Raw genomic sequence first — 107568 nt, forward strand, 5'->3', positions numbered from 1 at the left:
TTGCATTAGGATACTGATCCATCTCAGGTGCTTTATGAATACCAACTCCTCCCCTCAGGTAGAAGGTACAGGATGCCAGCTCAACAGATATAGGAATTCATTTGTGCCTGTTTCTATAAAGTTCTTAAATAATAAAAAAGCATAGGATATGTGCAATACCATTCATGGTTATGTTTGATAAACTGTGCAATATAAGTAAGGTTTAAGGTTGTGTAATAATCTTATCTTATCTCAGATGTAATGACTTGACTTGACATTTGTTGTAGTTGCCAAAAAAATCATGCTTTTGTCAAATAATAAAGGCAAAGTGTGGGAAAACAGTAATTATTAGAAATAAGCAGGCTTGTAATTGTGCTTATAAGACAGATAGCACACACAGCAGTTCACTCACTGTCCTCCACTCTGTTAGACCCTCCCACCCATAACTGCTCCTCCACCTTGTAGATAAAGTAAAGTCAGAGACAGAAGCTCTGAATCTGTAGCTACACAGTTTGTGTTGGTCTTCCTCTAGTTCTTCATTAGTGCTCACCAGTGTTGGGCATGTTACTTTGAAAAAGTAATTAGTTATAGTTACTAGTTACTTCTTCAAAAAAGTAACTGAGTTACTCCACTACAAAAGTAACTAGTTACCAATAAAAAATAAAAGTAACTATTGTGTTACATTTGCATACCTGTCAAGTTTTGAGTTTAAAAATAAGGGAAATTTTCCGCCGCCCGCTTTGAGCCGTCCCACCAGTCCAACTGAGGTTCAGTATCCCTTACGTTTTAAGACAGGCTGACAGGAAATCTAAAATAACCACCTGTGAAGCACTTACAAACTACAATTAAATGATCAGAATCTAATAGGTCTACCTTTGTTGACATTGAAATTTTGTGGACATTCCTACATATGTAATTCTTAAACACCTTTCTGGATATTTACATGAAGTCCTCACTTTTCTGTCAGGGATGCACTCTTATATGTTGATTGGGAGACGAGTCTTTTTAACCTGCAGAAACAGCTCCAGAAACAATGTAATCACAGTTTACATGGTTAGCTCTGTATATCCAGATCTGTTTTAACGTCAGCTGCTCTGACTAGCTGCCTGAACTCACAGCGACGGGGGGCTTCCCCACACTGACCCTCCTCAGCGCTCCGCAAAACCAGCAAGCTGATTGGCTGTTTCTCCTGAAAGGCGGGACATTCTCCTTGAACTGGCACCATGATTGGCGTTAAGAGATTTAATAATCTCTCATTAACACGGTCGTAAATTCTAATATGATATGGGAGGACGGCGGAAAAGAGGGGGTAGGTAAAATACGGTAGTTTCCGGGCCAAAACAGGAGACTTGACAGGTATGCTTTTGTTTAAAAAAAAAAAAAAAATTAATTGAGCGGCTAAAGTAACGTGCAGTAACGGGGGGTGGGAAATGGTAACGGCGTTATAGTTACAGTCAGAGTAATTAGTGAGATTACTCGTTACTGAAAAAAGTAACTGCGTTAGTAACGCAGTTTATTTCAACGCCGTTATTCCCATCACTGGTGCTCACAGGATGCTGCCCATCTGGACACTGTTCTCAGTGCAGAACTGGAACTGAGGTGTTTAAAAAATTCAGCAGCACTATATCTGTGTCTGATGCATTCCACACCACCACCCTGTCAGTGTTACTGCAGTGCTAAAGATGATCCACCACCCAAATAACAGCTGCTCTGTGGTGGTCCTGGTCCTTCTGCCTCAATCAAAGACTTACAGTATGTTGTACCTCACACTTTTACAATGTGGGAGTTTTTACAGCTTACTTTAGATATTTATCCATTTTAATCATGTTATACTTTCCATGGGTCTACTCTAAGGTCTTATGCTGGTGTCAAATAATGAAGTAAAAATACTTCAATATGTTACTTAAGCAGGAAATGTTGGATTTCTATACTTTACTGGACTTCTTACATTTACTCACTATTATCTAAACTTTCTACTCCTTATATTTTAAAATTAACTTCAGCTTATTTTTATTACGGCCTCACGACGCTCAAAAACATCCCTATCCAGGTAAATCTCTCTGTCCAGTGAATAAGCTTGTGACTGGATGTAGAGAAGTATAAACATATACCATTCCAACACCCTATTGGTTTATACTGTGGTCCATCACATCTGCACACGTCACCCCCCCCCCCACACACACACTCCAGCAAGAATATAGCAGACGTATGTAGTCTAGTATGAAGATGATTTGTGCAGAGACTTTAATATACTTATTTAATATAAGCTTCTTTAATATACTTAAATTGTACTACAATACATTCATTTCCAATGGACATATATGCAGCTTAAATAGGGTACAGCCTAGTGCATCCCAAATTTATCAACATTAATATATTTTATCATAACATTGTAGTCATTATGACTTTTAGAAAAATGTGTTTTGGGGAGGGGGGGGGGGGTAGTGCAGTATATGACTCTGTGGTGAGGCCTAAGCTTTTTGTCATTAAAGGCATTTTTTCCCTTAAATCCTTAGTTTTACTTTTAAGTAGTTTTGAAACCAGTAATTTTAAACTTTATTTCCACTTGCGAATACATTGAGGGTGACACTTGTTTACAATGCTGCCAAGCATTTACAGTTTAAAAGGGATTAAAAATATTAGAGTAAAAAGCTTGATATGATACTTTAATGTCTACAGTCAAAGTATTTTTAAACTCTTGTATCAATCATGCTCAGTTCCTCCTATCATGCTGAGTAATGAACGTGAATACTTTTGACACATTTGGTGTCGAATTTGACACAATGGACACAACATAGTTGATCTCAGTTCATGTGTAGCTTGCAGTTCTTTATTTTCTGATTTTTTTTTTATCACTGTGGTCATTACATTTCAAAACATCACAACATTTCTACACTTAAAACTCCTCTTCCATGACTTTACATAAGCCCCCTAATTTATGTACGCCAGCAGCTCATTTAAGGGAACAGCAATGTTATTTTATTTTTTATTCTGTTTATTGTTGAGGTAAAAGTCGGGTTTGTGCTCTCTGCAGCAAGTTCATGTGTGTGTGTTTAATGTGTTTAATGAGCGAGGGTGTACGCACGCTGGCACACCTATAGGAATGGACTCTGATGACTGACTGTTGTAAGGGTTTTAATCAGTCTGTGGAGCACCTGTGTTTCCCCCCCACCAAAATAGCAACACGCCAGAAATTTACCTGAACACACCTCCCCTCCAGATCACCACACCCATCAGTGTAGTTCATTTATTCCCAAACTCAAGGCGTGAAAATAGACTGTTGAGGGGGTGTAAGGTAGCAAAGAGCATTGCAACGTGCCTAGGCAGGGTGTATGATTGAACACATGGTGTAGGATTTGCTGACCACCTCGCTCTAATACTGTTTATTGCACAAAAAGCCATAATTGCATTATTGCTAATTCTGAATGCACGCTCACAACAGTCTAAACAGGGGAAAGGATTTTGCATAAATCCATAATCCAGCTTCTGTGAATTTTAAAAGGTGTGTTTGCATAAAACCTGAATATTGTTTAGTGTGTGAGCAAGATAGAGAGGGCATGGCCTCACAAAGTGTGCCCTGTTGCCATGACAAGCTAAGAGAGGTGTGTATGTATGTGTGTGTGTGTGTGTGTGTGTTTACGGGCCCACCTGCGTGCCCCCTGATTTTTTTGGCTCTGGTGATAAGCTCCTGTGTGCCTCACTGGCTTCCAGCTGCAGCTCAGCTCACGCTCAGCTCTGTCCTGCGCTTTACTGCTGCGGATGACAGGAACAGGCCGTCTGCAGCAAGAGAAAGACTGAGATGGAGACAGAGAGGCAGCGAGAGGTTAAGAGGGATAGAGAAAGAGCAGACAGAAGAAGAGATAGAGAGAAAGAAATGGCAGAGGCAGTCAGTCAGACAGTGGAGAGAAAGAGAAATTGAGAAAGAGGAGAGAAAAGTGTCTGCAGAGGAAAAGAAATGAAGCCTGACATCTCCGCACAGACAGAAGAGCAGTGAAAAAAGAGGTAAAAAGGGCAGATAGAGATTTACCGCTCAACATTCTTCATTTTCCACAAAACAAGGCTGGTGGTGTTTGGATTCAGAACAGCTGTTTGTGCACAAGCCTGCAATAAACAAATACAACTTTCATCATTAAAAAAAAAAACCTGAAAAGATGAGACAATAACCTTCATAACACACAGATCAAATCATATCAGAGCAGCTTCAGCTGTAGAGTGAGACTGCCAAGATACACCACAGAAAGGCACAGGAGTCTCATTCTACAGTTGGTAATCAAACTGTATAATTCCTATACAATCTGTATGATGGACAGTTTACAGTTTAAACCCTGAGAATATCATTAATTCTCCATTTTTCTACTCTATGCTGAATTTTATAGTATGTGCAATATCCCTCTTCTATATACACAGTAGAATACATATAAAAATCATGGTCTTCTATTTCAAACACTCATAATGAGATAATGAGAATTTCCTATTCTATCCTATTTATGTTTCTTTCTTTACTCAATAGGTGTGTTTAATATTTTTATGTGGTAATTGTCTTCGTAAAATCTTATCTTAAGACATTAGAGCTCTCAAAAACAACATGCCCAGAATAGGCCACCGGGCAGTAACTGTGTATCAATATTTGCATGGGGAGAGATCAAAATATTTTTTAACCAAAGGTCAGATTTCAACAATATATTTATAAATCTCTGATTAAAAAAAAACAACAACCTGTGAACCGTTTGTAGCATTTAAAAGCTTTAGAATGCACAAAAATGTGCCTTTTTTGGCTCGTCATATAGCTACTTTGCTTGCGCAGATCTCCACATCAAGGGGGGCTTCCCCAACAGCATAATGACTCTTCTTCATCTGCAGTGTAAACAGGATTTTATCCTTGAACAGACAGACACTGGGTTGGGTTGAGTATTAACGAAAACGTCCAGTCATACTAGTCAGGCACAGTCTGGCACACGAATTATGCGGTTTGATTTTGCTATTGTTTACAATAATACTGCAGTTTACCCCTACCCCTTGTTTTCGAGTGTAAGGGGTGTAAATCCTCCCCCTAACAATTGAGACAACCCTTCAAGCAACGGATACATCATCAGGAGCGCTTCTGTAAAGTTCAGTAACCTAGCTGCTGCTGGTTAACTACTTAACTTCAGGGCTTTATTGTATGTCTTCAGAAAAGGGGGAGATGGTGTAGACATGAATTATTATTGTCCATTTCTTAATTTCTCTGTGATGGGGAGCTGAAATTATCTTTAATTAGCTTTTATTTTATTTTATTTTATTTTTCTGTTCTGTCTTTAAATGCTTCAGCTTCTGCCGTCTGTTGCATCATTTAAGGTGGAACGGGAAAGTTAGCTAGCTAGCTACCTTCTGAGAAAAACTACTAGTGATCTTTTTTATGCTTGTTATGAAGAATTTGGCCATAAAATGTTAAAACTACACACTTAACTATGGTAATATAGTGATAATCATCACTTTTAACAAGGAAAATACTTAGAGAAGTTAGGCCCAATTCCATTTCACCCCTTACCCCTTCCCCTTAGAACAGAGTTAGGAGGGGAGGGGTTGAAATCCTCCCCCTAAGAATTGGGACAACTCGTCAAGCACCCGATACATCATCAGGAGCGCTTCAGTAAAGTTCAGTAACCTAGCTGCTGGATAACTAGGTAACTTTAGGGCATTGTATGTCTTTAGAAAGGGGGGAGATGATGCAGAAATTATTTATTATTGTCCATTCCTTAATTCCTCTGCTGCAGCTTCTGTCCTCTGTCGCACCATTTAAGGTGGAACGGGAAAGATAGCTAGCTAGCTACTGAGACAAAGTACTAGCAATCATTTTTATGCTTGTTATGAAGAATTTGGCCATTGAAACTACACATTAAACTATGGTAATATAGTGCTAACAGTCAAATATCTTATTATTATTTTTTTTTTTTTTTTTTTCATTTGTGGATTTGTTTGGTCGTTTGTACCGCCATGTTACCAGTGATTCTCATACCCCTCTGTTTGAAGTGTGCTTCTAACAAGCCCTAACAAGCTCTATCCCCTCCACCTACCCCTCCAGCCTAACAAGAATCAGGACACCCCTACCCTTGGTGTGCACATGCAAAACGCCTGCTAGTGAGCACAGTGAGTGAGAAAATGTTATAAAATAGAAGTGCAAATGCTACGAACAGCGTACAATGTCCTTTATTCCACAGCACGACCTGTACTGACAGTCTTTTCAGCTTTGACACTGTCCAAACACCAGCTCAGCTTTGTTTTTTAATCTCTGCCTCACTGCTGCCCCTCTGCCCCTCTGCCTTTCTTCTCTCTGGGCTGTATTCCTTAAACCTTGAATAGATTGAATTATCCAGCGCTAGCCGTTTCAAACAAACACAGAATCAAGCTGAAGGCTGTTTATAGCGAGCAGCTCGTACGCAGATAGCGACTGACAGGCAAATTCAACAGCTTCCAGACTCACCAGCCTGACGCTTCTAAACAAGGGAAAAAGGACACGCAGCTAGCATTCAACCGCAGGATGACCTACAGAAAGACAGCTGGGGATTTCAAAAAGAACAGTATGAAGACTAGAAGTCCTCCAGTGTCGACACTGAAGAAGTATTACCATACATTCTCTCTTTACAGATGGATAATCACAAGCCATCAAACCAAGTGGAACTGCTTGAATTTTTGCACCAGGAGTGGCATAAAGTTATACAAAAGCAGTGTGTAAGACTGGTGGAGGAGAACATGCCAAGATGCATAAAAACTGATATTAAAAACCAGGGTTATTCCACCAAATATTGGTTTCTGAACTCTTACAACTGTATGAATAAGAACTTGTTTTCTTTGCATTATTTGAGTTCTGAAAGCTCTGAATCTTTTTCTGTTATTTTAGCTATTTCTCATTTTCTGCAAATAAATGCTCTAAATGACAATATTTTTATTGTTGTCTGTAGTTTATAGAATATAACAACAATCTTCTTTTTACTCAAACATATACCTACAAATAGCAAAATCAGAGAAGCTGATTTAGAAACTGAAGTGGTCTAGGTGTTGAAGGCAAGTTACCCGTTCTCTCCTTCAGTGTGTTATTCAAGTTCAAATAAGTTATTAAAACTGGAATTGTTTAAGAGTTTAAGTTCCATTAATGTATACTGTTATTTGCAAGCATACAGCAAGACAGCAAGTCTTTGTGATGTATCCAGGGTAATGTCAGCATACCATCAAGAAGGACGAACCACATCCAACAGGATTAACTGTGGACGCTGTAAGAGGAAGCCGTCTGAAAGGGATGTTCGGGTGATAACCTGGATTGTATCCAAAAAACATAAAACCACGGCTGCCCAAATCACGGCAGAATTCAATGTGCACCTCAACTCTCCTGTTTCCACCAGAACTGTCCGTCGAGACAATAAATTATTGTCGTCTTAAACCAGGTGTTTCAGTTTCATTGTCCAACCCCTGTACATACACTATATTGAGCTGATTTAAATCTGTTTTAATCTAACGTGTTAACTTGATAAAAATGAATTGAAAGTATTTCTTTCAAGGCAGTCCCACAATTCTCTTTTTCCAGTGTAACAATACCACAGTCCACAGGCTAAAAAAACCTTTTTTTTAATATAACATACACACACAGTTCCAAAGGGCAAAAACCAGCACAGCCCTTCATCACTAACTTATACATCTATAGAGAGGTTCTGTCTTCTAACAAACGAAAGCAGATGAACAAATTTGACATCAGACGCATGCTTACCCTTTTAAGAAGCTGAAACGCATTTGCAAAACTTCAGTGAAAAAGACAAAGTTAAAACATGTACAACATGTAGAAAGTTGGCTCAGTGGTAATGGCACCGCTAGAGGTCATGTACACTAATCTAAATCTTACACACACACACACAAAAAAGGTTTAATAAAGCTATGGTAGCTATTGGCTCAGCTTCTCTCTATTTGTACCTCAAGGCCCATCATATGGCTTTAATAAGGTTATAGAATCAGGAGAAGTCAGAGCAGGTACCGCAGCAGCACAGTTAACCTATAGTGTTCAGTATTAGATTCTGCCCGTCATCTTTTCTTGTTTACCTTTAAATGCATGTCCGAAGCCCAGAGTTCTCTTTTAACTTTTTACATGTGTGGAACGCAAAGTACAGCATGATTGTGTAACACAGACGGAATGACTCCAGCAAGAAAACACGCTAAAAAAACAAACAAAAAAACAAAAAAAAACCCCATATCTCCCCTTTTAAACACAAATGTTTGAATGCCTGGGTGGTTCAATTATAATCGAGTCTAAAGCGTCTCTAAAGACTCCTCAGGTCTAGCTCTTTATTTTCTTTCTTCACAGGGAAGCATGCAAATAATCAATTCATCCTTTAGACCCGATAAAAGGTCGGCTAATCTTTTCTGCAGAAGTGGAACACAAGTGCATCGAGCGGAAAAGGCCTATAGGCGTATAATTGAGAGCACATTGAGGAGAGACGGGGGGGGGGGGGGGGGGAGGGGGCTTTTGCATGTTAAGCTTCAATTAGGAATTTACCATATACTACATGCATACATGCGGTGTGAATTAGTTCAACCCTTTTCAGATGTTCGAACCCAAATCACTGGACCTTCAAGTGTGTAAAAGAACACTACAGCTAGGTTCAGATCACAGGTTGCAGTGCTCGTATCTGATTTTGACTTATCTGATTGGATTTCTATTTAGACAAGCTTAGCGGTTTTTGGAAAAAAAAAAAAAAAGGATATATGAAACAAAAGAAACTGAAAACACATTTTCTGCATATTTTACTTTATACATTTGAAAAGGGCGTGCAGCATGTACGTGCAGGGGAAAATGTTAGGGGCAGAATGCACACTGAGACTTGGAATACAGGGCTGGATATTGTTTTAAAAATATATAAAATTGTAACACTTTATAATACAGCCCACATTTTAGAGGGTAAGTTCCCTTTACCTATGGTGTAACTTCTGTGGATGAACCAATACATTCAAAATACTTGCCAGGTCCTACAGGTACTTAACTGTACATATAAATAAAGTACAACCAGGAACAATAAAATAACAACTCGGTAACTTTCTGAAACTTACTTAGGGAGTAACAGTTTTGTATAAATCAGTAAATACAAAATACTTATGAGGTCCTACTTGTACTCAAATGTAGGTACAAATAAAGAACAGGAGAACCTGCAATTTCCCTAAACTTGTGGTGCAATTTTGATATAAAATAATATATAATAATTTTGCCCTTTGTTCATGGCAGTTATGACTGCTTCATTCCAGTCACACTCCAGGGAATTATAATTCTAATCATTTTATGAGTTTGCTTTTTTAAGCTGTCAAGAGTGGAGCAGCTAAAAACAGTCAGGGTGGAGTTGGAAGAAAACATATAGTTTGTAGTGTTAAGACAAAAATACAATTATTTTTATATATCTTCAATAACACAATCAGGAATGCTGAGATTTTAAAGAAAATGTGTTAATTAACAGACAGAAACCACAAGGTTTTATATTAATGGTTAATAAACACACACACATCTTATTTTTACTGTTCTTACTCTGTAAGTACACAGTACTTACCAGTGATGTCAGTAACGCGTTACTCTAATCTGACCCTTTTTTCAGTCACGAGTAATCTAACGCGTTACTATTTCCAATCCAGTAATCATATTAAAGTTACTTATTTAAGTCACTGTGCGTTACTCTCTCTCTCTCTCTCTCTCTCTCTCTCTCTCTCTCTCTCTCTCTCTCTCTCTCTCTCTCTCTCTCTCTCTCTCTCTCTCTCTCTCTCTCTCTCTCTCTCTCTCTCTCTCTCTCTCTCTCTCTCTCTCTCTCTCTCTCTCTCTCTCTCTCTCTCTCTCTCTCTCTCTCTCTCTCTCTCTCTCTCTCTCTCTCTCTCTCTCTCTCTCTCTCTCTCTCTCTCTACCTCATCTCCTCCACAAACACACACACACACACACACACACACACCGCTCCCTTACCCATTCCCCCTCCGCTCTTCCCTAATCACACGCGTCTCTCTCTCTCGCGCTCGGCGTGTCTTTAGTTTCCGCCCGTTTTCGTTTTTCGCCAGTTCTCTTTATTAAAGCGTTTTTTTTGCGGCCGAGTCCCAATTCACTAGCCAGGGCAGCGGTCTGCCACAAATTTGATTGGCAGAGGAGAGCATTTAAAGATTTTACACCACACGTGATTGGAAGTTCACTGCGCGTATACCGTAAAGACAAGAAAAGTTCCGGTGCTTTAAATGAACACTGTCAGAATTAAATCCTTCTCAGTAGTTGGGTCCGGTATGGGTCCGTATTGGACCCGGACCCCAGTCTGCAAATATGTGATCCCTGGTCTAGACCATATACACGGTTCTGTTTTATAAAACCACTCCTTGCTGCCCTGCAGAGAACAACAAGTTCAATGTTCAGTTTTACAGTGTTAAATATGTAAGGTCAAGAAAGACTTTCTTTATTTTATATATTTTTTAAAAACAAGTATTTATGTTTAGTAAAATCAAGAAAGACCATATTTTATTTTTTATTAAAAAAATTATTTATGTTAATTTTTTTATTTTTATAAAAAAAAACGTTGAACGATTAGGAAATCGTTCAACTTAGAGATAAATTGTTGCTGTTAAAAATGCCTTTTCCAATAAAGGGAATAATGGCAAAACTGGTTATAATGTTTATGTTAAGGCGGCGGGAGGTGGTGTCTGCAGCTGCTGAAAGTAACTAATAAAGTAACTTGTAAAGTAACTTAGTTACTTTTAAAATCAAGTAATCCATAAAGTAACTAAGTTACTTTTTAAAGGAGTAATCAGTAATCAGTAATCGGATTACTTTTTCAAAGTAACTATACCATCACTGGTACTTACCCTCTAAAATGCGGGCTGTATTATAAAGCATTACCAAAGTAATATATACAATAAGAGCACTTTGTAAATCTACATTTACAAACTGTAGTGTATCAACTTCTCTTCATACTTTATTATCCTTCTTTCACCTTATTAGTCAATGGTCAGGACCCTACAGGGCACTTTGAGTTTTGATTGACATGGTGGTGTCAGTGTGTGTTTTGCTGGTACAACTGGATAAGAAGCAGCAGTGCTGCTGGAGTTTTTAAACACCTGTATGTCAATGTTGGACTGAGAGTACATTGGATGTTCTTCCGTGTTCCATAAATCACATGGTCCACCATGGTGAGCCTCGTGGTGGGTGATATGCCCCCCCCCCAAAAAAAACAAAAACAAACAAAAAATCATGATATTTCATGGTATTTTTTCAAAAACTATACTTTTGGCGATATAAAAAACACTGAATTAAAGACAATATTTGAAGAAAACACTTTTTATTATTGAAATAAAATATGATGGCCCTCCCATAACTGAGATATTAAAAAATACTAAAACTTTCATCAAATTGGTAAGAGAAGTAAATGATCCTGAATGTAATGATACTATTAATGCACTCCAAATATCTCCATATATTCAGAAATAAAGTAAAATAAATAATACAGCATATAATATGTCTCTAGTAGATATATCATGGGAAATGAGAACAGTGTGTATTCCTATTTATAAAAAAAGGAACAAAAAAAGTAGTACTCTCATGTGATAATTAGTGGATATTAGGCAATATTATTGTGTGCAATACGATATGGCACACTCCTAGAAGCAACACTTTGAGATTCAGGTTGCCAGGTCTGTATAGAACCCTCATTGGGGGGGATACTGGCAATAGTTTTAAGGTTCTGAAGAGACTGATCATACAGGAGAGAAGTTGTTGGGTTTATGGTAAAACCAGCTGCAATATTTTGCATTGTATTTTACTGCATGTAATAAATTAAACTTAATTTATAATCAGAGCAAAAACTTAATTGACATTCATTACAAGATTATTAAAATAAAAAAAAACAAAATAAAAAAAAAAACATTTAAAAAATCACTTGTTTTGCATTTTGTGAGTTTCAGTCGAATTCAATATTTTCAATCTTACATTTTAAGTTTGGAAAAACAAAATCCAAATTTTTTTTATCTCTTTATTCTCGTGAACCCAATATCGAGTCTCATCTCGTGAGATAAGTGTATCGCTAAACCTCTAATGGACATCATTTACTGGGACAAGAGTAGAGTTTTCGAGCACTTTTATTTTAAAAACATATGTACAAAACAGGTAACTACAACAAAGAAAATTACATACACGTTGTTGCATAAAACTGTCATCATTACATAAAAGCGGCATGATGCATTTCAGAGTGAGTCCCACAGGTATTTTCCACTGAGTGCTGCATGAATGAATGAGTCCGGTTTCCGGTACAGTGTTGATTACTCCTCAGAGACCTGCAGCCGTGCTTTAGCCTCTTGGATCGTTCCCCGGGATTCTGCAGAGAGAAATTCAGAGAAATGAGCTGACGGCTCTTAACAGTAATGTTCAGGTTAATTGAGCAGAAGCAGAGATAAGCAAAGAGAGACGAACGTTATGCAGAAGCAGAAAAGAAAAAAAATTAAATCTGCTCTGAACAATGAGCTCAATTACACGTCCAGCAGAATCTAAATGCATAATTGCTATAATGTGATTTCATTACACCGGTATGCTCTAATCATATTCATTTTTCCACAGACCAAAAGCTATTCAATCGTTCCAAAGTTAGTGCAAGCAGCCAGCCTCCACACAGGGGGAAAACAAAGAGTGCCCAGCCTAATGAGAATTAAATGGCAGGACCAGAGTAAATAGCAGGGTCTCCACAGAGACTGCTGACCAGTAGGGATTTGGGTGGACTGAAGCTGGTCTTGAACACTAACAAAAAACCTCAGAATCTTACTATAGGTAGAGAAGTCCATGTTGTTTCCTAGGGCTATGAGATTATTCATATTTTATCACTGTGAATAACAGCAAACTCCAATTCAATTACCCATGTTTAGCTTTTCATGCTGCAAACTGTGCTCATGTGACATAACCAGGCTGAAGGCAGAGCGAGGTAAAGCAAGACAGAGTGAGATAAAGCTCAAACCAAACCACTTCTTTCTAAACCTGGGAATAACGAGTGCAGCCAAGCCAAGTGCAGAATAGCCTGAGATGAGCTTAGATTAATTAAGAATCTCAGGATTTTTGTTTTAAATCGATAATGAGATATCTAACAGCATAATCACATACGTTTTTTTGTCTATATCGTACAGCCATAGTGTTTCTACATTCTGTTCTTAAGCTTGCATCCTTCATAACTCTACTGGCTTTGTGTAGTTTGCTTATTATAAAACATGCATGATTTTACACAGATGTGCTGCTGGAGTTATTAAACACCTCAGTGTCAATGCTTACCTTAGATTAGTCTATCATTTAGTAATATCCAGCCAACAGCATCTTGTTGGCAGTTCATTTGACCAGGAGGGATTGATGCAAATTTGGTTTTGCTTTTAGTTTCCACATTCTGTTTTTAATTAAAGCCCTCGACCTGTGCTTACATCTCTCATATCTCATAAGTAGTTTCATGTAGTTTGCTTATTATGAACATGCATGGTATTAGACAGCAGTGCTGCTGGAGTTTTTAAACGCCTCTAATCCATTCTGATAATCCATCTATCAGAAATACACAGTCATTTTGGCAGAATCATAATACCTCTGACGAAGGACTAAAGTGCTGGAAAACAATAGAAGACCTTAAATTAATTTAGGATCTTAATTTACTTTGTTTTACATCAATATTGGGGTCTAATCTCTCCATTCTTACCACACGCAAAACAGTGTTACCACACGCCACATTTTTTGCCCATATTGTAAACCCTTAATGTTTCCACATCCTGTTGTAAATTAAAGACCTCAAACATGTGCTCATCTCCCATAACTCTACTGGCTTCATGTAGTTTGCTTATTATTAAACATGTATGGAATTAGACAGCAGTGCTGCTGGAGTTTTTAAACGCCTTAGTATCTAATCCATCAATCAGAAATATCCAGTCAACTGCATCCTGTGGGCAGAATCCAGAGACCACTGACTAAAGACTAGAGTGCTTGAAAACAGTAGAGCAGCTTAAAATAATTTATGATTTTAATTTATCTTGTTTCATACTGATATTGAAATAAGCAACAGCATTTTTGATTGTCACATTTTTGTGCATATTGCACACCCCATTGTTTCCACATTCTGTTTTTAATTAAAGCCCTCGACCTGTGCTCACATCTCTCATAACTCTACTGGCTTCATGTACTCTGCTTATCATTAAACATGTATGGTATTAGACAGCAGTGCTGCTGGAGTTATTAAACATATTAGTATCTAATCTATCTATCAGAAATAGTGCTGGGGAAAAAAAAAGCATTAAAAGGAGCTTAAATTAATTTGAGATCTCAATTTATTGTTTCACATTGATATCAGGATAAGCAACAGCATTTTCTCTTGTCTCTTTTTTTGCCCCTATCCTACACCCATTGTTTCCACATTGTGTTTTTAATTAAAGCCTCGACCTGTGCTCACATCTCTCATAACTCTACTGGCTTCATGGAGTTTGCTTATTATGAACATGCACGGTATTACACATGATCTCATGCCCGAGGCACTAGAAGTAGTTCTGTAATTTTCAGGAAAATCAGCCACAGAACACTCATTTCTCCTTGCCCTTGAGCCTTTTCTCCACTCAACCACTTCTAACAGATAGTGGAATACTGAGACAAATCACATGGCTCGCCTAAGAAAAACTTTTCAAAATTAATCAACGCCCAGGTTTAGCCGCTTCTGGGTCAATAACCTGCCAACACCATTCCAGGCTTTCTGTTTCAAGCAAGCCAATTCAAAGGGGCATGCTTAAGAAAGGAACTACCACAGGAGACAGTGGGTAGGAGGCAGCGGGTGGAAAAGAGAAGATAGTGCCGGCACCGGGAAGATATGTCCTCAAGCTCTGCACACGGACATCACACCTTGCGACAGGTATAATGCTTTATACAGGGCATTATTAATACCCAGTTGGTTCACACACTGATACATTTCATATTCTGCACTCCTTCTTCTCTGGCATATTTTCATTATTTGTGAGGACTTGGCTTTCTGAGGCAGCCTTTCATGTTGCTGCAACAGATACTGCACTGGATTGTTTGAAGTGAGCCTCTTATTTTGTATGAGAGCCAACTTTGCAACAGTTCATCTCATCGCGTCATTATACCGTTCAAGTCCTTTTTCTCAGTCTGATTATGTCTGACTTTTGTTGACACCTCATTTCACCAACTCCTTCATCTCCTCTCAGATATAAAATATCCTTTAAACTTGGAGCTGATTCTTTTTATGTAAAATAAAATAAATTTATTTTCATACTTTTCATAAAACAGTTCCGCAGAGTGCAAAAGACAAGATGATTTAAAATGACAGCAGCATCACAATTTGATGGATTTCGTGATCGTAAATACTTCACCTTTATCAGCAAAGAGAACAAGCAGAACCTATCTATACATACGAGTTCTGACCATAACCATACCAAGATATAATGTACTATAGAGGGCTGAACACACAAGTCTTACCAGAAATATTATTTCTTTGCAGATACAGGAAATTATTGTTTAAAGCGTTATTCTAATTAAGGGGTCACTTACTTTATTTAGCCTGCATTTTGGATGTTTACTCAATGCGCTCAATGAAAAATAAAAACTGTACATATGTTTACAACCATGTGATATACATTAGTTCTTTAATTCTAGCACACATTGTCAAATTTTAAAGTGTTCTGCATTGTAGATTAATACTAAAATCATCCAAACTATGAAGAAAAACATGGAAATATTAATATATATATTTTTTTTAGAGTCATTTGGAATGGCTTCAGCTGTGCTGAACTTGTTAAGAGTTAATTACTTGAATTTCTTGTCAATGTGTTTGAGAGCATCAGTTGTAAAGTTGTGAAGAGGTAGAGTTACAGGTATACAGTAAATAGCTCTTTATGAGTAATGTTAAAGAGATCTAAAAAATTTCAATAACTGTAAAAGTATCCTCAAGTGCAGTCCCAAAGACCATCAAAAACGCTATGATGAAACTGGCTCTCATCAGGAATGCCCCAGAAAAGAAAGAGCAAGAGTTTCCTCTGTTGTACAGGATACGTTTATCAGAGTTACCAGCCTCAGAAACTGCAAGTTAACAGCACCCAGATAAGATCAGCACCTAAATGCTTCACAGTGTATTTTGGTTTGTTTAACACTTTTTTTTTGTTACTACATGATTCCCTATGTGTTCCTTCATAGTCTGGATTACTTCAGTATTCATTTACAATGTAGGAGAAAATAATAAATAAAAAAAACATTGAATGAGAAGATGTGTCCAAACTTTTGACTGGTACTACTGTGCTTTTTCTAGCATGCGCTGTTTATGATATGTTTACTTAATGCACTACTTACTTAATGAAATGAATATTTCAATTCATTTCTCGGCACATTAATACTTCAATCAATCTCAAATAAAACAAATAACTGTATTTACTGGAGGGATCCTGACAGTCCTAACATTAGCCTGAATATTAACTATTCATTATCAAATGACTATTACACTATTTGAGCCCTTTCCATGAATTACTTATACCACATAAACCAATTATCTCTTTTTGGAGAATTCAGGAATTCTTCACTATTTTAAGTTATTTTATTTTAGGTGCCTTCATAAATGAGGAAATATAAGTCTAAATAAAACATATTTTAGTTTTATATTGTAAAAGATGAAAAAGGTTTCTCTCAAAAGGGGAAATAGTAGTTGATATATGGTTATTTATTGACTAAAGAAAACAGGCCTTTGCATTACTTCTACATGAAAAAGAAAACTGAGGAACTTGGAGAAACTGCACAGAGCACTGTTTGATCTTGAACTGAGCTGAAAATAGATGCTGGTCACACAGAGAGAGAGAGAGAGAAGGTGCTGGTCAACTGGGCTGCTGTGCGCGGTCAACAAGGTGACCAGTGAAAACACAGGCGAACCCACAGAAACCCACACTGTGAAGGTGACATCGCCTCTGTGCGCTCACCTGCTGCACTCGCGGATTGATGACGCACATATTTCATTAGAAGGGCTTTAGCAGAGGGAGGCACAGGGGCTCAGCCATATGTTTTCATTCCATTGAAGCAGCTAGAGATGCCCGAGAGCCATTCCTCAGGGGGAAACTGGACACAGAGACTATTAATCTCAGTCGCAAAGCAGCCAGAGGGGTGGTGCCGCTTGTGACCATTTGAAGCAGCGTAACAACAGCGCTCCTCCGCAGGTCCGGACGATTCGTTCAGTGTTATTTGCGGCGTATTTGCAACGCTTTAGCAAAGTCCACTGATCCTAATGTCTTCCAGCGCAGGCCCTAACAAGTGAAACGAATGAATTGGTCCTGTCTGAAATGGAGGAGGCTTTGAGGTGGCTTCATAGCCTGAACAGGAGTCATCACGGGCCAAGGACTTCTGTCAGGCGAGATGGCAGAGTTAGGGACACAGCACATCAAAATGTACATGCATAAACAGTGTTTGTCCTTGAGCTCTCTAATCCAGAGCTTTCTTCAGAGGGGGACACAAGCTGAATGATGAAAAGGTGAGGGGGAACTGGATGAGTCACTGAATAAGTGAGCAGCCCCCTCAGAGTATGTGCGCTTATAAAAATAGCAGGCTGATTAAGTCCTCTCACGAAATACTAGATTAAATAATGCAGTGGCAACATTGTTATTTATGTATTCATGTATTTACAACGCATGTGCAAATACTTACACACTGATCTTTATAGAGAATAAATTCGACAGATCTTACTTATCTGAAGGGGTTTCTAATTCTCCTGAGCAATTAAAAATGCATTAGTTTCAGACATAAGCAGGGCTATTTTGCATCCCAGCCTAATAACAAAACAAATAAAAATATGATCTCTAAACACTTTAAAAAAAAGTTTGAGTACCGTATTTTTCCACACAATAAGGTGCACTTAAAATACATTTAAGTCAGTGTGTCTCATAATCTGGTGCTCCTTATGTATGAACTAAACCAGTCAGGTCATAAGGAGCAGCAAAGCCACTCCGCTAAAGCACAGCATTATTGTTTAGTTCTATAGGTTAGTTCTCCAGCACAATAGCACATTACCCGCTAACTAGCTAAGTGCTAGTCCGAACCGTGATCTAATATCACCCTGGGTTACTGTAACACTCAGGGTTCCTCAGTGTAGTGTTAATTTTATGTTGCAGTCAAACTGTTTTTTTTTTATTTTTTATTTTTTATAAATAGTAAGGATTTTACAACATTTTACTGTCAATCAAAATAATCACGTAACTCTTTGCAGAGCACTAAAGATAAACCTCCAGCAGATGAACATCACTAAAAGCTTTCATCTGTGAGAAACAGGAGAAAAAAAAACCTTCATGTTCGCTTTACATCTGAAAAAATCCCACAGGTGCTTCTGTCAATCTTGTACCTGTAAGACGATGTGCGGGTCAATGCTGTGGGTCTGAAAGGATTTGCTCTTATTGAGGAAAAAAATAAATAAGACGGACAAAATAGAACTCAACTTCAAAGACAGCACTTGTGTTCCAGTAGGTGAAAAAAAATTTGACTCTCTGATCTGATCTAATCCTTTAACGATATACAGCTCTGGACAAAATTAAGAGACCACTTCAGTTTCTGAATCAGTTTCTCTGAATTTGCTATTTATAGGTATACGTTTGTGCAAAGTGAACATTGGTGTTTTATTCTAGCAACTACAAACAACACTTCTCCCAAATTCCAAATAAAAATATTGTTATTTAGAGCATTTATTTGCAGAAAATGAGAAATGGCTGAAATAACAAAAAAAGATGCAGAACTTTCAGACCTCAAATAATGCAAAGAAAACTAGTTCATATTCATAAAGTTTTAAGAGTTTAGAAATCAATATTTGGTGGAATAACCCTGGTTTTAATCATAGTTTTTATGCATCTTCTCCACTAATCTTACACACAGCTTTTGGATAACTTAATGCCACTTCTGGTGTAAAAATGGTCTCTTTTTTTTTTTTTCCCCCAGAGCTGTATGGTCCGATATTTCTATTCACTCTTTAGGGCTGTTTCAGTTTCTGATCCAGATTCCAGTCTGTATTGGAATCTGTATCGGTATTAGAAGTCCTCTGTCAGAATTGGATCAAACTAAAAAAAAAGAAAAATAAGTGGATTGGCCCATCACAAGTAAAAAATCCTGTCAAATGTCTTTGTAAAACTGAAAGCCAGTCTTCGGTGTTTAGGATTTAATATGTTTTCTGTGAAGCAATCTACAAAACATTTTCTTTATTTTATTAAAAAAACAGCAAGTGTCTAAAAAAGGCAGACAGAGAACTTTTTAAACACACAAACATTATATATATCTAATAGGGGTGGGCCATATGGCCATAAAATAATATCAAGATATTTCATGGTATTATCACGATAACGATACTTATCGTATACTGGTGATATGACAAAAACTACAGTACTGCAACAAAACAAAACTTAAATTTTATTATTGTATACAATATGCTATTGCACACCTCTAACTAAGATATTTAAAAAAAAAACAAGAATTTTAGCAGATTTGTAACAGAAGTCAATGATTCATAATGTCATGATTCTAATAATGCACTCCATATATCTCCATATATCCAGTATTAAAGTAAAATAAATGATACTGAACAGATATAATCTGTTTTTAGTAGATATATAATGTGAAATGAAAACAGTGTGAATTTGTTTTTGCTTAAAACAACCACAAAAGTAGTATCCTGATGTGATAATTAGGGGTGGGTGATATTTCAGGGTATAATATCGTTCACAATATTCAAAAATGTTGGCGATATTATCGCGTACGATGTGATATGGCACACCTCTAATATCAAGTATATCTATATCAAATCAAATTTGATATTGATATATTTGATATATTCACACAAAGCAATCCAGACTGTTCTCATACAGAGTTCCCCAATGGTGGAACAAACTTTCTTCTACTACCAGATCAGGAGAATCTCTCACTATCTTTAAGAAACTCCTGAAGACAGAGCTCTTCAAAGAGCACTTACTCTCTTAACACCTCTAACACACTAACTACTTCTAACCTCATTTCCTTCTTCCCCTCCTTCACTCCTGCATCCCATTATTTACCTTTGACCTCCTTTAGGCCCTTTCTAAAGATGTTTTCACCTTTAACTTCCATTACTGTTGTTCTTCACTATTGTAAGTCGCTTTGCTCAAAAGCGTCTGCCAAATATAATGTAATGTAATGTAATGTAATATATAATAGATGAAAATATATACAGTACCTTTGCCCAGTACTGTATAATGTGAATCTTTTTAAAAGGTCCCATTTCAGAAAGACAATGTTAACGCAACTTTAATTTAATCAGCATAGATTTTCTGCTTGAGCATGAGCAAGAGAGGGCAGAGACAACAAGCAACTCAGGAGGGGCACTGAATCTTCCCTCCAGTGAAAGAGGGGCTTTACAGTCTCCATAACACCCAGGAGCCTCGCATATGGAATCACTTACTGTTCCATGAAGAGGCTCCTATGATTTTACTTTACAGATACACGTTCTCTCACAGTCAGAGATCCAGACATGTATACTACACTGACGAGGAAAACAAAATTCCATCATTGGAATTTCACTCACATGTCCACATAAAGGCATGCTGGGAATTTTGTGTGTGTAAGTGTGTGTGTCATACATGTTTGACAACTCTCTAATAAATTGGCCCACAGACTTTCCCCTCCATTCCCATTACCATTAAAGCCCAACCTATAGCATTAATACACAGTGGAATTTACTGACATAATAATGGCTTCATGGAATCTTGAGTTTTCAAAGATGCTGCTATAAGGAGTCAGTGATTTGTTTCTAGATAAAACATACTTTAACTGCACACAGCGGAGCCTACATACCACCCTGTATTTCCCTGGAATGGCTACAGATTGCCATATAACACCTAAGTGAATATAGAAAGACTAATTTAGTTAAAAAACTAAATTATTACAGTCAATTCATATAAATCATTTATCTAACCTAACCTAAGTCTACAGCTTGGAAAAAAATAGAGACCACTTAAAAATTATGAGTTTCTTTTATTTTACCAAATTGAAAACCTCTGGAATATAATCAAGAGAAAGATGGATGATCACAAGCCATCAAACCAAGCTGAACTTGGTTTTTGAACCAGGAGTGGCATAAAATGATCTGAAAGCAATGTGTAAGACTGGTGGAGAAGAACATGAAACCAGGCTTATTGCACCAAATATTGATTTCTTAACTTTCAAAACTTTATTAATATGAAATTATTTTCTTTGCATTATTTGAGGTCTAAAAGATCTGCATCTTTTTTGTTATTTCAGGCATTTCTCATTTCCTGCAATTAAATGCTGTAAATGACAATATTTTATTTGGAATTTGGGAGAAATGTTGTCTGTAGTTTATAAAGTAAAAATCAATGTTCATTTTACTCAAACATAAACCTATAAATAGCAAAATCAGAGAAACTGATTCAGAAACTCTGGTGGTCTCATTTTTTTTCCAGAGCTGTATTTTAATGAAAACAAATGGTCAGACTGTTCTGTGGTCACTTTCTTAGAGCTCACATTAAAAAGAGCAAAACTTACTTAATTAAATCAATTAAATCTGTTTTATTTGTACCTTTGGTTTTAATCACAGCGTTCATCCAAAGTTGCATTAATAAGATCCAGCAAACAATGACCCTACATTTTCTGAATTCCATACTATAACCACAGGACAATGCTTCTTCCCATACCGCTGCCATCTCAAAAGCTTGCCATGGCTAGCCTCATCCCCAGACCTAGCTGTGGGATGCTATTTAATGAGCTTTTAACAATCCACCTCCGTCCCGAAGGAATATCTATCAGGAAGTTTTAAGTTGCATGGGATGGGTCATCAAAGAACATCATAAGAAACCACTGTACTGAGTGGGTTACACACTACTTCTGTATGTGTAGATCAATACATTTTGCCCATATCAATCTAAAATCTAAAGTTTATTGTTTCTGGTAACCTTTGCATTTCAATCAGATACTTCATTCTGGATGCTAAAACGATTTTTGATGATGAACCTAATAAATAATACTTTCAATAGGTCTAAAATATGAGCTAGATTTACCAAAGATACACAGTAAATAATGTAACCAGAATATTTTCCAAGCCAGAAATATTAAAATTAGTATTTAATCCAAACTTGTGTTACCAACTGAATCCAATTAGGGGTTAACAGAATATCCGCATTATCATTATAATTACTACACAAGTTTTCAGTAAATATGTTTTCTAACTATTGGAATGACTGGTGCAGCTTAATGATTGTGACAAACAACAAAAATCTAATGAAATGGCAACATTTTTTCTTAATTTCCTGTAAGAAATTTGACACCATTCCAAAGCCATTGTTGCTTTGAAACCAGATTTCTTGAACAAAGGGCTACATCTTCTGTTTTTCCTCTTTTTCGTCTTCATATTATTATTCAAATTAATTGTTTCCTCATATTGCATGCTGTCATTTTTATGGCTTATTGCTTTATTACGACACTGGCTGAAGGCTGCAGATAAGCTGTCTCATGGATGAAAAACTTGTGCATGTAAAAAAAAAAACGCAAATCATTCCTTTCCTACAGTCCATCAGTCACACACAGCTCTTCAGAACCAGTGAGTGACAGTGAGCATTCACTTCATTCTCATAGAGCAGCCGGTTTAAACGCAAAGCCAGCATTACTATATTCTATAGTACTATTTCTATATACTATATCTTTACTATAATTCTATATACTATTATCTATAGTCTTTATAGGTTTCATAAACATAATGGCGAGCCTATACTAAAAAACAGATCCATTCAGGTCCAAAACACAATAAAATATTCAGCAACATTGAGAATAATCATATTGTGCATGCTTAGGCCTGTCACGTTTAAAAAATTTCAGGACGATATATTGTCCCAGAAATTATTGAGATAAATGATAATACCTGGTCTCCATGTTTTTGGACTGTGGGAGGAAACCGGAGTCCCCGGAGGAAACCCACGCAGACACGGGGAGAACATGGAAACTCCACCCAGATAGGGACTTGAACCCAAGACCGCAGTGCTGGGAGGCGAACGTGCTAACCACTAAGCCACCGTACAGCATATGCTGTAAAACACACATTAGCTCAAAAACACACGTGTCCATATGATCACAGATGGCTCAGCCATAGCTCCTGCTATAAATTAATTTTTTAATGTAACTGTCAGACACTCGAATACGTTCGCCAGCTAACACATCTCCACACACTCTCCGCTGTGTAAGTGCGCACGCGCGTGTTTGGTGCAGTTTGCTGTCTGACAGATTCAACTTGGCCTCAGACAGAGAGCCGGTGAGAGAGCAGCACTAGAAATCTAGCGTTCTAATGTAAACAAACTCGCGCGGAGACCCGATGGCTGTTATCGACGGCAAAAATGATCGCGGTTAAAAAATATATCATACGGTAAGTCGATAACTTAATTATCGCGACAGGCCTATGCATGCTCAATCTTTTTTTTAGGGCCCCAATTCATTTTTTACATACAGACACTCAAGAAATAAAAAGACCTAATGTAGTGTTAAGATGAATATTCCATATTAATTTATAAAGTCTTCATTAAAGGCACTCTAGCAGCCCAACACTACAATCAACACTAAGGTCATGCAACCAGTAGCCCTAGCATCTCTGAATGCACTTTCTAGTGTGCTGTTCCAACGAAACGATGCTAGTCCACACACTGGTGCAGTCTCAAGAACTTGACTTTTGGAAATTCCTTCTGAGCAGCATTGCAATCCGACACTTTTTTGGATGCAACCTTTCTTTTTTGAATTAGGAGTGAATTTTAATGCAAATGGTAGCTACATCATTTGAATAGAAATGATAATGAATTGCCTTATGGCATGTCTTAAAGCTAATGCTTGTCAATTATAATTATTCCATGCCATACGGAGGCCCTATAGGGATCTCTAAACTGAAAGCTCACAGGCTGAATCAGTCCACACTGGAAATCTGTTGTAATGCTCCATGTGGTTGACTTGAGGTCACAGAAGGACAAAGGAATTCAGGACAATGTTTCAGTGACTTACTATAATTTATATAATTTTTTGGTTAGGTATCAAAAACCTGCAGCCACTTATATAATAACAGCTGGGTGTACTGGTTCTGAAATAACAACATGAACTATAGATATTCCCCAGAGTGATATCCGCACTGATAACTGCAAACAGATTCAAACACCCGACAATGAAAACCATGAATGCTGTGCTTTCATATCAAGGCCTTATCTACTCCCGCCCCCGACAAGAGGATTCCTGCTCTCGATTGGCTTAAATGTAAATTTTAACCTCTTTTCAATGAGTTACACCAATTAACAAGTGATCTTTGATTTAAACAAATTTAAACAAAACAGCAAACCCATGCAACCACATTTCATTTACTAGTTAATTTTTTTTATTATCTTTTTTAATTAGTAGCTTTCCATTATACAATGTTGGCTCATGATCACAAATATTACCAAAAAAAAAAAAGACCAATATTAAAGGAGAACCCCAATGTAAAATTGACTTTTGGTGTAGTAATGATTAAAAAACAAAATATGACAAAAAAAAAAGTACTAACCTTTGTTGAATAGCCCACCTCTGCTCTCCTACAGCTCCCTGAGATACAGTAGTTTTGTGCTTTTTGCCCAGCAGAGCATATTTTGCCCAGATAAATTGCTTTTTACACCGTTATCCAGGCTCAAAGTAGCTCCACACCTCTTTGAAAGAATCCAGAAAGCCCTAACATCTAAAACAATGCATTAATAACTCAAAAATTACACAAGAAGTTTATTAAAAACCACTGTTTACATCCCATTACACAAGCTTCAGCTTCGGGAGCCGCCATCACTGTTAATTACAGACATATATACATAGACTCCGCACAGCCTTCCTCCTGGCGTAGCAGCCAGGATGTATACATATGTATACACATAGCATGTATACATATCTATGTTATTATCAGTACAGTGTTGTCGGCTCCCGAAGCTCAGGCTAGCGTGTGTAAAAAGCAATTTTTTCGGGGCAAAATATACCCCGATACGACTGTTGTACAGAGTGCTGGGCAAAAAGCACAAAACTACTGTATTTCCGAAAGCTGTAGGAGAGCAGAGGGGGGCTATTTAACAAAGGTTAGTACTTTTTAATCATGTTTTACTACACTCAAAGTCAATTTTACACCAGAGTTCTCCTTTAACACTGACTAAAAATGTAGACTGACATGGGCGTTCTATATTGAGCTACACATAGACTTCTCAGCATGAAGTTGTAGAGGTTCACAATGTTGTCCTGCAATCATCTATTCAATGCAGCTCAAATAACAAGTATTAAACAGAATTTCACACATTTTTAATCTGAGGTACATTAATAAAATGATGTATCTGGCCATGGTACAGCGTTTGCGTCTGTAAGGTAAACTCTTGAGACTGCAGCAGTAAGTGGATGAGCACTGACCTGTTGCACTAGAGTGCACTAGAGAGTGCATTCAGAAAAGGCAGGGCCACTGGTTGCACTGGTTATCTTATTAATGTTACATTAGGATGTCAAAGAGCCTGTATGAAAGACCCTATGGGATCATACAGGAGTTTCAGTTTAGTTCTCCAGCACTAGCTTGAAGCACTAGCTCTTTTGCAGTTCAGAGGTGAGTATTATCGGCATGTAGTCTGCTGCTAACCCTGGCTAGCACTGCTGGAGCAGTATTAGCATTAGCTGCTAACCACGCTATGCACCTCTTCAAGCATTCAGTCGTAAGTATTACTTGTTAAAACAAGCCACGTGGAACAAATCGCTTGCTAATATCGCCCTGGCTTACAGGAACATACAGGGTTTCTCAGTGTAGCTCTGTCAGGCGGCCGCTAGTAGCCGCTAACCAAGACTAGCACTAGCGGTTAGCTGCTAATGATCATACTGCTTACCCAGCTATAGTGGAAACCTGGAAATCTCAGCCTACTGTAAATAAAAGGATGTGGTTTTTCTCACCCAAATAAACAGTTTTCAGGAGATGAATCTGTGTAGAATAATATCTTTGGCTTTAAAGGTTTTTAAAGAATAACAGTGTTTACTTATGTATGAAAATAGACCAGAGAATAAACGTTTACTGATTGCGCGCCTTGTAGTGCGAAAAATAACCATTTTTGGTCAAAACTGAACAAAATGACTTATTCAGTGCATCTATAATTAAGACAGATTTAAGTTAAGGGTGCCTTTGAAGGGAGAACTGTATTTTAGTTAAAATGATAATTCAGTACATTTCAGTTCAGTTATAGAACAGGCCACTTCCAAGAGAGGATATCAGCACTGTCTTTTAAGATATGTGTAAGAATAATAATGTAATAAATGTGTTACAGTGTTAAAATAGGATATGTTTTTTTTTTTTTGCCAAGCTACATGAGAAAAGTCAGAGAAAAAATGTGCTTTAATATAAGAAAAACAAAAAAATGAAGTTATTTGAGGCATTCAACAAAAAGCAGATCATTCCTAAACGACTGACTCCTTGGTGACCTGCACTGAACGAGAGGTATCTATCGCTCCATCAAAAGAGGCCCATTTCATTCCATCTGGACAGTTCACAAGAAGGCCATAATCACTCCACATGGTACAGCAGCACAAATGGATTGAGTGAACAACTGGCTAAACTCCGAGACTTCATTCACAAACTCTGGAGGAGGAAAGTTTAAGAGCCAAGTAACAGTTCATTCCAGTGTAGAGAGAGTAAGTTCTGAAAAAACCGGCAAGCATGAAACACATGAAAACAGCACCAAAAGGACATCAGACAAAAAGGCTCCTGATAGCTACAAGCTAGTATAAAGACACAGACAAGCACTTATGTCTGTCATCAACTCAAAGCAAGTAATCCAGCTCAGAAAAATGTTAGCATTACATTCAGTTAGCATTAAGTTAGCATTACATACCTGGCTGTTAGTAATAATAAAAAAACAAAAACAACACACAAAAAAAAAACACTGCGGAGGCTCATTTCAGTGCTTTTCCTAATAACAATAAATATGTCTTTAAGTAGATTAATACAATGCCTGGTCAAAAAAAAAAAAAAGGTAACACTCTCTAATATTTTGTTGGGCCGCCTTTAGCTTTGATTTCAGCACACATTCGCTGTGTCATTGTTTTTAATAAGATTCTGCAATGTCACAGGATTTATTTCAATCCAGTGTTGCATTATTTTTCACCAAGATCTTGCAGCAGTATTGATGATGGTAGAGTCTGACCACTGCGCAAAGTCTTCTCCATCCAGCACATCCCAAAGATTCTCAATGGGGTTAAGATCTGGACTCTGTGGTGAACAATCAATGTTTGAAAATGATGATCTCATGCTGCCTGAACCTGAACTCTTTCACAATTCCAGCCCCATGAATCCTGATTTTGTCATCTTGAAATGTGTCAGTGTCATCAGGAAGAAAAAAAATCCATTGATGGAATAACTTGGTCTATATTCAGTATATTCAGGTAGTAAGCTGACCTCATTCTTTCAGCACATACTGTTTTTTGGCCAGGAAGTGTATTATTACTATTACAGATTTAATAACACAGCTTTTTGTAACTATCATTATGTAACACTGAATAGCAGATAAAGAATCACTTACACAGGAAGCTTCTATTCTTCAGTTGAAAACATCAGAAATGGAGCTACAACACAAAACCAAAGACTTTATTTAGCATTTTGTATGAAGTGCAAACAGATTAAAACACTGACACACGGTAAGCTTTAAAAGATGTTGTAGAAGGTGAAAACAGTAAATTGATGGAACACAGAAGAAATCATTTGTTTAGAAAGTTTACTCTTCAAAGCTCTCAAATATCCAACAGAATACAACAAGCATATTTCAAATTATTCCAGTATGCAGCTTTCCATTACGCAAATACTATTTTCAACAATGTATCATTTAGCAAGAGTTTTACAGCCTTGAGGCTCAATCATGGCTCGTAAACAATGACAACATACAACAAAGATTTAATAGAGATACTATGACACAGTGAAAAATTCCAGTGAGCAAGAAAGAGACAGGCCGTTCCGTTCTGACTCTGTAAATGATTCTCCACAGTCTTGCCATAGAAACCAGCAGACTCAAAAACTCTAGCTGCCTAAAAAGAAAGAACAGGAAGGTTCCACCTGATTAAAGCAGTTCATACCCAAACACTACTGACCACTACCAGTACTCTCCATACCAAAAACCTACCTACCTCTTCCAGAACTTTCTATACCCAAACCCTACTGATCCCTACCGGCATCCCCCATACCCCAACCCTACCCTACTGACACCAACCAGAACTCTCCATGCCCCAAACCCTACCCTCCAGAACACTATCAATGCTCTTCACACCCCAAACCTACCAGAACTCTCTATACCTCAACCCTAACCTCCTGACCACTATCAATGACCTCTATCATTGCTCTTCATACCCCAAACCTAGCTACCCCTACCAGAACTCTCTATACCTCAACCCTAACCTCCTGACCACTATCAATGACCTCTATCATTGCTCTTCATACCCCAAACCTAGCTACCCCTACCAGAGCTCTCTATACCTCAACCCTAACCTCCTGACCACTATGAGCAGTTTCCATACTCCAATCCTACCCTGATCACCACTATCAGCCATTTCCATACTCCAATCCTACCCTAATGACCACTATCAGCCGTTTCCATACTCCACCCCTACCTTCCTGACCACTATCAACCATTTCCATACTCCAACCCTACCCTAATGACCACTATCAACCGTTTCCATACTCCAACCCTACCCTAATGACCACTATCAACCGTTTCCATACTCCAACCCTACCCTCCTGACCACTATCAGCCGTTTCCATACTCCAACCCTACCCTAATGACCACTATCAATCGTTTCCATACTCCAACCCTACTCTCCTGACCACTATCAGCTGTTTCCATACTCCAATCCTACCCTATTGACCACAATCAATCGTTTCCATACTCCAACCCTACTCTCCTGACCACTATCAGCCGTTTCCATACTCCAACCCTACCCTAATGAACACTATCAACCGTTTCCATACTCCAACCCTACCCTCCTGACCACTATCAGCTGTTTCCATTCTCCAATCCTACCCTATTGACCACTATCAGCCGTTTCCATACTCCAACCCTACCCTAATGACCACTATCAACCGTTCACATACTCCAACCCTACCCTAATGACCACTATCAACCGTTTCCATACTCCAACCCTACCCTCCTGATCACTATCAGCCATTTCCATACTCCAACCCTACCCTCCTGACCACTATCAGCCGTTTCCATACTCCAACCATACCCTGATCACCACTATCAGCCGTCTAGATAGAGTGTAGACAAAAGTGGAGGACAGAGGAGAGCCAGAGAGAGTGAGCCAGTACGAGAGAAAGTGAGAGAGAGTGTGGACGATAGAACAAAAGCGAGAGAGAGAGAGAGAGAGAGAGAGAGAGAGAGAGAGAGAGAGGGTTCAGAAGAGATGATTACAGAAGGGTGTTCCACTAATGAAAAGCACACAGATACAATAAGCCACCAGTCAGCCATGGACAAAGTGAGGAAATTGTCAAGCTGGAGGCACTGAGGTGAGCGGGAGACATTGACACTGGGGTAAAGGAGAGGTGGTGCAACAGGAAAGAGAGGAAAACAAAGAAAAAATGAAAAAAATTCCTTTGCCTTCCTCACGGCCAAAAAGACAAGTAAAACATGCAAGCACTTCAAAGTATTAGATTTTTAGTTTTTTTTTTGCAGCTTCATACAGGCAAAATATACATGATATGATCATGAACAAAAAAAAAAATAGGACCAATACCAAAATCCAGCACATGGTAAATATAATATACACTCTCCTCTCAAAGACAAAGTTATTTCATACTTGCTGTACACTTGAGATTTGAAGTTGAATATAAAACATTAGAAAACATAAAAAAAAAAAAAAAAACTATGTTAAACATGTGGATGATCTGTGCTTCCTGTTGTTCAGGCCTGTCCTACAAGACTGCCCACAAGAAATCTACTCTTGTAGATTGTCCTGGATTTTGCCTGTGAATACTGGATACTGTTAAAAAAGACTGAACCAACATAAAGAGCAGTGAGCTGTCTATAAAAGAAAAGCAAGTCGTTTTGATGTGAAGAAAAGAGCTAAAATCAATCAAAGCCACTGATGTAGTAACAACCAGACACGGAAGAGATCCGTCAAGAGAAATAACAGCAGTTGATGACACATTGTGGGAGCTGTGAAGAAAAACTCTAAAACAACAGCCAGTGATGCTACAAACAACCTCCCCAGGGCAGGGGTGAAGAACATCCACATCAATCCACAGCTCTAAAAAGCACATTGAGAACAGAAATACTGAGGCATTAGTACAAGATTCAAATCATAAACACGCTGTAATCAAGAGAATTTGCAAACATACATGTATAGATAAGCCATAAGTGTATAGATGGCGCCATTTTCTAATTTAGGGCTTGGAAATATACAGATATTAAATAATGACAATATTGCAGTATTGCATCTGCTACACGTTACCACCTGTGTGCGATTGCATTCAGGGGGGAAATTCAGGGGCCGTTAGTATAGAAATGGTTCAGTTCCTGAAGGAATTACATAACAGAGTAATGATTATGTTGTAGAAATACAGTCTTAAAAACACAAAAAAACACAATCCAGTGCAGTTTACAGAAAAATATTACAAAGACAGCAATTGATACTTACGACTTGAATATCCAGCATGGTGTATTTTTATTGTTACAAATACTGATACTTTAAGATTATACTATTATTTATTCTATTTTTTTTACTGTACTGTATCATATATTACAAATTCTCTTAATTATATAGAGATATGTTTTGTTGGTCATATTGCCAGGCCTATTAAAAGATGGTTATCAGATCTAGACAGACAAAGGACATAAAAATTGAAACTGTCAATTTCAGGAAAATAAAGAACTAGACCTTGTCCATCAAATACTGTTTTTTAGGGGAAAGGTCCTCATCTACCCACCCCAAAAGGCCAATTGTGCTCTCTGGCAAGCTGCATGACCGGGATTCAAACGAGCACTCTCCCAATCATTTTGACAGCACTTGCAGTAAGACCACTGGACCACTCGGTACCCCCCACCCAATACTTTCACAGAAGACTGTAGATGATTTGAATGTTCTTTATAGGGATTTATTTCGGTATTTATTCAGTATTCCCAAATATTACCCACACCTATAAGAAATTGATCTAACGGAGAAATGTAAAGCCTTTATACAGTGACTTTTTAGTTAAAACTATAGGACTATTTATTTCTAAAGCTTATAGATCTTGAGTACTGAATGTAGTTGGCTTAGAAACACTAAAACACAATATTCAACATTTCAGTTCTGATTATTTGGCCAAAAAGAGAGAGAGGGAGAAAGAAAAGAAGAAAGATTGGTGAGAAGGGAAACAAGTGTGCAAATCTGCCGTTTATAAAAGAGCAATATAAAGCAAAAGTCTACTTGGTTCAAATGAATGTAACTATATTCCGGCGCACAGATTGAAAATCTTAAAGTGCTGAACGCCCTCAATAACTTTCTTTCATTATAGAAGGACAGAGCTGAGAATCTTTTTAAGGTCAGATCATGAGGGTAATTACTCAGCCCTGACCCAGCTGAATTTGTGTGTGTGTGTGTGTGTCAGAGTTAAGATTGAGGCTGTTCAGCAATTTAGTATGAATTTTAAGAAACAGTTTTCTATTCAATTCCAAAGCAGACTAAAATCATCATGGAAATAACTCCCAGACAGAGTGGATTTGGGATGAAGATAGCAAGAGTGTTCAGAATGATCACAAATAGAAAAGAGAGGAAAGACGGAAACACGAGATAGGGAAGAAAAAGAGGACAAAATGGGTTTTCTGACCACCTTCTAAAGTGGTTATATACAAAATTAAAGCTCCTAGAATTGTGCATCCAGAGCAAACATCAACCTAAAGCACTAAAACAGACAAAGCAGAAAAAACAGGCTGAAGCTTCTCTGTCAGACTCTAAGAGAGCAAGCGAATAAAAGCTGACCTATCCGGAGCAGAGTAGTGTCCACAGGATTTACAATTCCTAAATATTTACTGGGCATAATTACTACAGATATGCTGTTCTGAGGCAAAACAAGGAAGGTCAGATTGGAAGGTCGTTCAGGAGACAGTTAGAAATGATTATAGATGAAATAGTACAATAAATCAACAGCATTGAAAGGAAAACAGTCCAGGTCCTTGACATTCAATGTCAAACACCCCCCACACACATTTTCACATTTTTAAAAACAACATTTTCTTATACATTTCTGACATCAGTGGATTTCCTTACTGCAGCAACAAAAATAATCCAAGTATGAAGCACTGGAAATTACGCAGGATACCACTGGCCTGGGTATAAATTGTCTGAAAAAGTAGATACTACCTCAGACGTCCAGTAGGGCTGGGGGATGTCTTGGTACATATGCTTGAGAGAAATGGTGATGTATAAACAGCACATATATAAGCTGTGTATTCATATGTACCACATTAAAGGGGTTACAATTCAACATTACAACCACTGTCTGATACCAATATTTACATGTAAAATAAACTAATAATTCAAAATTAGTACAGTATCGCAAAACAAAAAAAGATCAAGATATTTCGATCTATTTTTGAACACCCCTAGTGATATGATGTGATTTGAAATCACAAAAGCCTTAACAAGCTACAGACTTATGTTAACATATTAGTATTTTTATTTGTGACACTAAAAACACAGCATACAGTATATTTATAAATACTAAGTCACATTTTACAACTACTACTACTACTACTACTACTACTACTAATAATAATAATAGTAATAATAGCACTCTTTTTTAGTATTTCACTGGTTCAGTAAATTGCCTTCTTTTTTTGGAATAAAATGGCACACTGATTTTAAACTGTGTGACCTGTATGATTTTAAGATATGGCATTTTGTTCTCATTCTTTTATTTTGTCTTGTAATATATACAGCTCTGGAAAAAAAAATAAGCGACTACTTAAAAAATTATGATTTTTTTGTAATTTTACCAAATTGAAAACCTCTGGAACATAATCAAAAAGGAAGATCATTAAACTGCTTGATTTTTTGCAACAGGAGTGGCATAAAGTTATTCAAAAGCAGTGTGTAAGACTGGTGGAGGAGAACATGCCAAGATGCATGAAAACTGTGATTAAAAACCAGGGTTATTCCACCACATATTGATTGAAATACTGGACTCTTAAAACTTTATGAATATTAACTTGTTTTTTTTTTTTATTATTTGGGGTCTGTAAGCTCTGCATCTTTTTGTTATTTCAGCCATTTCTTATTTTCTGCAAATAAATGCTCTAAATGACAAGATTTTATTTGGAATTTGGGAGAAATGTTGTCTGTAATTTATAGAATAAAACAACAATGTTCATTTTACTCAAACATATACCTATAAATAGCAACACACACACACACACACACATATATTTACATATATTACCTAGCCCTAATAATTATATAATACAAACATAAATATAAATTCCCTTCAGATATCAAATGTTATATACTCAATTTAGTCCAAACATATAACAGGCAGAACAGTCTTACTACCAGGTCTTTAATTCAGCACAAGAGGGGGTAACATTAAAATCCATGGCAAGGTAGTTTTTTGTTTTTAGTCAGTTAGTGACGCTCGATCCTCTGGCCCTTCAATAGTACTGGTCATTATGAAAGACAGCACAAATAAAGCACTTTTCATCCACATAGGAGGGAAATCACACAGAAAACTATTAAGCTTTACAGACAGAACACTACCTGAGATGCAAGTAAAGAATCCCTGTACTTTTAAGAGAACTAAAAAACAGAACACTGTATGATTGTTGAAGTTTGCCAGACATTCATCATTACAGTCAATATAGACATAAAACCGTCGTAGCAAAGAGCCCAGCACTCATCCATACAGACCAGCCAATGATACGCAGAATTGAGAAATTCAGGGGGATTGTACATTCAATCATAATCCACAACATGTCAGCTTTGAGCCAGTGCCCACATCAGTCGTCCTGTAATGAACAGGATTATTACTGCCACTTCAATACAGTATCTCCAATGAACACTTCAAAAGTGCTTGTGCTTTATGTCTTGATCAAAAGCACTTGAGTATCCATTAAATTACAGTAACCAACAGTGAATCAGACCTGGGAGATGAAAGAAGTGCTCAAAACTGCAGAAGAAGATTAAAAAAGTGGCCTTCAGAACTTTTTCCATTTGTTATTTCCTACTTAGGAGTCCCTAAGCAGAATGAAAAACTTCTTAGTTATCATTAAATCAACATGAAAGGCACATTTTAAACCCCATAATCTTAAATGAGTATTGATAGCAGGTAAAATAGCATCCAAAACATTTTCAGTGAGGGAGAATTTGGCGATGCAGCTGGTCATGGCATATTGTTGTGTTTTTAAGCCAAGATTTTGAGAGAGCAGCAGCATGTGAACGAACTTTGTACTGTTGAAACAGTTGAAGTTGAAGTGTGCCTTCAGAAACAGTAGAGCCACTGGTTTCTGGATCTTATTAACACAAATTAAGTTGGACTGTCAAAGTGCCAGTAATGAAGAATTGTATCTGCAGGACTATTCAAGGTGCTTGTGATTGGTTATCACAGAACACCATTAGAAACATCTACAATTCCATACAGTTGTCGCCCATGCTGTGTTACACAAGTGTTACAAACAAACTCATTTTTGTGAATGTGCAGCACAATATACAACTCAAAAAAAAAAAAAGAGACCACTTAAAAATTAAAAAAGATTTTACCAAACTGAAAACTTCTGGAATATAATCAAGAGGAAAACAGATGATCACAAGCCATCAAACCAAACTGAACTTTTGCACCAGAAGTTATCCAAAAGCAGTGTGTAAGACTGGTGGAGGAGAACATGCCAATATGCATGAAAACTGTTATTAAAAACCAGGGTTATTTCACCAAATATTGATTTCTGAACTCTTAAAACTTAATGAATATGAACTTGTTTTCTTTGCATTATTTGAGGTCTGAAAGCTCTGCATCTTCTTCATTTCGTTATTTTAGCCAATTCTCATTTTCTGCAAATAAATTTTCTCCTCTAAATGAAATGAAAGGTCCGTAGTTTATAGAATAAAACAACAATGTTCATTTTACTCAAACCTATACCTATAAATAGCAAAATCAGTGTAAATGATTTAGAAAATGAAGTGGTCTCTTAATTTGTTCCAGAGCTTTATTTACACCATAAAATAATGTTTTGTTCCTGGCAACCTTTATCTTCCTTCCAAATAGTACTGAAATAAAACACTTTTTGCTACTTTTTTTGATGATGAGTATGTTAAACACTGCTGAAGGCTGTAATACACTCAATATATTAGTTAGAATGCCTTCGAACAAACTACAAAACAAACAAAAAACAAAAATGAATGGGAAAGATGTAGCAAATCCATATTAATTATGCAATATAGTTTTCATCACAGCAACCACTGCAGTTGCATTGACAATTTTTATAGTCAGCATTCTTCTTCTTTAAAGGTAAAACAGAAAACAAAGCATAAGCATAAGCTATGACCCTTAATTAGGCTGTAGAACAGAAGAACATCGTCTAGTGATCAGTGTAATTGGACATGCCCACTAATCCTCTTTAAATCCAGTCTGATAAGACTCAATGCCCAATGTCAGAAAACCTAGGAGAACGGAGAGAAGATAAATCTCAAACTTCAGGCTACGTCCTCATGTTATGCTCTCAGCTATAGAGAAAATGATCAAATAATTAATTAATAAAATATTTACAGAGTATTAGTCCAGATCACAAAAATAATCCTGCATTTACATAAATAAACATAATGCAATCAGGGGATTATTTCCAAACATAACCAATCATTGTAGATGCTGCAGAAAACAAAAGATTGACAGAAGGCTCATTTAGAGGTGGATGTATACAGAGAATAATGCATTGGTTACTGTAATAAGGCGAAAGCCCTCATTAACTACAACAACCTGAACAATCTGTTATAAGCCTCTCTAAATCAGAATTAAATCAGTATGAGAAAGCACCAGACTGAACTCAGAAATGTACAGTCCCCTCCAAACGTATTGGAAGAGTGAGACCAATCCATTTATTTCTGCTAAAAATATTTGGAAATATTTAATCAAAGGATGAATATGAGACAAAATATCAACATTTCAGCTTTTAGTTCAAGGTATTTACATCTGGATCTGATACACAGTTTAGAAGATTCCAGTCTACATAGAGAGATTGGTCTTACTGTTCCAATACTTTTGGAGGGGACTGTAAAAGGAATATCTGTTTAAGAGATACAAAATTATTATTATTATAAGCAGCAGTAGTCGCATCATTATTACTATTAACAACAATAATACATATAGCACCTTTTAATGCTTTTAAAATACATCTCAAAGTGCTGTACAAACAGTTAAGCAAAAAAAAAAAAACAAGTACAGATTAAAATTTTTACCAGAAAAACAATAAAAACAATAAAAACAATTACAACAATAAAAAACAACAGCAAAACAATAAAAAGCTATTTAATTAAATGCTAGAAATTCAAAAATGTTAGTAAAAAAGATAATAAAACAAATAAAATTCATTTGTATACAGTGAATTTCAATAAAAAAAGATTTCAAAACGTAACTTGAATAAAATAAAGATTAATGTGAGAACTAGTGATGTACGACATGGACAGAAATCAACAAATCAATTAATGCTGTTGGATATCCTGATATCAATATTTTCGATATCCTTAGATTGAGTTTGTCATTCATCATGTTTTCGCAGCTCTTTTGTTTTCATTTTATCGTAATACTATTCGCAAATCTTATGGACATGAGCCTTTAAATAGGCAACACTGTGAATATAGTGTTATATTTTTAGTGTATTTTTAATTATTATAATTTTATAGGTCATGTGTGTTTTGTAAGCATTTATTGTGCACTATTCTCCCACAGTGGAGACTGAGGCAAGTTAGGCCTTGTTAGTAAAGTACAGTGGTGTGCAGTGAGGCCCTTCTAACCCTTCAGAGAAGGGGTGACAATAAATGCATGTAAATAATTACAGAATTTTGAATCAGGAAATATACATCATAGCTATTGTAAGTGTAAGAATTTATTTTATAAATTAACTAAAATAAATAAACAGCAACTAATTTAAAGCATTAGTCGGTGTTTTTCAGTTGCTACAGGACTCTTATCTGACTGACCGCTGTTCTAACCAATCAAAGCTTTTAAAAATAGCTTCTGCCCCCCCGTGTGACTGCGTGACCCTTCTGCTGATTTTGAGAAGGGTGTAGTAATGAGTCTATTTGCAAAGTCGAAGGACAGTCTAACCAATCAGATTCATGATTTTTCACTACAGGGGCAGGGCCATGACTGTCTAACCCTTTCTCAGGTATTACGTGCTACTTAGTCTAAAACGGCGCTCATGCTGGATTAATTCAATAGTTAGCGAACTATCATGGAATTGCGGCTGCAAAAGAGACAGATATTGTGTCACATCATATTAAAAAGCCTTTTTAAAGGCTGTCCTTCAATGTGAAACTAATTCACAATAATAGGCGGCCTGACTGGTGAGTTTTCTTGTGTACTTAATGTTTTGGATGCCCTGGTGTCCTGTAGACATACAAATGAGTGATCTTTGTTAAACGGTTGTGCTTGTAGGCAAATTAAGCCTTTATTGTTGGGTCTATTGTACACTTTTGTAGTTTGTAGCTGTATTTGTGGGCTGTTGGTTTGTATTAAGTTAATATAACTAAGTCAAGAGAGAGAATATGTAGTTATTTTAATTTGTGTCTATGTATCGGTCGGCCGGTGGCCGGGTGGGGGTGGGGGTGGGGATGGGGGGGTGGTGTGGGCGGGGTATGGAGGGGTGGTTGCAGAAGGGGTACCCACAATATTTACTGCACGCCACTGGTAAAGTATAGGTTGTTAGTAAAGGTGATAATGTAATACATGTAGAGCAGTCAAACACATAGTAAATAACACCAGCACCGTTCAGACAGGCGAGCCGGGCTCAATTCACAAGTTTCCCCTTCTGACACATTTTCACCATCAGGAGTGATATTCTAGGTGAGGAGCTTGAATGGACCTGACTGACAGTGAAGATGAATAGCTGGAGTGAGGAGAATAAAAATGTCAATCTTTATCCATATCACTGAGCTCAGGAGAGCTGGAGGAGTTTTAATATGTCTAAATGACCTGAATAACTCCCACAGGTCCTGTAGTGAAAGGCTAGAGATATACGTTCTGTTTGGACACATTTACACAGACAACTGGATGTGAAAGAAAAATAATAAAAGTTTACATACTAGAGGCCTCCATTTACCATAGCAGCAAGGACACATCATACAAATCATACAAATCCTCGGGTAAAAGATGTTCTTTAAAGCTTTCTGCCATGTGAAGGGGCTGCACTGTCCCCAGTCCTTCTGTAGGGGGATTATGGTTGTGTATTGAAGGGTTTGGCAATATATCACAATGATAAGTATCACAATACAGGTGTTACAGTTCAACATATCACAATAATATCACAATATACTATGATACTGAAAGCAAGACAGTATAGGTTACAAATAAACTGCCACAGTATTAAAAAAACAACAAAAAAAAACATACATTACAGTGGAATCTGAAGACAGAGTACAACACTGCTCTCTACTGGCTGAAGTTTAAACAACACAACATGAACCACTCTCTGCCACCAATTTTACATGTAGCGTGGTCACCTCTATTATCAGCCATTTCAATCAAAACACTGTAAATCTAAGCTTACTGTAAATTAACTGAAGCGCTTTACAGACCCAAATAAACTGTTTACAGGAGAGAAATCTGTGCAGATTAACATTCAGGATTTGTTTGACTTTGAAAGAAAATATATATATATTTTTTTTAAGAATTACAGTTTTGGTTACTTCAGTTTTGGTTACCCCCAGTGGCAAGACCTGCTGAATTACAAGGGTCCCCTATTACCAGCCAACTTAATTTCTGCTTAAAATACCCTAAATTAAATGAAAAAAAAAAAAAATGTATACCTAAGCTTTTGTTTTAATAACACATATTTTCCATGATATTAGTGGCCGATAATGTGTGTAATAATACGTATTTTCAAATTTGTTGGGCTTAATTGTGTGGAACAAATCTCAGCCTGCGCCGCCTATTGGAGACATGGCGTTTCTGGTGTTTCCCAGATGTGTATAATGACATCTTATCTTTCCTGTGGGAGCATCCAAATTTGGATTACGAACCCTTGTTCACTTTTTAGGGATCCTAAATAGTATACAGCGTGAAAAGTTTTTTTTTTAATTTTTTTTTTTTTAATGCACAGATTTACAACATATTAGCCATAGTAAAATAATGTTTTATGACAGGATTTTTTTGTCAGAATAAAGTTTAGATTAGGTCAAAAGTGAAAGACATGTTTTGAATTTCGTTATCGCAATTGACAGAGAGGGAAAGGAAACAATAGGTGGAACTGGCCAATAATAGGGGCACGGCCTATAATAGGGGAGCGTATTTTAAATAAGTAATTAAAAATCTGTACTCCGTGTTTTTTTTTTTTTTTTTTTAAATCATACAGTACTTCAAAACAAAACAATGCAAAACTTAACAATATAACAATACACTGTTTTTTAGCAATGCAAGGCTCTGATTCAGAATACAGGCTTGAAATTCTGTGTCCAGCTTGTGCTAAAGAATAGAATTGTATGGGTGTTTCTAATGCTTCTTCTGCATGCATAAAAGCACAAACCTGGTACAAAATGGAAGTTCAAGATGTAATCTAAGACAGTACATTACTAGACGCTGTCTGCCAGGAGTAAATAATAAAAGACTCTCCCCTGTTCACCTTGGCCCAATCAATCCACTTAGCCATGAAGAGTGCACTGGCAACACAGAGGAATCCATAAACCAAATGAGGTGTCCTAGAGCCTCACAGGAAAAGACAACTAACAAACTCGAATGGATGGTTTTAAATTCCTTCTTTTCCAAGATAATGAGGGGAAAAAGTCAGAACTTTAAGAAAACCAAGTTTTCAATTTGAGACTTTTCTTTTGAAAAGCAGCATGCAGTTCTTGTGGGAGGCTTTACAGGAGCATAAATGAGGATATGGATTTAGTTACAGCTTTTAAACTATTAAACCAGGAAAAATACAATATTCCAAATTAAAACATCTCCCCATCCAGCTTTTTACTAGCCAGAATCACAGTAGGTCAATGGAAATCAATGGGGGTAAAAAAGGTTAACTCCTGGACTGGACAGCAGTCTATTTACACACAACCATTAATTTACACTCACACCTACAATTAGGGTGAACACAGTAAGCTCACGCTTCTCAGCCAAAACATGTAATCAGCATTCAACCGATATTTCTCTAATTGCGTCAATCCTATAATATATATGATAGAAAAGGATCGCAGCAGCTCTGTGCCAGGATTATTCTAGGGACTGCTTTGCCACAGAGAGCTGCAGTTTCTTGTTCAACCACTATATATACTATGGAGGTGATGTACGGCTGTGGACACTCAAACAACCGGCCTGGCTCAGTCAGTCTGGTGTTTGATATATATATATATTTTTTTGCAGTTTTGAACGTGAACTCATTTGTAAAATGTGTAGGACTAACATGTCTGGTGGAGGAAAGACAATCAAGACTTTTAATACCATTAACTGGATACTCCTCTTAAGAGTGTATCTTTCAGCCCATACACGGAGTTGCTATTAGCACAGCAACACAGAAAAAGAGCGTACACTATACACTAGGGGTGTGACGAGATATCGTGGCACGAGATCTCGCGAGATTAAATGTGACGATATTTCTCGTCAAGCTTAAACCTGTCTCGCGGGAGAAAAAAAAAACAGTTTAGTGTGGACTTTTTAAGAGGGATCTGGCAACCCAGTAGCAGCGAGTGTGAGAGCAGCTCTCAGCAGACCCAATGCGGACCCAAACCGATAAACTACTGAGAAGGATTTAATTGTGCGGCGCAGTAAACTCACAGACCAATCACGTGTGGGGTAAGATCACTAAACGCTCTCTTCAGTCTATCAGATCTGTGCAGACGCGGTAAGGAAATAAATAAATAAATAAATGAACACACCGCTTCTCACGCGGGATCGAACCCGTGTTGTCAGGGTCGCGGTCGTGAAAAACCGCCTTTATAAGGAGATAGGGAGCCCGAGAAAGGGCGGAAAAATGAGAACGGGCGGAAACTAGTCACGCCGAGCGCGACAGAGAGACAGGGGATTAATGTAAACAAAATCTGTCCAGATCTGTCTTCTTCTATATTTTTACATCATTCAGTTTAAACAACCTTACAGGATACAGCACTTAAGTTAATTATTTAATATAATTAAATACCCCTGATATAGAAGATGCTTCTGCTACTTTTAAGTTGTATGTCTGGCTGCATTTTGGCTCCAGTGAAAACAATAAACGGTAACAGAGTGACCAACAAGACACAAACCATATGTAAATACTGTAAGTAAATCCTACACGTGACTGTTTCATAGGCAGTTGTACTGATCCCTTAGCTCTGTACTGTATTAAAAAACATGTTCTGTCTCTGTTTGCACTTCAAGCATAGTCTTAATCTAACTGGTTATGTTTCTGCATAGTTAAATTACAAGATATTTAGGAGAAAAAAAATACACAAACCATAGTCTTAATATGACTGGTTGTAGTTTGCACTATATAAGACCTAGAAAAGTTGTATTTTTATTTTTTATTCTTATTTTTCTTCCTTAAAGAATCACTGTGTGAGAGAAACCAGTCTGTTAAGTTTGTGGTATATGATTTTGTCCAAAAAAAAAATAAATAAAACGTTTTTAAATCTCGTCTCGTCTCGTTATCGTGAACCCAATATCGTGTCTCGTCTCGTCTCGTGGTATTAGTGTCTCGTCACACCCCTACTATACACACAAAAAAGCAAACAGTTCAGACTACGTTTAACCAACACCAAAGTACAACAGCAACAGTTGGATAGGTACAGGAATTAAGAACAAAGAAACTGAGCTTCACATGGTGGTTCTGTAGAGGAATTCTGTGACTTCAGGGGACTTTATCTAATTTTTAGAGACAATAATCACACCATACATCATAAAAGCCCTGGAAAGAATGACAGGGCTCTTGCACCATTTTAAAAGTCAACTTTAATGCATTCGAAGACATTTTTAAGACAAAAATGTAGCCAGAATTCCTTTGGTAGAAAATAAATGTTTTAACGATTTCAATTTATCATTTTGTTTTCTTAAATCTGTTAACCTCTCCCCAGTAATGTAGCTAACTCGTTTATGTTAGCTAGCTCTCTGCTAATGTTAGCTAGCTCACAGTTAACGTTAGCTAGCTCACAGTTAACGTTAGCTAGCTCACCGCTAACGTTAGCTAGCTCACCGCTTATGTTAGTATGTTAGCTTGCACTCCGCTCACTTAGTTCTATCCTCGGATTAGATGTTTATGGTGGGCCACTGTGTTTTACCGCCCGCATTAAACGCACAATGTAATATCTACAATTAATTTACAGTAAATTTAAGACAATTTAAGACTTTAATTACCCAGATTTTAATTAAAGACATTATAATACTGGGAACCCTGTGTAATGTGGCATCACCCAGTACTGATCTGTAACTAAAAATGGTCGCAAAAATATCTCATTTTATCCATTATATTCTAATGTGAATATTGAGACCAACAATGGATTTCAATCTGTCTTCAGCTAATGTAATAAAATACAATGTTTGATATAAATCACTTGTGCACTGTGGGAAATTGCAGTGTCATCAGAATCACACTTGAATTCCACTTTCTTATTTTTTGGACACTGAGAAAAACAGATGATGATCTTAACAGTGCCCTAAAGGTAAATAGGCATCAATTTGACTTAATTCTACGCTTTCTCTTTGTCTTTCTTTATAATTTCTAATTAGACTAGCAATAAAAGCCAAAATCTGAGGGGTTTTTTTTCTACAGACCATGTAAAAGTTCTTCAGCATCCTTACTTTCCTTGTTTACTGTTGCCAAGTCTGTTGGCAGGCCATCAACATCCACTACATTCTGATTAAGTGGTCTCTGAGCTACAGATTCTTGTGGAGATAGTGAATATCTACAGAAGAAAGATAAAGTCTTCACAGTGTCTCAAGACTGTCAGAGAAAAGCAGCAAGAGAAAAAAAAAACAGGAAGGCATGCAGATAAACAGGGATATTCTGGGTACAGCAAAACAAAAAATCACTACTTTTAAAACAGTCTTGGTCTCAAAACATTCCAACTGTCTAATTTTTTATGGAAACACAGGCAGTGACTAAAAATACACATCAGAGTTCATTCTATCAGGGTAAAGGTTAAGCAGAAGGGCAGGGGCTTATGCTGAAGTGCTGGCAGTGCCAACCCAATCTGTGCAGTACATAATTAGAGCCTGACCTCCAAACGAGACCTCCAAACTAGCGACAGCTTTATTCAACTTCTGAATCAATCTCGGTCTGATGATATGATCCAATATTTTTTCCACAAATTAGCAGTTTCTAACTGAATCACATCACCTCACGTGAAAGGAACATCTAAAAAAAAATGACAGACAGACAGACAGACACAGCTGAACAGCTAATTTACCTATAGTTAAATCACTACTGTTAGTGTTAAATGAATACTGTGAGTATCGATGCACCGAAATGAAAGTTCTTGGCCAAAATTAAAGCAAATAAAATGTGAAAAACAAAAATCTAATTTTTGTATTAAACTGCCAATATTTACCACTGAACAAATTCCCCAAATAGCTTGAATATATATATAAACAACTAGCTACAACAATTATTTATTACTAACATTTACTAACATTTACACTACACATTCTATTATCTCAGCAGATATATCAACAAAGCACCATACATTTACCTCAGCAGGGCTATTCTAATCTTTAATTTATTTTAGTAGTCCTATTCTTGTCACACATTTAGCCAGCTAGCTCTCACTGCATTTTTAATCATTATAATCTTGCCATTTTAAATATTAATTGTACCTTAGCTTAGCTATTTTAGTCACACATTTAGCTAGCTTAGGCTAAATTTAAAGAGCCACTAAACCCTAAACCATATTTTTCCATTAATAGCTTAAGCAGTCCTTCTTGAAATTTTAAGAGGCACACTTCTACTGCTGCTGCTGCAGTTCAGCCAATCAGGTCTCCCTCCTGCCCCGCTTCTAAACCCATACATCACCCAGTGCACCTTCTAAACTACTCCTCCCATATTTTAAAGCCTTTTTCAAATTTAATCTGACGGTGGATTCGGCAAAAATCAGCAGGTTTAGTGTTCATTTAAGTAGTGCTAGTTAAGTCACATGTAGCTAGCTAAATTAAAAATTAATACAGAGAAAGTAGGACAGGCTTCTGGTGACAAAAAGTAAAGAGGTTGGAAACTAAGAAAATGAACACAAAGAGTGATAAGGGATACTGAGCACTTTATGTCATTTAATTTATGTGAGCAAAGTGTAAAAATTACAGTGGTGATGCTCAAAGCAACCCTAACAGAGTACACACTGAAATACAAATAAATGAGTCATTGTTCTGTATTTTCAGTGCATCCCTAGCTGTAAATTGTAACAATTAACTGATTGTGGCTAAATTTGTTTCAGAACCGGATCGGATTTACTCTTTTCCCCCTCAAACACCCTGCTAGACCAGATCCATTATTTCCTGCTCTTATCAGCCCATTACTGATACCAATCTATACCGAGACGCAATGTCTATAATGAACCTAAACTATAGGTGCACCATTGAGCCCATAATTGATTTTCTATGGCTTAACTCATGAACCTAATCAGTTTCCATTTACTGCTATATCCCTCGCTTCACACTTACTTGCACCTCTTATCTACTTGGACTTATCAGTGGTCAACATCACCTTCTATTAACCAGCGGACCCTCCTACACTACCCTATCTCAACCTCCAGCCTCTGCTACCTCATTATCAGCTTCATCTGCTTCTATTCAGAGAAAAGTGAAAGGGACTGGAATTTTCTGAATATAAAACAAAATATATGTGCACAATTTAATTAAAGCTCTGTAGAATAAACTGATATCAGTATCAATAATGAATAAAAATGAATGTTGACCCCAGAATTGAAAATGAACATAGTGTGCTGCAAGCGTCATGTTAACAAACTAGTGCATCAAAACATATATATAATATTCTTGAAAACGTACTTTTTTTAACTGAATTACTTTATTTTAGTAATTCAGTTAAAAATAGTGAAACCATCACTGACTATCAGTAAATTAAGCATTTAATTTGGAAATCAGGGGCTTTAAATCTGGAGGAACAGTGGAGGGACACACAGTCTAAGCTGCTCGAGGTCTAGTGTGAAGTTTCCACAATCAGTGATGGTTTGGAGACACATGTCATCTGCTGGTGTTGATCCACTGTGTTCTATTAAGTCCAAAGTCAGTGCAGTGTTTTCTCAGAAAATCTTACAGCGCTTCATGCTTCTCCCTCTGCTTCTGACAACATTTATGGAGATGCAGATTTCATTTTCCAGCAGGATTTGGCACACTGCCCACACTGCCAAAAGTACTAATTGTTCTTATATAATATTCTAATTTTTTGAGACACTGATTTTTGGTTTTTCATTGGCTGTAAGCCATAATAATCAACAATAATAAAAAAAAAAACTTAAAATAGATCACTCTGTGTGTAATACAACAATATAATATATGAGTTTCACATTTTAAATTACTGAATTACTGAAATAAAGTATATTTTCACTGATTTTCTATTTTTTGAGATGCACTAGTATAAACACAAGAGACATACTTGTGTCTAAGGTAAAAAAAAACAAAAAAACATATGTATTAAATAGGGGTGCCTCACAGACACAATGTTAAAATCACTATAAAAAAAAAAAAAAAAACTAACTAACCTCAATCTAGATCCCAGTGTAATATAACTGCAGACACTGATGTGCTTGTCTAGTTTTTGTAGAATAGAATAGTCAACATAATATTTTTTTTCTGACATAAAAATTAAAAGTTTTCCGTTTTTTATAATGCAGAACAGGACAAACAAAAATACAAAGATGTGCACCTTCTGGTTAAAAATACAATCGGTCACTGCAAATTAATTTTTAGGATGAATCTAAACTAAGTACTTTTTTGTATTTAGCGTAATATTGTATTCTAGCTATTAATAAAAATAACAACTTTGCAACTGTAGATAAACCTAATTCACTTGAATCCAGTAAGTTTAAACATTAAGCAAAGCTTATGTCAGCCACTCTAAAAAACTGGCACTAAAGAGAAGGAAATGAAACTTCAGAACTGTGACTCAGGTACTACGCAGATCACCAGTTTCTACACAGATTAATAATAAAAATACAGAAGAGATATGAGCAATGAGGCATGAAAATGTTAAGTGTTATAAGTCATTTTGTTCTTGGCTGATGAGGCTGAACTCTGCAGATAAATGTGTGTTTTATTGGTCCAGTGATACTCAGAGATTCTTCTGGGCACAGTCTGATATTTTTGACTTCATTGGCCAACAGTGCTTCACAAACCACTCCATTAGATTTATTACCCATAATCATATAAACATGACTGACGCACACAGCCCAACTTAAAGCTTCACTTTCTGCAGCTCTGTTGCAATCTGACCCCTCCAGAACTGACTGCAGTTATTATGGTGTTCATGTTTAATTATGGTGTTCATGTGTCCTGTACTGTATGTATCAAAAAGATAGCATCCATACATTGGATAGAGACATTGGGGAAAAAACGTTTCAAGCTGTGCTCCACAGAATACGATACAATAAAAACATTTTTTTTTTTTTTTTTTTTTTATGTTGTACTTTACTATACTAAAGAAATGAACATTTTTAGCCGGAACCAAACCCGAACAAAATTAAACATTTAGATGAGGGCAAACTACAGAATACCAATTTTCTTATCACAGAATAGCTCAATTAAATGCTAGGGCTAAGCCCAGTAAAGCTTGTATCTATCAAAAATATATATTTTAAGCATTTTAGGCTCTCAAAACCATAATAGACCATCAGTAAATTTTGCATTTCATTTGGAAATCAAGGGAGCAGAGTCTGGAGGAAGAGTGGAGAGACACACAGTCCAAACTGCTTGAGATCTAGTGTGAAATTTCTACAATCAGTGATGGTCTGAATCTTACAGCACTTCATGCTTCCCTCTGCTGACAACTTTTATATAGATGCAGATTTCATTTTCCAGCAGGACTTGGACACTGCTGACACACTTATATAATATTGTAATTTTCTTTTTTGGGTATAATTGACTGTAACTGACAAAAACAGCCAGTTTTGAAAGTTTAGTAAACTGATACTAAACATGAAAAGCGATGCTAAATGTTTTATTTTGTTTCATTCCGAGGAAAGCATAAAATAGACTTACTTAAATAAAACTACTGTTTGTCTGCTTTCCGCTCTGAGTGAGGGTCTGACGAAGCCATTAAAAAAATAAATAAATAAATAAAAAAACATTTGTTCCCCCATTAGAGGAAACACTGAAAGTCTTTGTTTAATTATTTTGTATAAATTATACATATTAATATATGTATGAATTATCCTGTCTTTTTAATTTTCTGCTAAAAATTGCCCTAAAAAAAAAGAAGTGTGGCAGAATAGCTAAAACATATACTGAACAATATTTTTGGTTACCAAATATTTGGTGCAACCCTAAGTCATTCCTTAAGTAAAACTTAAGGCGGGACACTAAAAGCATAAACAACTCATTTTTGTCTAATACATATTATATATATGGTGATTTGGATATTTCCACATATGCTGAAAATCAAATCACTGAAACCTTACTAACCTAACAATTAGTGATAACTTACAAATATGCATCTGCCAGTTCTCTTAAACCACTGCATTCAGCCCACCGCTCTGCATCGAGTGGCACCACACTAATCACTGCAGACTGCCAGAGAAAGTTAGTAGGCCATCAGTAGCAGCATGATGGAAAACACACTGGTTTATTTATATTTATAAAACACACTCCACACTTGACCATATGCAAGAGTATATTACTTCAATGAGTCTATAAATAATGATAATTCACTCCAGAGGCTGGACCAACTGCCAGGTAGCAGGAGTTTTTTTTACTGGACTGGGAAAATCTGCGTCTAATGACAGTGCTGAGATCACTGGTGTCACTCAAATATTTCAACTTCTCATCTCCAAGTTTTACTTGAGATATACAGTGATCAACCACAACATTATGACCACTTTATTGTTTTTACACCCATTATCTATTTTCTTTAGCGTCACTCATCATATAGGATCAATTTGTGGTTCTATAATTACAGACTGTAGTCTGCATCTGTTTCTCTTTTTAATTTATAATAATCTTTAAAATAATCTTTAGAATTCTCAGCACTGCAGTGACACTGACAAACGTGGTTATTAGTGTGTCAATGTGTGTGTTGTGCAGGTATGAGTGGATCAAACACAGCACCTTAGTGTCACTATGCAGAAACAATAGTGGTCATAATGTTATGTTTAATCTGTGCATATTATTATTGTGTATATATTTACCCCAAAATTGTCAGTGCGACTTATAATCCGCTTTATGTATGAATTCTCCCAGTCAGGTTGTAAGCAGCAGTAAAGCCACTCCTCTATGGTACAGCGTTATACAGGAGTTGCAGCAAAGTTTTTCTCCATTGCCAAGGCTGGAGCAGTATTAGCATTAGTCGCTAACCGGAACACTTTCGCAAGCATTTTCGCCGTTCAGAGGTGAGAATATCAGACAAACAAGCTACATAGGACAAACCGCTAGCTGACAGTGGAATGGCTTACTGGAACACTCAGGGTTCCTCGGTGTAGCGCTGTCAGGCAGCATATACTAGCGCTAAGTGTTTCTAACCACGGCTAGCACTGCTGTTAACCACGTTTAGTGATAAACGCTGCTAACCGCAGCTTACTTACAGTTTTCAGGAGAGAAATCTGTGTAAATTAACATCCAGCGCTCATTTAACTTTGAAAGAAAATATATTTTTTGTTTTAAAGAATTATAGTTTAGTTTACTTAGGTGCTTCTACAAGATTCCCTATTAGAAGGGAAACATGGAGACACCACTATTGTCACTTAAAATGCATCTTATAATACGGTGCAGCCTTAAAAGTAAGTGTGTGCAAAAGACCCCCAAACATGACCCAGAGCCAGGGGCTTTTCATTAGAGCAGCATCAACAAACCTTAACCATCAATCAGAAAGCAGAATTGTTAAAGAAAAAGAAAGCGAAAGAGAGAGAGAGAAAGAGAGTTCTAAATGAAGAGGAAGTGTAAAAATGAATGGACAGTGGAAGAGAGAGACAGTAACTCTCTTTCCACTCATTTCAGGGAAGACTCTTATCTGTGCAGCGACTGAGAGAGCACGGAGTGCAGGAAATATAATTAATCAGATTTCTCCCACACATGAACAAGTCCTCAGCCACCCGATTACAGCGTTGCTGATATTCCCCACAGGAAGAGAGATGTGGGGCAACGAACTGCAGCTAATACAAGAAACAAGCCACTACGAAGTCCGAGACGGACTGAGTGAATCCTCACATTAACTGGATTTATTTTGGGGCTCCCGTGTCCCATTTACTCTGTTACATCCACATTCTTTTTTTTTTTTACAGTTAGATTTTCTCCACCTGCCTCTCACTTCAGGGTTGTAGAAGGAAACTTTTGAACTCATGCAGGTGTGAATCAAATTTACTCAGGATTTCAGGCATGACCGCAGAAATCAGGGCTTTAGGAGTTTAAACTCAATTCATTCTGTGGTTTATGGAAACCTACACTCTTAAAAAATAAGGTGCTTTAAATATTTTAAATTTGGCAATGCCACAGAATAATAGAAATTGTAACTGAGATGCGAGTCAATGTGCAAAACCTTTATATTGAAAAAAATGGTTCTTTAGGGCATGTTTACACCTGGAAGTCCAATCCAAAATTGATAATTTTGTTACACTGTATATGGTCTAGTCTGGTTAGTTTTAGTTTCATACTGTTTAAAATTATTTAGTTTGTTTATTCTTTCCCTATATTTTACACTGACTGGTTTGTAGAATGATGTTGTGCTAAATTTGGCCTACCTGTCAAAGTCTGACACCTCTCTATGTGCACATGCATTATGCAAATCAAATGTAGCAGATTCCTGTCCAGATTCTTTAAATTCTGTTTGTGAATAAGGGTTAATCTACAGTTACAGTAGGTACAGGAGTCATATGCATTGAACATAAAAGAGGATCAAATTTCAGCACAACACCAGTTCTTTTTCTTCTTCTGTTGTTGAATGTAACTTCCTGCATTTAGTTTGAAAGTCCTAATCATCCAGTCATTCAGTTACAGTTTACAGTAAGGTCACAAATAACAGTCCTTACAACAGTAATAAGCATTGTTAAATAGTTCAATATTGTCTCAACTAATTATTAATTGACACTAGTTAACGCAATAATACACCACTACATTTTAATGCTTGAGAGTGATGTAAATAATGAATTAAGAAAATAATTAAAAAACAAAATAAAATAATGCCATCAGCTGCCAGAGCCCTAAGAGAGCACAAATTGGCCTTGCTCTCTGTGGGTGGGTAGATGATGCTCTTTCCCCTCATCACTCTAAAGGGTGATGCTGATCAGCACAAGGCTGCGTCTGTGAGCTGATGTATCAGAACCGAGTCATTGCGCTTTCCTCCGAGCGCTCTGTGATTCTACTTGGCAATGCTACATCAGCAGCAGTTTGAAAAGAGGCAGAGTCTGACTTCACATGTATCGGAGGAGGCATGTGCTATTCTTTACCCTCCTTGTGTTGTGGCATCACTAGTGATGGGGTGGGGGTGGGTATACAGCTGAGTAACAACTGAATGGGTGGAACTATTGGCCTAGCTAAATTGGAACTAAATTACTTTCAATAATTTGTTACAATTTAGTTTTTTTAGGCTGGACTGTGGTTAACAGCACGTTTCACACCAGCTACCTTGCTTTGAATTAAACTGAGAAATCAGAACCAAACAAGGCAAGTTTGAAAGCCCCCTTCTTCTTAAACATGAATCTAAAGTATTTTTTTAACTGCAACGCTTAAAAAAAAAACTATTTGAAGCACTCTTATTTTAAGGCTGTACTCCCAGCCAGGAGTGCCTTAATAATGTCTGATGTCAGTCCAATTTCACTGTGGGCCTGAGTGAGCCTAACCAGCTGCATATTTCATATTTTTCCATTTTATCCCTCTAAAGCAAAATCTTGATCTACATTCAAAACATATTCTTATGTGTGCTGGTGCTGTGTCTCCAGAATATCAAGGTTAATAGCAGTTTCTATATTAATTTAACACAATCTTTCTTTTAATGTAAAATTAAAACACAACACACTGATTGATATAGTGATAGTGCTGATAAAATAAATAAGGTAAAGGGGTTATATAGTTAAACAAGATTTTGTCCCCTTAAATATAAAATATAGTAGAATCAATCTGTGGACTTGCAGTTTTTGAAGACATTAAAAAACAATTTGAAAATTCTTCTACTATTAGTTCTTCTTCTATTTTTCATGAATAGTCAAGAAAAATTGTGTAGACAAGTTTGATTTCTCAATTCTAATTCATTTAATTGTTGTTTAACAGGGTCCACTCCTACAAGAAAAAATCCTGTTTATTTAGCCTCTTCCCCTGAGGCCAATAATCATACTGTTTGTGGTCGACTCCCTCTGTTTTTCTAAACTGTTGCATGTGATAAAAGACATGATAAAGATAGAGGCTGTGATGAAGGATGGCGTATGCTGACAGATCTCGCCCACTCGCTCCCTTAGTAATGAAGAATTGATAAGAAGAGGCGTGTACAGCTTAAAAGTGAATACATCATCAATACAGCTTTCAAAGCAGGACATAATGATATAAGAAAACACAAATAAAAACACTAATAAAAATAAGCTTCTTTAAAGGAAAAATCAAGTTAAGAGGAAATTAAACTACACAAGCTTACAGAAATCTTTGCTATTGCATTTTATGTGTTAGTCATTTGGGTTATTTTAGATGCCTATGCTAATCACTAGGGGTGTCACGATTTTGATATTTCAAATTATGTCATGGTCTCGAGCACTGAAGTCAAAAAGAGGATCGACGATCCCTCCAGCAAATGGCGCAGCACGCTGTAGCTCAAAGAGCAGCCCTTTCTCCAGAGAATGTGGACATTCTCATCTTCTTAAAGAAAAACTTGAAAATATAAAAATAACATTTTTTTTGTCTAGCCTCAAATATGTTAAGAGTTTTGGTACATTAAGGAGCATCTTTCTCTCAGATAAAGTTAATAATAAACTTTAACTTCATTCTCAGGGACCAAAAAGTCTTAAAGTCTTATTTTTCATGTTTCACTGTTATAGTAGGATAGAGTTCAGTTTGATAAGGCTCTAATTGTTCTATTATTTTTTACATGACTGTTCCTGTATTTTTTTACTATTTAATTTTTTAATCTGGTATTTAAATGGCCTTTAAAAGATAAATAAGGGTGTTTTTTCTGGGATTAAAGGCGTGTTTATATATATATATATATATATATATATATATATATATATATATATATATATATATATATATATATATAAAATGAATAATACATGTTCTGTACAAATAAAAGGAAATGTACCTGCTGATCGACACATCACTGAGGGCGGGGCTTGGTGACCTTGATGTAATTTCTATAATCTCATGATTGGTTACTTCCAGCGTTGTGGAAACCGCTTTCTGGGGCGTGTTCTGGACTGATGCAGGATCAGCTGTGTCAAAAAGAACATGGAAGATGATCAATACAATGCAAAGGCAATTTATTCCAATGTTTCCTTAAACTGGAGACTATCTATGTAGAATTATAAATAAATGTTATTGTGGCAGTTTCCTAAAAACTCACGAACATAAATTGCTTCAAAACTTTTGAACAAAGGTGTTACAAACACAATTAACCAGGGAAACAACAATTTTTTTTTTAGATGCATTAATACATTTACCCAATTACGGTCCCAACCTCCTGCCCTATTTCACTTTTTTTTTTTTTTACAGAGCCTGGTTCCATATTAACATTTTAAAAACATTTAGCTATCATTTAGAACTTTTATAAAAAAAAAATACAAAGAAAACTTTTGTTAGCTTCAAAAAAAAATCACAAATTATTTTGAAACTACTACAGATTACATAGAAGATAAAGGATATTTAAATCAACAACTACAACAAATGACTTGAAAACAAAATAGCAGGATGGTTCTAGGAACTACACCCACAAACCTTAACACATGACATACAGCGCTGGGGAAAAAAAAGAAACCACTTTAAAAATATGTTTCTATGATTTTACCAAATTTAAAACCTCTGAAATATAATCAAGAGGAAGATGGATGATCAAAAGCCATCAAACCAAACTGAACTGCTTAAATTTTGGCACCAGGAGTAAAGGCATAAAGTTATTTAAAAGCAGTGTGTAAGACTGGTGGAGGAAAACATGCCAAGATGCATGAAAACTGTGATAAAAAAACAAGGATTATTCTGGACTCTTAACTTTATGAATATGAACTTGTTTTCTTTGTACTATTTAAGGTCTGAAAGCTCTGCATCTTTTTTGTTATTTTGCCATTTCTCATTTTCTGCCAATAAACGCTCTAAACGACCATATTTCTATTTGGGAGAAATGTTGTCTGTAGTTTATAGAATAAAACAACAATGTTTATTTCACTCAAGTTGAAGTGGTCTCAACTTTTTTTCCAGAGCTTTATATAGAACAACTTTATATACAATAAAACAGTAATAAAGTGTAATAAAAAATGAACAACAATAGCACATCTAGCATTGTTATGAAAGCAGAACAGCACACATTTAAACTACTTTGTATTTGGCCTTTCACCAAATTGTTTTCTCAAGGCTATTGTTCATCCTCTTCATCGTCAGATTCAGAAAGTATCAGAATTGAAATCTCCTGCAGTTTCGTTTGTTGTGGGATGTTGAGTGATGGTGCGGCTGTCTCCTCTTCCTCTTCTTCTCTTGCTGCTGAGCTTTGTGATATGCATTGTGAGATTCAGATCACACATTTGGCACACTGCTCTTGGCTTGTCAGGGTTTGATTTAAAATGTCTCCAAACAGCACAACTCTTTGGCACTGTGCCATTCTCTTACAGCCTCTGTCCTGAAGCGTGACATTGTGAGTGAATCCTGTGCTCTGAGTGGGAAGAATTTCTTATGTTTTTCAGACACAGGCAAAGCAAAGCCACATGCTGCGTACATTACAAATGCAGGGATGTTATAAAGAACAGTAAAGGTAGAGGTACTGAACTGGCCTGCCTGCAGTCCTGACCTTATAGAGAATGTGTGGAGAACTAAAAAAAAAATTAAACCTGGGTTCCAAGTGGTCCAGCGGACTAAGGCTCTGCCAGTAGATATGGTTTGAATCTTGGTCATGCTGCTTGCCCTCAGCAGCCGGAGTCTAAGAGAAAACAATTCGTCATGCTCTCTCTGGGTGGGTAGATGGCGCTCTCCCCCTACATCACTCCCAAGGTGATGTTGGTCAGCACATTCTAGCTACTCGGGAATGCTACATCAACAGCAGCTCGAAAAAAAGAAAAGAGATGGCGTCTGACTTCACGTGTCAGCCAAACATGTGGTAGTCTTCACAATCCTAGTGTTGGGGAGGTTCTTTGGAGGGGAGGTTGATAAAATTTATTAAGTTTGTAGGACGAATGGAACAAAATAACACATAAGACACTTGATGCTAGAACTTCTTTTAAACATTGTGAGCAGATATGGCGTTTGCTGTACCATCTTAACAGTTTTTTGGAATGTGTTGTTAGCTAGAAATGTATGTTAAAGTCAAATCAAAGAAACATCTGCATCCCAACTTTTTGGCTTTGGTGTTGTATACTTATCGCTCAAGCCAAATAAGCATAAAAATATTTTCTGCACAAGTTTGTACATTGATTATTATTTAATAATTGGGTTGTGTAATAGCAAGGACCTGACAGTATGACATGTATAACAATACATGATCACAGTTCGTAATATATTGCATTTTTTTCCCAATCAAATTCTTAAAAAAAAAAAAAAAAAAAAAATCAAAATCATTCAAAAAATCTGATTAAAAGGAAAGTTACATTTTCCAAGAAATCAGAACAGTGGAGTATGAAGACCGAATAAAACACTGCTATCTAGGAGTCGCTGGTTAAACCCCGCACTAAATGAATTATTATATGACAAATCTTTATATGCAAACTAATAATTAAAAACCCATACTGTGTTTTAAAGAACTGATAGTATTGCAAAACATAATATTAACCACTTTACAGGCCTTGTCCCATTTACAAGACCCTTTTTCTCTGCAATAAAATAAAGTTATTTACATTCTGAAAACTTGGAGAAGCAGCCTGTCTAGTCTCTCTACTCCACTTAATAATTTCAGATCAGTAACAGCAATCAAACCCAAATTCTGAAGGAAGATTTTGGAAATAAACATAAAAACTAGACAACCGTAACAAAACTAAAGGTTTGGAGGACATGAACTGTTTCATCTGTATTCAGGAAAATACTGATTTTAAAAGGAAGTTTAGGAAAGTGACAATTTTATGATTGTTTTTCATTATATTTGCATTAAATTTGCAGATTTACTAACATTTTTAAAAAGAATTATAATTTCTATTACGATTACAACTTGTAGAATTTGTAGTAACGTTTCTTAAACAAACATGAAACCTTTTTTATGTAATGCTTGAATATAAATCTTCAAGATTTAGGTGTGTAATATCAGGCAGAAAGAAAAAAAAAAGATGCTGGCCTGTTCAGGGGTTAAGATACTTGACTTTATCAATATTTTCTTACACCCCTGTTCAATAATAAAACTGAGTTAAATATTGTTGTGATTAATTCTAGGACTAGCAATAATCGGATTATTGTTATTAAGATTAATTCTTGTCTCTTTAAACAAGAACACTCCCAGTAGACACAAAGCTCTTGCCTTATCCCTATGATAATCAGAGACTGTTAATATTAACCTTCCATTAGCCTAAACAAATCAGTATGGGATTGAGCAGCTTAGGCACTTAGCATTACTTGAAATAAATCAGAGACACATTTCAAGTACGTATACAAGCCTAGTGCTTAATGTCTTGCTCTACTGAGTGCCTCAATAGCAGCACGGGGAACGTGGGAGAAGCAATTGCCTTCCACTCACAGGTGGCTCTTAATTACACTAAGCATCTGCTTCTGCCTTCCCAGTTTTTCTGCACTCACTTCACAGAGTGATTCACCAGCACTGCACAGCAAACCGGCAGCTGAGACATATATATTCATCAATTCATCAATAACTGAAAACATTAAGGTGAAAGGAGTAGGAATGAACATAAAAACGGTCGATCTTATGTAAGCTTAAAGTGACCAGTGTTGTGCTAAACCTTTCAGACACGCTATTTGTCACTGCATTCATCGACGCAAATTTTTATTGATTGGTTTCTCTCCTTTTAAGGTGTAATTACAGACAATTACATGACATTAAAATCCCACTCAGCACTGAATGAATACAAAATATCTATAATAAAGAGTTATTGTCCCTTTTCATGAACAGAAGCACAGTATGGGTCCCACATAGGTGACTTACTCTCAGATTTGGTGTTCTCAACATAAATTCAACATACACTACCACTCAGAAGCTTGTGCTCACTGTGAAACTTTCTTGTTTTCAACTGAAACACACATACAGCTCTGGAAAAAAATAAGAGACCACCTAAAAATGATGAGTTTCTGATTTTACCAAATGAAAAAAAACTTCTGCAATAAAATCAAGAGAAAGAATGGATGATCGCAAGCCATCAAAACAAGCCGAACTGCTTACATTTTTGTGCCTGGAGTGGCATAAAGTTATTCAAAAGCAGTGTGTAAGACTACTGGAGGAGAACATGCCAAGATGCATGAAAACCATTTCTCATTTTCTGCAAATAAAAGCTCTAAATGACAATATTTTTATTTGGAATTTGGGAGAAATGTTGTCCGTAGTTTATTGAATAAAACAACAATGTTCATTTTACTCAAACATATACTTATAAATAGCAAAATCAGAGAAACTGAATCAGAAAGTGAAATGGTCTCTTAATTTTTTTCAGAGCTGTAAGATTAGGAAATATAGTGAATAAACAGACAGTCAGACATTGTCAGCGTAAGAAATATTGATTTAAAAGGACTATAACTGCTCAGAGCCCAGTTTTTGCTGAGTGCCTTCGACAAGTCTCCACTACTGATTACATTCAAATTTCTATTAACTTTAACTAGGAACTTTCTTACTGTTTCCACTGCTGGTGTGGCTATTTACCTGAATATATAACACTTGTGTGGATGTGCAATGTCTGACCAGAGGAGGATGGGCCCACCTTTATGTGTTAGTCTTGATAGTACATGTGTTAGTACATGTAATAATACAATGTGAGCCGTGGTTCCTCCCAACGTTTCTTTCTCCTCCAGCTCTGAGGTATTTTTTTTTTTGCCTCTGTTGCTCATTAAGGGTTTTCTGTTGTATGTTCAATGCTGTTGTATGTTCAATACTTCAGATGTTGCCTTTCTACAACTAAAGTAAGTGTATTTACCTTCATGGGCTCTGTGTCAGGAAAAACATAATGAAAGATACTAAGGAGAGCTCCACTTATTGAAGTCATGTTCATATATTGGCCAATAAGCCAATAATGTTATTATTGTGACATGCCTAGACCCGTTAGAGCAAAGAAAACAGCAATCTGTGCTGGACTGGTTGCTCGTCTTTATCTTGTCGCTTATAATGTGAATTTGCTATAAAAAGCAAATCAAACACTTCATTGGTTACCAATATTTAACACCATGTAATGACATAGATGCCCCAAAACATGAACTTTTTTTAGATAAAACTGTTTACAGCTGTTTAGCAGATTTGAAAAGAAAGGAGAGGTTATGTTTTCACCCACTGAAATCAGATTGAACAGTATTATTTTGGTGAATCTGAATCAGTCCTGATGTCTAGGGTCATTCTGAGATTGAGAGTTGAGAGGCGTTGACACCTCTCAGCACAGATTCTGGAGCCTTTATATCAGAGGACAGAATGTGATAAACAGCTTTATTTGAGTATTTCTGGTGGTTACTCCTCATAAATTGCACAATTTCACCCCGAGCCCCCAAATGATTAATCTGAAATACGCCGGCTCCAAGATCTTCAGGTGATTGGACCTGAAGCGTCGGGAGCCTTGACTGAATGGGAAGGATGCCTAGAGTCCATGCAGACAGTAAATAACCATCCCAAACAGACACACACAAACAGAGCTATTTCTGCACTGGAAATTGCTTATTGACTCAGGTCCACCTGGACCAGCATAGAGACGTTCCAGTAGCCTTATTTTGGAGAGAAGCCTATCTCTGATGGAGATAATGGAGTTGTTGTTACCTCCTGAACACGACGCCTCCACCGGCTTCTTCTCCTCTTCCTGCTTCATCTGAGTCCGTCTTGAAGTCTCCAAACGACCTCTGACTTGAGCGATGAGACGGGAAAATTCACTGCTGTGTTGTTTCCCTAAGAAGAAATGGGACAGATGGGAAATGAAAGATTATAGTGATATGACAAAAGTAGTGCTTTCAACCTTTACATGTGATTGACCCCAGATTCCTACTGTAATTCACCGTTTTTACAAAAACCTAATTATGCATTTTCATTAGAAGTTTCACTGTTGAGTTTTAAAAGGTAATTTATTTTTATTTTTATTTATGCTTAAAAAATTATTAAATTTCAAAACTCTTCATTCAGCCCGTTTGGCTGGAGCATCACACTATACACTTATTTTTGTCTCTCTCCAGAAAATACAGAGAAAGAACAGCATTTTAACTTTAATTTAATGATTTTAATCATGAGTTGTCACAAAGTATTGTTAAAATTAATACAATACAATTTTAAATGATTGACACTGCTAACAGAAGTACAATTTATTTCCATTTTACACTGATTATTTTATGTATCTATTTTTTAAAAGCATAAGCCTTGAGGAGGAAAAAGCGATTATTTACTAAATGTTGTGCTTAGCATATTTTTTGCACTATAAGACAAACTTCAAATCCTTTCATTTTCCCGAAAATCGACAATACGCCTTATAATCTGGTGTGCCTTATGAATGAATTCTACCAGTCAGGTCATAAGGAGCAGTAAAGCCACTCCACTAAGGTACAGCGTCATACTGGCGTTTCAGTCAAGTTTCTCCAGCACAGAGACTGGAGCAGTATTAGCATTAGCCGCTAACTGCAGAGCCAGCTCGTTCGCCGTTCAGAGGTGAGTATATTGGACTGTAGTTTGTGTGTTTACTGTGTTAAAACAAGCTACGTAGGACGAACCCCTAGCTGATAGCCCCCTGGCTTACCGGAACACTCAGGAGTCCTCAATGTAGCGCCTTCGGGCTGCATCTACTAGCGCTAAGCACTGCTAAGCACGGCTAGTGCTACTGCTAACCACGCTAAAATATTGAAAACCTAAGCGTATTGTAGGTTAACGGAAGCACTTTACTCAGCCAAATAAACAGTTTTCAGGAGAGAAATCTGTATAGATTAACATCCAGCACTCACTTTGAAAGACTTGATTTTTTTTTTTAAGAATTACAGTTTTGTGTACTAAGGCTCTGAATTAGAAGGGTAAGGGATGGCGACAACCTTGTCCCTCAAAAGTGCTGCTTAAAATATGCTTTATCTATGAAAATAGACATTCATTGATAGTGTGCCTTATAGTCCGTAAAACGGTTATCACTAAAAAGATAAATTATTCCGAACTATAGAATTAGATGATAAATTAAAAAGAATTGATACTACAGTTTTATTCTATACAAATCTGTGTAGCATTCAGAGTGAAATAACCATCTCTTTACAGATATTTAAAGTCCAAATTATATGATTAGTTTAAGACATGCAATCACATCAACATTACAACAATACTAGATACACTAGATCATATTAAGCAGATGAGTTAATGCACAAATACCACAAAAATGCATATTTTCAAATAACCCACTTGCATAATTCATAATAAAATTCTGATCTATAATAACAACACATGTATTCACTTCCAATGTACGTTTTAAAACTAAGCACACCATGAAAACTCCAATCAAGTGCAGATTTTAAACACAAGCGCTCATTCAGCAGAGCTTCCTCCTTCTATTTTACCCAGAAAGGCAAAAACAAACCATCCAAAAAGCCAATAAAAGAAGAGCTAATTCCAAATCCATAATGCAATTCTCTAATCGGACCGCTCAATCTCAAATTACGAATAAATTATTAAAGCCAGAACCAGTTGAAAGACCCATCCAGAGGGCATTGTTTAGAGAAGAACCTGCCAAATTCTGTGAACTACATCACTTAAGATGGTGATCTCAGAGAAGCCCTGGAGAACTGATACAGCGATAGCACACAAATCCCTGCAATAGAACACTATGCTCAGTTTACAAAAAAAAGAGTGCTGTACTGTAGAAAAGTAAATGAAAAACATACTGTAAGTAATTCTGTTAGTAATTCGATTAAAGTAAGACTGAGCGTTCTGATACGGACACGGACACCAATGAGTAACAGTTAATGGATGTTTCCCCCTTTTAGAGAAGCTAATGATCCAACACAGTTAACCACCACAGCTTAACGAATGCTAATTAGAACTCCTTATCTGCTACATCAGGGATTTTCTTCTCAGTGGACTATACTTCTGAATCTATTTAACATTACCCGAGCCATGGTAAATATGTACCAGTATAACAATACTAGTGTTAATCATCTTTTTAATAAATGTGGTTAAAACGTATTACTATATACAGTCCAGTCACAATATTAGGACGAACCCTGTTTCTACACTCACTGTACATTCTTTTATCTCCACTTAGCATAAAGGCGCACTTAAAATCCTTAAATTTTCCCAAACCTTATAATGCACCTTATAATCTGGTGCGCCTTGAGTATGAATTTTACCAGTCAGGTTGTAAGGAGCAGTAAAGCCACTCCACTAAAGAACAGTGCTATACAGGAGTTTCAGTTTAGTTCTATAGCAGAGGTGAGTATCATAGGCCTGTAGCCTGCTGCTAACCCCAGCGAGCACTGCTGGAGCAGTATTAGCATTACTCGCTAACCACGTTAGCACTAGCGGTTAGCTGCTGATGCTAATGCTGCTGCACCCAGTCTTAGACTAAATCTGGAAATCTAAGCTTACTGTAATAAATAGAAACACTTTACTCACCCAAATAAACAGTTTACTAGAATTTAAAAGTCGGTGAGACCTGCTTATTTAGAAGAAAAACATGGCGACACCACAGTTCCTTAATAGTGTCACATAATGCACCTTATGATCTTGTGCGCCTTATGCATGAAACCAGAAAATAGAAAACATAATCTATAATCATATAAAATATGGTATATCTGTCCAATATCATTTATATTTTGTGACTGCTCGACAGGTCCATAGTGGTGTCCTTTGATAGTGGATCGCTGCAGGTTTTGCCGTATTGTTAATCAGGGATAGGTCTAGTGATGAGCTGGCCCTGGCATAGCCTCTGTGTCTTTAAGGCAATCTCTTAAGAGGGCGGAGTATTGGAACAAGTATTGTCCTGCTGCTATTAGCGCACTCAGTAAAGTGCGCATTCAGAAAAGGTAATGCAGTCTCTGACAAACTCTGGTAAATTATTTACAAATACCTTTCATTGCAAAGAAAAATGGTTAAATGAGTAGATGCCTATAAACATCTAGGCAAATTGTGCATCTGTGCACAATTGTGAACAGCTATATGCGAACATATGGTTGAAAGCTGAAACAAATATACATTACCACCATAAAACAATAAATGAAACTTGATTAAAGCATGAAAAAAAGAGAAGACTATGAACTTAGACTTAAAACAGCCTGGCTTTAAACATATTTTCACTGTGCTCTTTTACTGGACACATAGGTCTCCATCCTTTATTTGCTTATGAAACATCTCCCAGGCCTGCCTGGTTACCATGACCACCATTTTTTTAAAAAACTCGAAACGATTGCGTCTTCTGTGCCTCCCATGTCCACAAACGCCCTATTTAAAAAGGCCTAAAATAGCTCGTCACTGTGGTTTTCTTATGTTCTCTGCAGAAAGCAAACATGAAGAAATGTCATGTGGTCAGGTCAATCAAAATCTCTTTAATACACTGAAGAAACATTTGACACCTAGTGATGAAATCTCACATTCTACCTCTGCTGCATGATCACTCCCACCTCTTCAGAGCATTCAGGTAAAGATTCTTTCTGTAAGGGTAGATTTCTCATGCTCATGTGTTAGACAACAAGGAATAAGTATATTAGGGGTGTATGATATGTAGGACATTGGCTTGGCTTTACTTGACTGCATTTATCCTAGGATAAGAAGTAGTTTGGTGTGTTTGTTCACTATGGACCTCTACCTCGCTCTACATCCAGCTTTGATATGTCACGTTAGCACATTCCGCATTGTGTAGAGCTCCCTCTGTTGATGCATGTAGGGAGTTTGCTGCAATTTACAATGTTATTGCAGCTTAAAAGGATACGATAAGCACATAAAAAAAACAGATATCACAATAATGATACAAATATATTTACTCTTAAAGCCCTAGATAAAATCTGTCTAATGATGCCAGAAAGGAGAGTAATGTTTATGGAGCTGTGGTTTATAGAGAGCAGCTTGGCTGCCCACTAATGTATTCCTCTCCACTCTGATATAACACGTACTTCATTAATGGATTCAGTTGCTTTCTTTTTATCTGAAAACTGATTAAATACAACATTAAAAGGTTCAAGTGTTAAAATGTTTCACAGCTGGAGACTGTGACCACTCTTCTAACAGGAGACAGGGTTTCAGACAGACTGGAAATGATCAGCATGCATTTCATGTCAGAGAGAGATGTCACAGACTGAGCTGCGGAGCATTCTACTGGAAATATTCAGTGCGAGCCAGTTCAGCAGATTTTTAACAAACTGCATTTATGCTGAAAATGTTTCGTATAAATAAATAAATAAATAAATAAAAAGTGTCAAATGTCCAGCTTAGACTCTTGTTTCATGGCACTACTCCCTACTAATTTCTTCTTTCCTCTCATTTTCCTCTGTTGTACGGTGGACTGCACAGTGTAGTGTCTGCTAACAGTCATCTCAATATTAGTTTCTGCAGCAGTGACCTCCCAGAGGCCTGCAAAATGAAAACGGAGCTCCAATAATCCTAAAGGGATGTTGACTTAAAGGAATTGTAGACTGAAGATAATATACATCCCAAAGCCAGAGATTAATCCAGAAACAGGAGATGTAATCCAAATTCACCTGGATTCGCATTACAGATGAATGCAGAATATTAAAGTTTAAAAAATGCAGCAAAATCAATAAAATACAGATGTTTTACAAAGTAGATCAGCATCATTAAAACATTCTGCGTTGAATAAATTTCAACGAAAACTGCAATTTATTTCAGTTTAATATAAAGTGTTTTTTTCTTGTTTTTTGTTGACCTACATTTATTCAGAGCTTTCAGGTGTAGTTTCTTTCTGTAAGTTCAGATTTCTCATGCTTAAAACACAACAAGGAATAAATATATTAGGGGTGTATGAAATGTAGAATATTGTTGGCTGTACTTGACTGCATTTTTGCATTTTTTTTTGGTGAGTTTGTTTACTGCGGACCTCTACCTCACTCTACATCCAGCCCTGAAATGTCACATGAGCACAGTCCGCAGTGTGTAGAGCTTTGAGTTTGCTGCTACTTACAATATTATCACAGCTTATATTTTTCCATGTGCTCATCATAAACCTTATATCACGATAATGATACAATGAATTAATGGCATCATTAGAGAATGAATTTTAATGAAAACTGCAATACATTTCAGTTTGATATAAAGCGTTTTTCTTGTACTTTGTTGACCTACATTTATTTACTTTAAAGCAAGATTTTATTGCACTTTTACAGCTTAAAAATGCCAATGATGCTCCACTGAACTGTAATAGGGAGGGAGTGCAGTGGGTTTCTGAAACCAAAGTAAAAAGAGCTGCGTAACTGACGTGTGTTGGTCCTTTGTTTTTCGTACACAAAGTAAACCAAAGTAAGTCTCATGTCCAGTTTCTTCCATCTGAATCCTAATACAGTCCACGGCAAAACAACACGGCCAAAAAAACGTCCGGCTCTCTCGCACACACATATGAATTGCTCTATCATTACCTGACATTTTTCACACAGTTCAAGTTCAAATAAATCTAATGCTGTGCAAACATAAAACTAATACATATTTAAAATTAAACATTTAAATAAAATAAGATATATGGCCATACCTAAAGCCATTAGGAGAAAGTTAGCTCATACAGAGGAGTTGGTGAAGAAAGCAACACACAGAAGAACTGGGTAACTAAAGGTGTTCAAAGTAGCACATAATTGTGAAGTTTAATTGAATGTGTATATATATATATATATATATATATATATATATATATATATATATATATATATATATATATATATATATATATATATATATATATATATATATATAACAATCTAAAGTATTGCTAAAATAAAAGGTATTTATTTCCCTTTACTCTGAACCACCTAAATACAATCCAGTGCACTCAGTTTGAGAGATTCTTTCAATAGTACATAGTGCTTTCCTTAGGTTTTCAACTGATTAACCCCTTAACCCCCATATCCCCCTATACCCTATAAGCCTGTGCCTGCGTAGATTTTCTGTATGCACGAGAATAAACTCAAGTCAACTCTCAAGCTGTCTCCTGACTCCTGATTCCTGAGGCCAAATTTCCAACAACTTGGTGCCGTGACCCGGATTGCATATTTCTAACAACTTACGTGCTGTCTCCTGACTCCTGAATCTGACTCTTGATTCCCGAAGGCCGAATTTCTAACTAGTTGTTTTCAGAAGTCACTTTATTAGTTAAGAGTACAGCTGTGTGTAATTTAATCTCAGTATAAATAAACCTGTTCTGTAAAGGCCTCAGTGGTTTGTTAGAGCAGTGTTTCTCAACCTTTTTTATATCACGACACCCTTTAAATATATGCGAGATGTCAAGGCACCCCAGTTTAAGGGGGGGGGGGGGGGGGGGGGCGGTTGCTGGCGCAGTACTTCAGGTGAGAAGGGGGGGGGTTGGGGGGGGGGTTCTGGCGCAGTACTTCAGGTGAGAGAACGAGGGGTGTTGCTGGCGGAATTTGACATAAAATAGCGCGTGCATCGCGTGGGGGACAAAAACTTTACAGTGTTTCCCAATTTAGGGGCTGCATCCTTCAGAGGCTGTATTCGAAGACAGATTGCGTCACAGCTGCGCAGTAATACACCGCCTCTGTGGGTCGCATCCTTCATAGTATGCTGCCTGTGAATTGGGACACACCCCGACACGAGCTGACTCTGGAAAGGAAATATGCACGTGAGGCGAAATATTTTGACGGCACCCCCGATGAAGCCAGACGGCACCCCAGGGTGCCGCGGCACCCTGGTTGAGAAACACTGTGTTAGAGAACACTCGTGGTCAGAGGTCAGAGATAAAGTTATAAAACATATCCCACACTTTGAGAATCCCTGCAAACCTGCCAAGACATGGTCTTCCACCAAAACTGACAGATTAAATAAGGAGAACATTGGTCAGAGAGGCAGCCAAGAGGCCCATGGTCACTCTAGAGGAGCTGTAGAAATACTTTTGCAAGCCACTGTATGTTCAGCAGTGTTCATTATTAATCCTGAAAGAATACGACGACAACAAAGAAGAAGCAGCAGCCAACAAATGGCAAAACAAGCACGTTTGCACGGTCATGTTCCAAAAGGTTTAACCTCAGGACACTGCACAAAACAATCACAGATCCGGGCTCTTGTGTACAGACAATCATCCAAACATGTAAACAACACTGAACATGCCACACTGACAGCTGCTGTGTGTAACCTCCATTGTACGGAGCACAAGCAGGGACTGTTCTTACATAACCCACGACTCAAACGCACGTGTGCACAAAAAAAAAAAAAAAAACGAAAGCAGGTTTCTTCGTTTTAGACTATTCCTTTCTTCTTCCAGCCATGTCGAATAGGACCTGCCGCTCTGATGGCAGGTCAAGGAGGGTACGATTCTTCTATATGCAGCACGCATGTTTCAGCCAAGAATTCAATTTCAAACAGAGCTAAAGGTGATTAAACCCATATCCAGCCCAAGGCTGGAGACCCAAGCACTCAAGCATGCTGAAGGATGGTTCCCTTCACTGGAAAAAATTAAAAGGTTGACTGGATGAAATAAAGGTTTGTAAATATTGTCGACAGATGAGCAGTTGATTTTTTTCTCCATGTTGTACTGGATTTAATATCCTACTGAGCTTATAGCTCTATTAAAACTTGTTTATTTAATGGAAAGTATGGTTTATTCCAGTTCCACACATGCAACACAGCACGGCAAAGACGATGAGTACACACAGGAAAGGCTCGTTTTACACTAGCACTCTGCACACATCATATACTACTTTTAATGGTTCCGGCTCCAAATTATTTACAACTAAATTGGCTGTTTTTTTCTGCTTGAAGCTCAGAGTGTTTGCCGGCACCAGTCACTAGCACTTCATTAAACTTCTTAACTGAATCAAAGCCTGCAGATGCAGCTTTTTTTTTCCAACAATGCCAGAGAAACAATTCTATAAATATGAGCAGGCATAATGAGAATATTGCCTTTTTGACACACTGCCTGCCACATTAAGCGTAACTTACTTGTTCAAACAGCAAACTTGCACAGTTGTCAAAAATTGCAGTTTAATTAGAGCTGCTAAAAAGAGAATCATGTTTGTTGACTTCACTGCAGCATCACACATATTTACAGCACATAGTCTAGTGTTCTTAGCCAAGATAGCCCCATCAAACTAAAGTAAACATGCGCTTTATGTGCACAAACTTTGTTTTTTTTGGTGTTTTCAGGCAGTCACTTCCTTAGCCATTAAAACTTTATGCTGCTTTCACACCTACATTGTGTAATGGAGTGGCCTTCAGATTTTTCAACTTATTCCGAGCCAAAGTTGGGATGGTTGGGACCAATTACAGAAAGCTGCAGCAGACTAATGTCACCCACTCAACAACAGAAAACGAAAAAATAACTGGTGTTGCACAAAATATTATGCTTGTAACTCATTTATCCACTGTAGCTGTAGATTAAGCATCATTTAAAAAAAAATAAATAATAATAATAATAATTCATGAGCAATTCGTTATGGATGATGCACATGCATTAAAAGGAGCGCCAAACTCTGGCAGGGAGGCAGAATCTGGCACAACACTGGAACAGGTAACTTCCCAGACGGACAACATTCTACAACCCATGTAGGTGATGAGAACAGGATGTAACAAAGTTCTTTAGCTCACTCACTAACTGAAGTATGAAACCCAGAACAAATATATATCTTATACAAAGTGACAAATACTTGACTAGTCATGGAAACTCCCAATAAAAAATGACAACCAAGTTACCAAGTTAAGGAAGAAAAAAAAACATAAAAAAAAATTGTTTAATTGTTTTTTTTTTTTTTTTTAGAAGGTTTAACAGACTCAAAAGAGAATGAGCACAGTGCCATTCTGCAGCAAGACATGCTTAAACAAGGAGTATATGGACAAGCTCTAAAGACTGAAAGTAAAATTCTGAAATTTATGTAAAAAGTAAAAGATGTCTTTGAAGAAAAACACTGCAGATTTTTATGAAAAGAACACCACTCAAACTGTTAAGTGAAGTAGTGGATAAATAAATATTTGCCATGGCATATCGCATCATACTAAATACTGAAATGTCATTAAAAAAATCTTCTTGCCTGTCAAGTTGCCATTTTGGAGATTTTTAAAGTAAAGTTTTTTTGTGTGACGAGGGCCTTTTAGCATCTTAATTCATTTCAATCATTGAGTGCATTTACTTGTCCTCAAAAATCTGTTCAGAATTGGATGACTGCAGGTATTTGCAGTAGCCATGTAAACAGAATAGTCCAATTTCTTAGGAGTGAAAATCTGTTTAAGAAATATGACAAAACGAGGTGGATTTTAGCTCAGTATTCATATTTGCTTACACTAAACTTGATTTATTCACTGATTATTTAAAAAAAAAGACCATGGTACCATAACAGAGCGAGAAGCATTTAACATGGCAACAATGAAATGTCCACAAGTTTTTTTTTTCTCTCTCAAAACATCAGCATAAATGTTGGGCCTTACATGGTGTTTATGCCATGTCTGGTTACAAAAACCAAAATCTGATTTTTCAGATTTTTCAAACTCTGAGGTTTCCCATTATCTGATTACACAAGTTCAAGTAAATGCTTTGATTGGATTACTTACAAACTTTAATTTTCTGCAAAAAAAAAAAAATGCAAAAGTAATTGGATTATTAAACACAATCAGTGTGTCCCCAAATGGACAAAAAAAAAACACTAATGAGAAGTCAAGACATACTTCTATTAATTTTTTTTCATTTGTGAAACTTTATTTTATTCCAAATTCTTTAAAAAATGGATAATAAGTTTATTTAAATGAAATTACATAGACAGCAAGATTAGGTTTCTACTCTAAATTCGATCCATTGCACACTCCTACTTTCCATTCATTTCTTGGCACAATAATAACAATAATAATAATAATAATAATAATAATAATAATAATAATAATAATAATAAATGTATACTAAATGCTGTAACTGTACAACTTAATTAATTAATTATTACTGAGCAGTGATGTGAGCAGTGTCTCAGCAGTCACTCTCATTCATTCACTATCCATTCATCCCCATTCATCGGCCGTTCACGCAGACCAGTGACTCAAGGCGTTCATTGATTAATCAAGAGGTTATCTCAGCATGGCTGCTATTTATAGAGACCCCTGTGCACCGCACATCAATATTTCAACATCCCCTTTCTAGCATAAATGTCTGACCGAGCTATTTTCATATGCTCTTTCATCTTCCCCCTGCCAGGTCGATTATACATGGCAAATATCAAGCAAACTTCTCCCCTGCCTCCAGAAAGCACACAAACCTGCTCAAATGACTTCATTTCTTTTATTTGTCTCTGAAAAGAGGGTGAGAGGGCAAGCTGCTCCACTTTCACAGCTACACACAGAGAGAGAGGAGCTTCTCCTGGCAGAGAGAACTCAGATCTCAACTGCATGGTGTGATGCATCTGTGGCTCTTTTTAAAAACACAGACACACACACACACACATACACACAATATCTCCTTCAATATATAGTCAGACTGCAATCAATTCTCAGGCTGACTGAACACCTGGGATTCAATACATTCAACACACTCAAATGTTGCTCTAGCACATAATTTTATGTGCTTTATTCACAATCTCATTTAATTAAACGCATTAATTAGAATGTAGTATGCATACTGATACTGCCAAACAAAGATGCAGGGGGAAAAAAATGGGGAATTGGACAGTATTCAAAGCCAGCAGAGACACCAGAATGTATTTTTGAGTATTTAAAAAAATAATCAGTAAGATAGACACGGTATATGATTACTGACCTGAATTTCAGCCCAAATTAATTACAAATATGTAATTTCAGGTAATCATATGGATTTGTGGAATAATGAGACAGACAGCGTGAGCGAGAGAGAGAGAGCTCAGTCAAAACTTTACTTCAACTACACAATTTGTTTTTACTGTGAGTGAATGAGCTACTGAAATCTGAGTTTCCCCTTCTGAAGTCTCCATTGCTCCACCAGCCACTTGCATATAGTAAACCTGAGCAGGATCCTTTGTCAGAGGCTGTACGTGTGATGTAAGTACGTTAAGACGCGGGACATGGACAGGAGAACTTCCCGACAAAGGCGAACCGACACCCCAGTTTTTAGAATGAATATATTAGGCTTAGCAGGGATGGTCGTTCCAGCACACTGGTACCATTAAACACAATAATTTATCTCTTCTCCACAGACAAAATACAGACTGCAACTTTAAACAAACTCTTCCATAACAATGGTAGAAGATTAGTTGTTGTCTTTTGTCCTGTGCTTACAGCCAATCCAGTGAGAGCTGTGCTTCAATGGCACCCATCTGTGATTAAGAGAAATGAGGTAACTGTGGCTATGTCTCCTCCTGCCACTCACAGCTATATATATATATTTTTTAATATCATACTTTTGAGTTTACAAGGTAGATTACCTTTTATTTATGCTATAGTTTATTCTATCTCACTCTTTCTCTCTCATGGTAATGCACACACAAACACACACAGCTGAATGTGGAATATGGAGCTACACTAGCCTTTATTTTCTCCATTAAAAATGTTTTGAATTACTGAGTTTACCTTACAATACGCTAGTTTAAAAAGCATTAAACTGCTATGAGATATTAGAGTACAGTATAAAAAGGATCTACTCTGCCAGATCTAAACCACACGACACCATTACTGTCCCCTTCCCAAAAATACAGTTATCATGTACTATCAGACAGAATATTGTTTTGATTAGCACAGTGGTTAATTTAGTGATTTCTTTACTCCGATATTTACTATCAACATGCTAATACAAATACATAATCCTCAACATGCACATCTGCAAACAACATAATGTCCAGCTGCTCACATTCAGATTCAGTCTCTGCCACGTTTTCTTCCCCTTGTTTTTAAGAGCTGTGTACAGGCTTGTTTAGGAAGATCAGAACATTGAATGAGGCAGGATTGATCACAGCGACTCGTTGTAGCCCGCATCACATTGATTTATCTCCTTAAATAATCTGACACAGTCACACACACGCACATCCTGGCAACACCGCGACTTATTTTAAAGCTTTTTCAGCTCAGAGAGTTTCTGGAAAAAAGCTCAGCGGAACCACTGAAAAGCCTGAGCGTTCTCACTGAAACCACTAAGACAGAAAGATGGAAAATTCTCTCTGTCCAGTCAGTGTTCACTTCAACATTCTGCTTCCTAAAAGCAACAGGCCTTCAGTGTTCAAGTGCAAACTGCATGTTAAAACATGTCAGACTGAAATGGGAGAAAACGAACCCTAATGAAGAAAGAAAGCGCAGGTGATTTTCCTGAATGCAAGAACAAATTTGAGGTAATGAAGCAAGAGAGAAAATGAGAAAGGACAGATTTTTTTTTCTTATTCTGACCGGCCACCTGAAAACACACTAAATGAGTCATCCACTATAATCCATGCTTTACTTTTAGACATATTGGAATAGACAGGAGTTAAAGCTCATTAATGTGTTCTCCCTGTTTTTGCAATAAAGAGGACACATTTTTGGTTAAAAAGGTTAAAATCCAATGTAACAAATGGCACTACAACTGTTTCATAACTTGTATTTTAACAGTTTGTTCTAGAAACTTGTCATTTAATAGTTATATGTCATATAAAACATTTCATTAAATTATCTGAATTGTTACATTTGTTGGAATAGACCTGTAGAAACCAATAATACACTTTTAAAAGGAGCTAGTTAACTCTAATCTCCAGCATTAACACAGCCCTCCTATATTCTGTAAATACAGATTCACACAGAGCGCTTTTCCACCAAATTAACTCTGGTTTTTGAACCAGTAAGAACCATGGTGCGTTTCCACCAGTTAAAAGTGGAACTTTCAAAACATCACATTATACATCATCAACAGAGGGTGTTGCACAGCGGCACAGCGTTCTGACTAAGCTAAATCCTCCTAAATCCAAGTTTTCCTAACAGTTTCTCTTTCCTAATGCTCCCTTTAAGTTTCTCCTCAACCAACCAGATAATAAAAGCTGCGTTTCCTCAGACCACTGTGCAGTCTTGGGGGGTCGCCATTTTGCTCCTGTACAATGAGTTGAGTTAATACAGAATTCAGAAAATTAAAGATAAATCTGGTATTGCTTTTTGTTTTCTGTGTCAGAGGACTTAAAAAAAAAAAATAATAATAAAATAAATAAAAAATCCAAAAAGGCCAGGAGCTAAAATTCATCGCTTTCAATCATTCTTTGGTCCCTCAAGCTGTAAGCCGAGCATGATGCTGTTTACTACTTTCAGGAAACATGTCGGTTTTACATAGAAATGGAACGGAAACCAACAATGGTAACCCAAATCTAACACACGCTGTTTAGGGGAGGATTAGAGTCTGATCCAGGAGCAGGTTTACAGACCTCTGGTCTACATTAATACACATTCATCATACAGTACAGCACAGTGCAGATGCAAACTGACACAAATCCCTGATTGTCCAAATCCTAATGTCGTGAGTGTTTAGCGCTCAAACTCGTAAGTAAACGTCTGTTTGTAAAAAGAAATTTAATTCTATTTTTTTTTTCGGCCGGCAACGTGAAAAACAAGGTGGAAAATGAAACCCTCTTCATCACAGCACTTAAATACGTAACTTTAAAGCCAGATGGAGCTGCCCTGAGTTTGCTTGATTTGTTTCAAGTTTCCTATAGTAAACCGTATCAGATTTAAATCCCTGACACTGATCTTTAAAAGCTGACCATAAAAGGTCTCTCTAAAACTGATGGAAATGGTCAAAACCTGATCTGATTTAAGAGCTCAGACATAACTGTGTGTCTGTTTAAACCTGCCATTAACATGCATTGAGTATTGTATTAAGTACTTTATTATAAAATGTACTACTCAGGTACTGAAAGTAAAAATTTCAGTACTGTGTTATTAGTTATGTAGTTATTACTGAACGCAGTAGAAAGTTCTCAGAGTGAAAGGCAGAAAGGGAGCAGCTCATCGTTCTTGTAAGATCAGCTTGATCTCTTGATTCACTCAATTATGAGGAGCTTCATCAAACCCAGTGACAGTGTAGAGCATCTACTGCTCTGGCTTTAGTGACAGTATAGGTTTGGAATGATTTTTAATAATAATAATAATAATAATAATAATAATAATTATATATATATATATATATATATATATATATATATATATATATATATATATATATATATATATATATATATATATATATATATATATATATATATATATACACACACACACACACATACATATATATATACATATATATTTTTTTTCTACTTCTACGTCACTACATACTTTCCATGAGTTTAATATTCTTACTCTGATACATTATGTTTTGTATTGTGCAAATGTTTTAGGCACCTGTGGGAATGTCAGTAAAGAATAAGTGTCTTATCTGTGAAGTAAGTGTTTATTAGCTCAGTAAAACACCAGCATTACAATAAATACAAACAGCAATTTTACAAAAAGCAGTTCTTTTACAGCCCTGTTTTCCCTACAACTTCTCCTAATCTCTCCTCATCTGAGTTTAATAGAGTTATTTCTAGTTCTCATCATATTAATCAACACCTGGTTTTGTAAATTGGTAAATTTGGTAAATCAGGAGAGCTGCTGACGGAAATGAACATACACATGCTGGCTGAGAAGCATCCAGGAGAAATCTGGAGAAACTACACTTTATTCTTCAACTTGGTTTGCAGGATAGAACATACTTAGTTAAAAATGAAAATTCCTTGTTGTGTTTTACTGTATGTATGTTTATTTGCATCTGTTTAAATCAAATGTGGTGCTTTTTCAGGTAAAAACACTCATATTGCTGAGATAAATGGATTAGTGTAATTTGCATTGGTGCCTAAAACGTTTGCACAGTACTGAATAATGCTCTATTAGAGTACAGATACAGCATTTAAGTACTTAAGTATAGTAGTGAATAGAGGTGTGCCAAAAAATCGATTCACATAAGAATCTTGATTCTCATTTACTACGATTCAGAATCGATTTAAAATGTCCCAAAATCGATTCTGAGGGGCGGGTTTTAGACTGATTTTGGGCTGGGTATTTTTGTTGGACCTGGCAACCCTGGGGATAGCGCTTGTCCTTTCAAACGGAGATCTTCCAGACACACACAGAGCGTAGGTGTTTGAGAATCACCGGTAAGATGGCAGAACAAGCACTATATTACATTAGATTAACGTGTAGTTTCAATGTTTTATGGCAGAATGCTTCATAACAAGCATAAAAAAGATCGCTAGTAGTTAGTTTCAGTAACTGTTAGCTAGCTAACTAGCTAACTTTCCAGTTCCACCTTAAATAACGCTACAGGTGGCAGCGGGCTGCAGCATTTAAGGCGGAACGGAAAAATACAATAAGCTAATCAGAGCTAATTTCAGCTCCTCATCACAGAGGAATTAAGGAATGGACCATATGAATTAATTTCTCCACCTCCTGCCCCCTTTCTGAAGAAATACAACGACCTTAAATTAACTAGTTAATCAGCAGCTGCTCCTGAACTTTAGCGCTCCAGTGCTATCATCACATCAGCCCAGCAGCGTCACCTACACACCACCGCTAGTAGCCTGGTAATAAAGCAGTGTTATTTATTATTTATTTATTGTTCATTAACGTCATTGTGATATCCCAGTGATTCCTCTGTCACTGAGGACCCACATTCCTGCACATTTTATTGTTTTTGTAACACATTACCTGCTCCAGGACCAGTGTATATTATGGAGGGTTTTTTTTTCAATAAGATTCATAAGCCAGAAGCAGAAATTTTTATAATTCAAATCGTTTTGAATCAAAAATCGATTTTGAATCGAATCGTGGCCCCCAAAATCGGAATCGAATCGAATCGTGAGATAGTAAACGATTCCCACCCCTAGTAGTGAAGTAGTAATACTTTTTTACTTCACATACGTATGTCAGCATGAAAAGCCCAGGGTATTAAGAACAGATTACGATTGGATTACTTAAACCACATACAGAGATACAGGTCAGAGACTGAATACAAAACATGTTAATACAAGTAATTATTAAACAGTCAATTGTTCTTATCTATTCTCTGATAGAACTAATATAGATGTAATATTAATATAGAGGTTCTGATTGGTTCTTGATGTAAAACTGTATATCATCAGTTTACATTGTTGATGCATTTTAATGACAAGATACACATAAAAGTCTGTGGGCAGTGACAGTTACACCATATTCATTTTCCCACATGAAGGGATTTTAAATTAGTCTCAAGAGCTCCCAAATGACATAAGTATAAACGTAAGTAATTTTCCACCAGAAGGCAAATAAAACATGCAATGTCAATCCAGGCCTAATACCTAGATTTGTCAGTCAAATAATATTATCCATAGCAGCAATTTACATAACAATTAAATGTGGTGTTGGCTGCAAAGAACAAACAGAAACCCTAAAGCTGTTTAAATCTGGGTTTATTTATGTGCTAACTTACGGTAGTTAGAGTTCAATTGTTCAATCTCTTCAGCTGTCTGGTTCTTTGTGATGGGTATTGCCTGCAATAAAAACAGAAGAAATATCAGGCTGAGGATTTAAACCTGTTGAAGAAAAGAAACTGTTAAACATGGTGAATTACACAACATGTTAAGACGTTACTGATTGACAGGTACATACAGGTTTACTTTTACTCCCCAGCTGATTTTTAGTCTTCTCATTGTTCTCAACCTCTCTAGCAATGTCTTCACCTGTCGACGAGAAAAAAAAAGATTATTATTTTAATTTCTGAGATTTTAATCATCAGATGAAGCTAGCTGATTAAAAAATGTGCATATATGTTAATGAAATGTCCTTACATTTCATTTAATTAAATATCCATATAATGTATTTTAATTGAATGTCCATATATGTTAACAAAATGGCCTTACATTTCATTTATGAAATAGCCATAAAATGTATTTTAAATGAATGTCCAGATATGTTAATGAAATGTCGTTACAATGCATTTTATTAAACATTCATATACGTAGTAGGGCTGGGCAATATTGTGAAAAAAAATGTATCTCGATATTTTTCAAATATATGAGTGACTCTCAATCACACATTTTTAATTCTTACATAAGAGTTTTTTTTGTTGTTTTTTTTTAACAATTATTAACCCCCTTTAACGGTACATGCAGCTTTTATATTTAACACAATGCAAAAAGTGTAAAATATGCAGGTTTCTGCCATGAGTAAATGTCTATCTACTGGGATTCCCTCTGGCAGCTTGTATATGTGAAATTATACAATCTCTATTATACCATTTAAAAAACTGTGATTTAATAAAATTACCATACTACGTATTATAATAAAACATATCCATATCATGTTTTAACGATTTGTCCACATGTATTTTATTGACCATACAGAGATTAAACCGATTAGAAGACAGATGCATTATTGAGCAAAGGGCACAAAGCTTACACTCAGACTTGAGTCTCTCTCGCAGGAACTCCCTCTGCATTACAGTAACAAGTTCCTGAGAGATTACGTGACTTGGCAGCTGATTGGAAACTGGGCCTGATTTGCGTGTCTTGGATAAATCAGATGGCATTGATTTAAATTACATAAACTCTGTCATGGAAGTGTCTTAAACTATTGAATCTGACATAAACTGGCAGAGAATTTCCTGTACAGTTACATTTACTATAGGTTTCTTTATGCAGCAATGTTTATGTCTGAAATGCAAAACCTGTTTCATAGTAATGTAATTATTCCAGAAGAAGCCGGGCAATTCGGATTGTTTATTTCAGGTAATCTGCTACAATGGCCCAAATTTAAAACAACCCACATACTACACAAGATATCTCAGAGAAAGCATTTGCCTCTAAACTTGATTATGTAATATTTTGATGCCTATCAAAGCATTTCTTCATGGGTGGATGAATGTCCTTCATCAGGATGTTCTCTAGAGAAAAAAAGAAGTTCTAATCCCTTATATCTTAATAAGCCTTTATGGAAAAAGACCCAGGGACAACTTGCATGTTTTAATCAACATATTAAAGTCTGACTTACTTTACTTTAAAAATTTTCCCAGGAATACTGACAATGACACTGGATGAGAGGTCATTAAGCTTCCGACATGTTTTAGAAAGATAAGGTCACCAATTTCAGTAATGCATGCACTTTACGAGCCCAGTTTTATTTACTGCTGGGTATGAGCTTTGCTGCTAGGCTCATTATATTCAATTTAATTTATAAGGATCTATATCAAATAAATTGAATGCAATTTAATAAGCCTAGCAGCAACTCATATCCAGCAGTAAATAAAATTTCACTGGGCCTATAAAGAGTGTGTTCAAAAATGTCAAAATCCTAATGTCCCCTCATCTAATGCCTACATATTATTACAAACACATTGCTGCAGGGTTAAAATATAATTTATTTTACATTTTTATCTTATTTTCTACCCAATTTGGAGTGCCACTTACCCGGTACCTATCAATGTATTATACGTTATATTATACATTATAGGTCTATAATAAAATAAATGGACATGATTTGAATAATTTTCCTGATTGTAATATCGCTCATCAATATTTTTCTTAGCGAGAAAAGCCCATTACCATGAATTAGCCAGCCAACTTCTTTAAAAACAGTGGTTTAGATTAATTTAAAAATATATATATTTTAAATTAAAGCATCTGAACATTCCTAAAAAGTACTGCATTATAAATAATAGCATTACTAAGCTACAGTAATATGCTTAAATCAGTGGTATAATATAGACAATAATATTGATTACTACAAATATTTCTGGGAAAATACTAATACTGTCCTTATAAAAACAGCCACCACCTTTTTTTTTTTTTTTTTTTTACAACTTCTGGGTTGCCAGAACACTCTGTGGAAAGCACACCCAAACACAAGCTCTGATACATCAGCTAACAGATGCCTGTGCTGACCAACATCACATTACTGGTAGTAGTGATATGGGGAGAGAACATCATCTACCAACCCAGAGAGAGCACAGTCAATCGTTCTCTCTCTCTCTTCCTCTCTCTGACTCTGGCTGCTGATGCATGCAACATGAACAAGGTTTTAAATCAAATCAGTAAACCTCAGTTCATACTGACAGTGTTTTATTTCACTGGACCACACAGAGCCCTTCAGTCAAATATTTAAAAGCAAGTACTACCTGATTCCAGACAAATTTCTAACATCATTGTGCATATCCCTGGATTTACAATACTATCAGTGTTATGGACCTATTTTCAAATTAAGCCTTTTTCTGCTAGCTTCTCAAATTCCCACACATTTTCTGACAAAAGCTGTATTTGCAACATTGATATATATAAAATAAATTAATCATTATGACAAAATAAATATCAGAAATAAAATAATTACACTTCAAATTGCAGTGTAAACACACAGAATGAACTTTGAACTTTGCATTTTATAAACTGCACAAAAAAAAGGCTTCAAGCTGTAAAGGTTCAGGCTCAGTGTCTCGTCATTTCATACAGACGGCATGTGTACAAAAAAAAACTACACTGTTTCTGAGAAGCAGGGCACTAAAACATAGATTCAGCACTGCAGGGGTCAGCCTGAGGGATGACAGTATGTCAAAACAAACCTGGCAACGGTGCAAAAGGGCCTACAGTCTTTTTCACTAAAGCAGCCACCGCTGTGCCAGGGTCCTCTGCAGAGTGACTCACTCCATGTGCACATCATCCTCCAGCGCCTACTTCCCCTTTAACCGCAAGAAACTGCTGCCTTCTATACCATTACCCTTTATTCAACATCTGAGCACAACTTGCATAACAACATAAGCTTTAAATAGAAGCACAAACTTTTTTTCTGATTTGTCTCTACATGCCCATATAAGGACACAGAGTTTGTGAGAGAAATGGAGACAAAAATTGATGAATGATACTAGGGATGCGTTAAATATTTGGCAAAAAAAAAAAAAAAAAAGCTTGGTACTGATTATCCTGTGTTTTAGTCATTAAATCTGCAGCGTTTCTGCTAACATTAGGATTCGTTCAGCAGCAGCAGGTGCAGACTCACACCCAAACATTGCTGGGGTAATTAATTAATGACTAAAACTGCACTGCTTAATCACATTAATAATTGGAATAGCACTCCTGAGGTAGATTTCTAGCCAAATGTGTGACTAGAACAGAACTGCTCAAAACATTCATGATTTAAATAGCACTGATATCAATTCTGGTTCGAATCCTGTTTATGTAGCTTGCCATCAGCTACCGGAGCTCCGAGAGAGCACAATTGGCCTTATTTAAAAAAAAGAGGTGGTGTCTGACTATACATGTATCGAAGTAGGCATGTGCTAGTCCTCACCCTCCTGGTATCACTAGTGATGATGCCTTCTAAGTGAGACAGCATAGACAACAATGCATCGAGGCATCAAGGCATCAAGGCAGCATTACTTTCATTTCAGACACAGCCATCATCTCATATTATGCCTGACCTGATCTGGGGTTGAGTGCGTCACACTGGGCGTTGAATATGTGGGTGAACTCCTGGTGTCGTCTGATGAGCTGCTCTCTGGAGCCCTGGGTGGACAGGTGGCAGTCTCGAAGTCGTCTCTTGAGCTCAGGGATAGTCATCAGTGTATACACCAGCTTAGACATCGGCCTACGCCTAGCAGAACTGCAGTTTCAGGAGGGAAAAAAAGAAACCATACATGGCAAGATTAATGCTAAGACACTTGATTTAATGATGCAGAGATTCACAGTGTATACACTCATAATGGCAGTACTGAGTTTTTTAATGACTAATATGAACTGCTCTTTGCCTTTCTGGGGGAGGATAAATGTAGCACAGCTAAAACACTAGCGTATTTGGTATTCAGTATTCTGCCTTCTGCCAAATCTTTCATTATTGTTCACTACTAACTAGGCGGGTTTTAAAAAATGAATTCTTTGATTTAAGTTGATCTGATGATTGAATGATCCGATACCGATTCATATAAACCCGAATCGGTCTTTAGAACTAGCCCATTTTCCCCGTATATGGATACAGATTTAACAACTCGCGTTTTATCTTGCGAAACCATCCTTTTTCAAATACCGCCCTCTGGCTGGGGTGAGCTGGAGCACGAGGGATGGTGTCCAGGAGTCACACTGCAGGGAGTTTCTGTACAAATGTAAGTCATTTTCTTCTGTATCTCTACTCAATGCTGCCTGTGTTTATCAAACTACTACACTGTTTTAAGTTGTTTTCCATTGTTGTTTTTGCCTGTGCTTTATTTAAAGTAAGACCTGACCGTCTGAATCCACCTTTAACTTAGCGGGTTAGCTGTTTCCCCAGTTAAGCTAATCCCCTTTAGCTGGGTTTCCGAGCACTGCGCAATGCGCTATAGCAGCGCCAGTGGTCGTACAGTGTAACAGGTTTAGTATCAAATTTGAAGTAGTGAGTTTGGGTAAATTTCGCACCCTTTTTCGCAAATAAATAAGAAATATATAAAGCATGTTATGTTTTTGTTTTATATAACTAAAATGTCAGTATACACGTTCATACAGCATTGTTAAAAAGGTTGCTTCCAAAGCCTCATTAAATGTTCTGGAAGCACGTTATGTTTTACTCACATGTAAACATTTCAGTAAAGTGACCATTTAAAACCTATATAAAGATTTGAAGCACGGTGTCGCAGTTAATTAAGCCACATTAAGTGATATTAAAAAAAGATTGGAACTGTTGTGTTAAGTCTATATAACATAGACTAATTTTAATAATGGAAGTTTTAGGGTTCCTTGTATAATTACATACATTTCATATTCAAACTACAATTTTTATTGTATCTAAAATTTCCCTAAATGAATCGATTTTGAATCGAATCGGGACCTTGTGAATCAGAATCGAATTGAACTGGGAAATGACTATATGTGACGATATCCACCCCTACTACTAACCATTTTAATGTTAACATCTAAATCTAAATAGTGTGAATAACCAAATAATCACTCCGATCTAAAGATATCTACAGGTAGAACAAAGAAATTAAAAAAAAAAAAAAAAAAAAGTCACTTTAAAATGCCACTATTTCGCTCATTAGACACCACTTACCCTGCCTGCCCAAAAACACCCAGCACTAAAAGGTGAAGCCATGCATCATGCTTTTAATTTGCCATCAGACTCTATGTCTGAGAGAGAGCACAGAGTGGTGGGAAGTGCCTAAGGCCAGCAGAATGCTGAAGCACACACTCATTCATCAGGCTTTCCTCAAGGTCTCCCACAAACCGAATCAGCCTGCTTGCCAATCAAAGCCTGAACAAAATGGCTGCCCTTCAAAAATGCTCCCGGGGGGAGTTCAGCTAAACAGGAGACTTGCTGGGTTTGATAGAAACTCCTTCGCGTAAACACACTCGAGCTAGGAGGAGTAGCACACACAGAACAGGGCACATGCTTGAGTGGAGGAATGAGGCACAGAGAAAAAATGAATGTCTTAAATTTGGGTCAAGGTCTGGTATTAATAAAAATGCTCACAAATAAATACAGAATATAGAACAATAAAAGAAAAAGGGCATTGAGATAAAATGATGGTATCTGAAAGTATAGCCCAGCTGTGTGTATTGACACGAACGCGCTTGAAAATGCATTTGACTGATGGAGATCAAATGCATTCTGGCTACAAGAAACCAATTGAAAAGAAATCACTGCCTTCTTGCGAAACACTGTTATTTGTGTTGTTTCCGTCCCTCCTCTAAGTACTCCCTGTTTATCAGCTGTCCAATTGTATGTGATTGCTCCCGTCTCTGTACACTGCTACTCGCGCTTCAGAAGCGCTTCAGTCTCAGTGCCTCCTTTACTTTAATGCATGCGCCAGTGTCGTCTCTAGCTCTGAATGCATTAGGCACAGCCTCCTGCAAAACATAAGTGCGCTTCTGTGTGTAATTTTCCTAAGAGCTAAAGTGGAGATCCCTTGCTTGCTTGCTGGCTTTCAGCATTGTGTGTTGTCTTTGCTACTGAAGCTCATCACATTATCAGAACATACAGAGAACCAACAGGAAACCTGGGCCAGGATGGTAGATGATTATGTTTACAGTAGCAGCTAATTAAATCACTTCAGGATCAATCTTGGGCACTCACTTGGGCACTACAAATGCAGAACTGGGGCAGCCTAGCTGGTCAGACCTACGGAGAAGACAATAATCTGTAAGACAACATGCTTTCCTTGCAGAGAATACACAGTCTAGCCAGAAAATTATAACCACCTCCTTGTTTCCACACTCATTTTTCATTATTTTTAGCTCCACTTTCAGCATATAGGAGCAATTTGTAGTTCATCACCTGTTCCTCTACCTCCTTTATCCTCATTTCACCCTGTTCTTTGATAGTCAGGACCACCACAGAGCAGCTATTATTTGTTTCAAGGACAAATCTCAGCACTGCAGTGACAGACACAGTGGTGGTGTGTTGTGTATAGTGTGCTGGCGTGAGCGGATAAAACTGTTGAGAATGTGGAGTTTTTAAACACTGTGTTCTTCACTCACCGTCCTCCACTCTATCAGACACTCCTACCTACAGCTGCTCCACCTTGTAGATAAAGTAAAGTCAGACACAGAAGCTCTGAATCTGTTGCTGTACTGTTTATGTTGGTCATCCTGCAGTCATCCACTCTGTTAGTGCTCATATGGTGCTGCTTGCAGGACGCTGTTGGCTGGATATTTTAAGTTGGTGGACTATTTTTCATCAAGCAGTAAGACTAAAGTGTTTAAAAACTCCAGCAGCACTGCTGTGCCTGGCCCACTCATACAAGCAAAACGCACACTAAGACTGCGTTCACATTACAAGCCACATTGCTCAAATGTGATTCCCCTCCCCCCCCTCAGATTGCATTTGTAATGTGAACATATCCGTCCCTTAAACGAATCACATGCGTTCATTGATACGTGTATAAACGTCGCCTTTTTCACAAGCAACAAAAAATGGCATATATGAGAGACGACTCATAGCTTTACAAAGGTGAAATGGATGCTTTGGAACAGGGGTGTCCAAACTACGGCCCGCGGGCCATTTGCTTGTTTCCTTTTTTTGGAATGGCTCGCAAAGTATTTTATAATAAAAGTTGGCCCGCTATTAAGCATGAATTCCGCTTTTACCCTTCACATTCTTGTATCTGATTCAGGACCACAAATGAAAGCGAGTCTAATCTGATTTGGAAAAAAAAAAACATCTGATTTGGCACATTCACACAGCCATAAAAAAAAGTAAAAAATCTGAGCCACATTGAGCAAAAAATCAGATGAGAGTCACTTTAGTCTGGTAATGTGAACTTAGCCTAGCACAAACCCCATGTCATTATCACTGCAGGACTGAGAATAAAGGACCCACCAACCAAATAACAGCTGCTCTGTTGGTGTCCTTTGGGGTCTTAATTGTAGAACAGGATGAAAGGAGGATAATAAACTATGCATAAAAAACAGAAGGACAACAGTGGTGGAGCTGATAAATTAAACAAAGAGTGGTCATAATATTCTGACTGGACAGTGTAAGAGGGGAAATAAAAATAAAGCTCACAATGCACACACACATATTACACTACTCATCTTAATCACAGATTCATAGCTGAACTCAAGTCAGGCTCAGAGTTTCTAAATAATTAAAAAGCGCTGAAAGCCAACTGACACACTGTGCCTTTCTATAGCAGATGTCCACAACAGGGAAAGCCATCGTATCCAAATGGCAAAAATGTTGGTACATCGTTTAATCCTAATAAATCACAGTCAGGACATGCTATTCTGCCTGTGTGGTGTAGATGGGATGGGATAAGATGAGGTGGGATGGGAAGCAGCAGTGCTTGGTATTGTTGTTCAGAAGCAAGGTGAACAATACAGCTGAGACAATACACTGTCGCTACAGTAAACACACTGCAAACACTGCATTCAGCAGTAAAGCATATTAGGCTGTTATTAAATGTGGGCGTATGAATTGATCCCCAGACCTTCTGAGGCCCTCCTTCTTCTCATCTCTGCTCAAACAAGCATCCAGATGTTTATTGATGTGCTGTTGAGATATGGCCACTTCACACACTGGACACTCCACTGCAATCAGAGAAACAAAAGCACAACGTTAATTAATAACTCCACATATTAACTACTTTCTTTACAAAGCACCAAATAATGGATTAGGTCAGGGGTGTCCAAACTTTTTTTGTTGGGGGCCAGAAGGAGAAATATATTTAAAGTCACGGGCCACACTCTGTAATAAAACAAATAATGAAATATACCACTTTAAATAATACTTTTTTCCTGATTATTTAATTTACACACCATTTTACTTGACTAACTATCTTTATCTTTGACAGTGTTGTGTAAAAAGATTTTCAAATTGATGTTTCATTTCATGGTGTCTCTTAATATTAAACTTCTTAATTTCGGCAACTTTTAGACTCTTTGGCCCGTTTTTCTGCACTAGAAATGCGCACCCTCTCCGCTTTTAGACTCTTTGGTCCGTTTTTCTGCGCTAGAAATGCGCACTCTCTCCGCTTTTAGACTCTTTTACCCCACATTTCTGCGCTAGAAATGCGCACCCTCTCCGCTTTTAGACTCTTTGGTCCGCTTTTCTGCGCTAGAAATGCGCACCCTCTCCGCTTTTAGACTCTTTGGCCCGTTTCTGACACCTAGCGTTCAAACTTTGAATCTCACATTATAAAAACCTGCTTAACAGCGGGCCAACTTTCATTCTATTTCTAAAATACCTTGCGGGCCGCTCCAAAAAAGGAAACGGGCCGTAAATGGCCCGCAGGCCTTAGTTTGGACACCCCTGGATTAGGTGCTCTATTTTGATTGATTCATTATCATAATTCATTCCAGTTATTAAATATATACAGTGCATCCAGAAAGTATTCACAGCGCTTCATTTTTTCTACATTTTGTTACATTACAGCCTTGTTCCAAATTGTATTAAATTCATCTATTTTCTCAAAATTCTACACAAAATACTTCATTATGACCATATGAAAAAAGTTTTCTTGAGAGTTTTGAAAATTTATTACAATTAAAAAAACAAAGAAATCATAATTAACTAAGTATTCACAGGCTTTGCTTAATGCTTTGTAGAACCACCCTTGGCAGCAACAACAGCCTCAAGTCTTTTTGAATATGATGCCACAAGCTTGGCACACCTCTCTTTAGGCAGTTTTGCCCATTCTTCTTTGCAGTACCTCTGAAGCTCCATCAGGTTGGATGGGAGACGTCTGTGCACAGCCATTTTCAGATCTCTCCAGAGATGTTCAATCGGACTCTGGGCTCTGGCTGGGCCACTCCAGGACATTCAAAGAGTGGTCCTGACGCCACTCTTTTGAGATCTTGGCTGCGTGCTTTGGATCGTTGTCCTGCTAAAAAATGAACCGTCAGCTCTAGGAAGGAGTCCTGGTGGTTCCAAACTTCTTCCATTTACGAATGATGGAGACCACTTTGCTCATTGGGACCTTCAAAGCAGCAGAAATGTTTCTGTATCCTTCCCCAGAATTGTGCCTCGAGACAATTTTGTCGCAGAGGTCTACAGACAATTCCTTTGACTTCATGCTTGGTGTTTGCGCTCTGAAATACAGTCAACCGTGGGACCTTCTATATAGACAGGTGTGTGGCTTTTCAAATCATGTCCAATCAAATGGATTTACCACAGGTGGACTCCATTTAAGCTGTAGAAACATCTCAAGGATGATCAGTGGAAACAGGATGCACCTGAGCTCAATTTTGAGCTTCATGGCTGTGAATACTTACGTAAATGTGATTTCTTAGTTTTAAATTTTTTATCAATTTTCAGAACTCTCAAGAAACCTTTTTTCACATGGTCATAATGGGGTATTTTGTGTAGATTTTTGAGGAAAGAGATTAATATAATACAATTTGGAATAAGGCTGTAACATAACAAAATGTGGAAAAAGTGAAGCGCTGTGAATACTTTCCGGATGCACTGTACATAAAAAAATCTAAATCGTCTGCTTGTAGTCATTTGTATTAATTGTCTATCTAATAATAATGCCAAAACGGATTAGGTGCTCTATTATGATTCTGATTCCTCAGCTAAAATAAAAAAAAGGAAAGGTATCATAGTTAATTTCAGTTACTAAATCAAAAAAAAAAAAACCTAAATATAATCCAAATCGTCTGCTTGCAGTCATTTGTATTAATTGTCTAATTAATAGCAATGGTACATTTCCTTAGTATCTTTAAGTAAATACAGTAAAATGGCTTTGTTGGGTTTCTGCAGCCATAAAGATACTCCATATTGCCTTCTAACAGTTGAACATAGAATTGAGGCACTGCAGAACCTTGCAAACTATCCTGAGCAGCTCTCAGGAGCACATCTCAGAATCTCAGCTCAATTACTGAAGATCAACAAATCAAATGCTTGGGCTGATATTGATACATTGCCAATTGATTCTTCTATCTAATCTTTATGCCAAACTGTGCAGAAACCCATTCCTTCAAGTCCCATATTTCATCAACTATGTTCTCCACTGTATCTTTAAAGTGATTCATTTAAACAGTCACTGGTTTATAGTTAACTAACAGAAATATGAAAAGGGACTCTCTGTAAAGCTGGAGGCCATTTATGTCCACTTTGGCCTTTGGGATTGAGGCTGCCACAGCAAACGAACAATTCTGTTGATACTGCAGCAATCCTCCAAATGTCAGCACCTACAATGCAGGATGTCCCTATGAACAAATGTGCTTTTCAGCACTGATGAGTCAGTCAGAGAGTGAGTCAATTACAGGCATTGACTGTTTCCAGGTAGAAATGTCCCCAGAATTTACTTTTGTGATCTACAGCACAATGAAGAGTTTTCAACACACACACACACACACACACACACACACACACACACCCAAAAGGTCAAAGACCAGCGTTTCCGGAGCCTCTCTACATCAGCATGGTTTTCACACTGTGCTTCGTGATATTTAGAAGACAGCATCCAGACTATGGAAGCCTTTAGTTTTTTTCCTCTTTCTGATGATTGATATGATCTACATGCATGTCTAAAGTTTACATTGGTCATCACTTAGGGTGTGATGGATTAATTTCAGATTGTTGGTAACTCTACTGGCTATACAGCAAGTACTGCTGTTTGAAATGATATGAACATACAGTACAGGCCAAATGTTTGGACACAGCTTCTCACTCAATGCGTTTTATTTATTTTCATCACTATCTACATAGTAGATTCTCACTGAAGGCATCAAAACTATGAATGAACACATGTGGAGTTTTATGTACTTAACAAAAAAATGACCTGGCCTCCACAGTCACCGGACCTGAACCCAATCCAGATGGTTTGGGGTGAGCTGGACCACAGAGTGAAGGAAAAGGTGCCAACAAGGGCTAAACACCTCTGGGAACTCCTTCACGACTGTTGGAAAACCATTTCAGGTGGCCACCTCTTGAAGCTCAGTGAGAGAATGCCAGGAGTGTGCAAAGCAGTAATCAGAGCAAAGGGTGGCTATTTTGAAGAAACATAGAATATATATATTCATTCATAGTTTTGATGCCTTCAGTGAGAATTTACAATGTAAATAGTTGTGAAAATAAAAAAAAATGCATTGAAAAAGAGAAGGCGTGTCCAAACTTTTGGCCTGTACTGGGCTGCATGATTTGGGCAAAAAATCTAACAGTGATTCTTCCACAGAATATTGCGATTGCGATTTAAACTGTGATTATTTTTAATTCATTAATCCCTAAAGCTGTATTACTGGTTAACATATCTATAAAATATAATTATTTAATTAACATAATATGCATTTATGTATTAATCTTTATTTTCTTTTTCTTCAAACCACATTAATCAAAGTGTCACAGCTTGTATTTATTATTGGACAAAACTAAATGATAAGACAATTATTAAGACATTGTCACACCGGCCACGGCTCATTCTACGCCTCCTCGAATTCCTGCTGAGCGACTATGAGCCCAAAGACTACAATCCCCAGCATGCTACGGACTACAAATGTAGTGACATCATAGCACGTGTCGCAATGTCGTGGCACGTCCCTGGAAGAGCAGGCTGCATCTTCTTTCAATTCAAATCCCGATCTCAATAAAAAAATATATATATAATAATCGTTCTGAGTGATGCTGAATTTTCTTTTAATGTTAAAAAAATTATCACAATAAATTATGATTTGATATTGAATTATTCTCCAGCCCCATCTCACCAAAAAAAAAAAAAAAAAAAAGATTTAGTCAAGTGGGTGCAGAACCGAATGACGCTAAGGAGGAAAGTGAATGAGAAGAAATACTAATGCAACTAAACGCAAATCTCTCTCATTTACACAGTCATCAGAAGTGTTAAGACATAGCAAGGGTGATACTGACATCATTTGTAAACATCTCCTCTCAACTGGGCTCTCTGACGTCTGCTAGAATGTAAACGAAGTAAACCAGAACAACCTTGCTGAACTCCAAAAGGTGAGATCACGAACAGGTATATTTTTAAATTCAGAGCAACATCTCCACACTGTCCTTTCAGAAATCGTTATCCACTTTCCAGAACTTCCAGGGCATGGTAATTAGAGACAGGTGCAGCTGCATGCAGAAAAGGGAGACAGAGCTGTGTGTGTAACAAGCGGAAAGTGCGGAGGTTTCTCAGCGACGTCAGCAGCTCCGAAATCTTCACATCACTGAAACAGTTATGCAACCACTTTCCATTTAAAACTCCTCAAAAATGTTTTTGAAAAAAAAAAAAGTTCTAAGCAATTCTCAAGTATAGAAGGTCATGGAAGTGGAAAGTGTATATTTAAACAAGTATAAATGTATAATTATGAGGAAGTTTCTACAGTTGCAAGAAACAGTAGGTAAACCACGCGGAGTTACATGAATTTCTGCATTTATTACGATGCTAACGTAACACAGTCTTATCAAAAGTCACAATTCTAGATAAACACAACAATTACATCATCTCAATACCAAAGTGGTTCTGTTTAGAAATGTTATTGAGAACATTCAGTAAACATCCACAAAGCAGTGAAACCTTGGTTCTTAGCTTGAAATTGTAGCTTGGCTGGGCAAAATCCCTTCTAGACAATTAGCTTAGCATAGCATAGCTATCCATCTTAAAATGTTGTGTCCTTTCCTCCAGTAGAAAGCTTATGCAACCACTTTAATTTTCACCAAGATTACATCTTTTGAACACAAACGTCCTAAGTGTTTCAATCCTGGTCCTGGTACCCCCTGCCCTGCCTATTTTTGGCTTTCCTTTCTCCCCACACACCAGACTTTTCATTCTGGACTATTTTCATACATAAGACGCACCGAATTATAAGACGCATTTTAAGTGAAAGTCTAGCCTAGACACTAGTAACAAAGGTGTCGCCATTTTTCCATTCTAATTCAGCAGGTCTTACTGCTTGGGGCTCCAAGTAAACAAAACTGTTTGTATAAAAAAAAAAATCTTTCAAAGTCAAATGAGCGCTGGATATTAATCTACACAGATTTTTCTCCTGAAAACTGTTTATTTGGGTGAGTAAAGCACTTAAATTTATTTACAGTAAGCTTAGATTTCCAATATTTTAACACGGTTAGCAGTAGCTGTATTTAGCAGCAGCACTAGCCGCAGTTAGCAGCAGCGCCTAGACCTAGTAAATGACACACGTCAGGGCTACACTTAGGAATTCTACACTTAGTGTTCTGGTAAGCCAGGACGCTATCAGCTAGCGGTTCATCCCATGTAGCGTGTTTAAACACGGTAAACACGCAGACCACAGTCCGATGTACTCATCTCTGAAAGTCGAAAGAGCTAGTGCTGTGGTTAGCGGCTAATGCTAATACTGCTCCAGTCTTGGTGCTGGAGAAGAACTTCACTGAAACTCTTTAATAACGCTGTACTAGGCGTGTGCCATATCGCATCGTACACGATATCATCAATTTTTTTTATATCGTGAACGATATTATACCTTAAATTATCAAGCCATATTACCCATCCCATTTCCCATTATATATCTACTAGAGACAGTTTATATCTGTCCAGTATCATTTATTGTACTTTAATCCTGGATATATTAAGATATTTGGAGTGCATTATTATTAGTATCATGACATTCTGGATCATTGACTTCTGTTACAAATCTGATAAAATTCTTGTATTTTTTATTATCTCACTTAGGGGTGTGCAGTATTATATTGTATGTAATAATAAAATATTTATTTATTTTCTTGCAGTGTATAGTGTATTTTTTAAATAGTTTTTTAAAAAGTGTTTTGCCATATCGCCAAGAGTATCGTTATCGCGAAAATATCATGAAATATCGTGATATTATTTTAGGGCCATATCGCCCACCCCTACGCTGTACTTCAGAAAAGTATCTTTACTGCTCCTTAAAACCTGACTGGTAGAAGTCATACATAAGGCACACTCGATTATGAGGCACACTGATGATTTTTGGGAAAATTAAAGGATTTTAAGTGCACCTTAAAGTGCGAAAAGAATTATAATCAGCTGATTAACAAGCCCTTTTACAGTTGCAGTGTTTGTGGTAAAACAAGCAATCCTCTAAAATGTGCAGGGTAGGGGGATACCAGGACCAGAACTGAAGAACACTGGTCTAAAACACGGTTAACCAGATCTACCATGTGGCTTTCCGTTTTAATAAAAAGATATGCTCTTTGCAAGATTGTATCTGGTGGAATGTGTACTAGAAGAAAATACCTTTGTGACAAACTCTTTTAATAAAAAAAACTGATAAGCTGTTTATTTAAGTTTGATGTGTAATTTCTCTACTGTTGGAACGGGCACTGATGTGTTAGCTAGACAGTTAGGTAGTTCTGGCGGCTTTGGCTTAATGTCTTGTTGCACTTACATTTTTTTAGTAAAATGTGCCGATACACCTTTGAATTCATTGTTTCCTCCATATTACAAATTGTAGAACATCCAGGTTATCTAGGGTGAACCTGTAATGGACCACAATGTTTTTGGACAGGTGCAGGATTATTTGTGGTAGTGTTTCATCATCATATCCATTTTTGTTCAGTGTTTTTCTCATAATGGACACATGAACAAAGCTTTTGAGTTGGTAGAGTATTCTAAAAGGTATGCTGCTGTTCTGTCTGGCCTCTCTCTATGTATTGATTGTTGTGCTCTTGGAGTGATCGTAACAGGAAGCTCACTTTAGGAGATTAGCAATTGTTCTAAATTTTCTCCCCTTTGTGGATAATTGCTGAACTGTGAATTGATTTACACACAGGTCTTCAGCAATGCTTCTGTAGCCTCAGGCATCTCTGTAATAAATCTTCTGTGCTGTGCTTCTAAAATCTGTAGAACACAAGAAACTAACCACTCTTACTTGAGAAAAATCAGCCATTTTTTTAAACCAGCAAAGCACCTGTAAACCCACACTTCCAATTTATCTTCTGAGCTTGGAACTTCCTACTTCCTACTTTCCAGTTAGCTTTTGGAAAAGAACAGAGGTTCTCTTAGTGTACTTTTTCTAGCCGACACTAATGATGTATCTTTTGCTGTTTAAGATGAAAGATACAAAAAAGTACTTTTGTTTATGTGTTTGACTCTAGTTAGACTCTGTTAGCCTAGAATTGTGACTTAGACAATTACATTCACATTCAATCACATTCTTACGGTATGTGTATGCTAGCACTTTAGTCTCGACTCATACTATTCATTTTATTGGGGAGAGCCACCACATGCTGTGGTGCATGCCGGGTTGTGGTGTGTTGAACGCAGTCTCGATGTCTGGCAAGAAGGTGCAGCAGAGCTTAACTTGTGCTGGGAGATAATGGCCTAAAAAAAAAAAAATCTAAAATTTTTTCCACAAAAAAATTATTTGATTATAATCTATTATTTCCCCCTAATAAAAATCAAACTGCAGCTGACAAAGAAATGGTTCAAAACTAGGTTTACCTAGCTAAATATGTTTCTAGCTGCATGTGTGCTCTTGTCTTCACAGCAGCGGAGAAACTCACACACCGACGGAAGCTGGATAATACTTCAGAACGCGGGTTTGTGACTGAAAATTGAGAAAAAAAAACGATCTAAACGAGTTACAAAATAAACTTTGAAGGAGAGATTATTACTGTTTTACATAATTAATCAGAGATTTTTACCAAAGCGTGATGACGCTGCTGTTTTTAGAAGTGGTAGAATTTATTTCTAGCTAAATATGTGCTTTATGTTTGTGTCAAAAGTACTGGAACAGTGCTGAAACTTTTTTCTGTATGAGCTCAGCTCCTCGGACTGAGGAAAATATGCTTGCGTTAGTCTGTGGGGGCGCTGGTACCTAATGTAAGACAAACACTTCAGAAATTATATTTTATGTTATAAAGATAAAATGTCTGTATCTAAAATCGCGATTAAAACTGTAATTCGAATTAACCGACTTATTCATGAAAATTGCTGAGCACTAGCTCAACTTTATTCAAATGAACACAGCTGCCACGCTGCGTCCAGCCAATAGGGGAAGAGAAGGCTGCTCTTGTATTAAATGATAGTTGACTACATCTGTTGCTTCATTTCATCCAAAAAATAATATTAATCACAGACACACCCACTCAGCAAGCTGAAAGAAGAAATGTAGGTAGTGAGCTTGCGAACATGACATTCTGCTGCCGATTTTTTATGCTTTTTAAAAAGAAAAAGGCCACAATACATCACAACTACATTAAACTAGGATAATGCATTAGGTTATTATCATTTTTAACAAAAGAAACTCCTACATTTATAGGTTTTTCTAGCTGTGGTTTCTGGTAATGCTCCATTTAGAGTTCGCTCTAAAAAATGTCTGTTTGGAGGCCGTGTAGCCCCAACACTTCATCCAACCCCATTATATCATCAAGAATCGAAACACCCTACTCCTAGGAGAGACCACAAAAAACAGAGGGGTAAAGACAAGTGGTAGGGGCAAGGGCTGCAATGGGATTTTGGCCTTTGATCTTTTAGAGTGAAATATCTGAAGAAGTTTGATATAAAGAACAGACTGTAATTTCTTTATAAAAGAGTCTGATGTAATAGTTTGCAGCATGTTTCATAAACACACAAACACAGAGGCGTACATCACCTTTGACAGTCGCCTTAGAAACCTGTGATGTGGAGGGAAAGGCAGACACATCCATCTTTTCCTCCTTCACTGTGGTGCTCTTAGCCTCCACCCTCTCCTGCTTGAGGTCTCTGGGGGGCTGCACGCACACCTCCATGGGTTCCTCCTTTACTGGGCAGGGAGGCATGAGGTCGGCTTTTGCCCCTGACGAGGGGGTCGCGGCGGTTCGTTTCTGGAAAAAGTGCGTCAGAGGGGTGCCCTCTTTCCTGGGGCACTTCTGTCTTGCTGCTTTGCCTTTCAAAGCCACAGAGGGGGTCTTGGGGGAAATCGGAGGAGACTCGAAATTTGCCCGAGACAGCAGCTGCCTGGGGAGACATAGGAGAGAAACAGAGCAAGAAATTAAATTAGGCACACAAAAAACCTGACACCTAACACACACAAAAACACAAAAAAAAAAAAAAAAAAAATTGTTTACACAGCAAGTCTCTTTATATAATACTGCAGACACGGCAGAAGACCTAGGAGTGTGTACGTGACTCTACAACAAATAAGTGACAATTTGCCAACTAAGTGCCACAGAGACTAATATAAGAAATATGGGGGCATTGGCATGATCTGTGCATTTCCAATTATCCTGCACTTTTCCTGCTGTGTCTGCGCATGATACTGGGACAAAGAGAGAGCACGCACGCAAGAGAGAGAGACAGAGAGAGAGAGAGAGAGAGAGACCAGGAGGAAAAAGCAAAAGCGAGCAGGACTTTAAGAGAGAACCAGTTGGCTGCGAGCTGGTAAATGTGGAAAGCAAACAAACAGAGCAGAGAGTCGCAAGACCATTATGGTGCTATAAAGCAGAGTCAATGAGGTGTGCAATGCTTAGCTTTCCATACTGAGACTCGTTTTATTTGTCTTTTGTCTGCACGTCTACACCCAGGAACACGTTTATTACATAAACTCCTTAACAACCTTCAGACAAGTATATGGGTCATTTTACAGAAACATCCACTTTTAGAATGGCGAAATTCTATAAATGTTTTACTTTTTCTATGTAATACTTTTATTACATACAGCCCTGGAAAAAAATAACAGACCACTTCAGGTCCTGAACCAGTTTCTCTGATTTTGCTATTTATAGGAATATGGTTTAGTAAATTTACCATTGGTGTTTTATTCCCTCCTCACTGAGAAAAACTACTGCTTATAATACAAAAGAAAAAAATAGAGGAACTCTTGATTTCAGACACTTTTTTTTCAGACAAAAGCATTTAAGACCTTTTAAGACATATTAAGGATCTGCAGAAACCCTGTATCCATATGAAAAAGTCACTGGGAGACATATGGAGATACCTTAAAAGTTATGTAATACTGCTCTGTCTGTATGGCGAATCCAGGGAGGCAGAGCAGGTGGAGGTATGGGGAAGCTCAAATTTAAGCTTTCACTTAAGACAGCCATGCATTTATAAAACAACATAATAAATAAAACAAGGATTAGGAGGAAAGTATGGGGATGCAATCACAGCCACGTCTGTCAGTGCTTATGCAGAGTCATGTCTGGAAAAGAAAAAGCCCCGGGACGCTTTTGAAGAGGGTATAAATCTGCAGGGTTGGCGCAGGAACAGACAGTTAAGACTTTGAAATTACACACTCTTGGACATATGTCATAAACTTGCCTTTTGCTTCACCGAACAATCTATCTAATATTGGGATTCAATTCTAGGCCCTGTCAGAAGATTTTAAAGACAAAAAAATAAATTAAAATAAAATAAAAATCACAGCAAAACTCTTTTCTTGACTGTTTTGTGTTTGTTTGCATTTTTTGCTATATTTGGCATGTATACAAGAATATACAGCAATTAAGCAAGGTATAAAATAGCAAGACATGCAATGTCACATGAGGCAAATTTATATAAAAATACTACAACTCTTACTGATTAATACAAAAGAAAAACCTGCACTCTTCTCATTTTTCGTAACATATTCACCAAAAGCAGATTTTACTTACCCAATACCATTTTTAGTAATCCAAACTTGATTACATATTACATATTTACTCACTAAATATCAGTACTTTCCATGTTTAAACAACATCAAGACATTTAAATGCCTCTAAAATCTTAAATCTTAAATTTCAGCTGTTTTATAATTTTTAAAGATGGAGGACATGGCAGAAATAATTGTTGACTAATCAACTAATTGAATAAATAATCATCAGAATAGTCGACAACCAAAAGAATCATTAGTTGCAGCCCTAAAGCACACTTATATCAATAATGAAAGTTTAGTTAGAAAATAAACATCTACATGTTTACAACTCATACATAGGCTAGAGGCTACACTACATAATGACTATCTGCAAATCCATTGCCACCACTGCTTCTGAAGTGTATTAAACATTACTGCACACTGCATAATATTAAAGCAAGATCAAGACAGCAAAATGCCACATTGAATCAAATGAGCCTTCAAATTTTACACAGAAAAGGACAGCCAGTCATTTGGTAAACAAACATATACTAATGCTACCTTCTCTGTTATTACTTTACTAGCCCTGTACAGCTACTATCTTTCAGCTACTTTATAAAGCAGATTACTTTAGGTATCAGCTTAAAGTGCGAGTCTTCTACTGCTGTACAAAAAAATTATAAAGGAAACACTGGGTCTTCTGCCTAAACCTGCCACCACTGAGGTGGTGCATCTTTTGGATTTGAGGTGTTTCTTTTAAACACCTGTCTAAAGACTAATGTTTTAACACTTTTTTATATTTCACACTCACACACAAAACCAAAAATGGCTACGTTATGCTTCTCCTCAATCACCATATTCTGAGTCTGTCTGAGTGCAGCAGCTTATAGGGAAATTCTGAGTGGAGTCATGAAGGAGCATTAATTTTTGTCCGTCAGAACAACAAAATCTCTTCATTTATGAGGAGCTGTCATTCTCTGAGTGTTTGTTTTTCTCCATCTCCAGACCTTATATCCCATTCCTCCTCTGCTTCTCATTTGCAGCCAATTTAAAAACTGAGAACATCACAGCACTTCAACAAAATCAGCGGAGCCTCCCGCATTCTACTAAACCGTAAACTATCAGAGCAGCACCTCAACACCTCAAACTGGACTGAAACACGGACCACTCTGTACTGCTGTCATTCAGACCTCCAACTCAAATCACTGTAACCTTGGTTCTCCCCTTGGTAACATAGCAGGCTCACCGCTAATGTTAGCTTAGTTCTCTCTTTAGTAACAAAGCTAGCTTGCCGTTTATGTTAGCTAGCTCTCCGCTAACCTTAGTTCTCTCCTTAGTAACAAAGCTAGCTTGCCGTTTATGTTAGCTAGCTCTCCGCTAACCTTAGTTCTCTCCTTAGTAACAAAGCTAGCTTGCCGTTAGTGTTAGCTAGCTCTCCGCTAACCTTAGTTCTCTCCTTAGTAACAAAGATAGCTTGCCGTTATTGTTAGCTAGCTCTCTGCTAACCTTAGTTCTCTCCTTAGTAACAAAGCTAGCTTGCCGTTATTGTTAGCTAGCTCTCAGCTAACCTTAGTTCTCTCCTTAGTAACAAAGATAGCTTGCCGTTAATGTTAGCTAGCTCTCCGCTAACCTTAGTTCTCTCCTTAGTACAAAGCTAGCTTGCCGTTATTGTTAGCTAGCTCTCAGCTAACCTTAGTTCTCTCCTTAGTAACAAAGATAGCTTGCCGTTAATGTTAGCTAGCTCTCCGCTAACCTTAGTTCTCTCCTTAGTACAAAGCTAGCTTGCCGTTATTGTTAGCTAGCTCTCCGCTAACCTTAGTTCTCTCCTTAGTAACAAAGCTAGCTTGCCGTTAGTGTTAGCTAGCTCTCCGCTAACCTTAGTTCTCACCTTAGTAACAAAGATAGCTTGCCGTTATTGTTAGCTAGCTCTCTGCTAACCTTAGTTCTCTCCTTAGTAACAAAGCTAGCTTGCCGTTATTGTTAGCTAGCTCTCACCTAACCTTAGTTCTCTCCTTAGTAACAAAGCTAGCTTGCCGTTATTGTTAGCTAGCTCTCAGCTAACCTTAGTTCTCTCCTTAGTAACAAAGCTAGCTTGCCGTTATTGTTAGCTAGCTCTCAGCTAACCTTAGTTCTCTCCTTAGTAACAAAGCTAGCTTGCCGTTATTGTTAGCTAGCTCTCCGCTAACCTTAGTTCTCTCCTTAGTAACAAAGATAGCTTGCCGTTATTGTTAGCTAGCTCTCTGCTAACCTTAGTTCTCTCCTTAGTAACAAAGCTAGCTTGCTGTTATTGTTAGCTAGCTCTCTGCTAACCTTAGTTCTCTCCTTAGTAACAAAGCTAGCTTGCCGTTAATGTTAGCTAGCTCTCTGCTAACCTTAGTTCTCTTCTTGGTAACATAGCTAACTCGCTGCTTGCGTTAGTATGACAATTTAAGAGCTTAATTACCAGAATTTTAATTTAAGACATTTTAAGACTTTTTAAAGACCTGCAGGAATCCTGTGTTCTACTCTCCCATCTGCTCTGAGGGAGAAGAGGAGAGCACTCCAGCAAATGGATATTTTAGCCAGCCAGCTAGCTAGCCCATAGACAGTAAAAGATGGCTGAATTAGATGAATTTACTGCTGAAGACTATACAGCTTTATGTCACAGCAGTGCAGGTTTCTCATTTACTATACCAAGGCAACAACAGCTGTCTGAAGGGCTGACTGTCCAAATTGTGGGCAACCATCCTGCTTTTCTCAGTCAAATGATGCAATCTCTCTTAACATCTGTCAAGTAGGCAAGAGGTCTAGGGCAAGAGTGAATCATAAAGGCATGTATAGCAGACATCTCTCACCAAGAGGTATGCTACCCAAATGTAGTCTCTTATAGGGCTGCAACTAATGGTAAATTTGGTATTCGACTAATCTGGTGATTATTTCTCTGATTAGTCAACAATTAATTCGCCATGTCCTCTGTGTCCTTTCTCTAGCGCTTTGAAACAGTAGAAACGGCTGATTATGGGATTTTAATGCCCTTCAGATGTCCAGAATACAATAAAGGGCAATTAAATGTGGAAAGTACTGATATTTAGTGAAATAATATGTAAACTGTTGTGTTTTGGCACGTTTGGAGACGCAGTTTAAGCTGAGTGTAAACTGTGTGAGTGTCTCCAGTACTTTGTGCAGTTCTACAAATTAACGACTAGTCGACAATGAACCTTTGAAGTCGACATTTTTTTAAAATAGACATTGTCGATTATATCCTCTAATCGTTGCAGCCCTAGTCTCTGCAAGCCAATTGTTTGCAGCAATCTAGGGAGCATTTTTTGTCATCAAGGAATGTATTTGAGTATGAAATGGCATAAAAGGCATTAGAACATTTTATCAATAATCTTGTGCATGCACATCATTACATTTATTTCTCTTTGCCAACACTTTCAAACACTTTCAACACTTTTCAATAGGATATCACAACTACTCTAAAAATCAGCACATAATAATAATAATAATCCCTTAAAATTACTGCTCAATAAAGTAGGATTTAAAAGCAAAAGGAAAAAAAGCTTTTCACAGCTGGTGGCAAACTAAGACTCAGCGACAGCATTTAGAAGTGTTTGTGGGCTCATTGATCATTCAGACACAGAGGAGAGAAGAGAGAGTGCAGATGGGTCATAACCAGTGATGCACCAGAGTGGAAGTCAATACTACAGGCCAGTTCTTTAATTGAATTCCCCGAATCCCCTCGGCCCCAACTGTACATAATGAGGTGAGCTTGCTGATGTATGCGAATCTAAAAGATCACTGCGGTTAAAAAAACAAACAAACAAAAACTTATTATATTTTTTTTTCCTTTCTTTATAATTTTGAGCACAGCAGCTACCTTTACACCAATAAAACACAGGATTTTTTTTAAAACCTGAATTGTCAAAAATTTCTTCTACTTTAACACAAAGTATACGTCTCCAAATGGACTTTCCCCATTCAGACAGAGAGGAGGCTGAAGGTGAAAGGCACAGAGTGAGCAGATATTGATTTATTAGCCCTGCTGCATTGCTGTGCTAATAGCTACTTACTATATGTGAAACATGCACTTTATAGAGAGGTGTCCAGTTAGTGGTTAAAAGTCACATTCTACAAATGAATCAGTTTAACTTTCAAATAAAATCCAATTGGCTCTTATGATCGAATAAATAAACAGAAATATCTTCCAATCACATCTTTTGGCTGACAATCAGCCAATACTGATCCAATACTGATAATTTATCACAGATTTAAGTTACAGATTTCCTTTGAACTCAGTCTTAAAAAAAATAAAGTTAACTAATTTAATGTTGTAACCTATTTAAAGAAAAACAAACACATTACATCCAATCACAGCCTGTAAAAATAAACTCCCTTATTGATGCTGCAGCACTTTGCCTTTCACATCACCAATGTGAGACAACAGGAAATTAAGCAACTCAGAGCAACACAGACATATAAGCCCCCTCTCTCTGCCGCCCGATGGCCATCTCCTCTTATTCCACTATCCACTAAATTATGCCCTCAGCCACCAGACAATACACTGAGAAGATTGATGACCGCCAGTGACACTGACTCAAAAACTAATGATGCTGTGGATTAAAAGCTACTGATCTCTCCAATCACACACAATCTGGACCTTTTATAGCCTTTTCCAAGAACTCTGGGTATTTTTACTCAGCAGACTCTGCTTTCTAGATTACCTTTCATAACCAGACATCTATGATACAGTCCTCTTATTACAAAGGTGAATCCACAGGTTTGTGACAGAGCTTAATTTTAGTCTCAGTGTAAGACTCTGCAAAGCTGGAAATGAAGCATGTCTAAAAGCTTTGTGACCACACTTGAAGCAGGTGAAGAAAACGACTGAAACAGATGCACTTAATGAAAACCAAATCCCCGTGTTTTATACAAGGAAATTCCCAATTCTATGGCAGACAAAAATATTAGGTCAACTGGAAGAAAATGTTAAGCCACTCATGATCGAGCAAATAAAAGGAAAGGATTCAATAAAATATTTCATTTAAACTATGATCCTATAAATTGCTTTGACTCCTGAAAGGCTTATGTCAATCGGCACAAACTCAGAATAACCTTTGTTTTACAACCTTTGTCTCCTTTTGGATTTATTGGCAGATCAATCTATCATGCTTGCTTATAACAGCCTGTCTCCACTGAAACATCTCGAGGCTACTAAAAAGAATGACACGAAAAGGGACCTTTCTGGATATGGTTCCGTAACCTCTGCTCTACAGTAAACCACTCAACTACATATTGCTGAGTCATTTATTAAAACTAACAAAGATATCCCAAATAGCAAAGAAAAGCATTTTAAATTGTTTAATTGTTAATTAAATACAATAACTACTTTACAACTGACTTTATCACAGATTTTTAATATAGTCACATTTAAATTATAAAGCAAGAACTGACACTTTTTTGAGACTTTACTTCTTCACATAATGACAACTAAAGTTACATATCTACTGTTTCTTTCTATTACAAATATCATAGTTACCTTGCAGACAGAAAACTTTGGACAACTTCATCCAAAATCCGATTATTCCTCAGATCTTGCTCTGTCATTGGCTGAAATGAGAGTAGATGTCATTGCATCATTATAAAATCCATATTTTACAATATATAGTTTGGTCAGAAGTTTACATACACTCATTATCAACATGAATGTCATACAATATTAGGATTTCTGAACTAATGCACAATATACATCTTTAAAATAATCAGAATAAAAAAAACATACATACACAATTAAACACAAATTCAATTGTCAATTAAATTTCTGTTAGTTATCATTTTATCTACATGAAAAAGTATAGCAAAAAATGATCCAAACAATCATCATCAGCAGAGAGGAAATTTGTTCAGATGGTCCGGAACCAGGTGCTAAATAATTTTACCTAATTACAGTACAAACGCTAATTTTTGCTGCACAAACCAGCACAAATGGGAAAAAAAATAATTTGTTTCTGATGATATGGGGGCCAGCTTCAATGAGGTCAATTAAGGGAAACAAATGGAATTATGTAGGAAACATAAGTGTTTGTCCTCCCCAATCCCCTGACCTGAACCTGGGTGATTTGGGATTGGGTGGAGCGTCACAGCGTAAAGGAAAGCAGCAACTTTTGTTCAGCACCTTTAGAAACTCCTTCAAGAGGCTGAGAAAACTATTCCAGGTGACCCCCCCTCATGTAAGCAAATCTGTCCTCAAAGCTAAATGTGGTACTTAGAAGAATCTACATTTTAAAACATATTCTGGTGTGTTTAACACTTTCTGTATACAAAAAAAAATCCCATGTGTGTTCCTGTAGAGCTTTAGTGCACACTTAAAAAAAAAAATCTTACAGTTCAATATTGCCATTATATTTAAAGTTAGTGATGAGTGTATTACCAAACAACACGTGCATTAGCCAATGATGTAAAACGCACAATAAACGTTAGACTTACTGTGTTGCAGACTGGACACAATAATTTGTAAGATAAAAACTTCCGTATACACAGCGAACAAACTGCAAAGAGACCCAACACAAACATCCATTATTTACTCATGTGTTTTGATGTTAATTAGCTACATATTTTGTGACAATAAGATAATATGAGGCGAATGAATGCAAAAGCACACATGACAGTGACAATGCTGAAGAGCTTATTAGGTACCGTAATAAAAAGTTTTTTTTTTTTTCCAAACATAGTTAACTGTTACTTCTCTTAATACAACATACATATTACCAAAAACAACAAAAAATACTTACAGTTATGTGAACACTGCGACATCATGGATATGTTCAAGAAGTCAAAGCAAATGGGACATCGAAGAAGGGTGTCTATAGGCTGTCAAAGCAAATAATGAAAACGAGTTAACGCTAGGTAGCTTACATATAATCACTGTAAGTCATTGAGCTAGGTAAATATAATTTATTTATAAAGCACTTTTATAAGACAGAGCCACATAGTGCCTTACAATAAAGCAATTTAAACCAAAAATAAAAAATTAAAATCTAATGAAATACAACACGTCCAAACAAAATAGTAAAGGTTGTGTTTAAAATCTCGTTATGTCCTATTTGTAGCGAGCTTGGAGTGGAGCGAGTCTGGGATGCCAAAACTCAATGCTGATAAAGAGAGGTGCCTACTTGATGACCCCTATAAAGGGCTTGTGGCATAGTGGATGATGAGTGTTTTTGTGATTTGTGATGGGATGGTTAGGTATTTCATGTTTGTGTCATATGTTGCTGATCAAATAATCAGCCACAGCAACCTAGCTGTTCGGTGTCTGGACTTCAGGTTTGGATTAAATGTTGCTGATCTGATTGTAAACGGCAACAGCAAACTAACGGTTAGGTGTCCGGTCTTCAGGTTTGGGTTAAATGTTGCTGATCTGATCATAAACGGCCACAGCAATCTAGCTGTTCGGTGTCTGATCTTCAGGTTTGGATTAAATGTTGCTGATCGGATCATAAACAGCCACAGTAACCTAAGTTAGCAGTTCGGTGTCTGATCTTCAGGTTTGGATTAAATGTTGCTGATCGAATCATAAACAGCCACAGTAACCTAGCTGTTACGTGTCAGATCTTCGTATTTGAGTAAAACGTTGCCAATCAAAGCCTAAACAGCCACATCAAGCTAGTTGTTCGGTGTCTTGTCTTCAGGTTTGGTTTAAATGTTGCTGATTGGATCATAAACTCAAAAATGACCACAGCAAACTAGCTGTTTGGTGTCTGTTCTTCAGGTTTGGGTTAAATGTTGCTGATCTAAACATAAATAGCCTCAGCAACCTGTTAGGGGTCTGGCCTTCAGGGTTGGAATAATTGTTGCTGATTGGTAGGGGTGTGCCATATCGTAGCGTGCGTGATAATTGCGCCAAAAATTTTGAATACCGTGAACGATATTATCCCCTGAAATATCGCGCCATATCACCCACCCCTAATTATCACATCAGAGAACTACTTTTTTTGTAGTTTTTAGCAAACGAAAAATTCACACTGTTCTCATTTCCCATTATATATCTACTAGAGACAGATTATATCTTTTCAGTATCATTTATCTTACTTTAATCCTGGATATATGGAGATATTAGGAGTGCATCACTAGTATCATGACATTCTGCATCATTGACTTCTGTTACAAATCTGATAAAATTCTTTTTTCTTTTTCTCAGTTAGCCATATCATATTGCATGCAAAAATAAAATTCTAAATAATTTTTCTAATTCAGTGTTTTGTCATATCGCCAAATGTATCGATATTGTGAAAATACCATGAAATATTGTGATATTATTTTAGAGCCATATCGCCCACCCCTACTGATTGGATCATAAACACATAAATGACCACATCAACCTTGTTGTTAAGTGAAGGAGGTTACCGTACTAGTGTCGTAGGTAATAGTGGGTTAGTGAAAAAAGTAGAGTATAGGGGAGAGTGTATGTATGCGTGTGTGTAACCCCATATGTAAATTGCAGGATTTATCATTTTTCTGCATTATGCTAATAGAGGAAATACAACACATCCAAACAGAATACTAAAGCCACCTTATTCGTGATCACACTCAAAAGCCAAATAATAAGAGTAGATTTTTAAACGTTTTTTGATTTAGTGAGTCTTTAGCGAGACGCAGTGTCAGTAAGCCTACGTAATTAGCTAACCTAGCTAACTAACTAATTAGCAGCTAAGTTAATGCCAAATGTCTCTTCAGAGCATCAGGCAAGTGACAGGTAACGCTAACCTTACGATAAACAAACGATACACACAGGAGCTAACAAAGGGCAGCGTAAGATCCGACCCAACTAACCTAGCTAGCTAACCAGATAAACCCCCAGCTTACTAGCTAGCTAACTAGTCTTCAATACTGGCAAAAGTATAAATCCCACTGGCCACTGGTCTTTATAGTTAATTCAGCTATGGTCACACAGATCACACAGCCTGAATTCAGCACTATATGTAGCTAAACTTACTGACAATCCCACTGTCAGTTTAACTTAGCTAACGTTAGCCAGCTAACCTAATGCGGGCTTCACAGCCAAAATAAGTGACTTATCAAAGCGTTTATTAGCAGAACTTACTTTCAGGCACGCCAGGTTCGGCGGTAAATCCGCCTCATTTGAGTTAGACATGATTAACCGAGCGAAAATGAATCAGTCGGTTTTTCTGAGCTCTTTCCTGAAGGTAAACACAGTCCTGCTGCTAACAGCTGAGCTGCACGGCCAGAGAAAAAACCCGCGCGCACTTTTACCGGCACATCCTACTCCGACGTCACTTCCATTCATGCTTTGAGGCAGAAGATTCAAACTCGGCTCTCGCATTGATTCAGTTCAGCGAACCGATTCATTTAACCATACGTCGGGTTCAACTTTGATTCATTAGAGTCGGTTCGGGCAGTGAGTCTGATATGGGCCAATTCTGCTGCACTGGCTCTAGTGTAAAGGAATTTTAGCTAGACAATAAATGCATAAAGCATACATATATAAACATATACAGCCTAGCAGTGATTGATTTGTACTTTGAAGCTTTTCAATTTGATTTGAATCCCACCACTTTTTTTTTTCTTTTTTTTTGTATTATTTTAGTAGGATTTAAAAAGACTACAGAAACGTGACAATCATTATATAAAATAATATTCTTTGCGTAATAAATTCTTACAGTTAAAAATAGCTTAAAATCGGACAAAACAAATAGAACTGTTGTGTTGAAGGTTCATAAATGGGCTTTAAAAATGTATTTCGTAGTTTTGTATGTTTAATGCAACAATGCAACCGCACTTACTTTTGTATTTGTCCCTCTGCAGCACTCGTAGCTCCAGTGGTGTATAGGTGCGTAAAATGCGGGAGGTAAGCAGAGCAGTGAAGCTTCCTGAATAAGCAGCGTTGTAAAAGGATTAATGTACTTTTTTGACAAGCTAATTGAAATAATTGTTTTCATATCAGTTTTAGTCACCCCTCTGTGTATTTTTAGCGGATATTGGTGCGTATAGAATTATTTCTGGCCCGGTTCGGTTTCCAGCGTTGGGCTGCAGCAGTTTTGGCGCCAATTGTAATCTTCAGGTTGTAGTGTGAGCCTGAAAATGTATCAATAATGTCCCATGTTTTCTTGTGTTTTTTACTCTTAGAGAAGCATATGCAGTTTCCTAAGCATAATAATCACCAAAGGGATTGTCTGTGTGTATGTGCAGGTATGTTGTAGTTGTGCTTATAATCTGTTTTACATCATTTTTAATCAGGAAATATATATCTTAGCTATTGTAAGTGTAAGAATTTATTTTATAAATTAACTAAAATAAAAAAGCAGCAACTAATTCAAATAATTAGTCTGTTTTTTTTTAGTTGCTACAGGACTGACAGCTGTTCTAACCAATCAAAGCTTTTTAAAATGGCTTAGCGAACTATCATGGAATTGCGGCTGCAAAGAGACAGATATTGTGTCACATCATATTAAAAAGCCTTGGTTGCCCTTCAATGTGAAACTAATTCACAATAATAGGCCAGACTGGTGAGTTTTTGTGTGTACCTAATGTTTTGGCTGCCCTGGCGTACTGTAGACATACAAATGAGTGATCTTTGTTGAACGGTTGTACTTGTAGGCAAATTAAGCATTTATTGTTGGGTCTGTTGTACACTTTTGTCAATTCTAGCTGTATTTGTGGGCTGATGATATGTATTAAGTTAATATAGCTAAGCCAAGAGAGAGAATATGAAGTTATTGTAATATTTATCTATGTGTCGGTCGGCCGGCGGCGGGGTGGAGGGTATGGGGAGTGGTTGCAGAAGGGGTACCCACTATATTCACTGCACGCCACTGATGTATGTATGTATGTATAAAATAATAACTTACTTATCAAGGTGTCTGAAATGAAAATAATTACTCTAGTAAAGTGTAGATAACCAAATTTCCAATGCAAGTTAGGTAACAAAGTATTTAATACTATTTGTTAATAAATGTTATTTTTTTTTATGCAGAAATTTGAGTGTATCCTCTCAGCTGTTCTAAAAACTACTAAAATACTGTCATTTGCACCACTAGCATGGAAAACCAAACATTCACTATACTGGTAAAAATGTGATATTTGTTAATGAGTTTATTTGTCCCCTTCACACCAACACAAGTTGGTTTGATTGTCCAAAGAAAGTTTGACATTGAGGTTGTGTGCCTTCAGGTCTGAACTGCAGCATTATTAAAGCATAATGGCACTGTTTTATAACTTATTCTAGCATTAATATGATGATATAATAATTATTTGGGTGGCCTATAAACCTCTACTTGACTCATTACATCAGAGACTGGACCTTGGCTGCTGTATACTTGTACTTCTGCTTGAATTGAACTGATTCAGAGGGATTTCTTAAGATTGCCTAGATATCTGTCTGTACAAACAGACCTTGCAGGCAAACTTTTAATAATAGCTATTCTTTAAAAGCACTGTAACACTCTCTATGCTGGTAAATATTAGTATACATTGTACACTGTGCAACACACAGGACACATCGCTTGAATAGTGATTCCAATTAAATGGGCTGGACTTTAAATTGTTTGGAGAAAAAAGGGGGTTTTAGACAGACTTTGAGTGGAAGAAATCAACCGAGGCATTGAAGAGAAATGATCCGTTAAACAATAGATACTGATTTTGCATGTAACGCATGGATAAAAGAGAGGAGGGTGAGCCAACCAAGATAATAACAGACCAGGAACTCGTGCAAAGACTTGTCAACACACTCAAAGAGAAGCAGAGCTTTTAGATACAGTTTAAATAAACAGGAAGTGTAATACAGAAAGAAGGCAATTTTATTGTCATGATCATCGATTTGTTTTGTTCTGAACAAGTGGAGACATCCAGTTTCTTGGTAGTCCTATTTTCCCAAGCAAAAGAGTATCTGTATTGTACTGAAAGGGTCTTTTTTTTCAGTTGTGACACTAGTGGAGCTGTTTTGGTGTTTAAAGGTGCCCTAGAATGGAAGACTGTGTACAGTATGCTATGCTATGCTAGGTAATGCAATGTTACATGGTTGCTGTAATCTATTGGAGTAATGTTAAACAGGCAATAAGAATAATCAAAAACTAGTTTTGTGTTTATATACCCATAGACCACTGAAGTTGTATCATTATTTTGTAGCCAGTGCCATGCTGCTAATGCCCATATTTGGCACTGCCTCAGATGTCCAGCCTCAGATTTCGATGGCCTATTATTATTTTTTTATATGAATTTTATATGAACATCACAGAATCCTTTTAATTCCAAAATTATTTAAGATTATTTAAGATGCTACTGTGAATTTACACTAATGAACCAGTGATCTCAAATGACTCTTAAATGTTCAGATTCAGAATGTGATTTTTTTAAACCCCCCTTCATTCCACCATTAACAATAGGAAACAATACACAAAGCAAATCACTGTTTCATTCTAAGACACAATAATGGGGTTGTAAAAAGGTTTGTAAAATCATATCTGAGCATCGCTTACCTTTACTAAATCAAATAAAAAAAAATCTTAAGTGTATTCTGTGGTCTATTTAATAGAAAGTGTATAGGATATTATTTATAATTAATCTACTAAAGGTTTTCATCATATTTATGAAGAACCATTTAACCAGCTAAAGAACCATTTTAGCTTCTATATTGAACCATTGCCTCACCTGAAATAAAGTGTACTTTAAAAGTGAACTTTTAAGTGTTTATGTACCATATTTGCTGCATGGACCCCAGCAAGCAGTGGCTCAATTTTTGTTTTGCTCTTTTACTTGCGGGATGAATGGGACAGTTGCTGTATTCATTATGAATGTGGAAATAGAATTTTCCATTCACAACTCTATAAGTCTCTCATAATGATCTTTTTTTTCAGTAGTCCTGCATTGATATGGTTATTTAAGCAGTTAAAAAGACTGTCTCTGCTATTGGAAGGATTATGTGGGCTAAACAGCTTCGGTGATTAAAACACAGCTCAGTGAATAC

General features: G+C 37.0%; 1 protein-coding gene across 3 annotated transcripts; it reads right to left on the reverse strand.

Moving 5' to 3' along the window:
* Positions 1-12069: 12069 nt before the first annotated feature.
* rad18 (RAD18 E3 ubiquitin protein ligase) lies at positions 12070-103870 on the reverse strand. 3 transcript variants are annotated; one of them, XM_007254374.4, is made up of 14 exons: positions 103690-103870; positions 101381-101459; positions 101076-101137; positions 100129-100199; positions 92673-93016; positions 83609-83708; positions 81754-81798; positions 79133-79314; positions 75337-75407; positions 75158-75218; positions 58393-58518; positions 52609-52738; positions 27559-27601; positions 12070-12323 (listed from the first exon to the last, which is right to left on the reverse strand). In XM_007254374.4, the coding sequence occupies exons 1-13, from the start codon at positions 103738-103740 to the stop codon at positions 27577-27579; spliced, it is 1347 nt and encodes a 448-aa protein (XP_007254436.2). In that variant the 5' UTR covers positions 103741-103870; the 3' UTR covers positions 12070-12323; positions 27559-27576. The 3 variants fall into 3 exon arrangements, with proteins under 3 accessions (XP_007254436.2, XP_007254435.2, XP_007254437.2); XM_007254373.4 differs by lacking the exon at positions 27559-27601; XM_007254375.4 differs by lacking the exons at positions 27559-27601; positions 81754-81798.
* Positions 103871-107568: the final 3698 nt, after the last annotated feature.

This window comes from Astyanax mexicanus, chromosome 5, assembly GCF_023375975.1.
Source record: "Astyanax mexicanus isolate ESR-SI-001 chromosome 5, AstMex3_surface, whole genome shotgun sequence".
Taxonomy (NCBI): domain Eukaryota; kingdom Metazoa; phylum Chordata; class Actinopteri; order Characiformes; family Acestrorhamphidae; genus Astyanax; species Astyanax mexicanus.

Coding starts and splice junctions, on each gene's coding strand:
- rad18 (XM_007254373.4), bottom strand. CDS start 103,740: ATGTCTAACTCAAATGAGGCGGATTTACCGCCGAACCTGGCGTGCCTG. Junction 81,799..83,608: donor AAGAAGGAGGGCCTCAGAAG/GTCTGGGGATCA, acceptor TCTTCTCCGTAG/GTCTGACCAGCTAGGCTGCC. Junction 58,519..75,157: donor ACAATTGAACTCTAACTACC/GTAAGTTAGCAC, acceptor ATTTCTTCTTAG/GGAAACAACACAGCAGTGAA.